The sequence below is a fragment of the Scleropages formosus genome, chromosome 11 (assembly GCF_900964775.1).
Source record: "Scleropages formosus chromosome 11, fSclFor1.1, whole genome shotgun sequence".
Classification (NCBI taxonomy): domain Eukaryota; kingdom Metazoa; phylum Chordata; class Actinopteri; order Osteoglossiformes; family Osteoglossidae; genus Scleropages; species Scleropages formosus.
Genome location: NC_041816.1, coordinates 16,737,706 through 16,879,354, shown reverse-complemented (window position 1 = coordinate 16,879,354; position 141,649 = coordinate 16,737,706). Strand labels below are relative to the sequence as shown.

Genomic DNA, 141,649 nt, shown 5'->3' with positions numbered 1-141,649 from the left:
TTACTGCAGTTACTCCAACAAGCAGCTGTGTTTCTGGACACCTGTGCTTTGGTCGTAAGAGACAAATCAGCCTCATCAAATTACACACACACACCCCCCCATCACTTTAACAGCATGTTGCTTGTTTTAGGTCATCCTGAGCATTTGCTTTTTAAGTCCCTGATAAATATTTGCTCAGGGAGATAGTCTGCATGAAACCAGCACACACCTGTTTTTAAAACAGTTCTATTCGAGAGGAGGACCTTTCGACGGTCAAAGAAATCACCTCCACGTCGACACCTTGGTGTGGAATCATGGTTGAAGGCTGCATCTGTCCTGAACTCCTGAAATGTGTTCTGGAGCAAACTGGAGTTCTCATGGATACATGAAAGCAGGTGAGGTGAATAAATTTTCTTATACAGGAAAAGTGAAACTTCAAGTATTTTTTTTTAAAAAAATGCATACTCAGCTGATAATTTTCTCTAAATGACTTAGTTATTTACAAAGGCACTTGCAGTGATTCACCCATTTATACAGCAGGATCATTTTTACCATATCAGTGCAAGAGTTCTATGCAACCTGCTGTGTAGGGCACAAAAACAGCTTTGTACGCTATAGATAAAGACAGAAAATTATGTGCTTTTTTTTAATACACACATCACTATTCAAAATCATCACAATGGGTACTGTTAATATGTTCCTCTGCTTTCAGGTTGAAAGGATGACTGTAGTCTGGCTCTGCAAACATGGGACAAACTGAGGCAAAACCTGGAGGTGAAAAAAGCCAATTCAAAGACATCCTGAAAAAACCTAAAGATTCCTATGCAGGTGTCATCCAGCTGTTCAGCGACAGTGTCCATAGAGCATCATTCAGGACCCAGGAGTACCTGACATTCCAGGACCCTAAACAGAAGCTCCAGCCTAGTGCTGTCACTCTGTGCGAGATCTTCCTGATGAGCTGTATCAGCCACATGGAGCAACTGCGGTCAGCCGAGGTGTTCACCTGCACCGCCACCTCCAAGGAGCAGAAGATCCTTCTGGGTGTCGACTGGGTGTGGGACATAGTCGAGGAACACAGCAAAGTCAAGGTTCAGGTGGCTGTTCAGGTTCTGTACCTACCAGAGCGGCAGGGCGAGGACCACGATGACTACCCCTGGGAGGTCTACACCGAGTCCATGAAGATAGCCAAGGCGGAGTCGGCCCACAGAAGCAAGGTCAAGAGGATCATCGAGTTCTCTTCCACAGTGGGAAAGAGTTGCTACGCCCTCTTCCTGTTCTTTGGCCGAAAGGATGACCCAGGCAACATATATGGGGTGATCAGCAATAACTTTCATGCAGCTTTTGGTAGATGTGCTGAAATTGATCGGGTTTTCATTGAAAATTTCTTCCATGGGTCAAGTTCTTTTGCCACACCTGCTGAGATGATGACAAATATCCTTGGAAGGAGGCGGAATGCTGCTCTTACGATGCTTGTCAAGTTCACATAGTAGGTAAAGCAGACATCAAATATTAATGGATTAGATCAGAAGTCTTTTGAAACAGCAGCTGTTAGGTGACACGGCCCCACAGCTGCTGCCAAACGCTACTGTCCTCAATTGTTTTGTTTACAGACTGACAGATGCCTTGTGTCAACTGACAGTGCCAGTCGTAGGGGGGAGAGCGATGTCTCCACATCGTGAAATGTGACATGGTGCTGCAAAGAAACTATTCCCAGGCGCACAGACACTGCAGGTTATGCGTGTTTCTGCCAGATTCCCAGTGACGCCCAGCGATTAAGAAGACAGGGTGTGGTGCTGTCAGTTATTAGTTCTCACACCACAGAGCAAGTTGAGGCAAAGACCTCTTCTTAATGTCATGTCAGTTTTAAGGGGAGGATTAGATTCTTCTCAGAAACACAAAATGAGAGTGGAAGAAAACTATTGTGGTATTTATTACTGTGCTTTTGAAAAAATTAATATGGAAATATCTAGTGCAGTTTCTAGAGAAGGGGGTTGATGAACTGTGGTCCGTAGAGCCTCTGGGGGCCTGTTCATCAGCTTCAAGGGCTCCACAGACCATAAGCTTGCCTTGAAGATAGTACTGTAAATAAACTAGTTAAAAATAATTATGATCTTACCATGAAGTAATTCCATCTACCCATGTTCATTAACCGCTTCTCCTGGTCAGGGTCGTAAGGGGTCAGAACCTATTAATGTAATCCTATGTGAAGGTAATTAAGTGTAAGCGCAAAATTCTTTCCAAATAATGGCTATGTCCGTGGCCTAGCAACGGTTAAGAACCTGTGTCCGGAGAGCCACGAAACAGTATTTTAGACAAAGGATCTTGTCAGAGGGTGAAATAGAAACTATAATGCAGAAAAAAATACAAGAACCACCAAAAGAGGAAGTGAGCGGAGACCACACTATTCAGTGGCAGTCCAGCTTCTCTCTTTTTAATTCCGTTAGAACACTGGTGGCCTTCAGCTTGTCTAGTGTCAGGAAGGACTTTGTAGACTCATGTATAAACACTAAGGTGGCAGCAGCAGTTTCAGGCGGAGCTCACAGCATCACCTATGAAATTTATTACTCACTCAACCAGCAAACTGCCTTTACGTTAATCAGATCAATATCACCTACGGACATGATTGTTAGAATGTTTTAAACGTAATACAGTACTTGGATTAAAGATCAATTCAGAAACTTTTTTTTAGACAAATAAGGGACACTAATTGTTATATTACTCATTTCATTTGCACTAAAATGTTCTTGAATGCTACGAAAAAAGTTTGAAAACCTACAGAGATGTTTTCATTCAAATCTAAGTCATCCATGTTGACTTTACTGTAGCACAAAATTAATTTGACCTTTGGCTGTACTGCCCTCTTGTGGTCATACGATGACGTTACCTCATCGCTCCAGCATGGAATGTCTGGCTCAAAAAAATCAAAAATACTGACTAATCCTTGCTGTTATTTGGGGGTGTAACACAGATGTAAGTAGTGGGTCATTTATCATTAGTTTTCCTCAATTTTTTTTAACCCTCCTCTATAGAACCAGACCTTTCATTTATGTACAAACCTCCGTGCCACCTGCTATATTTTCCAACACACACCGGTAATCAGCAGTAAAGATGTGCAGGGGTTACTGGTCCTTTTTCCCATAGTTGCTGGTTCAGGTCAATTGCCTTTTTTTTTTTTTTTTTCTTTATTACTATAATGATAACTCAAGATGTTTGATCTCCCTGCATTGAACATGAAATGGAGGGTCCAAAGTTTAAGAACCTGGAAAAATGAATTCAGAACTAAGGTATTCCTTTTGATATCAATAAAAATATTAAATTGTTAAAATAACATTTCTCAGAGGCTGTTCTATTACTCAGAAAGTGCACCTGTTTAACCGCTGTTACACTCTATAGAAAGGGATTTTTGTTGAATGAAAACCCAGTAAAAGTTAACAGTTATGTGTTAATGTGAAGCACAGACACACTCCTTCCGCAGGCTACACACACTCACCACAGGCACGTTCATACCGAAGGAACGCTGAGCAGCCTCTCCTCTCACGCCGCGTGGGAGTCCCATCGGCATGGCAACGTTTCTTTGACGTGACGAGCGGCTGAATTCGCTTGCTCTCTGCGTGGTCCAGTTGGCACGAACCCCTTTCTCCTCCGCATGCAATGGCAAAATGGGAATCTGGAGTGTGTAGCCAAGCCCAGGCAGCCCTCACTGCTCACAGCAAGTACAAGTGTGAAAGACACGGGGAGAACTGACCGCGGTCACGTCATGGGCTCCGATCATAGAAATGCATCATTTCTCCCGCCTTAACAGTCTCGATCGGGTTCGCAAGGAGACGTGGATGTACGCTCGCGTACGATGGAAGGATCCCTCTTTCCCTTTCCCGACAGTTCGGCCAGTCTGCTCGCTCTCCTCATGGTCCAGAAGAGCCTGACAGCAAGGGAACGACGTGAACCTGGACAAAAGTGGCTTCGGGCAAAAGGCCACATGACACATCACTTATGCTGCCATACATATCACTGGGACAGCTGGTAGTGTAGTGGTTGGAGCTGCTGCCTTTAGACCTAAAGGTCACAGGTTTGATTCCCACCTTCAGCTGTAGTACCATTCAGCAAGATACTTACCCTAAATTGCTCCAGTAAAATAACTGTAAATACCTTAATGTTGTAAGCTGCTTTAGACAAAAGCATCAGCTAAATGAACACATGTAAATACAACCCGGAATCCTGCAATTTACCGGGTTCTTCTCAAAGGGGATGACCACACCCTAGGAGCAGTAGACACACTCGTTGTTCAACCCGGGGCTTCCACGACAGGTCAGATGGATACAAGGCCACGGGCAGAGCGTGCCTCTCGGTTCTCCGCGTTCTAGTCACAAATATAATCCCAGAGGGAAAAAAGCGAGTGTATCGAGTGCCTGCGATGTCCCACCGTCTGGGACATATTAAGTTACAAAATTACCAGAGTACTCAAATCGCTACATTAGCGTTTATTCATTTAGCTCACAGTTCTCACCAAGGCAACTTACAATGTTGAGCTACATACCATGATTTACCATTTTATATAGCTGGGTAATTTTTTAATGTAGAAACCTATGGTAAGTACCTTGCTCGACGGTTGTTACAGCATGACATGGGATTCAAACCTTTGAGTCCTGAGTACTTTTCATATACTTGGAATTCATTGTGACAGCTGTTTATAACTAGGAAGCGAAGCTTAAGAAAATGCAAAATATAAATAAAGTGAAGCTGCAGACGGGTTCCTTTAGGTCTGGATGATACAGGGCAGCCGGTAGGGTAGCGGATCGAGCTGCTGCCTTTGGACCTAAAGGTTGCCGCTTTGAATCCCGCTTCCAGCTGTGGTACCCTAGAGCAAGGTACTTACCATAAATTGCTCCAGTAAAATTACCCAGCTGTATAAATGGGTAAACCGTTGTAAATCACTCTGGAGAGATGCGTCTGCTAGATGAACGAATGCGAATAGAATGGTTCCAGCAGGGGAAAAGACCTGTAATTGCAGACACTTCCAGTTGGAGTCACTCTGCTCTCAGGATTCATGATGACAAAGGCTGCCTTGTGACCAGATGTTTATTTAAAAGAGACCAAACCCACAGCTCTCGCCACCAGCGGCTGTAGAGCTCAGCCTAAGGTGCATCTCAACAAAAGGCCACACATACAATGCTATTTAAAGCATCACACCTACTAAGAGGTGATTTACAAAAGGCGCTAAAACTCCTCTGGTTGTTTCAGACAAAGAGGCTTTTTTGGAAAATCCAATGCAAGCCCATCCTATAGCTGTAGACAGGACCCGTTTTAAATTGCATCAGGCTTAAAATTTAAAAAAAAAAAAGAAATTAAGAAAACCCTTGAAGGTGCCGAGACAAATGACATTTCAATGTCAGCGACAGGCGTGCTTGGGGTAAGCGAGCTGCTTATTTTCACAAAACAAACCCTTTTTTTTTTCCCAGCAGTGCTGTAAATGAAGCACAAGTGTGAACTGCCCACTTGGTCACACACACACGGTCACACGCGTGCCCACCCGCAGGCGGGCGCGAGAGCGGCAGCGCGCTGCGGTCCTGCAAGGCCACGCACGCGTGGGAGCGAGGAGTGTCGCAGGCCTGCAGAGGAGAGGGGTCTGGACTCACCTGCTCCAAAGTGACTTAGTGTTTTACTCATTTATGCAGCCGGGTCATTTTTTTTACTGAACCGATTTAGGGCAAGTACCTCGATCAAGGGTTTCGGCAGGAGATGGGATTCAAACCTGTGATGCGACGGTCGAAAGGCGGCAGCTCCCCGAGCGCTGCGCTACTTGCCGTCCCAACTATACACACTCGGACTCTAGGAGACACGCAGACTTTTTGTTTAAACCGCAAACACGCGAAAAACCCTTAGGGTGCCGGTCCCCTACGACGCAGCCTCGCCTCCGTGACCGTTTCTCAATTTTTCCAGCAATAACTTCAGTGCTCATTCAGCCTTTTTAGACCAATTGGTTTGAGATCCAGACAGTTAACTAGGCAAAGCATACACGAGGTGATATTCGGCGCTCCCCGCTCCCTGCCCGAGGCGTAACCTGACGGCAGGGTGAGGTATTTCTGGGGTCTGAAAGCACACGGGCCTCGGCGCCGCGGCTCGGAGCAGAACGCCGGCCGTAAACGAAGTTCTTTCTTTCCACACGGAGCCAGCGGGTACTATTGGGTGGCCTACTGTACATCAGAAATGGATTCAGCTGAAGTGGGAGAGAAAGCATAAAACTGGGCGTACAGTCATTGCATTTCACTGCAATGGAAAAGTTTTTAAAAAAAAAAAAAAAATTACCCTGGCGGGTAAACCCTTGTATGCAGGGTAACAAAGCGGCAGCTAAATAAATAAATCAATCGATCAATAAATGGGGCAATGTAATGTAGTGGTTCAAGCTGCTACCTTTAGACTCAAAAGGTTGCAGGTTCGAATCTCACTTCCAGCTGTAGCGCTCTTGGGCAAAGTACACACACACACACACACACACACACACACACACACACACACACACACACACACAGAAACCGCTTGCCCCAAACAGGGTCGTGGCAAACCGGAGCCTAACCCAGCAACACAGGGTACAAGGCCAGAGGGGGAGGGGACACACCCAGGATGGGACGCCAGTCCATCACAAGGCACCCGAAGCAGGACTCGAACCCCATCCCACCAGAGAGCGGGACCCGGCCAAACCTGCTGCACCACTGCGCCCCCCTTATGAGCAAAGTACTTACCCTAAAATTGCTCCGGTAAAAATACCCAGCTGTATAAATGAGTCAATAATTGTGAGTGCCTTAACATTGTAAGTTACTTTACAATAGTGTCAGTTAAATGAATAAATGTAAATTTGAGCCAAAAAAACATATCTACTGATAGACATTCCAGAAGCAGCGAGTTTTGCGTTAAGTGATAACAGCTCGTTGACCTTGTCACAAAAAAAGGCCAGGCTGACAGTCAGGTTTTCCACTGCCGCACTTGAGGATTCTTTCTACGTGCGACGGCTAAATACCAGAGTGCCTTTTAAAAGGCCGTACGTGCGACGGATTGCTGACAGCTCAAAGCCAGTCGATCCCGTCCACCAAGGGGGCAGGCCAGCTGTTGTGGAGAGACAGCTATCCTTCATCCTGCGCTACTGGATTCCAACTGTCGGTTTTAAAAAAAAAAAGAAAAAAAGAGGGGAGGGGAAAAAAAAAAAAAAAAAAAAAAACAAAACTGATAATTAGCTCTGAACTTGAAACGCTAAATGTCAGCAACGGTTAACTTGGAGAAAATTCTTTGCACTGCAATTAGAGCATTCAGGTAAATAGGGTGGCTTATTCCAGCGAGCAGCCGGGCATTTCGGTGATGAAGGGATGGGGGATGGGGTCGGGCCGCTACGCTCCCGCACCCCGGCGTGACACCGGTGAGCTCAGGTTTCCGCGGCAGCGGATTAAAGGGCGGGAAGGCCGCACATTAGCCAGGCTAGCGTTACACTCTCTCGAACACGGAAACGGATCCCCGGGACGGGGCTCACTCTCGCTGCGTGCGCCAGGCCGTCATGAATGCATTCATGGTTCCAAGGGTGAGGGAAGAAAGCAGAGGTTTTGTTAGGTCAAGCTGGCTGACCGATAAGGACGGGAGCGGCTGAAGCGGGGAGGAGACGCGAGGTTATTTCGGCGTCACGGTCATCCCGAGGGAAGGAGGGACAATCTGGCAGGAAGCGGCACTGTTGCCAAAAGCCCCGATATAGCAGGGCGTGCGAGTAACGACCAGCTCGGAGGACCGTGGGTGAAACTGTCGACCGCCGTCGGACACGGGCCCCGACCGCGTCCCGGACGGATTACAGAAGCCGCAGCGCAGAAACGGCACGCGCCGCTCCCTTCCTGCCATTTATTTGGGTCACGTGGAGGGTGTGTTTAGACCGATGAGCATTTAATTAATGTATCACGAGACCAGCGATGCGCAGCTCAGTGCGTAACCTAGCGGCTGCGCCCCAGCTCGGCCTAAGCAGATTTAAGCGTAGGAAGTAACTGCACGTATTTTCAGAATTTGTTCTTATGTACATCAATTACTACATTCGCATTGTCTGGGGGTTACTTACTCAGCCAGAGAACAGCAGCGAGGGCTAATATCTAATGGAGTCCAGCTGGCCAAAATAAAAGCAAAAAAAAAGAACGTGCCAGGTGCGAACGGCAGAAAGGAGAAGCAACAGGCGGCCGCCGCCGCGCGATCTGGGAGTCATCAAAACCAGTTTGGAGTTGAAATAGCAGCTGCCAACTTACATTTCCACGCTACGCAGTTTCAGGTATATGAGTGGCGCCGCCACTTAAAAGTAAAAGCCCCCCAGTTGAGTCATCTGCACAAAGAAAATGCAGCAATCGCAGATTAAATTTAAATATTCTCCTCTTTTATTCATTTAAAAGCCCAAGTAATGTCATTTAAACTATGCTGCGTGAACATCCTCGGCAGCTCTTGCGAACGATATCAACCGCGCACGTGAAAATGAAGCAAGTACATCATCTAGTGTTTGATTTAAAAATCCCAAATAAAACAAATAACCCTCGACATGAAATAATGATTCAATGGCCATTGTAGGAAATACAACAATCGCACATCCTCCGCCAGGGATTCCAAGAGGAAAAAGGATTCCGGGTCTTCTCTCAACGTAAATTTATCAGAAATTCTGCCACGGGAATTTCTGGTAGTGGAAGAACAGTAAGGAAGAAAGTGTGTTCTTTTATTCCCGGTGCAGGATAAAGGTGCTGAACAAACATGCACCTCGAGGCTCTCAGACCTGACAGCGCTTGCTTAATCCGTATTTTAATGCATAAATTCATGAAGACACCCAAGGGAGAGATCAATAAATGATGAAGATAAGACCTGCACTCTAGGTGACTGGTGAGAGAAACCTTTCATAAAAACATTTTCACCCATTAGAGAAGGTCTATGTCCAGGTTCCCCGAGAAATTCTGTGGGAGGTGCTTAGGGAGCGTGGGGTGCCGGGGCCACTGATGCGGGCCATTCGGTCTCTACGCACGGAGCCAGAGCCGTGCCCGTAAACTTCATATGAAGTCAAGCCCGTTCCATGTGGGTGTTGGACTCCGCCAAGGTTGTGCCTCGTCTCCCCTCCTGTTTGTGCTTTTCATGGACAGGATATCAAGGCGCAGCCGAAGTCAGGGGGGCATTCTGCGTGGGGGCCGGAACGTGACGCATCTGCTTTCTGCGGATGTCGTCCTTTCGGCACCGTCACGCGGATGCCTCCAACGTGCACTGGAAGAGTTTGCAGCCGAGCGTGAAGCGGTCGATATGAGGATCGACGCCTCCGAGTTTGAGTCCGTGGTTCTCTCGCGGAAAAGGATGGCGTGCCCCCTTCAAGTAAGGGAAGAGAATTTGCCCCAGGTGGAGGACTTTAAGTATCTTGGGGTCTTGCTCATGAGTGAGGGGACAAGGGAGCATGAGATCGGCTGCAGACTAGAAGCAGCAGTAACAGTAATGCGGCCGCTGTACCGGACCGCAGTGGTGAAGGGGGAACTGAGCCATAAGGCAAAGCTCTCTATTTATCGGTCAGTCTACGTCCCTACCCTCACCAGTGGTCATGAACTTTGGGTAATGACCGAAAGAACGAGATCACGGATACAAGCGGCTGAAGAGTTTTTTCCACAGGGTGGTGGGACTCAGTGACACGAGATATGGACTGCTGACACTGCCCCTTAATTAATACTTCAGAGACATTTTGGATTTCCTGCATCTCCAATGGCAAAGCAGCAGCATGAAAAAGGAAATTGCTGTTACATAAGTTCTTAGGCTATTAAACATGGGCGGTGGAGGTGGGGGCTGGCTGGACCTTATTTAAAAAGTAAAAGCAAAGGGAAACGGGCAAACCGTGTTTCAGACACACATGCTTGTCGATATATGAACAATGCACTTATGAGTGCTATGTCCAAATGATTAACAGATACCAAAGATCAGTTACAACAAAATATGAGTCCAACCAACAAGTCTATATGGGTAAAGCTGAGACGGTGGTGTTTCCACTAATGGAAAATCAGACATCAGACCTGGCAAGAGATACAGATGAGTAGAGTCTAGAGAGACCATGAGGTAAGAGAGCCAATCCTGGCTTTAAGCATACAATCCATAAATAAAAGGTCAGGCATCTGACTTTAATTCTCGACAGCACTTGTGTTGTATATTGAATATTTACAGCATTACATTAGAGGCAGTGTTAACGAGAACAGAAACACAAAGGAGCCCACCCCGACGACCAAAATCGCTTCTACAGCATTGTCAGGTGGGGGGGAGTTTCTTAGGAGTCAAACACCAACTCATTTCTACCTGGGAGATGGAGTAATGACCTGCGTAGGAGTCTGGGCTCCATCCAGGGAGAAAAATCAGGTCCCTGCAGTATTATTACAGAGGACTGGCAGCTCGGTTGGCAACAGTTACCAACCAACGCTGGTCTCTCAGCTCCTTCCAGCGCTGGTAAACACAGGCCGTAAACCACCAAGACCAACAGAACGTAGCACGGGTGACTGAAACTAGCACAAACAGCCATGCTCCTGAAAAACTTTTTACCTGGAGTCGAAAAGAGAGATCGCTTGCGTACAGCTGCTGTTCTATTAGAGAGGATTTAGGGGTCCAGCTCCCCTGCCATTCAGCATTTTAGCAAGAGCATAAATGCACAATGCTTTCCACAAATATGCGCATCTCCTGTTAACTATCATTTCCAGTATGATGTGAACAGTGTCAGGATGCCTCTTTAACATCATTCAGATTTATGCATTTTCCAAAGCAAAAACACAACTCAGAGTAAATAAAAGTTCATTCAAAGAGGCCTCAGACACAAACACAAGAGCACAGCTTGACATCACCATTTTCCTGGCACACATATTCCAGTACCCACCTACAAAAGTGCCAGCACATACAACAGCAATGTGTTTGCTCATGACACGTCAAAAGAAAATGGAAAATGAACTTGCTTCCACAAGAGCCTTTCAGACTTGTGAATTTTTGCTGGCAATCCTCTGAGCGTCAGCTCCAGTAACACCCAGCAAGAGATTTCCTGCCTTGTCAGCACTGTACCTTAAAGCACGCTTAATACCCTGAGCCCCGCGTTAAGCCCTGCTCCCACGGGGCCCAGCTCCCTGCCTTGGCTCTACACGGAGTCACCATTGCCAAGCAGAGGACCCTGGGAGCTGCCTAACAAGCATTAGATCATTTGTGCAACTGCCCACCAGAATCAGCCTAATTAGTACAAACACAACCTTTGTGCTTCCATTCGGCTCAGCCTGGACATAACACGCTCAGTTATCGTTTTACAATAAACCAATATTTACAAATTCACATGTTTGAAATTCAACACCTGTTAAATGGAAAACCTAATCAAAAAGTCAACAGATCTACTTGTTTATATGATATTTGAGGTAAATGGATTGGGGAACAAGTAGAAATCCTAGAAGAGCGTTTGGGGAACCACAGCCACAGATCACGGAATATTTCACGATCAGTCAGCAATCTGCGCGGCGAACACAGGCCCCTTGATTTTGGCAAATACATTTAAGTTGTATTAACGATGCCTCCTCACGAAAGCAGAAGACAGACAAGCTGGAAATACCACTCTAGGCAATCTTGACTCAGCGTGTTAAAATATGGAAAGACTGCTGGCCCATATTAAGCCCTGTATCATTAGCATTGTTACTTATTCACATAAAGTGGTGCTTTTCTCCAAAGAAACTTGCGACAGCTGGGCAATTTTCACAAACAATCCAGGATACACACCTTGCTCAAAAAGTTCGCAGACGTTTCAAGGCTATTTTTCACAATTTTGACTACATCATTTCTACTCTTTACACATAAAACATGCCATTCTACAGAAAAGACACAATGAGCAGACAGGCCAGTACTCCATCTAAGGACCTCTGCGCTCAAAGGTATCCGTTATGCTTTTTCTCTCAATCACCAGAATCAGAACACTAGGCCGAGTAGACTGTTAACAACCAAAGACTGAAAGGTTCTGAACCTTTTAACTCCTGGCAGTTTCCTGTTCCTTGTGAGCAACAAAGCCAACCTTTGTGTAATTATACCTGAGTGGAATCTCTGAGGTCAGGTTGCCTGGCAACATCAACACACCAAGGCTCCGGTACACACGGGAAGCCTAAACCTCTTGAACAGTAGCTGGTTCATCTTCAACTTCATATCTTTAATAGCAGCCTGAAAAAGGTCAGAGTTAGTGCTTCAAAGTGCAAATATCTCATAAGGGAAAAGTTATTCATCTGTGTTACAGTGGAAATAAAGTGTCAGGAATGCTTTTCCACACTTTTTCTTGCTGAAGCTGAAATACATGAATTCCTCATGTCTAGATGTATCTGTTGCACCAGGGAGATGATCCCCTGAATGATGAGTGTTTGCAGGCAGGGGGATTGGATATCAGTCTCACATTATGAAAGGTTGACAAAAATGCTTACATGGCTGAGATACCATTTTCACAGCAGAGGAGACAAAATCTAAAGGAAAACCAAAAGAATCTCCAGCATACTTAATATAATTCATTTTTATTTTGATTTACAAAGGCACCGATTGATTCCAATGGCATTGCCTCAGTCAATGTTACCCATTCCATACAACTAAAGACTGCATAACATGGAATTTCTACTGTAGTATTGTATATGTAGCAAGAATAATATACAATACCTCCACATATTTTACTGGGACAATATATGGTTTTAAAATAGTAGGCAACCAGTCTAAAGTGTACTTTAACATACTGGAAGAAAAATACCAATACTTCCACTGAAGAGGGGAGGTATTCAACTTTCAAATGCCAATAAACCATATGGCATTTACAAAGTCATTGATAACATTTTCCTCAACTCCCACCCACCCCAACTTATCACAGTTTGGTAGCGTTAATAAAATATTTGATCCAGTATTCAAACACTACAATATCATTCCAGAACAAAACCATGGATTTACAACATTCCACAAGTAGGTTTAAACACACAAAAATTTTTAAAAAACCTACAAGAGCATGAATTACAAAAATAAAAAGAACCAGATTATCAGGATTGGATCCCTTTTAACACTCAAACCCAATATTAAAGGACACTGCTGACATTTAAATTTATCGTAACGGTATGGGCTAAATGAGAACAGTTGATCAAGAATTCAAGATCAGTTTTAGTAAGCGTTTGCAATTTGCATTTTGTTACCAAATGTGCAAAGTTTCAGGCAGCTGGTAGAGAATTAGATTGTGTCAGATAACAATTACAGTGCAAAGCATCCATGAACATAGCAGAGGTACCTATATGTACAAAGCAACTGAAAATGGTTTGCTGATTTTAACTTCACCCAGAATCCGTTCCATGAATAAATAACTACACTTAATTTACTGTAAGCACAAAAATACTTCATAGCTTAACTTTTGCAACATGTGGTAGCTAAATAGAGATGTACACAAATTGATCAGAAAACAAATTGCTATTTTCACATTTAATTTCAGACAAAATTCAGGCACAAGTCACACACCCGTTACATGTTGGTTTGTAATCATATTCCTAAAGAGCTAAACACCTATACTATTCAGTTCATTCTAGTACAGGTTGCTCCATTTACAATCAAAAATTCTAAAGCCCTCTGACTCCCAAAGATTAAAATGGAACTAACAAACACACTGCTTAGTGAGTGAAAAAGGGGATAACCCATATAACTATAGTGACTATATGTACACTTAGGAAAATACAAGAAAAAACTGGGGGGGGATGACCAGATGCTTCTCTCTTGGAAATTTCCAGTCAATTAATGAAGACTTCCCAATTAATGGCATGAAGTTTATAACAGTTTCAAAGGGAGCCATGCCAAGATGCATACTGCAGTTCCTGTGAGCACAATGCCATTATTGTTGCAAGTGAGGGAATTAACCTTTCTATTAAGTATATCAACGGTAATTCCAAGAGGTGAAAAATAAAACTGGATATACCCAGAACCCTGCCATCTGCCAAAGCTAAAGCACCATTAAGCCCTACAAACAACAGAAGGTAAATCACCTGGACAAGGTTATCAAACGGTGAAAAGAAAGCAAACAAACAAGTGAAAACATTTGTATCTACAAAGGTCAGTTATTGATTCATAAAGGAGAACAAATCTCCTTTGGTTCAAAGACTAGCTCCTTTAAAGTAACTGGGTAAAACATCAATAGCAGTACAAGCTCAGACCACAATGCAAAAAATCTGGAGATTCAGGCACAGGAACGTGAAGAACCATCACGTACAATCTAACTTGTGCTGCGCAAACAACTGGACCAAGTCGTTATTGCTTTCAGCAGATCTGCCAGGGCACAAAGACCATTGGAGGGAAGGGGATAGTACAGTGCCTATACCTTCAATCAAGCACAAGTATGGAAACGTGCAGAGGAAGCCTTCTTCCCCAACCCTATAAACAGGGTGGCCATATGTCATAAATGCAATATTCAATGTTGCATTAACAGAGAAGGCTAAACCTATAGAGCCAAATACCACTGAACCTTGAGCCCTATCACACGTGCATTCTTTACATGGACCCAAATGGGTAAAGTGCAGTCACCTCATTAACAATAGGGCAGCTGATGGGCAGGACAGAAGATGGGATGTCATCCCATCAAGCGGTGCCTCCAATGGCCAAACCTCATAGAGCTGCGTTTCAAATGCATAGCTAACCAACAGGAAAGACGAGGGGCTGGTTCAGGGCTGAGCTGCTTCGAGTTGTAATTGGTGGGCCAGGGCCTGTTTGCACATGATCCTCAGTACCTCATGGTGCTGGATGCTCGAAAGTAGGACAGGAACTTGAAGCACAGGCTGACAACAAAATACCAGATGTTCCGAGCCATCTGAGACCTGGCAATGAAGATCCGCCAAACAAGCACAAGCAAAATGGTGTTGAATGCGTAGCGGATGTTCCTCAGCCTGAAAGAAAAAACATGGGAGAAGACTCTCCATCAGCAGCACTCTGAATGTTGACAATGCACCACCTTGCTAATCCACAGGAATGCTACTGCAGTCTTGTAGACATGTTCTAGAAATTCTGAACATATGTAGTTATGACCACCATTACTATTCACTTTGCATGCCACATTATAGCACAAGTGTACAAAAAAAATTCATCCATCCATTATCAAACAGTTGCTTGTCAAATGGAGACTCCCAGCAGTCCAATACAGGAAAATCATGCACACATTCACTGACATATGCGTACAATGGGAGCTATTTTGATTAATCAATCTCCCTGATACACATTTTAGGAATTTGGGAAGAAACAGATTAAAAGATTCCAAATTATACAGTAGATTTGAATTTATATGCACTTTAGTTACAGTTTTAGTAGTAAATACAGCAGCTCTCCAAAATGATATGGTACAGGTATGGTACAGATATGGTACTTTAAAAGGAGACAAGGACAAGATAGAAAGAAAACAGGAATAACTGGAAACTAAGTCACTCTTCAAGGAATGTTTCCACCCAAGACTGAAACTCAATTGTAAATTTAATCCTTTCAGATGAAGTGAAAATTTAATTCATTAAAAAAAAATGATAATGCATTAAAACTGAAAACGAGCCTGATTGAAAAATAACCCATTCACATCAGCTACACCAAAGTAAATCAACTTCCAGAGCAATCCAGAAACAGAATTCACTGGACTTCTATGTGGGTCATTCAACCCCTCTCCATCTTGGCTCATGCTCAATCCATATACCCCCCCCCGTCGCTCCCCGTCCTTACTTGTTGAGATGCTTCCTAGCAGCAGGCAGGCCTGAGAGTTCCTCATTGAGAACATACTTCTTTGTGCCCATGCAATAGCTCTCCATGTATTCTGCCCAGTGAAGCTGTCTCACATCAAAGTTAAAGAGCTAAAAGTTGGGATAAGAAAACAATTAATTGGAATTAAATATCCCAGTCAATCAGTGAAAGTGACCACCTAGTCATCTACAGTTTGAGTTTTATGAAAGTACTGGGTTTCATCAGTTTTAAGCTGTGACCATGTTCTCCCTTCTGATCTGCAGGCACTATATTCAGAGCTCTTGCCACTTCCACAGAAACAAATACTATAAGAACTGTCTGTTCTGAGTCTTGCATCTGTAATTATGCACATACATTCCAGACAAGACAGACATTTCAGCAGAGCCCTGATTCAGCCATTATTAACACAACGATTGCATTCACTTCCCGACAAGCCCCTGTGTCTGGACCATGAATTTCTCAACTGTATGACAAGCCACTTGCATTCTCAATTGGCCTAATTATACAGAGTGTGACAGAAGACCAACATGTCTTCACTGCTTGCTTTGTTGGTACAATGTGCAGGGTCCCTTCAAAACACCCCCGTGGGTTAGTGAGTGGTGGCGCAAAGCCTTTCCGTCTCCTTCTGCAGATTATCCCCAAAGGATCCTTTTATAACAGAACACTTTTGTATGACACAACTTGCTGTGCAAATTCATACTTTAGTCAGTCAATATAAATACAAATTTCGGTCCTTCATACATAAAACATTAAAATGATCTCTATTCACCTGTCCACTACATAGATTTACATTTGTTAATTTATAGCATTAAGCTATTTACAATTATTTACCCATTTATACATCTAGGTCATTTTACTTGAGCAATTCTGGGTAAGTACCATGCGCAAGGGTACTACACCTGGAGGCGAAGCTCAAACCTGCAACCTTTGGGACCAAAGGCAGCAACTCTAACTACTACGCTATAATCTATCTTGTACCAGCTGAATGTTAATTTTTTTTCATTCCCCAAAACCCAAAAGGTGCTATGATCCTAACACCATCACCACCACTAATTCCTTACAACTACTACTAGTCCCCCCCCATCCGTGGGTTTGCTTTCCACAGTTGCATGCCGTTCTGAGTAACGTGATGAAATCTCACGCTGTCTCACCTGGGACGTGATTCATCCCTTCGTCCAGCGTATTCATGCTGTATACGCTACCTGCCTGTTAGTCACTTAGTAGCCGTCTCGGTTATCAGATTGACGCTGGTGGCTTTATTTGTTTTGGCATTTAATTTTAAAAAAAAAAAAAAAAAAAAAAAAAAAGATACTGATAAAGACCTAAGCATTTACCCTTAGTTTTCTTTCTTCTTCTGTATAGGTACTATCTGTGGTTTCAGGCATCTGCTGGGGGTCTTGGAACATATCCCTCATGGAGAAGGGGGGACTACTGTACTCTCTGTACAATTAATAGTACCTAAGTGACTCAGGTACAGATGCATGTTCCATGCATCTGGTGAACAAGGCCAGTGAATAAAACACTGGGAGGAGACTAAACTGATAGACAGTAACAAAGAAGAGCTTGTTTGATTTCTTTGCATGGGCTAGATGGCAGGTCCAGATCTGGATTAATACTTACTTTCTTGTCTTGTGGGCTCAGCTGGTTCAGGAGCATGGTCACATTGTCTGTGTTCCACACCCACGAGTGGCTTGTGAAGTATTCCAGTAAGATCATAGCCTTGTGCAGCCGTGTGATAGTCTTCATCATCCTACACCACCATAGTAAGAGCAGAGGTGTACGTTAAGGCAGAATCCTGGCACACCAAACAGGCATAACAGCCAGGCACGCCCACAGCACAAGGAATACTGCTGGAAGCAAATCATCAGCAAACTGGATTTTCCATCAGAGCCATCAAAACCATTCAAGTCTAATAAAATTACAGAACTGCATAAAACATGTACTCTTCTCAATAAAACATTGTAATCTGGTCTACGAAACTTGAAAGGTCAAATGCCAATGAGAAATCCAGCTTTTTTGGGAGTGGGGAATAAATAGTAGCTTGAAATGATTTTAAAAATAAATTACAACACATTGAAGTGAAAGAAAATCTGAGTTACAGGCACAAGCCATTATTTCACACATAGAGGCAAAAAGTGTGGAGAGATAAAACCATCATATAGCATCCTTGGGTTCATTAATACAAGCACACAATTTTGCCTTCAAGAGCTGCTGCCACTGATGTCAAGGCAGACAAACAGAGGTAGAGGACATGCCAGCATACTGGGGAAAATCTGAGCATTTAATAACAGTAACAAAAATTACTGCTTTAAATAATTTTTCAACTACTTACATCAGCTCTGTAAGTTATACAGCAGTAATGTAAAGATAGGCAAGTCCAGCAGACAGACTCAGTTCCAAAAACTACTAGTCATAAAACAAAACTATTCTTTTACAAGTCTTTTGTTGCTCAGTTTTCCACCAAGGTGCTATGCACAGAAAAGAATCAAAATCACATGTGATTGTGGTGAAACATTCAAGGGAGGTAAATCTTCTGATTTGGAACCATTGTTAAGTCAATTCTCAAGCAAGAAAGTAAAAAAAAAAAAAAAAAAACACAAATGGAGGAGGTGCATTTTCCCAACTATCTTTTTAAGTCTTGATTCCCTCTAAACATTAAAACTAAAGTGTATTTTACAGTAGAATATTGGTTTTATTTATAGGTGCAATTAAAATGCCTTTGGTTCCTTAAACTGGGAAAAGAACTAGTTATCCACAGATACCAAACACCTAAACACCCTATATCATATAATTCACAATGTAAGACTTTCTCTTGATAACCACTAAGATATTCTTTCATGAAAGCAGGACCCCATTATCAGCAGCCATTACATATATAATCAAATCTTCTTAATTTGAAAATCAACCTTAACTGCGTTAAGATTAAAACCAACTTTAAAAATGATTACATTTTCCTCCATTCCTGTTATGAGCAAGGGCATCTAAAATGAGGAAAAGTGGCATTTCTAGGGTTGGTGAAAAGGTGCATGGCATCAGTGGGACCTCCCAGTCCAGGGCCAAATTGAAAGAAGCTGTGATTTTACATTGCAAACAGGTTCCAGGTCCCAGGTGACTTCCAAAGACTTAATGGCATGGCTCAATGAAAAAATGCATCAGGGGTAGTTTCTAGACAACCCATCACAGAAAGTCAAAATTAAACAAAAAACAGTAAAATGAAATTTAAAAAAAGGGATTCATAAAGACTAAAAATAAAAAAAATAGAATCTCTTTAGCCAATTTCAATCACTTTACATGCAGTCATTGTAATCTGCAGTCAGCCCCATGGCCTATCTGTGACAGCATGCTTGCTGAGGAAGCCAAACCATTTTCATGCGTCTCACGGCCTGTTGCGAGTCCGATGCCATCAAGTCATGCAAACAGTTGGGCTTGCTTTCTCCCCACCACTCCACAAGACCAAACACCCAGTGGTGGAGGGAGAGGGGGGGGCTGCTTGCAGACCTTACCGGGGCTGCTGACCCGTCAGCCTGAGGTACCCATCATAGAGCAGAGCAGGCAGCGTGTGACTCACTGTGGTCCAGTACTGATTGGTAAAGGGGTTGGACCGAAGATTTACATTGGGGCGCCTGAAAGCCTGCTCTAAAGGGTTCGTCTTGAAGGTCATGTTTATACAATACTCTGCAGAGAGAATACATTACAGCAGCCTTTAACACAGCAAAGCAAAATACAAGAAGAGCAGGGTGAAGGGTGCAGAACCAGACCTGACGTCCTAGTTATGCACCCTTATACACATCACAACATCGTACGTAATCCCTATGTCGTCGGGCTGCGCAGCGCGTTATGAGCAGAAGAGCTTTGTCAGACAAAAAGGGGCATTTACCTGGGAGATCTTCCTGTTATCCTGAGGTAGAGATCATATAGGAATGCTGGGGCCTTGTGGCTTACAGCAATCCAGTACTGATTGATAAGGTGATTGGATGTAAGATTAACATTGGGCCGTCTGAAGGCCTGCTCGAGGGGGTTCCTCTTGAAAGTGGATATTACATGGTACTCTAAGAGAGAAAATTGAAGCTTACAGGTCACTTTGACCTCATCTGCATGACAGGAAAAATGTTAATTTCTCATTCATTTTGTGGCTTGCATATATTGCATGAAAAGTAAATACTTTAGTTGGTGAATGTAAAGTGAATTGCTAAAATGGTAATATCGATAATGAATAGCTTAGACTGTTTACTCGCACCTAAATAAGGTAGAAACTGCGGCCGAAGAAGACACTTACTAAACCTGTCAGAACACGAGCTAAGAAATGTTCTAAATTGTACAATGAAATTTGTTAACTTGTCAATCGACATTATTAGATTAGTCCCTATACAATTTAGAGCAGTCAAAAACATGCAAACCTGCTGTGTATAAAAAAAGTAAAATCAAACATTTTGTACCAATTAATTTTAGCTGCCCATATTGTGTTTAAAGGAGACATGAAACTAGAAAAGTATTAAGAAAAACTGCATTTTGATGCAGAAGTTACCTTCAAAATCCATTGTGTGCAGTCATAATGTCAAAGACATTACAGGGTTAGATTAGCAGTAGGCTTATTAAAGTTATCTTTACCGCAAGCCACGAGTTTTAAGTTAGTACCGCAACAGTATTCTATGATCAGTAAACCCTATGCGGCTACACAATTTTGAGCAGCATGGATCTATGAAAGAAATTCTCCGAAAATAAATTTTATGCGCAAATTTCACGTTACTGTCGTTAACGTTGTTGCCAACCTTTCAAAATGGAAAAATAAGATGCATTATGTAAAATAAAGTGTTCATATTTCACAGAGCAAGCTGTGTATAGCTACGATGATACTAACTGAAAGTAAATTAAATATTATACAGATGCTCCTCGACTTATGATTTTTCGATTTTATTATGGTGAGCTGGCGATAGACATTCAGTAGAAACCGTACTTCAAATTTTGAATTTAGATTTTTTTTTTCCCAGAAAAGCAATACACAGTGCGATATGCTCTCGCAATGCTGGACAGTGACAGCGATCCGCATCTCCCAGTCTGCCATGCAGTCACTATACAGATATACCCTGTATCTACGTTATGTTTTGTGCATCCATAATGTCACAGAAACACCCATCTGCGTCTCCTGCTACTGGTGGAAAGAAGAGGAGGAGGGCAATTCCTCTTGAGGAGAAACTGAAGATAATTGCCCATCATGAAGGCGGCAAGCCCGTAATGGCATCGCATGTATGCTAGGCTATGATGTTCAGTAGGTTAGGTGTATTAAATGCATTTTCAACTTATGATGGGTTTTGCGGAACATAACCCCATCGTAAGTCAAGGAGCACCTGTATTACAGTTTTTCTGGTCACAAGTGGTTAGAGGTTGTTTTATGATTTCAAATCTAACTCTTTTTAATATTCCTTTTTAAAAGATAATGCAAAATAAAGTCCTGCATGTAACTTGGCTGCTACAATTTACAAGTATTAAACTACGTTATTTCAGATGAGTGTAAAATTGTGTACTCAAACTTTTCTCCTGCAATATTGTTTTTATACTCTGTGTTCATTGCTAATTTGTTAAAGACTTCATTTCAATAGCAGAAACTTTAAAGGTTACTGGAACTGTATGGTGTAATATTTGTTCGTTACTGCAGTCAGTATTAAGCACTACAGTTTGAAAAGAAATGTGTTAAAAACAATTTCCATGAGCGGGCATAGAAATGAAGTTGCCACAGCCAGCCACACTAAGCATAATAATCATACTGTGAGGTGTAAGCACTTGTGTTACAACTGCTTTTAAACAAAAGTACAACTTATAGACTCACCTAAGACCTGATTTCTGAAAATCATTGCTTTTCAGAAATATCAGAACAATGCAATTCCATGGAATTAATTTTATACAGGAGTAGCTGTACAGCCAATAAAATATGGCAATGATTGTAGTGTAACACCAAAAAAAAAAAAACTGGCAAACATTCTGCAGGCCCGCACACTATCAGACTATTATTGTATATTATTGTATTATGCCAGAGAAAGCAGAATTGTTTCATGTCCTCTTTAAACTTGTAAATTTTCATACTCAATTTTGCTAAATACCTTACTTTTCATGAATGTTATCTTTCATACACCAAAATGCAGTGTTATATAAAAAGGAAAAACAATGAGACTGAATTCTTTATGTTACATGCTGTATTAGTGCTCTAGAGAGCCTTTAAGAAATGTTAATGACTCAGATTTAAATTGGTTATTCACGAGTTTTGTATTTTCATGTCAATTACTGGAACTGAATCTTCATTCTATTTCTGAACCATTCATTTTAACAGTATATCAATACAAAAACAATGTAGACATTCATCACAGTGACCGCATGCATATATGCAAAATCGGGTGTAATTCTTAAGTAAACAGATTTTAATGAAAGTGTTCTTCCTCCAGGCACTGGTGTCTTTCACAAGGGTGTGTGTAGGGAAAAATCTGTACTCTAAACCAAGATACGAACAATGCTACCAGGTCAAGTTCCTCCACTGTTGGGACCTCCCTGACATGGGAACATTTCCATCAAGGAGGGGCACAATCATGACACCCACAGGTCAAAGAATGAAAACTAAGTCCTATGCTGAGTAGCTGTCCAAGAGGAACTGACATAATTCATTAGACTACATTTGGGGTTATAAAAAGTAATCCCCTTGGTTAGGCACCCCCTCACCTGGAAGATGAACACAAATTAAGTTCATATATCAAAGCCAATTTCAATATTCTTGCCAAATATACTCTAGTTTATCCACTATCATTGAAATCAGTGAAATGTTGCTATATATTTTTCCAATAGAAAACAGTTGTTCTCAAATGTAGGAAGTCAGCAAAGCCATGGTTCTGGAGAGAATATCTGCCAGATCACTACGCTGTTATCTTGGAACTGCAAGTCAGATGATTTCCTTTAATGCTAAATGTTATCAAATCTCCCTGGGCTGACTGGCAATGCCACACCAACAGTACAGTTTCCTGCCAGGGGGCTGGTGGGGGATGGGCTGTAGGTGCTGCCAACATATCAGGAGTCAACCACCCAGGAATGAGTCAAGTGTATCACAGGACAATCTGGCCGCCAGCACTGGCCCTGATTTTAGTCAGTGTGAAGAGTGAGGAGAGGCCTTTGGAATCGATGTATGGAGTGCCACGGTAAAAGCCTGAGCAATTTAGCTCTTTAAATGCTTACACAGCTGATCAGATGTATTTTTGTCTCACTGCTAATATTTTTTCTTAAACACTAAAACAAGAGAAACATTCATACCAACTTCACCCCAGTGAAAGGGGTTGATGCCTCCAGTGGTGCAGTTGTACACCAGCAGACTTTTTGGTCTAGATGAAAACACAGAGGAAACCATTTTAAATAATATAAACTGGGGAAAAGAAATATCAGGTGTCACCAACAGTAAGAATACACACAACACAGACCAAATGTCAACATCCAGTCAGATGTTTCATTCAGTTAGAAATCAATGCAATTAAAAAGTTGTCACGCCTGTTAAGCAATGCACCACACAAAGTGAATGGAAGTGCAACAGCTGACCTGGTGTACCTCTGGGATCCTGAGTACCATGCTGCTGCCAGTGTAGCATTGATAACAACATCAACTGGGACAAGGTCTGCCACGGCATCATTAGAAGCTCTCATAGTGCGGAGGATTCCCTTTCCAGCCTGGAAATCACACACTGTTTAGCTAGTGTACACTTAAGCTAATGCTTGTCAATGCAAGATTTTTAAAGTTCACACACATCGCAGACAGGGTCTTGTAGGGCAAACAACTGAACAACCTTAAATGGATTACTTACGGCTATAAAAATCCCACTGGGCCCATTGAAGTTATCAATCCAGCCCTTTAAAAACAAAAATAATTTAAATCAGATAGCAGTAGTTTTGTTCTAAATGTATAAACATGTTCCTAAGTATGAAATACTGCACGTGTACATGAACAATAAGCATCTGATCCGAAATTCTGGTATTAGACACACTAGCAAAGGAGACTAAAGGCCAACCTAGGTACCATACACACTGACAAAGAAGAGAACAGAAACACATTGACAGGGATACCTGCCATTTACAGAACAGCACTGACACCCAATGCATGTCTAACTCTTCAGTGGCAAATTGGGAGTTCAACTTACTGGAAATGGTTCTTTCCAACTGGCTCCCACTATGGAGGGCCTTATAATAGCCACATTGAGGCTGCCACATTCCTGCTGGACAAGGTACTCGGCCAGGGCCTTGGTGTATGTATAGGTGTTGGGCCTGTCACCAATAAGCTTTGGTGTGATTAGATTGACCAGCTTGTCATCCATCCACCTGTTTCAGCACAAAGTTCAAATAAGTGCTCGATCAACCAAAAAGCTTCCGCTGTCTGGTTAGTATCTATTATTGTAATCTTACAAGTTAGACTTTCGATGAAGAACAGCATCTACGACAGCATTCAATACAGTATGCCCTAATTCTAGTTCTAGCTAAAAATCAAAGCAAGTCTAATCCCACAACCCTAATTTTTAATTAATTAGCATGTCTTCTACTTCATAGAACTTCACTCCCAGTCCTGAATGGCCAAACTAAACAAGGACAATGCTAACAAATAAGGTTAAAAGCTGAGCAAAACATTTCTGTAACAGCACCATGTGCTTAAAGTGGTCAGGTTAAAGCAAACTGCAGTCTGTGGCCCAGGACTTAACACTAGAAAGAGTGAAAACCTAGACTCTACTAAATATGCTTTACTCTGTCATTAACTACATCCAGTACTGACATATCACTAAAACAACAGAAGCACCTAAGGCAGCAAATCACAACATAAATTAAAATAATACATATACAGTATATAATACATGTCAATTGAATTTAATTTCATGCTATGTTGCTTCACACCTACAAGATCTTCTGTTAACCGTCTAGAGTTCTCAACAAAACACTCACATTTTTCTGCACTTCGGTGTCACCCGTGCACATGTTCACAAAAAAATGCATAATTTGATCAAAGACCTTTGTATGACAATTGACGACAAAAGTAGCATACCATAGTAGGATAAACTGTACATGTAAATGCACTATTGTCTCATTAGATCAAAATCCAAGCCTGCAAAACCTCCCCCTGAAGTGAGACTCCAACACAGACCTCCAGTTCTCTTTACCAGACAGAAGAGCTCCACATCCCCATGTATTACCTGCACTATGCTGGAAACTTGATTTCAGTTACTGAAATTGTAGTACCATCCTAAGCACTCTATACATGGAGATTCTGAATTAACTGTTCTAGCCAGGTTAGGTTTATAGGCCAATAGATCACAAGAAATACAACTTACGAGGCAACTTTCTCATGAGTTATGATGTATGGCAAATAGCCTTTGAGACTGGTACCCATCACCCTCTAAAAAGAAACATCTATATATGCGGGTTTTGAGAAATGTTCAGGTTACCACCAATCACTGATTAACTGCTTATTCAGTTAATGTCACATTTTGCCCATTTACCAGTGGTCTAAACATCTTAAATTATAAATTTAAAAAACCTAAAATGCTTTTAATCATACCTGTTAAACAACAAGATTATTAATGGCTCAAAATTAATGCAAACATAAGAACTGTGATTGAAAACAAATAGTGCTATTTAACAGAAAAAAAAATATAAAAAAAAATACATTTACTACCCCTCTCAAAATTCCTTTAAATTCAGAATCCAACCCACTTCCAAAATTCTTGTATGTTGCATTCCTCTAAGAAGACTGCAATGAATGGGTTATGACTAATGACTATTACTGGTCAAGAGAAAATAATAATTGCTTACTCACAGAATTAAGAAAAACCATACCATAAATAAATAATACTTGGATACCACTGTTAACTTTGCTATAGAAGTTAATATCTTCAAAAAAGTAGGTTATACAAAGTAAATTTACAGAAAAAATAACCACTTCCAGTACCCCTATTTCAAAAGCATTTTGGTTTCCAGCAGAAAAATATTTCATCTGTCTTATCCTTGCCAAGAAATTTTTCCACTACTAATTAGCACTACATTCATGAACAGTCATGTTTCACTTGCACAAAAAAAAATTCAGAGAAATTACAAAAAGTGACTATAGTATAAAAAAGGGCAAAGGGGTGAAATGAGCTTACTCAAGGGCATCTATCAGCTTCTTGTAGTCGACAGGTGGTGGGTACACCACTTCCTCAATTACTGAGCGGTCACAATTGGCATAGGCTGTGGACACATGGATGAAGACCTCCAAATGCTTCATTCTGTGGGCCAAAGCCATGATCTTCTGTGTTGCTAGAACATTCAGCTGCATTGCATCCCTTGGGAAGAGAAATATAAAAAGCAATAAAGGCCAACATGATGACAGTTTACATAAATTGCACAGATGGTAATCATGTCAATTTTGCAAGAAGCAGGGAGTAAAATCACACCTGTTGTTTGATCAAGACAGGACATATTCATTTAAGGGTCTGGTGTTTGCATTAATGGATGATGTATCCCTGCTACGCTTCTTACAAATGTACTGGAGCAGAAACAAACAACTCACTTGAGAGGCTCATTGAATCGGATTGTGGCAGCACAGTGGAACACTATGTTAATGCAGTCCACTAAAGTCTGCTGGTCTTCTCTGCTCACATCCAACTCGGGCTGGGTCAAATCACTGCTCATGGGCACTATCTTATCTGGAAAGTTGGGGTGCTCTTCTCTCAACCTGTCAAAAAGCTGGGAAATCACATCCTTTATAAGCCAGAAACACCACTGCAAAAACTGGAAAGAAAACAAGCTTTTAATTCTTCAAAACAATCACTTGCAAAATACAATACAAACAAAGCTGAAATCGGCAACTGCTGAAATAATTTGTAAACAAACCCACCAAATAAAAGGCATATGCAGCAGGGACAAAAGTTACTGGATCTTTTGGAACTATCTGGGTTTCTGCATAGATGGCTGCTAAAATGTGATCTGACCTCCATCTGAATCAAAATGATAGTTTAACAAGCACTAGACATTTTATATTACCATATCTTTATTGAAAAAAATGTCTAAACAAGGTCATTAGTGATAAAAGAATCCTTATATTTAGAAACTAGTCAAACCTTGACCTGTGCAGCAGTTACAAGCTATTTTGACCAATTAAAAATCTCTACGAACCTTTCAGATCATGCATATTTTTTTGCAATGTCTTATTTGAACACCCTTCTTCAGATCAAGCAACAGCACTTCACAATGGGACTGAGGTCAGGACTTTGACTCGGCCATTCTAATATATGGCATTTCTTGCTTCAGTCACTGACATTGATTTACTTTGGGGGAAAAAACTCATGTTGAACAACCTAACTTCTTTTGAGTTTAGCATCACAGACAAACACCCTGACTTTTATGCTGTTCCTGATACAACTTGCAACACGTGGGTCTCTAAATGAGTCCAAGCCATCCAGGACCTGAGGCAGCAAAGTAGCAAAGCACCATTTATACTCCCTCCACCATGCTCCACAGCTGGAATGAAGTTTTGCTTTGGTATGCAGTGCTCTGTTTTCTCCAAACATAATGCTGCATAAATTTGTCTAGAGAACATTTTAAACTTTTTCCATTGTGCTGTGGAACATCCGGGTGGTCTCTATCAAACTTGAGATGGCCAGCAATGTTTTTTTTTTTTTTTTTCTGGAAAGCAATCATTTACACCATGATAAAGTCCCAAGAACACTCCTGTGCAGTGTTTTCCTTATAGCAGACTCATGAATACAGGTGTTATCCAGAGAAAGACAAACCTGCAGATCCTTAGCTGTATTTTTCACTTGTTTGAGGATTGACAGGAATACCTGAATACCTCACTCCAGTTACATTCTTTTCAAGATGTCATTATCCCCAAAGGTTGATACTTCTTTCACCATTGACCTTGACTGTTTAAACTATTTGTCCAATAAAAACACATAAAAGTACAATGTATGTCTTTGTTAAATATGGCTGTCTTTATTGTAATATAGATGAAGACAGTCATATTTTAGAAACCATTCATGCAAAAATAGAGAAAATTTCACAAACTCACAACTATGAACACAACTGAAGACAAAAAAGGAAAAAATATTTTAAAATCTTAATTCCAGCTGTCTTATGCATTTTCCTACAAAAAAAAAAAAAAACCGAGCACTTTCTTCTGTCCATCTCCCTTACCTTGCAGTTTACCATGTCTGCAATGCGTGCGCTGGGGGCGTGGCCTGATTTCTGCCGAACTAGCACGTACACAGCCTTGACATCAGGACAGGAGCGCAGCAGCTTCTCCAGTAGCACCTTACCCATGAAGCCCGTGGCTCCTGTGATGAGCACATTTTTCCCAGCAAAGTACTCTGGAATGGTCACCATGATGCCTGCAATAGCCCTCCTTTAAAGGTCCCCTGCAGGAAGGAAGCATTTCTTTAGAACAGAAAGCTAATTTAACACATGCAAATTTCACACACACACGTGACCCATTCCCCTTCCTACCACCCTCCATCATTCCTTCGGCAAAACATTTAAGCCTGTAGAGACAATATTGTTTCAAAATTCAACAGCAAAAATTATCTTTACTGATACACAATTGGATTACTTTTTTTCTGGATATTGTTAGTGAAAATACAAGCAATACTGACAAAAAAAAAGAAAGCTAGATGCTATAAATCACCGTTTCATCATCTTAAATCCTTTAAGCAGTAGTACCTGATTGGGAGCAAGTTGAAAAATGACTCCTGTGAGCAGTTAGAAGTCATTCAGTGAGATATGGTAAATCATTGGTGCTAGTTCAAACAGATCCATGCCATATACCGATAACCCTGCCTGAGACTATCGACATAAAATGATTTGCTATGACAACACCACACCAAATATAAAAACCTGATTATTTGGTACTTTTGACAGTGCCCCACCTGTTACACTGTGAAAATGGCTTTCCATAGCAAATCAAACAAAAAAACTGTAAAATTCAAATTTAAACTTCTCTATCTACAAGAGGCCTGTTCAAATTTGATGGCTTTCTAAGAGCTTGTCTGTCCTGTCCAAACTCCACTGAACACAGCACTATGCAGCACCCTTTCTGCTCAGTGCAGTGGTCAATGTGCAATATACTACACTTGTGCCAAGACACCCGCTGCAGTGGTTTCAGCGCAGAACAGCAGCATCCTCAATGGAGACCAAGTGCTCAGCCTGCATGCATCACATGACCTCACAGCAAGCTGCCTAGCACACATTTGCACACAGATGTCACACTTAATTTTGCACAACTTTATTTCTTTGAGATGAGGAAACACTGTAAACTGCATAGGCAGTAAAAGAAGCTCGAAGTACTACAAGCCAAAGCAGTAAACTTCTCTGCTGTAAACAAATATGGTTTCGGTGCAAGGGTACAGTTCACTGGATACTTCTACTATGGGTAGAAGCAGGCGTTTCCCAGGTGGTCGGCCAGGTCTGCTGCTTTGAGCAGAAGCGAGCTTGGCTGGGATATAGTTTGTATTTGAATGCAACTCAGCATTTATATTTCTGGAGAGAGGCTCTGTGGTAACACTATCATTTATAGACTTTCTGACTGCAGAGAGACGATGGTGCAGTGGACTGGATCCAAACAAGGTCCTGCAGAGGGAGGCAAGCACACTCTCTACACACCTACCCCTTACGTTCAACCTTCAAAACACATTCCTAAAAAGAGGCACAAGTTAGATTATGTGGGAATATACAGCCCAAACTAGTGCACCCATGTAACATGGAATACAGTCTCATTAGAATAATGTAATGTTACTAATACTAAAGCAATGCATTTACCCTTTAATCCATTTATACAGCTGGATATTTAACAAACAATTCAGGTTAAGTATGTTGTACAACAGCAGGGTCCGTAGACAGCTTACAGCAAGCAACCCTTACAAGTCAGCACATCAAACATCAAGTTCTGCATCTGAAATGCTAGGGAGCAAAATAACACAGGAAGGTGTTTGTAACGTCAGCCAAAGGTAAAATAGGTGCATTTTCTTCCAACACAGCTCCGAGTTCTCTCAAAGCCTGGCATGCCTGAAGAGACACCTGCCGCTGAGGCAAGTGCTGACAGCAAGTCTGCGTGCGTAGTTCAAACAAAAGCAGCACAAATGAGAAAAGACGACTTGTTGACACGACTTTAACGTTCAGTAAAACTATTTAGTATACACAAACTTTCACCGTCACACTTAGCACACGCACTTCCTTTCCCCAAGTCAGACGGTATGAGGAAAAAAAAAAAAAAAAACTGACAAATGCAAATCGGTCATAAGACAGCACCGAAATCTTGTGACTTCACTTAAAAAATAAATGAGAGCCCTTGAGAGGCGCTCCCTCAGCAGCAACTAGACCATCGCTACAACAGAATTCCTTCATGGCAACAAAGAAAGAATAAGAGATGGGGGGGGACCACACAACTCAACACCAGCTTCACATATTTCAACTTAGTCACATTTATTAATTAATGCCTGCTTTAATTTCCTGATCTGAGTGCCAATTAATTAAACGGACCTTGATTATTCTGTTGCCCCTCAATAAACACTGCACAGCCACAAGAATTCAAGAACAGAAAAATCCAGTTAGAGACATGGGAACCATCATGTCATGGTGAAAATCCGCATTTGCCATTCTACAACTAACTACTAGCCTAGTATAGCTTTGAATCTCATTTAAATTATTTAAACCATAAAATTAATCAATATCCTTTGTATTCGACTTGTTTACCCTCATGTCGTGCCTGGCAGCCTGCTGTTAACAGGAATAAGATTTAAAAATACCCTCGCTTAATTTACGGACGCGGACGGCCTCGTTGGTTGGTACTGTTTTACAAAACAAGAATTCCAAACTTGTTCCTCGACTCTCTACCCCAGCTCCATGCGAACTTTCAGCTCTGGCACTTAGAACCAGTTTTTCCACGCACAGGCAGTAAATGGCCACCGAGCGTCATCTCAGTTTAGTGGAACTTTTCCAGATGTTTAAACCTGAGGTAAATTATGTTCACCGGCCGAGAGCCGATCACACGCACGCAGCCGCCGCGAGGCGATTTGGTGGCGCGCTCCGCTCGTGATGCACGCGCGCAAAAAAAAAGCTCAGCGAAACTACGGCGGCGCTCGGCTAGTTGACAAGTTGCCTGCCTGGTTACATAACAAAACTTTTGCACGCAGGATTAGACAGTGGTTATTCAAAAAACCCCTGAGATTAAGCATCACATCAAGACTAATCTGATGATGATGGGGGGAAAAACGATTAATCGAACAACACCAGAATAGCTAGCAATTTAAAATTGGTCAGATCGTTATTAAAATCTCAGAAAAATATAGCCAAACAAACTCCACGTCTGTACTGTACATAACCGGTGATCCATTACCAAAATAAACGTATCTGAGTTGCATGAAGGTGGTGAGGCACGGCTGTACCGACGGCTGAGGGATGATATGCTACGGCTGCAGCTAGCTAGGTGCCTCGCGCACTCCCACTACCCTCACTTCCTGGAAGCAGATCGTTCCCCTCTGCTTCCCTAACTTAGTGCCTCAAGATCACGATGCACAAACCTGCAACGGCAGCCGTGTACTTTAAATATGTGGCTCGTTCCGGCCCGGACCGCTCTTCTCACGCTGCTTTCCAGAGAAAGACACGGAGACTGAAAGACCCGCCCCGCAGGCCACAGCGTTTAGCGAGCTGCGAACCGAGCGCACGATGCACGCTTCACGCCGCACACAGGAAGCGCTGTTGGGCGGGGTTGCCAGACGGTCTCCCAGATTAGGTTCCCGTTAACAACACTTGGAGGAACGCGGTCGGTGGAGCTCAGCAGGAAGTGATGTCAGTTAAACGCTTGGCATAGAAACGGGATTTCTCAGGGACTCCAGTTTTACCCCGAAGTTACATGTTATTGTTGGTTTTAGTATGTTAGTTCATTGCACTGATTGTTTATACGTTAAGTTCAAGTTTATTGTCATAGGTGCAAGTACCGTGTACAAGTATGAAATTCTTCTGAATGCTTCTCCGCAGGCTGTGAGCAAAAACAACAGAAACAGTACACTACACAAAACAAAACAATGAGTAACGCTAATAACAATAAATAACAGATATAATATATATTATATACAATAACAAGAGCATAGTATAGAATATAATAACAAAATAATGTGTCATACCTATAAATGCAGTGTATAAATTGTATGCTGCTCAAGTCATGATTTATACATTTGGTTCTGTTATGGAATAAGAAAGATTCCCGATGGGTTTAATATTCATAAAAGTAGTGGCGTCACTAGGGTCGGTGTCACCCAGCGTGGTAACTCGTGGTGTAAGCCCCCCCCCCCCCATGGACCTCCTCATGTACTATGTGTTTTTTGTACTAATCATGTTTACTCGTAAATCGTAATTCCTGTATCACTGAATGTAATGGCAAAAGTAGTGACATAACAACTACCTAAATTATTAATTAAAATTACACCATTAAATTACAATACCATTGGCACAGCTAATGTATTCACATTTACATACTTTCATGTACGTTAAAGTGAAAATTCGGTAAGAAAACAATAGAATTCGACGTAAAAAGTTTTAAGAACTACATCAAAATTATGTTTAGGTTATTGATATAGGTTCACAAATACTAATTACCACAATATTGTAGCTAAACTACCAAAAAACTGAACAAAGTCAGCTACTATAATAAATTCATATAAAAAAAAAAAAAAAAAAAACAGAAGCGGCAGAGAAAACAAGAGCGCGGTGCTTATAGCGCGCAGACGAAACCACGTGACTCGAAGCATCATTTTAATTGGGTAATAATGAGCGCTCTGCCCGGAGCGCATTGGAAGGTTCAACAAGTGAATCAGCATGGAGTTTTAGCCTTGTACATTCACACATGTAAGATGGGCTTACGAATTTTTTTTTGTTGTTACAACTAACTGCAGAGATATTTTTAGAAAACACTGGATTTTATAGGCACTCATTTTGGTGTCACCCCCCTCTCATGGTGTCTCTCTGCGTTTTCCAAAACTCAGTTCACTCCCTACGAATAGTTTCCCACATAATAAGAGGATAAGTGCAATTACTTTCAGAAAAGGTTTAACCATTTCGGGTACTTTTTGGCTTTATCTGGTCTTAAGAAGGGTTTTGGATGTTAGTGACACTGAAAAGAGAGTGGCGGTCAGTTGTCGTTCCTGGTACTGCCTGTAGATGGCAGTAGCGTACGGTAGGTACAAGTAGGATACCTATTGTACGGAGATGGATGTAGAGGAGAGTACTGAAAACACATGTTATGAAATAGTGTTGATATTAAAGAGGCTACACGCCAGTTAACAGAAATCTCTCAGCGTGTTTATTGAGTAAACACAACAAAGACTAGGTTTGTGTTTAGCGCAAAAGTGCGTTTTCACACCAGTTTCATGCAGTGACGGACGCTTCAATGAAGATCTGTCAGGATTATTTAGATTAGCATTTTAACTGTCATTAAGCAATAGTTATTTTATGTAGTTTATTTTCTACGCAGATTTCCTCATGGGCGTCAGAATCGATTCAGTTCAACTGCTTGTGTAGTTTCTTGTTTGGTGATCTTCCCACCTACATTTTTAATCTCTGACTTCAGGGTAAGCGCAAACAATTATTTTTTTAAAACTGAAAAAAAACGTCCGTACAAGTTCAAGGGACCCCTTGTGTTGTGTTTAGGAAAGCTTTCAAACGTTTCTCGAACGTTAAAAGTAAAACTTTCACAAGCCTGTCAGTTCAGAGTTACTCGAACGTGGTGTGAGCGCGTGTCACTCGAGTGCGGGTTGCCAGATATGGCTCTATGACTCACCGGTACAGCAACAGCGCTGGTCAAGTTTGCGTCTCAGGCCACAGTTTTTCATACACGGCAGCAGGTGCCTGGAATCTGGCTGGAACCGAACAATTTACACTTTCTGCGGATCTTGAGACTTGTTGTCCATTTGGTGGTCCCGCGCACAAGGTTAAGCAGGGAGGTTCTTCTTGGTTCTGGCTCCTTGCGGTGGAACGACCTTCCCCTCCCACTCAGAACTGCTGAAACTCTCGGTCTACATTCAAGAAGGGTGTGAAAACTCACCTTTTCCGGACTCACTTCGCCCAAGATCTCCAGCTCATGTTCGATGTAAATGTTCATGCACCAACTTCATGATGAGCATCCCCAGCCAGATAAGCCCTACACAGCCGCTACTCCACCACTGTATGTAAATTATTGTGTATCTTATATTTTAAAAAATGTAGGAGGATTTAATCTGTCCTGCGTTTTATGCGCCTACTCCAGCGATGAACATCAGTGCATCAAGTGGAAAGTAACAAACTAGGTTTATTTAAGAATCACATGTCTGTAACTTTCTCCTAATGCACACATTGTATTTTCGCTGAGATACACGTCGCTGGAGAAAAGCGTCTGTTAAATGAATACATGTAAATTTAAATGCTGATAAAACTTGTCTAAGACCATTATTTTACACTAGTATGACAAGGTTGAATCCATAATAATATGCATTCAATTTTTTCGACTACCTTCTTCTAATTTGATATAAGCTATGTTATTAAAACCTTTCTGCTGGATGCTTAATTAATGGAAATGAATTAATTTCTCTGGCGCTACAGAAGCAAAGTTTCGTGTCTGTCCCCTCACCTATCGACGAGAGAAAATAAACAGTTGTTTTGATTTTAGTTGTTAATCTATTATTTGTTCCTTAATTCACTTCATCCTCTATACATGAGGAGAAACAAAGTTCTTAGTAAAAGGGATAATATTAAAGCAAACATTAAAAACTGCAGCAATGGAATAAACAAAAATCAAAGTAGTAACAGAAAGATTTATCAAAAAATTGTAAAATCAGTAAAATTGTTATTTTATTTTTTACTCTAGTGTGATAAATAAACAATGTGGCAAGTGAGTGGTGAGACTCGTCTAGTGGTGAAGCGACAAGTTCTGAAATACTGCCATCTAGTGTACTTTCTTAACATTTAATTACAGACTGTAAAAGGTGAAGAAAAATAAAAGAGTTCTGCGACCTGAATAAATATGAGACGCACAGTATTTTATAAAATAAAAGCGGCCTTTTATTCTACCCACGCACTAACCTTTTATTTCGTCCTTCTTCCCCATGCCTAAGCATTTTAAGACCAGATAAGTAATGAATGGCCCATAAATTTACTATACAAACGGTGGGCACATTAAATAAACATAATTTCACTTCAGCAACAATTTAATACACAAATTATAATTGCAGTATATTCAGGACGTGGTATTAAGAGCCACGTGCAAGCTTAAAAAATAAGCAGTTGGATAAATCATGTTAACACTATTATTACAACAGGAAGGATGACTTGAAGGGGAAAAACTTTGGGCATATATCTCTAACAAGCATCTTTTAGTATTTGAAATGTTTCATTGGGATGCAGTTTTTAGATGTTGCATTTTAGAATTTTTACCAGTTATAGAACAATTAAGAAAAGTATTAAGAGTTACATTGTGAAATAACAATTAAATGCTTCGACTTGGGATGATTTCATCCATTTGAGATAATACATTAGAGCTCATTTTACTTAAAATAAATTAAAATTTAAAAAAAAAAACATATGCTTGGTATGTAATTCTCCCAAGAATGTGGATATCAGGACATTTCATAAAAGACACAATAGACAATAACTGAACTTGATATTAAACAGACCTAAATAAGTATATGATTTCTTTCAATGCCACACACATCCCAAGTACTTCTCAAAATAATAAGTCTTAATTGTTTGAAGTCAAATCAAAGTAAAAAAAAAAATCAAATCAAAAACTCAGTCACACCTAGTTAATTGAAAGTTGGAAAAAATGGTAAACAGTGGTGAAAATCTCTCCTGTAAAATAATTTACACACTAGCCACCCGACTGCATGTTGCTCTCAAGTCAATTCCTTGGAGAATCATTCCCACACAGAAGAATTTTTTGTCTGAAAATCAGCTGAGAAAAGCAGTATGACTCAACCACATTGAAAGAAATGGTTCTAAATTTATATATATTTGTATGATTTCAAATTTGGGCATGAGAAGTTCTAGAGTCCAATGAAACCACACATCCTGCCATTTTTGTTATGTGTTCTTTTTGTGTCTCCCTGGTCAGTTTGGGACTGCTGAATGATAACTGTAAGCCTTATAATTCACTGATAACTGTCAGCGAACCAGAGTCACATTTTAGGTTACCTGTGTCTCCCTCCAGAACTCTTTACCACGCTCCAAGAAACCACTCGGATCCACTCCGACAGCACTTTAGCTCAGAAAGGCTGGAGGCTTCCAACTTGAACAAATCCTTTTTGTATACTTATAGGACGTATAAGAGCTGCATTTCATTTCCTGCACCCTAATAACCTCTGTATATATTTGTTCATTTATTGCACATTTATTCTTGCAGACCTCTCCATGCCTTCATGAATATAAAAGTCCAAACTGTGAAAACGACAGGGGCGCAGTAGAGCGGTATAGCCGGTAGAGGGCGGTGTTGCACATAAAAAGGCTACACTTGCGAATATGACGACTTTTTTTTTTTGCAATCATTTGCTTCATTCGAATGGCAAGTTAATCTACAGGTGTGATTCTCACATTGGCCGAGATGGTCGCAAATTAACATTCTATACAAACCCTTGAGTCGGTGCTACGTCTAATATGTTCCTCTCAAAGCACAAAAGGCGTGGTGCTGAGATTGCCTTGCTTTGATTTTAAAGGGTCATGTGACACCGGACTCTCCCCGCTCGTATGAGGACCATAATACTATGATGTCTATTTTAAAGAAGGCAGAATATGCATAGAAAGTACATTTATTCATTTAGCTGACACTTTTCTCCAGAGCAACTTACACTCTTAAGGTACTTGCAATTATTTGCCTATTTAGGCAGCTGGATCATTTTTACTGGAGGAACTCAGGATAAGTACCATGCTCAAGGGTACCACAGCTGGAGGTGGGAATCAAACCTCTGACCTTCAGCTCTAAAGACAGTAGCGCTAACCACTACACTACCAGCCATCCCAGCAGACACAAATGTAGAAGGAAAAGTACATGCATGGACATTTGACCATAATTTGCGCAAAATTTTAAGGTTTTTAATGTCTATGTCTTGCAGTGAAAAGGTCAAAGCCTCCCTACGTTTCCTCACATATTGCTTCCTTTCACACTCCACGAACAGGACAAGTTTGGTTCTGTCTCGTTCTCCAGGCTGCATTGAACCCTTTAGGAGAGGAGCGAGGGCAGTTGCCTCATACTCCTTTAATTCAGATTGCCCACAATAGCCTTTTTCTCGCATTATGAATCGTGTGCTACCGTACAGGAGAGTAAAGAAATATAGTGGAGCAGCAGGAGGCCTGGAAGCACCCAGCCTGCAGCCAGCTATTCATAGGTGCCCTAATGGTCAGCGAAACACGGTTGTGCTGGAAAGCCAAGATACTCTGGCTGATTATTCCTTCCCTTGATGGAAAATTTGTTCTGCCATCAGGTGGCACACAGTCAGAATGAGCTCCAAGCGCACCAATTTTCCCCACACTTTTCTCATGTGTTCAATAGCAGGACCCCACCAGCTGTGTAACTTCAATGACCCAGTATGGGTTCACCTCACTTAATTTAACATCATCTATTACTCAAGTCCCTTCCAATGCCAATGTTCAGTGGAGCGTGTATCCTGCCTTAATCTCCAGAATTCCTTATATAGCCTGTATAGTATCAAAACCTTAATCTAATAAATTGTTACTGAAAATTGATGATTATTATCTGAAAACAGTTGGTTATTAACTCTAATAATAAGCACCGCAGTTGGCACTATTAGAGTATTCTCGTCGCAGTGAATTGGGCTCAGGAGGAACTTCGCCAGAAGGAAGCTCTGGTCAGCAGTGCTCACAGAGGTGTCCTAACACTTCCTAATTACTTCCTGATCGTGTCTGAGCTCAGCTGTATCCTTCACACATTGAGCAACACACCAGCAGTATCTGTGATGTGAAGTACCCTCTTGACTTTGCAATGCTTCATCATCCTTGACGTACAACAATTACCGGAGTCTCAAGTCCAAATGACTGTGTTGCTGCAATTCATTACCGCTCCTCAAGTGCAAGCAAAAGTACTTCTCTTGCTGTTATTACTACTAATAATAAAAATAAGGAATTAATAGTAGTTATTGTTAGGATCATAGCACCTTTTGGAGTTGGGGAATGAAAAAATATGAGCAACTTTCAGCTGCTACAGGATTGATTGTAGTGTAGTAATCAGAGCTGCTGCCTTTAGTCCCAAAGGTTGCAGGTTTGAGTCTCATCTCCAGCTGTATGACCCTTGAGCAAGGTATTTACCTTATCTTGCTCTACCTGAATTACCCAGTTGTATAAATGGGTAAATAACGGTAGGCAGATTAACATTATAAGCTGCTTTGGAGGAAACTGTCAGCTAAATGAGTGTATGTAAATATCCCCAGTAAATCTGGGAGGGACAGACTAGGCTTGCTTGAGCATTGAGGGAAGAAGCCCTCCTCCCGAAAAAAAAAAAATGCTTTACCACATCTTTTTGTCTTACAATCATGATGTGGTAAAGCATTTTTTTTCTAAAGAAGACTTACAGATAGTTTAATTGATTAAAAGAACACTTGAAACTACTTTGTTTTACACTAATACAATGAGTGTTAGGTCAAATTGGCAGCGGCGTGGAACGTGGATGATGATGATGATGATGGCCGTTATGATGATGACGATCAGGCAGAACGGTAAGCATGGCGAGTAGTGCTGTTTCCTTACAGCACCTGGGTGGTGTGAAAAGATGTGGGTTCAATCCCCGCTCAGTCTCTGTGGAGTGTGCATGTCCTCCCCGTGTCTGTGTGGGCTACCTCTGGGTGCTCTGGTTTCCTGTCACAGTCTGAAGACTTACTGTTCAGGTTCACCCACAATGTGTGAGTGACAGAGTCAGAGGGATGACAGAGGGAGTGTGTTCCCCTGATGTATGGATGAGTGACCCATTAAGTAGTGAATCTAACACTGTAAGTCACCTGAATAAGGTGTGTGGCCTCAAAACACTACAGAGTTCACTGGAAGTCGCTTTGGAGAAAAGCCTCTGCTAAGTGAACGAATCATGATGATGATGCTGGGGGTGGTCATGAAAGAGCGATCAGTAGCTGTACAGTAAGTAACTCTACCATTCCATGATAAGTAGGCTTTGAGGAAGGCGTCAGTTCACGATCAATTGATCATGATGATGATGAGTCCACAAAAGTGTGACTTTAAAAGCCCTGCTACTCGCTCTGAAGAGGCACAAGTTGAGGGAGAGCGGCGGTCAGACCGGCCGTCCGTCGCTAGCCTAGTGCACTGGCCTCCGTGGATCGCCTCCCCCCCCCGTGGGCTGTCTGTGGGCTGTGTCGGCTGTCGTCACGGGACGCGGCGCGCCTCCCCTCGGAGTCCCCCGGCATCACAGGCAAGATGGCGGAGCAGCGAGGCGGCGGGGCGCTGCGATGAGGCGCCCGGCGCTGCGAGACACGAATCGGGACAGAAAGACGGCGAGAAGCCGGCGATGACACTGCGGGTGAATAATTGAAACGTGCGCACGTCTTCGGCGGACACGACGCTGGTTTTCGCTGCGGTGTGAGTACGGTGTGCGTGTGTGTGCGCGTGCTGTGTGTGTGTGTATGTGTCGTGTGCGCGCGCGCGCCGCCTGATCAGGCTGATGTATATATATAGGTCGTACAGTCAGTGTGAGTCCGCTATATAATGTGCCGGCCACCCTCTCCTCTCCGGCCTTATTTATTTACCTATACTGAGCACATCTAGACGCGACCTGCTTTGTTTCATTACTTGACTCTGTGTGTGTGTGTGTGTGTGTGTGTGTGTGTGTCTGTCTCCCACCCTCGGAATTACCCATCAGTTCCCCGGCGAGGAATGCGCTGATTATGAATACATTACATGTACAGATATAACGGGGCGGTACTCGCCGGGCGGCGTAATTCATCCCCCTTTTTATTGTACCCGACAGTTAATTGAATATATGGCAACAATGTAACATTCACCACATTGTCGCGAGACCATTTTTTTTTTATTGCCGTCTGCTCTAAATCTAGTTTGCTGTCTAGTCCGATCACTTAATGAATAGGATAAAGTAAAAATATCATCATGTCTGTGGAATTCACACTTTATGTAGATTTGCTTTTCCTGGTGATCGGGTTCAGTTGAGTGATACAGTTTGTATGTAGTTTATACTTGTCGGTGATCTGGGGCGTGTTAGATCATCATGGGGGGGCAGACAGCCTTGTGTCCCCAACGCCTGTGTGTCGCGCGCGCGCGCGCACACACACACACACACATACACACACACACACACACACACACACACACATATATTTCCCAGTTGGAACGCGCGCAGCCACGAGCTCAGTCCCAGAACCCGCTTTGATCGGGTATAAAATGATGAGCTCCAGTACCGTACTCGATCGTGTCTAAGATCCAGTATGATCAGCTTTAAGATCCAGTACTGTTTGTTCACGCTGCAGGTCCATTGCTGTACGGGATCAGGTTTAACCTAAGTGACCAGATTTTAAGATGCGATCGGGTATAAGATCCGCTACCGTAGCCGATCACGTTTAAGATCGAGTACCGCATGATCCGATCATCAGGTTTAACCTCCAGTACCGGATTTTATCGGGTTCAGTAATGCACATTTGTGACGATCTTCAAGATGCGCTGTCGTTTATGGCCAGCTTTATTAATGTCCAGTACCGTGTTTGATCGCCTTAACACGTGTCTGCAGGACCACGGCGACTCACGACTGCGCGCGCTCCACCTCCTCGCGCGTGGGGGCTCCGATCCCCGCTTCGGCGCTGTAAATTATAATAACGGGGAGCCGCGGGTGATTAATTGGAGCCAGTGGACGCGGAGTCACGGTTGAGCGACACTGGGGGGTATTTATAGTGGTCCTGCTGGTCGGGGGGGACACTGTCCTCCAAGTGCCTCCCTTTTATAACAGGTGACAAACCCTTTTCATGTCCAGTCCACCTGGACTGATACTAGGGTTACCCTGCAAGCATTTTGTGAGTAAGCATTGTGTGATTTTAAACTTCTCCTTCCATCTGCAATAGCTGGCTGGTGGAGGGAAGGTTGAATTTAGGGTTAGGGTCCTTCGGGGTCAACGTGAACGTCATTTTGTCGACCCCGCTGTTGACAGGCCCACGGTCGGCAACGCAGTGTGCGGTTAGACATGTGTCGGTAAGATGAGGACACGTGCGCTCCTGGTGTTTTGTGACACCCCTGGAATTCTGCTTGCTCTTTGCAGGAACCCGGGGACTTTGCAGGGACCCGGGGACTTTGTTTATGTGGCAGTGGTTCCACTGGAATGTCAAACAGCTGTAGGCGAGGGGGGGACTGTTTCTCCCATTAAAATACCTCGCCGTGTCATTCGCCACACGCGCTCGGAGGGCGTGGTCCTCCGTTAGAAACGCCAACATGTGCGAGATTCGAGAGCGTAAGGTTTTCGGTCTTAGACACCTTTCGAGAGTACGGCATCTTGTTTTGATTTCCACATCCGCGTGGAAGACGCTGTTTGCCGGGGTGGTAAAGCACGGGCCTGTCTGGACAAATGGCATGTTACCCGCTGACATAAATACATGGAGAATGCGCAGCCCTGTGATCTGATGAGCTCCACTGCATACCAGAGAGGTGCTCTCTGTAACCTCAGTAAACATAGAGCGTCCTCGGATCCGGCCAGGCCGTACGTCTGCACACGCTGGCAGCCGGAGGAAGGGCCGTTTATGGTAAGGGACCATGGTGGGGCTTAACAAAGCAGACCGCATGGTCGCTAGAGCTGTCGGGAGGGTTGGGCTCAGCAGGTGGGTGGATGCAATGCGGAAAATGAAAGTGGTAGGTAGGATGCTGTTGTCCTTGCAAAATATGACGAGCGGAATAGACAAGGGTCAGCATCACGATGCGGTGGAACTGACTGAAGGTGATGCGCTTGCGTATCTAATGTGAAACACCGGGTGCACTCGGGCACCATTTCTCGTTCTGCTCCGGCTGGCCTGAGGTACTCCTACTGAGACAAACGTAAACTGGTCCATTTTTGTGTCAAGCCTCCTCCCTCAGAACTGCTGAAGCCCTTCATGCATTCAAGAAGGCTATAACAGCACATCTCTTGGGTAGTCTTTTCTCCTGTCAACTGACAGCTACATAAATTTGCACCATGCCATCTGTTACAGCCATCTTCATATTTCATATATGACTCTCAACTGTGGGCAGCTACTTGTAAAAACCAGTGAAGCTCGTAGCCAGTAAACAGACAAACCAGCTGCCCTTTGATAATCTCATGTTTGTATCTAAACCTCTTTGTTAATTGTGAAATGCACTCTTGTCTGTACTGAATTGTGCATTGTTTTGGACGTGTTTGGTTTAGATAATGACAGTTAAGTTAGTTAGTATCATTTTTGTAAGGCAAAACAAATCACATATTATTGTAAGAGAAATTAGGAGATGATACTAGTTTTAAATCAAGGTAATTTGATGATGCGGGTGGGTTGATTAGGCGGTTTCAGTACTGAGTACTGATTTAATTTGATGATTATCAAAGAAATACAATGTCCTACACTTTGCATTTTCCAAATGTCACAAATTGAAATTTAGCAATTCCTGTACAACGGGTGAGATGTAGTCATTTTTGCCATATACGGCGTATGTACTGTATATGATAGATTAGATGGGGGGGGGGGAAATGTGGCCTGGTAATTCATTTTGGAAGGTCAATACAAAACTGAAGAATAAATGCACTATTAACGGGAAAATTAACCAAAAATGCAAACATCAAAGCAAAGATGATGAAAATTAAAGATGATTTGTAAACATATGAGAGATATTTGTATGTAAAGATATACATATAAATACTGCTGGTCTGTTTTAATTGATATTGCCAATCGAAAAGCTCCAAAAAACAACACTGGGGTGTAGTTTTTACACAGGATGCTGAGTGTACATATGTACTTTTGTGCAAAACTGGGATTATTCTTATGTTATTTAAGATATGTTGGGACATGTGGGACAGCTGATGGAAGTTAGATCTCTTTGCAAAGATCTAATAATAAACTTTGTGTGTGTACGTGTGTGTGCGCCCTATTAAGCAATCCTACATTTTTCTTTTACGCAGTGAGGGATTGGGATTGAGGAAGGAGAAATTTCTCGTAGGACGCAAGTTCTCGTTTATGATTTATTTTTGGTTTTGCAAAGCAACAACAAATGAACGGTAACGAACCGAAAAAGCATATTCGTTATTTAGAAACCAGCTTTAAGTATAAAACATGATTTATCGACGCATGAAATTAAAAAATGGTAAAATGAATTCATCATTACATAATATTATGACAGTTTTTTTTTTTTAGATTAAGAATAATAAATTATTCCTCTCTGAAGACTTTTTTTTTTTTTTCTCTTCTTCTTCACATTGTCCTCAATTTATTGACAGTGAAACTTGGTTGTTCTTGTGTTCTGTGCTCTCTAGTGACGACATGCCGGAGGAGGTCTGCGTAAGCTGCCATTATTTTAACTGTAGTGCATTGTGAAGCCCTGCAAGATGCTTCGCAATGGAAATAAACTTTGCTTACACAATTTAAAAAGCTTACATCGTATGCACTCGGGTAATTTAAAAATAAAAACGTCACTTAGGCTCAGAGAGGGGTATGTGGGGCCGAGAAGAAAAGAGCTTTCTGATTCTGGATGGTTTGTGGCTGAGCCATTGTTACCCAAATACTGGCAAGCGTTTACAGGTCCTCTGGTATTGTGTGTTCAGCGGAATAATCCCTGCTCTTGATCTGTCTCTGAGATCTTGCGACGTTATTTCGTCTCTTTGCCCAGGGTTTTGGCATTAGTGCACGGGTAGATACTACACGTTTGCCCTCTGTTCTCTAGGCATTCATGACAGCTTCAGAATTCAGTGCTGCGTATTATCGAGGTATTTATTGAATTTCTGGCTGTAAAGCGACTTCCATTAAGATGGACCTAACTGTCTTTTGTTTAACTATCAATCTTACTCGTAAAGATGTGAAGTGACTATTAGGGGGCATCATTACCCCTGCCGTGGTACCCTTGATCAAGGTGCTTAGTCTGAATTCACACTGCAACAAGTACCCAGCTGTATAGATGCATCTTTATTCATTTATCTGACGCTTTTCTCCAAAGCCACTTACAATGTTAAGTTATTTACAATGGTTCAGCCTTTTGTACAGCTGGGTAATTTTACCGGAGCAATTCAGGGTAAGTACCTTGCTCAAGGGTACTACAGCTGGAGGTGAGATTTGAACCTGCGACCTTTGGATCCAAAGGCAGTAGCTCGAACCACTACACTACCAGCTGTATAAATAATTCCAAGTAGCTTCACATGCAAACCCCGCATTGTAAGACTCTGCGCATAAAAGACAGCTAAATAAATCACACACACACACACACCTTCAGAGCCGCTTGTCCCATATGGGGTCACGGGGAACCGGAGCCTACCCGGCAACACAGGGCGTAAGGCCGGAGGGGGAGGGGACACACCCAGGACGGGATGCCAGTCCGTCGCAAGGTACCCCAAGCGGGACTCGAACCCCAGACCCACCGGACAGCAGGACTGTGGTCCAACCCACTGCGCCACCGCACCTCCCCAAATAAATAATAATTAATAATAATTATACTGGTTGTGAGTGTTGAGCTAATGCAGGTCATGTCAGTGGAGAGAGGGAGACGCACTGCTGACATCCCGGAGTTAAGAATATGGAAAGTGCTTCACGAGAGCCTGACTTACGTAGAAATTTCAATAAAGTTTAAATAACATGCCCAGAATTATTTATGTAGGAATTTTTTTTTTTTTTTAAAACCTTAATCCTTCGAATTTGGCATTAAATCTGCATATCTTGTTAGGGGAAAACATCGTAGAGAAGAAGTGAGTCCAAGTTACGAGGTGGGGAGCTGGGAATGACGGCAACCCACCCATGTTCACGGAGGATGGTAGGTAGATTCCCACTTCCTTGAGCGAGTAAGATTTTAAGACAGGGGTGGAATTATAAGATCACGTCAACAGACAAGGAAGGCGAGGGTGGTGCTTTTCCCAGGAGCGTGAGCTTCGGCGCTGCGGGGGAGGTGGGCGGGGGCCGTGGGCAGAGCGACAGGCTCCGCGGGTGCAGCTCTCTCTCCAAATGACCGTATCTGGCGAGGCATGGTTTTCATTAACCGAGTCTTTTTGGTTTTTATATGCGCGTACCCTGTAACCTCCATCACCGCCATGTGGGTTTACAGCGAGGGAGGGTGTTCAGACGAAAGGGTGGACCAGCAGTTTTTAGTCTCCAGCAGTTTTTGGGCCACCTTTCAAGAAGTCTCATTTTCTCCTCTGTTTGACGCGCCGGCTCGGTTCCTGGCCCGAGCGAGCTTCGACGCTCGGCCCGCGAGACCATCTAAGCCGTGGATTCGAGTCGTTGTGGGGAGCGGGGTGCGGGCTTTTACGTACCTCTCCTTCGAACGGGTGGAGTGCTGGAGTCTTGTTAACCGCGTGACGTTTTAGAGCGTTTGCTCCGGGGTGACCTGGGTATAGGCCTCGAGCACCTCGCGCATTTCGCAGGGACGGCACACTCCGCTGTGCCCGCTTAAGCATAAAGGGCGCCAAGGCTGAAACTCTGAAAGCTGCGTATCCGGGGGGGGGAGGGAACGTCGTCATTTCCGCGTCTCTCTCTGGAATTTTTATCGTCACTTCTTGATGCCATGGCGCTATGATGGAATTGTGTTTTACGGCAGAAGGATCCTCGAGTTAACGTCGGAGGAGGCGAACCGAGCCGGTTTCGTGCGGCTTTTTCGATGGGCGGTTCGTCGAGGAATCCGAAGACGGAGTCCCAAATGGGCTCCGATGGCGCAGGATGTCGAGTGGCTGAAATCGGGAAGCGTGAACGATTCACCGGCCTATACCAAGATTATTCTTACAGTTATTATTATTATTATTATTATTATTATTATTATTATTATTATTATTATTATCATGGCTCTTGTTGTTGTTGTTGTTGTTGTTTTTGTCATCACTGCAAGAGCTGACACGTCAATAAAACGCAACACTCGCACACCTTTATGCGGGGAATCTCAACCGAGCAGGCAGCCGAAGTGACACATTGTCTCTTTGTAGTCTTAGTCTGTCTGAGTCACGCTTACAGTATGGCATGAAAGTGACTGTCGGCTTTGGCGGAGAGTGGCTGCAACGCTGAAGGGAATCCAGCCACCGCAAGGAAGTCTGCTGTGACACACACACACACACACGCGCGCACAGCGCAAGTAATGTATTTCTAAAGGGGTTACATGACGCTCATACCATAATTCATCTTGAGAGCGACGGAGAAGCCGCAGCTGAAGCCGTCCTTTGTGTTCCCGGCAATCGGCCGACTCGCCCATCTCCTCGGCCTCTTAACAACCGGGCCGGACGAACCGCCGAGGAGCCGCGGGGCCCGTTTGCCGGAGGGCGTTCCGGCCGCGCGTCCGGCTGCGCGTCCGGCGGATCTCCGTATTGTGCAAGCGCACGAGACGTAGCCGATCGAAAAGTTTTGGAAACGCATGAAAGGGCGATTCGGACCGTTCGCTCCGCCGTAATGACGCGGTAATGTTTTTGATGAGAGGCCCCGGCGTAGATGCATTTCCTTCCCCGTGGTAATTCTAATTGGATTACGGAGGGATCACAAGTGCGACTATTTTGATTTCTCGGAGACCGACGCCTCTTTCTCAAGAACTTTGATCGGTCCTCGCCCGCAGCCAGGAGCAGCAGATGTCGGGGAGATTATCTGCCGCTTCTCTTTCGCCGCACGGCTCTCCCCGCTCCTCGGCAGCTCCTGACATCAGACCCTCGCGTCCCCTCGCTTGGGTCCGAGCACAGCTAAGCTCGCCATCTGCCTGTCTGCAAGAGTGATAAATGACTTTGGAATGAGGTCTATGTCTTTACCCGGTGCCCTGCTAAATGAGAACGAGCATTTTTATGCAGTCTAAACGTTTAAGAGACATCGATTACGATTTGGTAGATTTCTACGTTTAAGTTCAGTTCGTTTTCTGTTTTTTTAGCGTTTGACATATGATTTATAAGACCTTGAAGGACTTAATCTCAAAGTTAAAGAACTTTATCCCGCGGACTGTTTGCCAGCAGTCTGAAAGGAGGGTGTGTTGAGCTCTCCTGTCACACGCTGGAGATCTTACACTGCGCAGCTCCCTCAACTGCAGGAGGAGGTTTCCTAACAGGTATAACGGTTTAAGATTACTATTTTGAGCTGAGGGATGACTAATATATGCAGAGAGGAGTGGAATTAGTTGGTGAATGACTTCAGATTGCTTTTTTTTTTTTTTTTTTTTTTCTTTTTTTAGTTGATCACTTCTGAATGGGGTGCCATCTCGCAGTCCCTGGGTGGTGCGAGAGAATATAGGTCTGATCCCTGTTCAGTCTGTGTGGTTTTCCTCGCATGGTCCAAGAACTTTGAGTTCAGGTAGATTGATGACACTAAATTATCTGTAGTGTGTGTGTGTGTGTGGCTGGCCTTCCATGTACTGGCATCCTGTCCAGGGTGTACCACCCCGGGCTTCCGGTATAGGCTCCGGCTCACCGCGACCCACCTCAGGACAAGCAGTTATTGGATGGATGGTTCTGAATGGGACGGGTACTTAGTGGAAGTACCAACCATGTGTTTTAACACTGTCTTGTTTCTCTGGTTGTGTCTTATAGGTGGCTTTGAATGGATGCAATTTACTGAGGCCTCTCATTATAGACCTCATTGCCTACTATTTGGCAAAGCAGACCATCTTACTAGGGATTCCCTGGATTTTTTTTTTAACCACTTTTTCGAAGGGTTTTATTGTTTCCTGTGAGCTACCGCTATGAATATGTTAAATGGGCAGCACGGTGGCATAGCCAGTAATGCTGCTGTCTCATAGCACCTGGGTAGTGCGACAGGACGTGGGTTCGATCCCCACTCAGTCTGTGTGAAGTTTGCATGTTCTCCTCGTGTCTGTGTTGGTTTCCTCCGGGTGCTCTGGTTTCCTCCCACAGTCCAAAGACATGCTGTTCAGGTTCACCCATAGTGTGTGAGTGACAGAGAGAGTGTGTTCCACTGATGTGTGGATGAGTGACACAGTGTATCTAACAGTGTAAGTCACCTTGGTGAATAAGGTGTGTGGGCTGGTAACACTATATAGAGTTCACTGGATGTTGCTTTGGAGAAAAGTGTTTGCTAAATAAATAAATGTAAATGGAATGTATTATATTGTATACACACAAAGATTTACTCCATTTCCCAAATCTGATTAATTGCAAATATGCAATAATTTCTAGTACTACATAGTTTTTATTTGAACATTTACTGTACTTACCCTTCTGAAACAGGATACTGGGCTTGAGTGTATAGCTGAACACTGAGAAATAGCAGGGTCTGGTTGTTGGTCTCGTTGGGGTTTGGTATGACATCCACATGGACACGTCTCTACTTTCTAGAAGGCAGGATGAAAACCAAGTAAAGGCGGAAGGAATAAAGCACAGAGACGCAAGTCGGTGAATGCGTAGGTGCTGATTTGAGAAGCTGTTGCGGTGTCACCCGAAAGCGATTCGCTCTAAAGACAGGACTCATCCCGCTACGGTCAGGTCCAGCGTCGATACCAGCTGCTCTGGACGGCTCCTGCCATCCCAGCGCTGCTGTTAGCCGGCGAAATAGCGCAGGTCGGTCGAGGAGCGTGGCCGGCAATAAATGTCACGCTGCGCGATGGCAGGCCTTCCGCCAGGCGCTTTCAGCCACAGGTATTTTTATACCCTGCCAGCACGGAAGAGTGGTGGGAGGAGGCAGAAGCGACAGTGCCGCCCACCCGAAAAAAATTTTAAAATGATGCGTAGAAGAAAAAGATGTGCTGGATATTCTGGATCGGTACCAGTCCGCTGTCCAAGTGGGGGTGCGTTTCACTCAGTTCATCTGTACGCGTGTTTCGGAGTTCTTTTCCTGTCAGCGGGTATCAACGGATATGGAAGAGGGAGTGCGATCGCGGAGGGAATTGTTAGATAATTGAATTTATTGGAAAAAAAGTAATAAAGACCATATAACGATTCTCCGGAATTCTTTTTTTTTTTTTTTTTTTGCAAAGTAAAAATAACGGTGCAATTTAATATTAACATTTCAAGGCATGTCAAAACCCAACGTAGACGGAACCATTTTGTCGCACGCCATGATAGCGGCGTGAATGAAAATACAATTCAGTTGAGGAAAATGCTCCTTTTTGTCAGAAAAATTGGTAGCTATCAGCGAGGAGGGAGGGGAAGGGATGCTTGCGGCGGTCATGTAGTAAGTGTTCAGCCTCTGCAGCATGCGTTGACGGGCGGATACGTGGTGTTGAACATAGTCAGCGGAGACGTGGAACTGCGGCAGGACTGCCGCATGGAGAAGATCAGAGCCTCGGAACCGCAGTCTCCAGACATTTCTTCAAAAGCCTGGGAGAAGGTCATCCTCTCGGGACGGAGAGCGAAGCTTCCTGGCACTTCGTTTCCTTCTTCGCCCTGAACCCGACCGGTGACGGCGTGTCTCCCAGGGGGCCGGCGAATTGCCACCCTCGCGGAAACCCCTCCCGGCCGAGGAGAAATGCCTCGTCGTGGGATCAAGGTGACGGCGGAGGGCCGTAAGATAGCGCTCCGCATCTGCCTCCTAATGGAAGAGGTGGACCCGGGCCACGTCGGGAAGACGCGTGCGCCGTCATCGCGAAGGCCGGAGAAGTATTTAGGCTTTGAATCAGCTTCTGTGGGCTGTAGACCTCTTTGGGCTGCCCTTGAGTGAAGAACCGTTCGTTTCTATGGGAGAAGCACACGGCTGGACAAAGGTTGTTATAGCAAGACGGCAGAGCTGAGAAATGCAAACGTATCTTTTGGTTGTCATCGAAGTGATCATTCTATTCCTGTTGCAGCCTGGGAAATGTCGGTATTGAACTGATGGGGTGGCGATTAGGGGAGCTTGAGCCAACCCACGTGTAGCCTCCATTGGATGTAAAATTCATTCAGTCGTGTCTTTAACCGCAATCCCGTGGTGTAGATAACACGTTAGGGGTGAAAAAGAAACCAACTTTCCTCGTGCTCCTCTGAGTAGAATATGTTTTTCTTGCACAAGGAGAAAAGAATTAAACGCCTCTTTTTTTTTTTTTGGGTGACGGAGCAGATGCTCGGCCAGATGTGTGTTGTTAATGGACTTATTTGTTTTGCTTCCCCCTCTGCTCAGCTTGTGTCCCCCCTTCCCTGACAGGTCCCCTTGGTGGGCTCGGGCCCGTGTTTTCTGGGTCTTTCGCAATCCAGGGTCCTGAGAGGAGCCCCCTTGCACGCCAGAGGCGGTCAGTGCGTGGTTCTTCAAGGGGCTCTAGGATGTCGCTTGCAGGGTTTAACAGTCTCTGCATCTGCAGGCAGGCACGCAAGCCCAGCCTGCATACCTTCCTTCCTTCCTTCCTTCCTTCCTTGCTTCCTTCTTCACCTTTCCGGTGCTTAGAGGTCAAAGGACCAGAGTAACCTTCCTCGGCCGGGACCACAGGGAGGATCTACAGACACACGGAGTCCTGCTTGACTGGTTACATCACAAACAATACGTGCGTGTTCCATTCTCACTCGGACTGACTGTTCCCTTTTCTGCGGCAGTCTGTCCATATAAGCGTCTTTGCTTTCTTAAGCCATTCGGAGCAGGGAAAAAAAATCAAAACACTCCACTCCCGATATGCTTTTTAGAAATCTTAATCGGTGTTGCCATATTGGGAGGAAAAAATTAATATCGCGTTGATGAGAATGGAATGGAATTTCGTGACTCGGGTGCGTGCGGTCTGTTGCAAATCCCATCATCTTTAAGAGTTGTACTCTGTGTGAGTTTCCTTTTTTTTTTTTTTTAATTCGAGTCCATTGTGGAACGCATCTCTGCCTAATAATAGCAGGCATCGCTTAAGCTAATTAAGTGTTTAATGCTAATTGCACTTTTAAAACTAATAGCTTGCTATTAGGTATCAGTAAAATCATAATCTCCAGTATACATGATGATGATGATGATAATAATGGAGCTATTACACTTCGAGTCCATAATCGCTTTACCCCGTCGCTTCATTTTTTTTTTTCTAAAAGTTAATGCCAAATAACGGCACTTTTATTTAACCGAAATCTATTTTGAAATGCTGTAACGTAAACGCTGTATCCCTGTTAGATAAGTGATGTTTTTGTTGTAATGTGTGGAGTGAATTCTGCAAACGGTACAATCAAAAGCAGTATTACACAAAGGGCACTGCTGAGAATGAGTAATCGTTACTGGAAAGACCTCATAGATGCACGGACCCATCAAACGTCATTCCTCTCTTTAGTCTTCTGCTTTTTTTTTTGTGGTTGTTGCTAACTTGGTCCTGCAGTGCCAGATTGAACACTTTACCACTGATGCGTTTTTCTCAACAGTCAATGATATGCCCGACGCGTTACTGCAATACGTGATTGAAACCTGCCTGCGCAGAGCAGCGGAGCCCATAGTGCTGCGTATTAGGAACTGGAGCGACTGTGATTGTTTGGTTCCGTTCGCCGTTTACATGGTCGGAGTAAAGACGCGCCAGATGAGCGTGAAGGACTTCGCTCTCGTTCTGGTAACCTCTCGTCTGCGGGCTTCAGACACATACGCACGTGCGCCCACGCAGCCACTCGAACCAACTATAACTCCTTGCTCACCAGCCTGCCGTTCTCATGCGATGATTCACTAAGTAACGGGGAGGGTGTCCTAAGGCACATCACACTCTCCGTACTTAAATCTGCTCGCTTAGCCCGTGCTCTTAATGGGCCCGATGTCCCAGAATGATTTAATATGCCATAAATATTTACTTGAGCGAGTCGGGATTCTTGACGACAGTGGCGGTTTTCAAAGGAAGGGATGAAGGACAGGGTGGGGAGGCTCGCAGATGAGAACGTGGCGTCGTTCCGGCCCGCGCGCGTCTCTCCCGAGAACTTCCGCCTAGAGTCTTTGGGGTGGAATGGGCTCTTCTCGAGGAAGTTCTTCTCAGGTCAGCCTGGCAAAGGGAAGTGGGACAGCAGTCCAGGCGTTTGAATTAGATGGTTAATAAAACCCAGGAACGGAAAGCAAGACCGACTTCGCGGCGTTCAGAAGTCGTGCCCACGGGATCAAACTTTGGGAAGAATGGAACGTTGTACCCGATTATTATTCAGCTTTTCCACTTTATTTTTGTTGTTACTCTAGAATATTCTACTATTGAAGTTTTTATTTCTCAGCCCTTTGTGCTTGTGTGGGTGTGTGTGTAGATGTACAGTGTGCGCGACTGGGCAGGGATCCTGTGGCAATATTGTTCGAAGAGATCAGTGGTGAAATTTCACATTCAACACTGCAGTCCTGCAGTTTTCTCTCTGAGAGCTTGATGTTTTGTTTTGTTTTGTTTTTTGGGATTGATTATGTAAAACATGGAAGTGCTTTGGGTGGAGCTGTGTCTCTTCCACATTGCTTAAGTGTACAATCAGTGCTATTTAGCGTTTAGGGTGACGCTGTATAGCGGTTGTGACATTTTTGAGTGGAAAACGGCTCTTTTGTATTTCGTAGAGTTTCGAGCCCTGCTGGACAGCGGGCAGAAAGAGAAGGTGTCGGAGGAGTGAACGCTCAAAAAAGCACTCCGGTGACGGTAAACGCTGTGTGAGATGAAACTCGGTGGGACGGTTGCCAGGCTTTTGCCAAAGTCCATGTTTGAGCGCTTGTGCGGGATGGATGTTGCTCCGGTGGATCTTGCTTCATCTGTGTTGTTTGTGCGCGGCCTGGCGGCCCGGGGCTGCTGGGAGAGACATGGGGTTGCCCCCCCCCCGGGGCCCTGTGTGGTGCGGGGCAGCTGTCTGGTCTCCCTCCTACAGCATCGTCTTGTTTGCTTTGCTCCATTTCACCGGGCCTGTTTTTCACCGAACCTCTTTTTCTTTGGGTCGGGCTAATTAATGTTTATATTTTTTTTAACTTCTTTGAATAAGCACGTGATGGGTATTTTCAGAGATTTTTTTTAAATCAAGATATCGAGAGCGTTCTCATTAATTACAGTAATTAAATTATAGCACGATTCCATCATCTGTGCCACAGTTTTTCCCTTAGGGCAGCAGATGCACTGAATAATTCTTTGTCGGGTGCCCGTGTAACCATATTTTTCCTGTACTTAAAAATAAGATGTTTTGTCTTGTAGAACAAATTTCGATGCATCTGTTGATGTGCTGTCTTATTACACGTTCCGCTGTTTTCATCTGGCACCTGCTGAAGGAAGCATTGGCAGATCGAAGGTAAGTACTCACTAAATCATTCATTCGGAGGCGTGCGGTTTCTTTTTTTTTTTTTGTTTTTCTCCACTCCGTTTCTGCAGCATGGGATTTTCTGCTGTTGCCATGGCGAGCGGCATGCTTCCGAGTTCTCGTGGCGCCGATTGGAAGGGGGTTGGCGACGGACCCGTCGGATGTGCGGATAGCTGTGCCTGCGGATTACGACTTCCGCATAATCCTTCGCGCGGCGCGTTATGTGACGTGTTTCGAGAGTCCGGTTCGAAAGGGCGCGACGAGCGCGGCCGCGAACAGGGGAGCGGTCTGCCAGGGAAGTCCTGCCGCCGCACGCTGCGCTAATGACGCCACGCTGTCGCGTGGGGCTCGACGCCGTCCGTTTCCAAACGTGCTGCGGTAGAGGTGAAAAGGACTGCAGAATTTTGCCCGCTAATTTAAACGACCCTGCAGGATACACAGCGTCCAGGTTGGGACGGGACGTGTTACAGAGGCGTCGCCGGGAAACACACTTACGGTTGCGCGTTAAAAAATAGTTTCCGTTGTGACGTCGCACGTTGCAGTGCGTTTCTGCGATAGGGACCACTCTGACGAACGTTGGATGTTTTTTAATCCATCTGAGCTCTTCGGTCTCGTGACTTTGAGGCGGCGAGACCACCTCACCGTGATTTCCCATTGTCTGTATCGCTTGAGGTCTGCTGTGGTTCTGCTGCCGATCGCGAGGGAGCAAGGAGGCTACGCTCGACATCGGAAGGCCATGCGTTCGAGTTTCTGTTGGGCATCTTGCCTCTGTGCCCCTAAACCCAGGACTTGTTTATGGGCATGTGATGAAATATGTTATATGGATACCTAAGTGAACATGGTAAAATGTCACAGAGTGGATAATAATTTAAAAGTATCAGTAATTTAAAAAGGATTATATGATATTACAAACCCTTCTGGGCATTTTCTCTCAGGAAGGTGATGTTAGGTAGTCATTAATTTAGCTCACACTTTTCTTCAAAGATTTATCCATTTATAGAGCTGAGATTTTTTTACTAGAGCAATTCAAGGAAAGTGCCTTTCTCAAGGGAACTATACCTGTAGGTGGGATTCAAACCTGGGGCCTTCAAGTGCAAAGTGATATACCTAACCTCTACGGTACCTGGTGTCTCAGGTATTTGGTCCTGCAGATGCTGGCGCCATTTAAAAAGCCGAGAACCCCATACGTTCATATCTGCCTAACCTTACTTATCTGTTCTTTAGTTTGCAAACCAGAAGTCTCTTGTTTTGTCTGTAACTAAATAATGCCCCAGAATTTACAGGATAGGTTATGTAAAAATCTCAGATACGGATACAATAAATCGAAATACTCTGCAAGACTTTTTTAAATGTAAGGCCAACAGGTAGTGTTAGTGGTCAGAGCCACTAATAATCGGATGACCGAAGATCAAATTTCTCAGCAAGGAACTAATTTTTCCATTTAAAGACTATAGCTGTAGAAATGGGTACGTGAATAAGTGGATAATATTCTTATTAAGTTTTAGCTACATTAAACGGGAAAAAAAATAATTGAACTGACTGAAAATACATTGTTTCCATAAACTCCTATTCGATGGCAACCCTTGACCAATTCAGCCTACAGATGTGGATCATCTATCGTCTTGTCATTGATCACCCACATTCAGAAACATCAAGTACAAGCAAGGAACTAATTTTTCCATTTAAAAACTACTATAAGTACACCTGCACCTGGTTACCATGCTGGTTGTCATGCTTCCCTGGCACATACACCTAGTTACATTAAACAAACTCAAGTCTGTACTGTCTCGCCGCTCTGGTTTTACCCCGTTTTCCCCAAACTTCATTCCAGTCCCTGAACCTCCTTCCAGTCCACTCTTGAATTCCACAACCCTATGTCCACGTGTCATCCTGTGAGAAGAACAAGGGAAGTGTCGCACAATCCTGATCTCCTATGTGGTTCGGGTGCGTTTTACTGCCATCTATCAGCTGGTTGTGTAAACACAGGTTGCGCTAGCTGTTCTATGGATATAAATTTTAGAAAATGTAAAGAAAATGCAATTAAACTTCAAATTGTTTAGATCTTCAAAAACTCATAATTCAGTATACATGGGACCACTACTTCTGTAAGCATTGTTATTGGGAAATTACATATTTAAAAAAAGTTGCACCATAGCAACAATAACAATATTCAGTAATGTGAGAATAGTTGTTTTGTTCATTTTTTTTTTTTTAACCTAAACCTGTTGCATTTTTATTCAATCGAAAGGTGTTCTCTGTATCAGGAAACATGCTGTGTCATCGTGAGCGTCCCCGCACGGACTCGCTCCTGCTTCTCCGAGTAGATTTTCATGCCAGTAAATGGCCTGAAGAGTATGAGCAGTGTTGGTCGTGGAAGCAGCGTGGTACACCACCAATCTGGGTAAAACGGGAGAACCGCTGGGATGCTGTCGAGTCCTGCCCCTGACAGCTGTTCCTCGCCCTGCTGTTTGCACCCATCTGCGCGCATCTGCTTCCGGTCGTACTGTTAGCGCACGCACACGCGGTTCTTGTTTCTCGCTAGGTGCGTAATTATTTTCTGGGAGGCATCTGAGATCATACGCTCCTCTACCCATCCTCCACCGCAGTGTCGGTGCCCTTGTGGACCACCTGTGATGCGGAAGAAAGGAGAATCTGGATAAGCCACCGTGAGGGAAAGCCGGATTAACGCGAATACCAGTCAGGGATGAGAGAGACTCTTACTTTGTTAGAACTCAAAACACAACAATTGTATGTTAGGAACGGTTTGGATCATATCGCTGGATTTCTTTTGCCTCGACTGTCCTTATTATTAGCCATAACTGTTATTAATTAATTTAGCTGACACTTTTTCCAAAGCAACTTTCAATGTCAGGTTAGTATACCACTCTAGTTGCTGTGATTTACCCTTTTATACAGCTGGATAATTTTCACTGGAGCAATACAGGATAAGGACCTCGATCAAGGGAACTACAGCAGGAGCAGGTTTCGTACCTGGGACCTTTGTTTGCAAGGGCATGTGCCTAACCACTACGCTGACTCCCAGCTGGAGTTCTGTCTGAAGGTTGGGCAGATCCACTCTTCGCTCTTTATCTCGAAGCGGTGAGGGTATCGTGTCTGTTTCGACCGGAGCGCAACCTCTGATCGCAGTGTCTTAACAGAGCACATGTATGATTTGTCACCACAAAGAGTTGTTTCGCTTCTTGTGAACCTCTTTGTTCCTCAGCTTTGCCTCTTTCCTGGCGCTGAATTAAACTATCGTGTCTGTTTTGACCGGACGCGCTTTAACCCACGATTTCGAGGCGATCGCTTGGTCTCGGAACGAGTCGTAGATCCTCCTGCCTCAAGACTTGTTAGGTTTTTTTTTGTTCCTCTCATCGTGATGAGAGCTCGCCAAGCATGTGTTCAAAGGGGTCGCGTCCCTGGGTTTTGTACAGGAAGCCAAACACCCGGCGAGGCCGGCTGTAGGCCTGGCTGCTGACGCTCAACAGGCACCTGTACGTGCGCTAACGAACACATCCTGTATGAGCGCGGGGTGCTGTTCCGGGCTAATCCACGGTCCCTGGACGCCGGGGCCAGATGGACAGAGGTGACGGGTCTGTGTGGGGGGGAGTTATAGGGCTCGTGGCCTGCGGTCAGCAGCTGCGCTTGGAGGAAGTGCGAGATGTGGCTCTCCCCAGCAGTCTTTAGGAGCCTTGTGGAAGAAAGATTCGCGTGGATATGGTGGTCTGCTGGATTGTCCGCCTGCCTTCGGATACGTTGGACTCGGGAAATCTCTACTTCGCCCTCTTGAGTTCCGCTCTCTCGGCAGACGAGGCTAAATGGAATATTTATGTATCCGTCCGAGAGCAGTGATATTGGGGATAAAGCGATGACTGCAGACCTTTGGGAAGTGTACGGTGCTGGCGTGTGCGGAACAAGAGCTGCACTCTGCGACCCACGTCAAGGCGAGACAGAGCCGGCTGGGTGGGTGGGTGGGGGAGGGTTGTGGGCGCGGGTGCGGGTGATCTGAGGACGCGGGCTCCCTCCCTGGTCAGGCCTCTGGCTGTGGGCTCGTCCCTGTTAGCCTCGCTGTCCTCCACCCTCTGACCGCATGCTTCCTAATCGTTTGGCAGGAGTCCGTTCTGCTTCCTCCGCTGACGGCAGCTGGATGTTCTCCGCTCCAACAAAACAAGTTTTGCCCCGTTATGAAAATGTTTTCCTCACGTGTGCCGAGCCTTCGTGACACCGTGGTAAAGGATAATAACGGGGTTAAAATAAGTTCCTCGGTCTCGATTCACCTGGGGAAAGACCCTGGTCTTGGGTTCGACATGACTGCGGCGAAGTCTGACGCTGTCCAGAGCGCACGGCCTCATTCCCGAGCCCGCAAGTGCCGTAAGTGCTCGTGTGTACACGGTATTACCGTTACAATCACACATGTGCACATGGCGAGTATGTGCAGTAACTGCTCCCATATGCCTTTGCTCACGAACCGTACCCCGTCTGGGGTTTCTGAGGGCTGATCTCTAGGAGTAAGGGGAAAAACAACAGAGCAAGTCACGCACGGAAGAAGAGCAGGGCAGAAGCTTAAGGGCGCAATCCGTTCTCCGCGGGTTCCGGGTTCCGCCGTGCGCACGCAACAGAGATGGATTGGCAGGTGACGTGGGATCTGCCGCTGCCTTCCGTCGATGTGCCGCACAAGCAGTCGGATGCAGAAGGAAACGAGCCGCGGTCTGAGATTCCGAGCGTGCGAAAATGCACACGCGTGCGCACACAGGGCCCGTTTTGTAATTAAGTGAGCCACGTTCTTGGGTGCTGAGATCTGAGGGCACTAAATTTTTCTACTAAAATCGAAAAAATAAATTTTAATCATAGGAAAAAAAAAACTCACAAAAAGCCATGTTTAATCACAAGTGGTTTTTTTTTTTTTTTTTTTTTTTTGGGAAAATTGAAGGTCTGCTGCCTTACCTATTATAACGCATCGCTAGCCCATGTCTTTGAAATCTTGCAGCTTTGATGGTGATGTTTCCTATAAGATGAACGGGCCGGTCTGCTCATTAAATAGTACGTATCTATTTGACCCGTAATGAACTTCAGTCTTGAAAATTATTTTCCGGTCCGTTTTCAGCCGTTAACGTATAAATTTGTGTTCACCGCATATATAACGGTCATATACGTGTTATCAAAAATGATTATATAAAAAAATTTATTTATGATTTCAGATTTTATCTTCTTTATGATCTGTATGTACAGCATAAAAATATTTATTTTGCCATATATCTGTTTGTATGTTTATTAGTTTAGGGGTAGAAGTCTAAGGGGTGCTGCAATGAATCTTGCCTGGGGGTACAAGAAACCCTAGTGACAGTCCGGCACATGTCACGGTTACAGTTGTGGTTTGTTCTGTTCTTACCTCAACTCTGGTGCAGTTGTTTTGCCTCTGTAAATTTTTTTTTAAGTGCAAGATATTAAAAGCCTTATGCTCTCCAAGGTTGTGTGTCCTTTGCGGAATGTTAAAATTTAGAGGCATGTGGTGATCACATGTTGTGCTGACATATTCTTGGCTGGAAGTCTGTGCTCCGCTTACCCCCCCCCCCCCAGTCTGCTCCACCCTCATCCCCCCGGTCGCTCTTTTTTTTTCCTCGACTCTCTGCAGACCCAGCCTGCGGGATGGAAAATGATGGACGACAAAGGGCCCCGTGTAGCGGACTACTTTGTGGTGGCCGGCCTGACGGACACCTCCAAGCCCCTGGACGAGGAGATCCACTTCGACGACGTCTGCCACAAGACGGCCCGGCCCAAGGCACCTATCACGGACATTGCCGTGGTTATGCGCTCCTTGGGGGAGGAAGTGCCCCAGGGTTATGTTTGCGTGGAGACCACTCCCTCTGGCCTCTCTGCTGACCTCAACAGTGGCAGCCTCATGGGGCCCCAAATCTTTCTGTGCTACAGGAGGGGCCGGGACAAGCCCCCCCTTACTGACCTTGGGTGAGCGGCCCCGCATCTTCAACTCTCGCAAATCACTAAATCTCTCCTATAAACGAGCGAAGCGTAAAAGTTGTGAAAGCTATTTTGTGTCAAGGTGCTTTCAAAGTAAAAGTAGTGACAATAATGACGTGGCTGGTCTTCACCACATTAATTTCCGGTGCAGTTAGTCATGAACTCCAGTGGGTCTGTAAAGCACTTAGTGCTTGGCTATGGGAGAAAGAAAATGATTTAAGATTTTTCAATTCTGTGCTGAGAGAGTAAGAGCTGTGAGGGCAGCTGCTAACATAGTGGTGAGAGCTGCTGCCTTTGCACCCCAAGGTCGCAGGTTCGAATCTCACCTCCGGCTGTACTACCCTTGAGCAAGGTACTTCTCCTAGATTGCGCCTGTGGGAGGGGAAGTTACCTGTAAACGTTGGGTAACTGTAGGTAAATCATCGTTGTAAATTGCTATGGTGAAAAGCGTCAGCTAAATGAATAAATGTATATGTAGACAGTGAAAGAGCCAGGAATTAGGTTTTTTGGGAGGGATTCAGTTAAAAGTTTGATCAGGCGATGTGCTGACGTGTCTTCACGGCTCTTCTGCCGCAACTCGCAGAGATTTAGGACACCTGTGCGTCACACCGATTTCACTTTTCACCGATGCTGTATTTCTAAGTGGCACCGGTTGCCTCCCCCCATTAGAAAACAAACCATTTCCAGTGTCAAACATACCCTGCTCTTAACGTGGAGCAAATAACTGCGTATTCTGGGAAGTCCAGGGCAGCGGTCACTCCTGTCACCTGTGTTTGCGTTATTCTGACGCAACACCGCTGGGTGTTTGGCCCCACTAGGGTTCAAGGGTCTTTGGGCAGTTCTTTGTCCTCATAGAGCATGGTTACAGGCAAGATGCTGGGCTCGTGGCGCTGGCGTGCGAGCGTGGTGAGCCGCATATGTGGCCCCCATTGCATAAATACTTGGCAGTTCCCGTTGGCGCAAGCAATAGGCTCTCGACCGTAAGTGTGCGTGACTCATTTGCGGATGAGTAAGAGGGAGCCGGGACACGGTGTCTCTGCTGAGATGGCTGAAGGATACGGACCTGTTTCACAATGCTGGGAATTCCTTCAGCCCTTACGTGGACAGCGTCAGAGAGGCTTTTCTCATTCACACGAGGCCAGTAGTATGTTTTATGTGCAGAACAATCTTTAGTTCAAAAGGCGTGAAAATAATGCAAGATTGCTCTGCAAAGGAACGAACGGCAAGGCTAGGCAGGGGACTTTTCAACGTCTTTTTCGGTATGTCAATAAGCACCTACATTCATTCCAATACTAGGCCTTCAGAGCTTTAGTCATAACAGATGGCAGTGAAACCACTGGTACTTTTAGGGAAATTTCAGCAGTGAAAATGAGCCACCAGAGTAAGGTAAGGAAGTGTGTCACGTGGTCCTGAGTTGGGTAATATCCCCGTTTATTCAAGATTTGCAGAAAAGTACCAGCATCTTAACTTGATTGACAAGTTGACATGTACCTACTCGAATGGTGAACCTCGGTGCATCAAGTGGTTGGTAACAAACGAGGTTTGCTTGAGACTTTCATGCCTGCAGCTATGTCTCCTCCTCTCAATGTAATGCATAAATTGTACTTTTGCTCAGATGTACGTCGCTTTGGACAAAAGCGTCTGCTAAATGAATAAATGTAAATGTAGGTTGACCGTCGGTAGTCTAGATGAATTGTCATTAATGACATCTGCCTGGTTTTCAGGGTCCTCTATGAATGGAAGGAGAGGCTGAAACAGGGATGTCACATCATCCAAACCACGCCCTCGGGTCGCCCGGCCAACATCAGCAGCACCTCCTCCCAGCGCATATACATCACATACCGGCGTGCCCCTGAGAGCCAGCCCCATGCCTCCCTGGCTGTCACCGACATCTGCATCATCATCCCAAGCAAGGGCGAGACACCCCCTCACACCTTCTGCAGGGTGGACAAGAATCTCAATAGCAGCATGGTGAGCTGCTCTGCTGGGCCTCCCGTGGTCTCCACCTGCAGGCTCGAACCAAGCTGAGATCCAGCACGCTTCAATGGAAACGCCCTAGAAGTCCTCTAAAAGTCCTGTAAAAGCAGTCTTTTGTAGCTAATGAGATTCCTTGACGCTGGTCAGACGTTATTAGTATGTTTAGCGCCTAATCATCTGGATTGAAGTTTCCTGAAGAGTGACTCGTGGGAGGGAATCGTAAATATTCCCAATCCAAACTCCTCGTGGGAGCAGCAGAGATGTTTATTTAACTTCTGCTCTGCCTCAAGCTTATCGGCCCTTTTCATCTTCTGGAGAGCACGCCTGCCGCCATGAAACGGCCTTCCTCCCGTGCTGTGTGGATTCCTCCTCGAGCGCTGCTATGATTAGTTCTCGCGCGGCAAAACGCACGCGTCGGCCGTGCTATAAAAAGCCCGTTGGCTTTCCGAGCGCGGCGATTCTGCCGTGGCGCCGACCGCTCGGCTGAAATGCCGGCCTGTATCTTGCGCTCAGCCGGGCCCCACGGAGGCCCTGTGGGAGCCTGGCATCGCGATGCTCCGTGAGTACGAGGAGAAGTCTTCTTTAAGAGAGCGCGCTTCTTAGCAGTCGGTCTCGGTGCCCCCTTGTCATTAGGCCTTCCCCGCAGCGTAGACTGGTGTGAAGAAATGATTATGATGATGTTTACAACTACCTGGCCCGCTGTGTCGGCATTGCAAACAGATTGTTGTCTGCAGATGACTGAGCTTTCGCCCCAATGAAAGTGCCTTATTTCACTTTGCAGTGGGGCTCCTCGGTTTACCTGTGTTACAAGAAATCTGTGGCGAAAACCAACACCGTTGCGTACAAAGCAGGTGAGTGCCACTGGCTACATGTGTTTCTAACTATGAGAATCGCCCAGCGTGCCTTCTGCTCTCCTGAAATCGCTATTGTTTTTTTTTTTTTTTGGATTGCGGTCCTTCGTCATCCATGCGAGCGCTCCTTGAACCATATAGAGATGGTCATCATTCGTGCATAAAATATTAAACTTATGAAACCTAAATCTTACACGTATAAGACGAACGAACGATTGATTTACGCACCTGATTCTTCTTACCTGCTTGGTTTAACCGGTGCAACTTGAGGTTCGCTTATTTTTACAGTACATCTGCACTCCTCTTACTGTACTGCACCCACGTTTCCTGTAAACCAACATATGGAATTGATAATTACGCACTTATTTTGTCAGATTAGAAACACTGGTTCTGATTAAATAATGACTTCATGGTAAAAATATGGGACACCAGCGGTTCAAACGCTTTCGAGCTGCACTCTGTGTCAGCAGTTTTGCGGGAATTTATTTTCTTGTAGTTATACCACATATATTTTTCTGAGATAACGGAATGGAAGAGATTGCAAAAGGGAAGCCAGGCCGGCAAAGTGCTTACGAGACCAAACGAATCGTAGCCGTCGAAACACTTGACCCTACGATTCCTGTAAATCCAGAAGTGCTCCGAGATCCACGTGAATCATGCTTAAATGCGTTCCTGTTAATCCCGGATGTCGAATGCTGATCTAATCTACCCGCCGCTAATGGAGCGCTGGCTGTTACGCGTTCCGTGCGCTCCGTACAGTTGGGCGATTGTGACCGGAGAGGATTTAAGCATGCCGCGATGTTATGTTAATTTCTTTGGCTTGCCCTCGTTGCAAGTTCATGTCATTTGGTCTTTGTAGAGCAGCACAAAGGCCGCATTCAAGTGTCTGTTGTCCTGACGGCAAGAAACTCAGCAGGTTGCCATCGCCAGCATATTTAAAGTATTCTGGAAATGTGGAAATACTCAGGAAGCGTTGTGTCATGTCCTTGCTGCGTTACAGCAAAATGTTCGGTTTTCGGGCTATTTCGAGCCAACCGGCTAATGGGAAGTCGCAATTCGTGACACGATTCGGGGTGAGTGAGCAGCGCGATGATCTGATCACTGCACCACGGTCTGGTTGGTCTTACTGGGGTCTCAGAAGCACTTTAAATGTAACTTGATATAAAGAGTAATTTAAAATGGTTTTACTGGAGAGGTGATGGATGTGGTAATTTAAACTTCGAGAGGGTAGCGTTATTGCCTTTTGAATATTTTCTTGTATTGTGATCATTTATAATAGCATTTTATCCAGGTTCTACCTGGCATCACATCCTGTGGCTTCAGGATAGGTTTTTGACAAGTGCAACCATGTGCTGGACTAGATGTTATTAGTTGTTTGTCCTCAATTGTCAATGAAGACCTCGACATCTCTATTGATTGGGTGACCGGGCTCTGTGCGTCAGAAGATGACTGAGCAGCCCGATTCGGGTGTGGAACGTCCTGTCATGTGGGCCACACACGACGACACTGTCAGTGATGTGGGGGAGTTCTAGACTTTCAAACTAATGATGGAATGCTGGATGGATGGCTGGATGGATGGCTGGAATTAAAATAAAACAGCAAATTCGCTGTTTTAAAGCTGGTATGCTGGGACACTTAGATGCTGGAAAAACAGCTTTCTTCTGAACTTCTCTCCTCTTTCCTGACCACTTCATTTCCGTCGCATTATGTTGCGTGCAGGTCTGCTGTGCAGGTACCCCGAGGAGGACTACGAGTCCTTCCCCCTGCCTGAGTCCGTCCCTCTCTTCTGCCTCCCCATGGGTGCCACCATTGAATGCTGGCCCTCCCAGACCAAGTACTCCCTCCCCGTCTTCTCCACCTTTGTGCTGACTGGTGCCTCTGGGGAGAAGGTGAGGCCTGCTGTTCATTAGTTATACAGCTGCTGAGAAATGGTATCCTTCTGCTAATATTGTTGTTGGGGAAGGACAAAAGAGCAGACGCAAATACATTGTAAAAGAAACGGACTAATATATAATTAAAAATAAGTTGCCTAATAAATGGTGTATTGTGGTTTCGCCGAGCGGAAATGTCACTGCCGAAGAGGAATGTGGCAAATTTACGTTGGCCTCGAGTGTTTGGTCCAGAATTCCGCCTGCGTGGAAACTGAGGTAGATGAGGAAGGAAGGCTGAGCTCCGCTTCCCCGCGGAGAGAGAGCCGAGCGCGGGCGGCCCCGACGTTCCATCTCCCCGGCCTTCGGAGCGTGGCTCCTTCACACGAACCCGCCCTGCGGGGCCCTGCCTGTCCCGCAGCCCCACCCCCTTATATAGCCCCGCCCCCGCGGAGCACTCCGCCCACACATTACCCTGCCCACGCCGACCAGTGCCATTGATGAAGGAAAACGTGCATGGGTGGTTAGGTTTTAGTCAACATAAATAGTTTTAGAGAAAAAAACCAATTGCTTTAATAATTAATTTTGCCATATATAATGAATAATTGATAGAAACTTATGAACATGGAAAGTGTTATTTCCCGTATTATAAAATAACCCCGCACAAATACAACAAAGTGTGTAATTTGTGTGAATTGGAATAAAGAAGTAAAAACTGCCTGCTTAATAAGTAATGCTTAAATCGCCGCTTCGTCTTTGTAGCCTCGCAGAGCAGACGGGGTGGAATTAATGTCCCCGGACTCCTTTTTCGTACGAGCCTCCAGCGCTTCTCTGGAGCGGTGTGTGACGGCTCCTTTCTCCAGATACGCCAGCTTATCGATGACAGTCGTGATACAGCCCTTTCTGAACCAGATATTCCCTATCAGGTTATTGGTAAAATAGTTTTGCATGCTGTTCACCTCTATAGAGTCAGCTCAGCTGTTTAAACTTTGAACTTGGTGTGTGTGTGTGTGTGTGTGTGTGTGTGTGTGTGTGTGTGTGTGTCCTGCGAACACACACAGGTCTACGGAGCGGCCATCCAGTTCTACGAGTCATACCCGCAGGAGCGTCTGACAGACCGGCAGCGGCTGCAGCTTGGCCTGCCCACCGGAGAGCGCCGTCCGGTCAGCTCGAGGGCCGTACACACCAACAAGTGCATCTGCCTGCTGTCCCACTGGCCCTTCTTCGACGCCTTCCGCAAGTTCCTCACGTTCCTGTACCGTTACTCTATCTCTGGACCCCATGTCCTGCCCATAGAGAAGTGAGTGGCCCGCCACCCGCCCGGTGCTACCGCGCTGCGGCACCACATGCGTATGATGTTCCTGAGACTGCGGACTCTTGACTCTCCATACAGCCGTTGCGATGAAATTATTATTAAAGTAAAAAGCTGCTTTTGCACAAAGCGATATTCAAAAAAACTTGCAACTAGTTATGCTACGGAAAGCAGCTTTATCGTTGCGCACGACATCCCGTTCTCGTTGCGTCCAGTCATAATAAGTCATAACTAAGTTATAACATTGAAAAATTAAGCCGTTTCTGTCTGCAACATATACTGCTGGAAGTTTTATCACGCTGGCTGGTCAGTAGAAAGGCGCTTGTTAATACGTGAAATAACACGAAATGCTCTGTATTACTATTACATCGCGGGGGCGCAGTGGCACGGTGGGTTTGGCTTGTGCCTGCACTCTGGCGGGTCTGGGGTTCGAGTCCCGCTTGGGGTGCCTTGCGATGGACTGGCGTCCCATCCTGGGTGTGTCCCCTCCTCCTCCAGCCTTGCGCCCTGTGTTGCCGGGTTAGGCTCTGATTTGCCACGACCCCGCTTGGGACAAGTGGCTTCAGTGTGTGTGTGTGCGCGTGTGTGCGTACGTACTATTACATCTCAGACTAAGATAGCTCTCGCTGACCTACAAAACACTTTCATATATAATTCTGTGCATATGTATACACTGCATGTATGATATATAATAAATTTACATGCGCACACACACATATATAATTCTATATGTACTTTTTATTAAGTAGCTACTGAAAAGGTTCTATAAGGCAGTCTCTTTTTCAGAAGTTGGGTATTTTTGGATGAATCGCTCTGATTGCTAACGCAAGTCTCCAAGTAATAAATGATGACGTACTAATGTCGGTGTGTCAAGAGACACGTGACAAGAACTATCTTTTGTAGGGTGACAAGTCGCATGAAATTAAATTTCATGAAGCCGAATTGGAAAGAAGTTCCATCCAAGATGATGAAAGGTTATGGAGATTGGAGCTCAATTCAGACCTGGCACAATTTAGTTAATTTTAGAAAAAAAAATGTATGCAGGCTGCATCTTGTAACACCTGCGGTCATAATGGAAACAATTGAGCCGTGTCATAGGAACTTAGACTCTGATTTTTTTTTTTTTTTTTACTGTTGTAGGATATTTTTGTTTAATAGAAATGTTGCTGTTGTATGGAGGTGCCCCTGGTTGACGTGGTGGAGTGTGTAAGGATGTCTGATGATGGGTTGGGAGTTGTGACAGATGTTCTCCTCCCCCGTGTTTTCAGGCACATCTCTCACTTCATGCACAAGGTGCCGTTCCCCTCCTCCCAGAGGCCTCGCATCCTGGTGCAGGTGAGCCTTTCATTTGTGCATCTGTCCCAGGCGGGCGCGGTGGGATTGACCGGGTCCTGCTCTCTGGTGGGTCTGGGGTTCGAGTCCCGCTTGGGGTGCCTCGCGACGGACTGGCGTCCCGTCCGGGGTGTGTCCCCTCCCCCTCCGGCCTTGCGCCCTCTGTTTCCGAGTTAGGCTCCGGCTCCCCGCGACCCCGTATGGGACGAGCGGTTTCGGGTGATGTGCATCTGTCCCATCCTTCTGTCCATGCATGGAGTGTGAGCGCGAGACTCTGCTCACAAGATGCGTGGACTGTCTGTGGGCTACATGTCTCACCCTCTGGAACTCTGCTTCGAGACTTTTCATCCGAGACTCTCCATGCGTCACCCTCTTCCGCTTGACTTTCTTTGTGACTTTGTGCCGTGCGTCCGCAGTTGTCTCCTCATGACAGCCTGTTGCTGAGCCAGCCCGTGTCCTCTCCTCTACCTCTCAGGTAAGTACCCTGCAACAGGATTCATTTTTGATTTATTGCTAAGATGACATTTATTACGTCCCTTTCAAACTCGTGCTGGATAATCTCTTTGCCGTGAGCGTGAATGATGTGATGCTGACCGACCGTTTGGTGTCTGTGTGTTAGCGGCGGGCGGTTCTCTACGCTGCTGCTGAACCTGGGCCCGGAGAACGCCGTTACCCTGTTGGTGTTTGCCGTCACCGAGCACAAGATCCTGGTGCACTCGCTGCGGCCGGCCGTGCTAACCAGCGTGACCGAGGCGCTGGTGTCGGTTAGTCCGTCCCGCAGCTCGTGCGGCGGCTCTTCTCCGTGCGTAGCTCCGTTTGCACCTCTGCGTGACTCTCGGAGCCAAGAATAGTCCATCTTAACGTGTATGCCGAAGACATTTTCAACATATATACATTGAATACACCCTGCAGAATTCAGCGTATGTAAATATGGGTATCGGGTGTACGGTGTTAAATATCCCCCCTATCAAACTGTAAGTTGTGAAGGTGCTCGGAAATAAAAAGCGATCTATGTCATGCTTCAAAATTAAGATGTTTAATAAAAAGCCTTTATGTTAATTGCTCTTCCCCGCGGGGGCCTCCTCTTATCATCATGTGAAATCGCTCCAGTTCTGGTGGTCCCATCGCTGCCTGCAGACCTGAGCTCTAGCGTGACACACCTGATCGTTGTCCCCACTGCCTCCCCCAGATGATCTTCCCCTTCCACTGGCCGTGTCCCTACATCCCTCTGTGCCCCCTTGCGCTGGCAGATGTGCTCAGCGCGCCGTGCCCGTTCATCGTGGGCGTGGACTCCCGCTACTTTGACCTTTACGAGCCTCCGCCGGACGTCAGCTGTGTGGACTTGGACACCAACACCATCTCCCAGTGAGTGTTCCTTCACACCCAGGCCACTGTGTTTGTGCTCACTGTTTTATTTTTGGCTGCAGACTGCCTGCCCATTATAGTAAATGCATGGCCAGTCCCACCTGTCATTCCTCCTGCTTGATGTACTCTGAAGTGGGCATGTGGGGGGGGGGTGCGGTTCCTCTTCCTCCTGTGCTGTATGATTTCACTTCAGCTAGCAAGTAATCTGGCATTAGAGGTAGTAGGTAGAGCACTGCATAAGAGGACACTTAACATGGTGACAGCTGGTAAAGTAGTAGTCAGCGCTACTAGGTCACGGGTTCAGTCCCCACCTCCAACTGTAGTACCCTTGAGCAAGGTACTTACCCTAAAATTGCTCTAGTAAAATTACCTAGCTGATAAATGGGTAATTAACGCGGTGGGTAACGTCGCCTTGGTGAATAAGGTGTGCGGGCATAGAGTTCGTTGGAAGTCGCTTCGGAGAAAAGTGTCGGCTAAATGAATACATGTAACCTAAAGGTTGCTGGTTCAAGTCACTAGGGGTCCCTGATGCAATGCCCCAGAATAAAATATAGATGAATGTGAAATATGCAATTTCAATTGTTCCGGTGAAATGACCGGCTGTGTAAATGGGTAAAAGTTATATGTGGGTTTGGGCAAAAGCCTCAATTTAGCAACAGAACAAAGGTGATGATGCTGACAATAGTCATAACAGCGTGCATTGTTTCCAGAAATGAGGATAAGAGGGCACTGACGTGGAAGGTCCTTCCCAAGAAAGCCTGCAAAAATCTGATGAATACTCTGAATAACCTCTACCAGCAGCTGGCTGAAGGTTGGTGTAAAACCCTCCGAGTCTCTGTCATGAGATTTCAAGATCTCATGTCCTTTTCTTCTGGTACCGGTACGTCTCCGGGTAAATAATGAAGTGCGCTTGTTCTCAGGAGAAATTAAACTTCTTCTACTTTCAAGTCTTTGTCAAACCCTCTACTATAATTCAGCTATTATTTCTCTTTTAAACAGAAAATATAATTGATAAGGCAGCCAGGACTCATAAATTGGAATGCAAGAATGTAATAATTGCTTATTATAAAAGGCAGTGGAGCTGTAAATCCTGCCGGCTGCTTCCCGGGTGCCCTGGGCTGTGACCTTACTCAGACTCTGTCTGGAGAGCCTCAGTCTCTCGCTGAGAGATCAGGAGAAAAATACAGCAAGGGCTGCGCTAAAGTGCTCTCGTAACTGCCCGCTTTCTAATGGTGTCCTTCTTTTATGGAAAACCGAAGCATCGATTCTTTTAAAGAAATGTATTGTGAGCAGTGTATTGTCATGATGTTGGACCGTTTGTGACTAATGGCTGCTGTAATTACGCCTCTAATAGATTCGCTGTGGCCGCTTCCTCTCTTGAGCAGGTCAGCAGAGGCCCAGGGAGGATGGATTGATGGAGCTGGCCATGAGCGACTATGATTTCAACTGTGGAAAGAGCCTCCAGACCCTGGAGTTGGAGATCCAGGAAGCCTTCCTGCGCTTCATGGCGGCCATCCTGAAAGGCTACCGCTCCTACCTGCGGCCCATCACCCAGGCGCCCTCGGAGAAGGCCACGGACGCAAGCTCCCTGTTTGACCTTCAAGGTGGGAGCACGCCGGGTGGTGGCCGTTCGAGTCGACGGTCCCATCAGAATGGATGGACATCTTCCTGTATGAATCGGTTGTTTGTTCTCGTAAGGGACCGGTGCGTGTTCGACATCCCTTTTTCTGAGATGAAGGATCAGAAAGTGGAAGAACGGTGTTTATCTCGTTAGATTTCTGCCAGTACCTGCGGTGAAGCATCAAAGCTCCTCACAATGAGGTAGTGTGTAACCAATGGGGAAATGACTGCTTCCAGCGAACAATGTGTTCTCTGTGTGTGTGTGTCTGTGTGTGTTTCTCGCTCTCCTGTCCGTTCGCAGTTCCCTCGATCAGTCCAGACGGGCCTGTGTGATGTTGGAGGACCGTGCTGAATGTTCCTCTGTTAAATAAATAGATAATGGTTTTGCAGATTGCTCAGGAAGGTCAGGGCGGTTGCGCGGTTTGGTCCGCAGCCGCGCGTCCTCGCGGAGCAAAATCTGGACACCCGCCTCGAAATCCTGGCTAGTGTCATAGCTGAAGTGCGTCTTGCTGCTCTCCCGCAGGAAACGAGGCATGTCCAGCAAGATTAATATGCCGAGTGGAAAGGAAGTTGAAATAATATTTGCAATATTTTTTTTTTTTTTTTAACGTAATAACTCGAGCGAGAGAGTCCAGGCAGAGGTCACCGGGGCCTTTTTATGTCCGCAGCAGCCAATGCGAGGGTGTCTCTCCGAGGTTATTTCGTGCCGCGGCAGTTCTTAGACTCCTGTTACGTCACGGAGATGTTCGGCCGGTCAGGCGCTCTGTGCAAGATGCACCCGTGAAGGGCTCAGAGTGACACGGGGGGGACGAGGGGGCTCAGGTGTCAGCTGTGAAGTGTGATTATATTTCCCCGGAGTTGCCGTGATGCTGGACAGGGTGGGGCTGGTTGTCACGGCATGTCATTCCAGCACTGCTGTTTGTGTGTGTGTGTGCGCACGCACTCATTTATTTACTTTTCTCAGGATTACCAACTATTCACGATCGATGGCTCTATGTATTGTATTTACTTGTAGAACTGCTCCTTGTGGCACGTTCGAATATGACCCAGCTCCCATGGAGGCGGCGCCCCCTGCGCCGACTCGCCGAAAAGTCCGCGGTTCGTCCGTTGTGAACGCGCCCCTTGCCTTCCCCAGGCTTCCTGAAAAGCCGCGACCGTTCCCACCAGAAGTTCTATTCCCTGATGACGAAGACGCAGATGTTCATCCGGTTTATCGAGGAGTGCTCCTTCGTCAGCGACAAAGACGCCAGCTTGGCTTTCTTCGACGACTGCGTGGACAAGGTAAGCTTTCGGGTGCTCGTGCCTCCGTAATAGCCTTAAAGACTGGCCCTTTTGTACGCCGCCGCCCCCCCGTTCCTTCCCTCTTCTCTCGGCTGCAGCCGTTTCCACTTTGGTCTCGGTTTGATCTGCTCGCGTGATCGGGATCATTCCGTGTCCTCTACGGCGATTTTACCAGAAGGATGTGAAAGTTGACAGTAAATTACTGTAGTGGGAACTCGGCGCTCTTCTCGTTTCCTCATCTTGGGAGACCTTTGATGCTAACAGTTCACTTTGGCCAGTTTCCTTTTCCTGTTTGCTGACCCCTGACATTAACCTTGTGGCTGTTCGGTCTTCTGTGCCTGTGTGTCTCTAATCGGGCCTGCTTCTCTCTCACATTCCTGTTCCCCCCTGTCCTCGCCTCTGTCCCTGTCCCTGTCCCTCTCCTTACCTTGTCCCAACCTCTGCCTCTCTCCTTGCCTTCGTCTCTGTCCCTGCCCTTGTCCGCTGTCTCCGGGCAGCTCTTCGGCACAGAGCGCGGTACAGACAGAGGAGGCAAGGTAAGCGAACGCACCCGGGTGGGCTGAGTGCCGTAGCTCGACGAGTCCACCGCGTCACTGATACGGCACGCTCGGCAGGACAGCACGTCCCGTTTCCCTCCGTAGCGACGCTCTGCAATCCTGGTCCTCATGGGCTCGTGTCCTACGGGAGTTTGTTCCAGCCAGGTGGCGCTGTGCACAGCTGGAACAAAAAACCTTCACGATGTTTCTAGAAGGACCATGTCTCGGTGCCATTGCTCCACTACGTGAGATCTCACACACACACACACACACACACACACACACACACACACACACACACGTCATATGAACTGCTTGTCCCATACGGGGTCGCAGGGAACCGGAGCCTAACCTGGCAACACAGGGCGTAAGGCCGGAGGGGGAGGGGACACACCCAGGACGGGACGCCAGTCCGTCGCAAGGCACCCCAAGCGGGACTCGAACCCCAGGCCCACCGGAGAGAAGGACCCGGTCCAACCCACCGCGCCGCCACACCCCCCTGTCCTTAGGGATCAACTAAATTGTAATAGTACTGATGAAATCATAATTAAAGGTTCTGGATGGAAGGTGATTTAGAGAACTACTTTTGGGCAAAGAGTGTTGTTGTCAGCCAAGAAGGTCAAAATTGTAATGTAATGCTCAAAAGGTGGGAATTTTAGAAGGTTTGAGTATATTTCTGGGGTTTGGCCTGTGCTTGCTCTCTGGTGGGTCTGGGGTCTGGGGTTCGAGTCCTGCTTGGGGTGCCTTGCGCTTGCGATGGACCGGCGTCCCGTCCCGGGTGAGTCCCCTCCGGCCCCGTGCCCCATGTTGCTGGGTTAGGCTCCGGCTCGCCGTGACCCCGCTTGGGACAGTTTCAGTCTGCGTGTGTGTGTGTGTGTGTGTGTGTGTGTGTGTGTGTGTGTGTGTGTGTGTGTGTGTGTGTGTGTGTGTGTGTGTGAGAGTGAGTATATTTTTGAGCAGGGTGTATAATTGTCAGTATAACGGTTGTTGTTGAGCACATGTGATTTCGGTTACTTCGGCAGCACCTGGAACACAAGCGGTTGTGATTGGAAGCCCCGATAAGGAAATACACAACACACCTGTGCCTGCAGTGTCTCAGAGCTCATGTGTGTCCGTTGGAAGATGAGAGGAGAATCGAATTTTGATGTCCGTCATAAAAGTCGCTCGAGGTCGTTTTTTTTTTTTTTTAAAGATTATTTCTGTACAGCATATTCAGTTCTTTCAATTTCAGCACTTTCGTTTCAACAATAGCATTTAATTTATTTTGTTAGCTTTGTACATTTTTACCGTTTCTTGGTGCCCGCATGGGAATTCTGCATATGTAGCAGCAGTGTGCGTGCAGGAGATCGCTGTAAATACACGTTCTGGGGGAATAGGTGCACTCTGTCTAATGTCACCTGTAATGCGGACTCTCCGTATGGGAAACGAGGAATGAGAATAACGTACAGCCAGTTCCTGCTCTGTGCCATTGGTCGTCTCTCCCATAAAGTATTTGGCATGCATTAAGTCACCATTAAATCAAAAGAAAAACATTAGGATGTTTTCTGGAACAGCCGCCGCTGCACTTTAAGCCACTAGGTAATTGTTCTTGTGGAATCAATAGGCATAGACCTTTTTTTTTTTTTTTTTTTTTTTTTGTCAGCAATTTCAGTCATGAATATTCTGCATTGACTTGCCAGCATCTCAGAGAGGCCCACAAACACTGCAGCGCTTTGCAGCTCTTTGCAATTAAATCTCTTTTGAAGCAGCTGCATTTCAATTTACATTTCTTTTTTTCCTCCCGCTGTTCATTAATGTACCGAGTCAGTGTTATAAATAGCAGTTGCATAAGAAGACATTCTGAACAGTTATTCTTATTAGTCTTTCCACTGCTAGTGTCACTAGGAAGTAGAGTGGTTCCACACACGTTGTCTGAACCGCTTGTCCCATATGGGGTCGCGGGGAACCGGAGCACGCGCCCAGGACGGGACGCCAGTCCATCGCAAGGCACCCCAAGCGGGACTCAAACCCCAGACCCACTGGAGAGCAGGACCCGGCCCAACCCACTGTGCCACCACGCCCCCCCGGAGTGGTTCCAAGTGCATGTAATTCTGCTTTCTTTGTTATTATTATTAGTAGTACATTTACATTTACAACATGCCGGGTTAGGCTCCAGCTCCCTGCGACCCCCTATGGGACAAGTGGTTTCAGATGATGATGATGACAATTACATTTATTCATTTAGCAGACGCTTTTTTCCCCAAGCGCGATACATCTCAGAAAAATACAATTTAGTAGTAGTAGGAATATTGGTAATATGTTTATTTACATTAGTGTATTTATTCGCTTAGCTGGTGCTCTTCTCTAAAGCAGCTTGTGATGCAATTATATACCAAGCTATTTATGACTCATTTAGACAGTCGAATTTTGTTTTCTTGAGCACTTCCGGGAGTACAGCGCTCAAGATTATTACAGCAGGAGCAGCGTTTCAAATGCAGCAGCAGCAGGTGGCGGAGTGGTTAGAGCTGTTCCCTTGCATTTGATGTGTTCCACTTTAAATCCCATCTCCTGCTGTAGTACCCTTTGGGCAAGGTAATTACCTTGAGATTCTTACTGTAAAAAATGACCCAGCGGTTTAAATGAGTTAATCGTTGTAAGTAGGTTAATGCCGAAGGTAGTTTTTGGAGAAAATTTAAATAAATGTATGTGAACCCAGGTCCTTTAACTGCAAAGCCACAACGGTAACCACAGTGGCACCTGGTGCTCCATATTTGACGCCGTTCGTTGCCTTCCTGATACGATATTCATCTTTGCACTTTTTAATTTATTTAATTGCTTAGCTGGCTCCGTTGTCCAAGGTGACTTTCACATTTCGTCGTGAAGCACCTGTGGCTGAGTTTTTTTTTATTTTTTATTTTTTAAATCATCACTGTTAACTCAACTTGGTGATTGAGCGTCCTGCTGCACGCTGATGTAGAAGTTGAGGGGGTTCAGCTTCGTGGTGTCACGGTTCTTCCCAGGTAACCCCTCGTGCAGCGAGACTGCGACGTGAAACCCCCGGCAAGGCCTGCGGAGAAGCACGCCAACGACTGGCATCCGTCTGCCGTGCTGCGCCGTCACTGACGGAGAATGCTAATTCGTTCACCGGGGAGCCTCTCCGCAGCCTCGGCGGATTTTGCTCGTGTCCTGAACGAGAAGTTCCCCTCCGACACTTTACGTGAAGAAAAGAAAACGGCACCCCCTCCCCCTACGCTCGTCTCGTGTCCCGGGGAAGCCGCCCCCGCGGGTTCTGATACGTTTTGTCGTGCCTTCTTATTCATGCCATTGTTTCGGGACTGAAAGGGCTCTTTGTGTTAGCGGCACATCTCGGAGTAGAGGACACTTGCATCGCGCTGTGCTCTGTTGGCGATCGGTCGGGGGCCGAGCGGGCCTTTCGTGCTGCTGACTTCGCTGCTCGGAGACGTTAGATTGCGGAGGTTCCAGGCCCGTGGTGTTCGAAAGCGCGCTGGAGATGGATTGCGTCCTACCTCTGTCCACTCTCAACCAGGTAAACCGAGGTGCTCGGGACTCTCTCTGTCTAACCCAGAACAGAAGCCAACGTGTCAACTCCGTAGACATACAGGGTTGTTGGCCTGGGCTCCGGTTATTGCTACACGTACAGCATTCAATTACAAAAACACACACACACACACTTTCTGAACCGCTTGTCCCATATGGGGTCGCGGGGAACCGGAGCCTAACCCGGCAACTCGGGGCATGAGGCTGGAGGGGGAGGGGACACACCCAGGACGGCACCCCAAGCGGGACTTGAACCCCAGACCCACTGGAGAGCAGGACCCAGTCCAACCCACTGTGCCCCCAGCATTGAATTACTATCTGCATATTTACTGTTTGCTTTTTGTCCAATCCTAATTATCAGCAAAGCCAGTTTTTTAGAAAAATACAGTTACTTTTACTGAAGAATAACCACTAAACCTTCCTCCGTTATATTCCAGTGGTATTAACTGCTTCCCCCAGAGTTTTCTGATGAAATAAATACCTGTTTTTTTTTTTTTTATTTTATTTTATTATTTTTAGTCCTGATAAAGAGGGGGCACGGTGGCGTAGCGGGTTCGACCGGCTCCTGCTCTCCGGCAGGTCTGGGGTTCGAGCCCCGCTTGGGGTGCCTTGCGATGGACTGGCGTCCCATCCTGGGTCTGTCCCCTCCCCCTCCAGCCTTGCGCCCTGTGTTGCCGGGTTAGGCTCCGGCTCGCTGCGACCCCATATGGGACAAGCGGTTTCAGACTGTGTGTGTGTGTGTGTGTGTGTGTGTGTGTGTGTGTGTGTGTGTCTAGTCCTGATAAAAGCTCTTTATGTGGCGGTTGGTACTGTAGTGGTTAGTGGAGCCCAATTTAAACCCCCACTGTTCCTGTAGTGCCCTTGAGTAAGACATTACCCCTAATTGGTGCTGTGAAATTTAGGACCATGAAAATGGGTCCATACTTGCTATTAACTTGGCGTACAAACTAACATTGTGGCCAGACTGTGGCTGTGGATGAAGGCGTCAGCTACCGTACGTCATGGTGAATGACGGTGCCCTCGCTATATTAACGTGAGTACGGAGCTCCGCCGCCGGAGCGGGCCAGTCGCACTGCGGCGGGGTTAGGGCTTTAGCGGTCAGGGTGCCCGCCGTCCTCCGTGCCGAAACGCGCAAGGAAGCGCTTCTCCGGGAGCGGGCCTCTCGGCCGCTCCGAGACGATTGCAGTTCCCCCGCACCCTCCCCAGACGCGGCATACGCCCCATTTGAGACGTTTTCGGACCACGCCAAGCTTTGGACCGCTCCCCGATGACTTCGCCCTCAGCTTAGCGACGACTTAGTCGCGGCCTTTGCTTGGCCGCGCCGCCGCAGCGCGGGGCGTGCCTCGGGAGACGGCGCAGGGGACTCGTAAGCCGTGGAAACTAGGTCGGCCGCGGGTTCCTTCCACCGCGGCGAGCGCGATGCCTGTTGGTCCCCCGAGACGTGAACTCATACGCTGGACTGGTTTCAAGTAGCTCTTAAGAGCGCAGGTCGACCTGCAGTAACCAAAGCGTCCCGTTCGGGTCTCGCGTCCTTAAAGCGGCATGACAGCCCGCTGACTTTCTCGTTAGTACACAGCGCCGTCTTCGTTCCTTTCTAGCATTTGAGCGCTTCTCTTTTTTTTATTACTTTATTTCATTAATTTTTAAAAAGTTTCTGGTCTTCTTATTTCATAAGGTTAAAAACTCCCCTCCTTGACTGCTTTCGTTTTAATGTCAGCACTACTCGATAAGGCGAAAAACACAAGGAAGGGACACACCCAGGACGGGACACTAGTCCATTGCAAGGCACCCCAAGAGGGACTCGAACCCCTGACCCACCGGAGAGCAGGACCCGGTCCAACCCACTGCGCCCCCCTCTTTGAGTAATGTGAATGTTTAAAAAAAATGTAATTTATTATGAATGTGATTAGGAATTGTTGATATTCGGATAAACCTTTATGCAGCTACTCGTGTGACGTACGTTGGTTCGTATGGTGGAAAGTAACCAACTGTACTTTAGAATTACACATCTGCATCTAAGTGTCTCTTCCCCCTAATGTGATGCACACATTGTATTTTCTGTGAGATGCGAGTCGCGTCGGAAAAAGCGTCTGCTAAAGTATCGAGAGTGACGACACCTGTTTTTCGTGTTCCTTTTCCTTAAAAGACAGAGAAAGGAAAATTTAATATTGAAATATTAAGTGTTTTACAGCCTTATACCTGTAAGGTGTGTGTATTAAATTGCTATGTTGTGTGGATGAACTGATAAATATAGTAAATAGTTTAGTATATGGTATCTACCGTTGTAAGGCCCTTTGGAAAAAGGCATGAACTAAATATAAGTTGATTATTATAATATTAACAAATCAAGTCTTGATTCGCAATCATTTTAGCCACAGTTGGATCCTCATGCAGAATGCAGCGATTGGTTAACATTCCAGCAGCACAGCCTGAAACGCTGCAAAACAACCCAAGCTGTCCGGGGGGGGGGTTGACAAGTGCACACTGATTTTATTTTCCTTATGGGTCTGACAGCTGGAAAGGAGCTTGTTCTGCACAGGTACCGATATCAAACAGGGTTGCCGCTCGCTGGTGATGATGACGTTATGTAAGACCTCACAATATGAGGTTATGTAAGTGGCCCCGGGCACTCGCGGCTAGTCTGAAGTCAGAAAAGCTGCACGGTGTTTGGACACCGTCCCCGTGTTCAACCTGTTCCCCGCTCCCTGTTTCAGGGCAGCGTTTTTCCAAGAGGCGACGGCGGCAATAACGGGTATCGTCCTCCTCCAGGTGGACGGCGATCGGCCGGAGGAGACCAGGCTCATCGAGCTGGACGAGTCGCACCGCAGCGAGCACACCGTCTTCATCACCCCCCCGGAGCTGCCACCCCTTCCCGAAGGAGAGGAGTATCCTCAGTGTTACAGGTATCCCGTCCCTAATGAGTCATCGGTCCGGCAGCCTGCCGGTCCGCGTGCGGATCGCCTTCGCCGCAGCTCGAGCTTCTGCTTGAACGAATCACATTCAGAGGCCGTTGCGTTCGTTTATGTGCCCCTAATGCCAAGGACTGTGTCTCGCAGCTACAACGGGTTTCCCGTCCTGAGCCTGGAGCTCTTTGACCCCCCGGAGGGCCTGAGGACCCCCGCCTCGCGCCTCACCTCTCGACACAGCTGCCCCACGAGTCCGGCACCCATGTTCCGCCGAACCAAGCAGGTACGTTTCCACAACCCTCCGTGTGCTGATGACAATAGATGAATAACCGCATCAGACAGGCAGGCAGTTATTCTGATTTGAGCAATTAGAGGAAAAAATACTGTTCATACTGTCTATTAAATGAAACAGCAAAAGCAAAACAGTCAGTAATCCATTTTGATGAAATAGTACACACACACACAGTTTCAGAACCGCTTGCCCCATACGGGGTCACGGGGAACCGGAGCCTACCCGGTAACATAGGGCGTAAGGCCGGAGGGGGAGGGGACACACCCTGGACGGGACGCTAGTCCGTCACAGGGCACCCCAAGCGGGACTCGAACCCCAGACCCACTGGAGAGCAGGACCCGGTCCAACCCACTGCGCCACCGCGCCCCCTATGAAATAGTATGAATGTTGAATAGTAGGGTGGCATGGTGGCACAGTGAGTAGTGCTGCTGTCTCACAGCGCCTGGGCGGCGCGAGAGGACATGGGTTCGATCCCCGCTCAGTCTGTGTGGAGTTTGCGTGTTCTTCCTGTGTATGTGGGTTTTTTCCAGGTGCTCTGGTTTCCTCACACAGTCCAAAGAGATGCCGTTCAGGTTCCCCACAGTGTGTGAGTGGTACAGAGAGTGTGTGTTCCACTGATGTATGGATGAGTGACCCATTGCAAGTAGTGTATCTAGCAGTGTAAGTCACCGCGGTGAATAAGGTGTGTGGGCCAATAACACTACATAGAGTTCATTGGAAGATGCTTTGGAGAAAAAGCGTCTGCTAAGCGAATAAATGTTAGTGTTGTTGTCTGAAGGTTCAAGGCCAAGTATTCCTGGTGCTGTACTCCTGAAAGGGGTCTTACCCTGAAATAATACAGTAAAGAAACCCATTGTTTAACTGGGTAGATTCAGCATAACTGTTATAGCCATCACATTGTACAGCTGGTTTCTCACTTGCAAAGTTAGTAAGTGATAATTAATATACATGAATGCTGCATTGTACAAAGAGCTCTGCTATATGTTTTCACTAATTTCATCATTGATGTAAAATAATACTAATAAAGAATAATAATATAAATATAACAGTAAATATCAAGTGAAATACAGGAGAGGTAATTATTTATGAATACTGCAGTTCATACTGGGCAGTATTCATGAATGAGTAATGAATATTCTTTTTGCTTACTGGCCGTTTTAAGTAAAAAGTAACTTGAAGGGAAGCAGAAACAAAAAGTTTAGTAGATGAGTCACTGCTAGATACCCAAAGACTGACTGAAACCCGGGTGATAAGAAACGCGATGGGTTGCAGCTGCATGGCCGGGCGGGGTTGTCCTAGGGTTGTTACGAGCAAACATCAGGACTTGAAAATAACACATTAAGGCTGATGGGATGGACGTCATAAGTCTGGGTGGTCATAAGTTGCATATGTTGTATCTCGTGGACCACTGGTAATTGAACGTCCAAGTTTGTATTACCCCTGAGCAGAGTACTTTTACTGAGTTGATACAGTAAAAATGACCCAACTGTATAAATGGTAAACCTTTGCAAGTAACTTTTGAGAAAAGTGTCAGCTATGTGAATACATAATGTTATGAAGAAACCTTACCAGCACTTGGGTGGACCTTAGATTTTTTTGGTTTTAAAAAAAAAAATAAATAAAAAAACCAATGAGCATCTCAGGAGAGAGTCACTCGAGAGAGAGCCAGACGATCCTCCCAAGTGACGGATTATTCACGGTGGATTTGGCACGGTGGTCTTCAAAGCTTCTTCTCCTTGACAGGAAATCAAGTCGGCGCAAAAAATTGCGAAGAAGTACTCGTCCATCCCGCAGATGTGGTCCAAGTGCCTGCTCCGCCACTGCTACGGCCTGTGGTTCATCTGCCTGCCCGCTTACGTCAAGGTGTGCCACTCCAAGGTGCGGGCGCTGCGCACCGCCTACGACGTGCTGAGGAAGATGCAGGCCAAGAAGCTGCAACCCCCAGATGAGGTATAGAGATCACCCGGCGCTCGTGACGTGACATCCGCACGTAGATGCCCGCATGCGCTATGTGCGGGACCGTGGCTTCAGGGATGCGGACGTTAACGTTCACGCTGCCGTCCATCCTTGTAGGTTTGCTACCGGGTGCTGATGCAGCTGTGCGGACAGTACGGACAACCCGTGTTGGCCGTGCGCGTCCTCTTCGAGATGAAGAAGGCCGGAGTTCAGCCCAACGCCATCACCTATGGTTACTACAACAAGGTACGGGCCCACGGCTGCTGATGTTCGGACAGATGGATGGCATATTTTCAGGAGGGCGGCTGGAATCGACCGCGAAAGGGTTCGCAAAAATGAGCGGCGACGATCTGCTGCAAATTCCAAGACGGCTTGACCCCAAAGAAGACGTTCCTACTGTATAGTCTTCCTTGTTCCATAACTTTTTATTGCGGCTGAGCTACACGAGTTTTGTAATCTCTGGTTTGGGGTCATATTTGCCATAGAGAGATTTTCACAACTTAACAACATGATGCACGGACTCAAGCCTGAGGACAGGAGCGTCCGCGGTTCTTTCCTTTTTATCTCTGCAGCACGGAGGGAACATCGACGTGTCTCATTTGTAGCGCGAGAGCACAGCCGCCTTTGTCTGCCAAGGGGCGCGGGCGGGGCTCGGTGATTATCGGACTGCGAGCCTGACTCAGACGGCTCGCCGCTCCTAATTGCACCCAGAATTCCGCTCGGCATTGTCTTCCCTAAGCCTTGCAAATTTGTGTTATTGATTGCACAAGAATGAATCCAATTACAGGCGGAAGGAACACAGTCAACCTCTGATAATGAAAGACTGTGCCGCGTTCGATGGCCGTGCAAAATCCCGTTTCCGTTTCGCGCCCCGCCTCTGTCCGTTTTGCTGCCTTGGTGGAGATGCATTTCGGGAGGCTGCGAATCCTGAAAAGTAGACCCGTGAGCAACGTCCCTATGGTGTAAATGCCGTTTTTACATTATCGGGATCTCTTTCGGAAGAAATGAATGAATTTCGGGAACGTTTCGTTTCTATACACGTTTCTTGAGTGTCGTTAAGGTTTGCAAGGACTCATCGATGAAGCAAAGGTGCCCGTGGAGCCACCCTGTGCGCGTGCTCGTTTGTGGTTTTCTGGTTATGTGCTTGTGTGTCGTGGTTACATTTACTCAGTCGGCTGATACTTTTTTTCCAGTGCGACTTACAATGTTAAGTTACTTGCAATTGTTTACACAGGTGAGTAATGTCACTGGAGCAATTTTTAGGGTAAGTACCTTACTCGAGGGTACTACAGCTGGAGATGGGAATCGAACCTGCGACTTTTGGGTCCAAAGGCACTATCCTTGACTACTACTCTACCAGCTCCCCCCTACACCCCACACCGCACACCTGGTGCCCGATGTGTGTACGCCTGGGTGCGTGCAAGATCTTTGTGAGCGTGTATGTGCTTTTACGTACGTGCCCTTACTGTACCCCGTTGACTACCCCCCTCCGCAGGCTGTTTTGGAAAGCACCTGGCCATCCAGCACCCGGGGGGGTTACTTCCTCTGGATGAAGCTGAGGAATGTGGTGTTGGGCGTGACCCAGTTCAGGCGGGCGCTGAAGAAGCAGCAGTCGAACCCCACTCAGACCCCTCTCTCAGGTACACTTCTGCTGGATGCCATCGCTGCGGCAGAGGGTTCGTCGCCGGTCTGTTGAATGCGCCGTTGGCCCCGTGAGGGGGGTGCGGAGACAGTAACACACATATAGTCCAGTGCTCGTGATTTTCATAGTCCGTGATGAGCACCGAAGCTGCAGTCTATGCGGCGCGGCCAAGCAGAAGACCTACTTCTTATAGGAGCGTCCTCAGGTGTCACAGAACACCCCCCCCCCCCCCCCCCCAGCAGAGCCCCGCCTACCTGCCTCCCCCCCAGCTCCCTTGGCTCTCACTCCATAATTAACAGAATCAGCTGAAGACGTCTCAGGAGTTCTGCCTGCTGGATCGCCCCGGTTCCCAGGCGCCCCTGCCTGATGGATGCGCCCCTCCCATTCCTCCCTCTGCACCCCCCCCGTCCCCGCGATGCGCTCATTAAGATAAACACATCCGAGACTAATTCAAACAGCATGTTTCAGCATGGCTGCCAGGGAGGTTACGCTGCCGACGACGCCACGTGTGATGCTGCTGTGCTTTGAGATGTTAACAGAGATGCGTGTGCAAAGAGCTCCTCCACGCCGGCTCTTACTCAGCAGCCCGGAGCCCTGGCAGACCGGCGGTCTCGAATGGCTTTGGGGGCTTTTGCGAGGACGCTGGCTCTGGGGGATTTACTGTCCCCGTCTCCGGCGAGAACGCCCTCCCGTCTCCCGGACGAGAACCCCTGCCAGACGAGCCGAAAGCTGGCCGGAGGAGAGACGACCGGCACTGGCTGCATGGCCAAAGTCTATTCCCCGTGCAGGACTCCATCAGAGAGTATGTCTTGGCAGAGCTTGGAGCCGGCACCCCCTCGCTTGCCATTCATCCCAAGAGCCCCCACCCCTGTCTGCGGGGGGACGCTGCTCATTTACATGCCCCCCTCACATTTTTTTATTTTTTCTCATAGTGCCTCGATTTTATTCCCATCTTACTTCTCTTTATTAAGTAGTTTCACTGTTGTTCCGGAGCAGCCAATTTGGCACTTATTTCCTGTCCGGAGCTGTGACTTGAGGGGCCACCTGTGTGTGTGTGTGTGTGTGTGTGTGTGTGTGTGTGTGTGTGTGCGAGCGTGTGCGAGCGTGTGTCTGCACATGTGCTCTTGGCCACGCGGTGGCGGCAGCGGTGGCTCCGCCCACCGAGCCCTCTAACGTCTTGTTGTCTTTGAGCAGATGGCAGCGACCTGGACGCCGTCAGTCACGGCAGCCTGGATAGCTCTAATGACACTAACACGGCGGAGCAGGGCCCCTTCGCCACTGACCTAATCAAAGTAGATTCCGCTGACGATAGATCTAGCACAGGTACACTGAGGCCCGGCGCCAGCCGTCGCCCGAACCTCCTCTGACACATACTTCTCTTCTTCTCTCATTTCTTCACTCCGCCGCCCGTGCCCGTCCCCTTCCTTCTTGTCTGCTCCCTCCTCCTTCGCCACGGGGTATGGTGGGCTGGGGTGGGGTTGGCCCTGGGGGTGTGCTCCTCTTGTCTGTCCCCTGGCTCTCCGACACCCCCCCCCATCCCACCCTGCTTGTGTGCGCGCTGCATGCGGTCGGCTGTGGGTGCGGAAGGGTGGGCGCGGCAAAAAGACGGTCCCCCTCGCACCCGGTGCGCTCTGAGCCACGAGAGCCCGCTGTCCTCCCAGGTAACCGTCTCTCCTTCATCCCCTCGCCGCTGTGTGCGCGGCGGCCTTCCGCTCCCGCCGTTCTTCTCCTGTCGCTCATTCTCACAGTAGCTTGGACGCGTGAGAGCGTTTCGATGAATGGGCTCCGACTGGAAGGACGGCCGGCGCGCGCCAACGCGGAGCGCGCCAACGCGGAGCGCGCGCAAAGCTGACGAACGCGAAAGTCGGCAATGCTGCCGACGTTCAAAAAAACAGTTTGGCGCGCGGGCTGCTCGCCGTAAGACGCGGGGCGTCTCGGATTGTCACGACCTCTGCATGATGTGCCTAAAAAAAAGATAAATGAGCTGCTCTACCTTTCTTCCTTATCGAAAGCAGACAAAGCTGCGGGCAGAAATATTCATGCAAGAGATGAAAGAGGACCGATCTGGCAGCCGGTTGCCAGGAAACCCAAATTGGCCCGTGTGTCGGTGCTGTGGCAGAGAGTATTGCGTCGGGCACCGTCAGGCCCTCCCGATGCCGGGGTGTGGCCGCACTCTTAGTGGTCCCTTCAGTGGCCTTCTGATTAATTAAGGCGCTCTCTCTCTCTCTCTCTCTCTCTCTCTCTCTCTCTCTCTCTCTCATCCGCCCACCTTTACCGTGCTCTCCGAGATGAAAGGCCCTCCTTAGCGTTGCTCCCTTGTCACACCCAGGTTTCCTTTGTAAGACCAAATTATGTAATATTAACGCAACAAAAAGCACAAATCACCGCCGAGGCTGAGTGACGAGAAGCGTGTCTGTAGACGAGCCTGCGCGGCGGCGGTCTGTGGAATACACTCCGAGTGTTTGTCTCTGTGTCAGGGGGGCAGTCGGACCTGGGCTACAACTCGCTGTCTAAAGAAGAAGCGAGGAGGGGTGAGAGCGACGTGCAGGACAGAGCCCTGGAGAAGGAGGACAAGAAGGAGAGCGATTCCAGCTCGTGTGAGTTCACCTGTCCGCTCGGTTTCCTGCACCCACTGGGTGACGTGACATCGTCATAAATGGGTAAATCACTGCAAGTAACAGTGTACAAACCAAAGTAAATAACTCTGGAGCTAAGTGAATAAATAAAACATAATGTCTGTTAGACATTCGCCCGGGGAAGATCTTGCATCCCTCTGGAAGCAAGACCAAGCTACCACGTTTACCTCAATGGTTATGCCCTCTGTGTAATTCCGAGGGGCGACCCGCTTGCCAGTAAGTTTGTGTTTTCCAGAGCTTCTCTTTTAAATTGTTAGTCAATCGCACGTATGAAAGGAAGCGATCGATACCTGGAAAAGTCAGGAGCTGCGCTGACTGAAGCAGCGTGAGCAGGAAGCGAGTGCGGACAGCTGTCCTGTCGTCACAGCTCTTACTGCCGTGTTCTTGTATGAACTGCAAAACAGAAGCGCTTTCAAGAAACTATATATTTTTTTTATTTATGCTGTATATATTGGGCGGGGGGCGCGGTCGCGCAGTGGGTTGGACCGGGTCCTGATCTCGGCCGGGTCTGGGGTTCGAGTCCCGCTTGGGGTGCCTTGCGATGGACTGGCGTCCCATCCTGGGTGTGTCCCCTCCCCCTCCGGCCTTGCGCCCTGTGTTGTCGGGTTAGGCTCCGGCTCCCCTCGACCCCGTATAGGACAAGCGGTTTCAGATGATATGTGTGTGTCTGTATATTGGAAATATATAAGCATTTAGAGTAAGGTTTGTGTGCAGTCTTTACAAATAAATAATATACATGTTGCAAGATCATGAATAAATCAGAGTAACCCCAAGAAGAAACGATATAAGTTGTCTGAAGATTTGCTGTCCCCTCCTTTACTTCGCTTCGCTTCATGCGCAACACTGCAGTGCACCCTACTGCACATACTGGGCCTTGCATCTCCCGCCAACTTGTGTGACTTGCATAACAGCAACATTTTATTTCCTTTTACGTGGAGCTCATATAATTATTCTGCCTAATGGTGTACTTTGCGTGATTGGAGCAGCGTCGTCGTTTTAAGCTGCTCCGGCAATGCAAAAGACCGGCAGGATTTTCAGGACAGAAGGTGCTCTCGTGAGAGGTTTGCGTGCAGCGGTAGTGATCGCTGTGTGTGTGTGTGCGTGTGCATTTACAGTGTCAGAGAGCGAGAGTGCTAAGGGCAGCGGAGACTGCCTTCCGCAGCTGGACTTCCCCAACGTCAGCGGCCCCTTCCAACCCCGTGCCGGCATCGTGCGCAGCAACTGTCCCTACGACGGCACAGCCAAAGACGCTAATGACACCAGCACAGGTCGGCGCCGCTAGAGTCAGAATACAGCTGTTATGTGTCCCACATGGCTTCGCTTGTCTTTCTTAGTGTTTTCTCTCTATATGACATCATCATATATCACTGCAGTTATGGTAAAGATTAAATATGCCATGGATTTTTTTACCCTTCAGTTTCTACAGAGACACTAAGTTTCTGAAAGGTGTGTGTGTGTGTTCGCACCTCTGTAGACCACGTTGCTGGCCTGCTCTTCACCTCCTCCCTGGAGGAGATTGGACTGGTCCAAGGCAGCGGTCTGCGCCGGAGGCACAAGAGCGCTGTGGAGGAGGGCCAGGGGCGTTCGGACTGGCCTGGAGTCAGAGGTCGCAGCCTCAGCGGAGACACGGCCGGCGGCACGGTACTGGGCCTGGGCATGACTCGGGGCGAAACGGACCCCGTCAGGATCGCCGAGAATCTGGGCGCCGACGCTAAGATCCTCTCCGCAACGCTGCGGAAGAGCGCCAGGCCGAACTCCCTGGACGTGGGACGGCACGAGGGCGGCCCCCGGGGTGGAAAATTAGACTCGGCCGCCCGCAGACACAGCCACAAAGCACGCCCGGAGAGGGACTCTAGCGACGAAGACAAAATGGACACGGCTGCCATCTTCGACCTGGAAGACCTGGACGAGGAGAGGAGAGAGGGGCCGTCCAAGGCGGGGCAAAGCTGTAGCAAGGGCCAGCGAAAGAGGGCTGCGGAGCGGAGCGTGAGCACCGGTGGCGTGGTGGTGGCGAGGACCGGCATCCGGGCCGGTTTCGACCCGCTGTCTCTGATGGCGGCCGAGACGGAGCGGGAGGCGGACGGCGGGGGCGCCAGCACTCCCACGGCCCGCCGCGATTTGGCTGAGGAGATCGAGATGTACATGAACAACATGGGAAGCCCCCTGAGCAGTCGGGCACCCAGCATGGATCTGCAGGACCCCTCGAGCCCCCAGCTCCGCGGCAGCCCCTCGCCCCGGCGTTCTAGCCTGCCCCCCGGCTCCCCGCAGCCCGCCGCCGTGCCGCGCTCTCGCACCTGCCCTTCGCGACCCCGCGACCGCCTCTGGTCCTCGCCGACTTTCTCTCAGGGCAGCCCGCGCAGGGAACGGGACCCCTGCGCGAACCTGGCCTCGCCCTCGCCCTCCTCTTTCGCCCTGGACACCCTGCTCACCCCGACGCTGGACGTCTTCAAAAGCAGCGTCTTCTCTGCGGGAAAGGGCGTGGCGGAGAAGGCTAGTCGCTGGTACTCCCGGTTCGCCACGTACACCACCCCGACCAAGGTGAGCATGGCGGGGTAATTGTTCAGGTGGGGCGCGGTGGGACTCGCCGAATGCGCTGCAAGACACCAGTTATGCTAAGGGAGATGTGCTGTTCTCACCGCTTGTTACTGCTTTCGTTCCTGTTAACCACGTGAAATTTTACCCAAGTCTTCGAGGTGCATCTGTGATCAAATGTGCTGCTTTACAGTGACATTCACCGTACGCAGGACAAGATGATATACCCCACGCGTATATTGCAACAGCAGCGGCTGTACACAAGGATCCAATCTGTCCGACTTTACCGTGAAGCGACGTAGAAAAAAATCCGACACTCCCATCAGACATCTCCTTGACTCCCCACGTCAGCCACAGGATGCCAACGTGTTTCATTGAGGTCGACAAGTGGGCACCCCCCTTCGTCGAATTAGGCCCACGACACTTCCGGAAGGCAGCGTCAACAGTGCAGTCTGGCATCCCAGACCCACCCCCTCTACACACATTCATATTCATTCATTTAGCTGACACTTTTCTCCAAAGTGACTCAGACTGTTAAGGTTACAATTATTTACCCATTATACAGGTGGGTAATTTTACTAGAGCAATTTATGGTAACCTTGCTCAAGGTGAGGCTCAAACCTGCAGCCTTTGGGTTCAAAGGCAGTAGCTCGAACCACTACACTATCAGCTGTCCTCATGATACATACACACGATAGATGCACTTCACCCTCAACAACTGCAGCAATTCCACAATCTCAAAGGAAAAAACAGTAAAGGAGAACATAATGCAGTATTTTTACTTTATTAATCCTGTGGTATTTGATCACTGCCTAAGAACACTTGTTTAATTGTAGGTTGACTGAATGACAACTATTTAATTTTAGGAACTAAGATAGGGACATGTAGAAATTTATTTTCGATTTAATGTGACTGAAAGTTGGAATTTCTCGGCTCGTTCAGTCCGACGCGATCTGAATTGTGCAACGCCTTCAGTCAAAATACCAGCCTTAATAATTGGGAGCTGGGTTCTTTAAAAACCCATTGCGCCGTGTGGACTGCAGTAACTGGATCTGAATACATGTGTTGTATATTTTCTGCAAGAACTGTCTCTAATAGCAATAAAAACCGGTAAGATCTGCAGCGTTCATTAACTGGGCTTTTTGACCACAGTAGCACAAACACACACACACACATTTTCTGAACCGCTTGTCCCATACGGGGTCGCGGGGAGCCGGAGCCTACCCGGCAACACAGGGCGTAAGCACAAACATCCAGCAATATTTATAAGTGTCTCTTCTTTTGCACAAGCTTCATTAAACTTTTTTTTTTTTTTTGCAGTTCCTGAACGTACAAAATTTTGAAGTTATTTCGGGACATTTAATTACAACTTGTATACATTTACATGTATTCTTTTTAGTAGATGCTTTTTCTCCAAAGCGACTTCCGATGGATGCTACATAGTGTTATGAGCCCACACACCTTATTCACCGCGGTGACTTACACTGCTAGATACACTACTTACACTGGGTCACTCATCCATCAGTGGAACACACACTCTCTTTGTGACTCACACACTATGGGTGAACCTGAATAGCATGTCTTTGGACTGTGGGAGGAAACCAGAGCACCTGGAGGAAACCCACACAGGCACAGGGAGAACGTGCAAACTCCACACAGACTGAGCGGGGATCGAACCCACGTCTTCTCGCACCACCCAGGCGCTGTGGGATAGCAGCAGTAGTGCAGCGTAAAATACTCCCGTGGGTGCAGAGCAGTTCTTACCGAAAGGGTGTTGATGGACTCACCAGTAGGGGGCATTGCAAGCTAAAGCTCAAAGCAGCCGGGTCTCTGGGTTGCGGAGCGATCGACGTGCCGTAGGGGTTCCTGCTGTTTCTAATGTCTACACTGTGGCAAAGCCGTGTGGTTTATGTGGTCGTCAATGACCGCGCGCCCGTGTTCCCGCTCCCAGGACGCCAACTACGACCGAGCTAGCGTGTCCTCTCTGGGCACGGGAGATGCGGACTGCTCCTCCCTCGCGGACGAGGAGTCCTGCCTAGAGCCCGATGGCCCGGGGCCCACCTCCCCCCAGCGCAACGGCATTTTGGGTCCCAAGAGGAGCCCTCACAGAACTCGGCTGGAGAGCCCCACCCCGCAGACCAGCTCCGCGCAGAAGCCCCCCCATCCAGGTACCGCGAAGCGAGCCCGTCCGCTTTCTCGGCCACGATCCCGTGCATTTCTCTTTAACGAAATGCAAAAATCCTCGAACGGAAAGCGTCGTCAGGTGCCGCCTGCTCTAAACGAGTCTGTAACGCGAGTAAGGTCTGATTGAAGCTCTCCAATCAGCCGTCTGCCATCGCAGCTCCGAAGAGGCTCTATTATCATTAAGACAAGGCGCCTTTCCAAGAACACGGAGCCCCGCTTCGCCGCAGATGCGCGCGGCTGATTAGCGGTTTCTCACGACGCCTTTTGTCTCCTGTTCGGAGCAGATGTTCGGCATAGTGACCTCGGTCCTCGTGAAGGAATCGAACGCCGCACCAGCACGTCAATTCACGTCCATATTTCTTATCGTATACAATACTGCGCAAAGTCTTGGGCACTTAGATGCGTCAGTGAAATCTTTCTTTTAGATGCTTATTTAATGTCTTCTGCATTAGCGTCAATGGGAAAGGGCATCTTGTAGATTCGCAAGCGTTCCTTTTGCGCAAAGTTAGTGTTACAGTAAGGGTTTTGTACGTCATTAAAGAAAGAAAGTGAAATGGTAATGAACCACTTTCCAAATGGAGAACTTGAGGCCTTTGTATGGCACACTGATTAACTGAAGGAGAAACTGTCGTATAGAGGCGGTAAAACTGGGCGAGGGACAAACATACTGAAAATATGAGGTTTTGTCAAATGTGCCAGTTTAACTCTCAGATCTTACACCGTGGCAAGAGTGAGTTGAGCGACAAGACGCAAGGTGGTCGTCCTTGGGACGAGCGCTTGTCGGCGATGGATGGTTACTGAACTTTGTAGGAAGTTTCTTAATTAAGAGCATTATTTTTGGAATCATTCTCACTTCACAGCTTTTTTTCCCCCCCAACCAAGTGCCTAAAACTTTGTAGATTTACAAAACATGCCTCTTCCACCTTCTTGTCCCAGGTGTGGTGTCTCCCTCCAGCTTCCCCCTTCCAGACAAATCAGAACTGGGGTCCTCTCGCTACACCAGCAACACCAGCATTTTCCAGAATTACGCCATGGAGGTGAGTCCCGCGCACGGAGCGTGGAGAGTTGAAACCTGGAGGCATTTGCCTTATTTTGGTGTGGTCGTGCCGTCTCTGGACTGACGGACTTACCGTCAGAGAGGGATGCTGTGCAGGAGCTGAGACCAGACAGGTGCAGAACTAACAGTAACAGCAGCTGGATGCGGGATGCCCGGACTGCCCTTATTTTGCTGCTGCCGTGAGTGGACATTTATGGATAACCGCTGTGTTCCGGATGTCTTCTCTGCCCGGCTCAGGTGCTGATCTCCAGCTGCTCCCGCTGCAAGACCTGCGACTGCCTGGTATACGACGAGGAGATCATGGCCGGCTGGACGGCCGACGACTCCAACCTCAACACCACTTGCCCCTTCTGTGGGAACCCCTTCCTGCCCTTCCTCAACGTGGAGATCCGGGACCTCCGTGGGCCGGGGAGGTAAGGTCTTGCCCGAGGGAGGAGGAGAGAAAGAGAGGTGCAGAGATTCGTGCTCAGTGCAAGAATGATCCTCGTTTCCACGGTGCACGGTCTGGGCAGCGTGATGGCGCAGCAGGTAGCACTGCCACATCAGTGTCTGGGCTGTTCAGACATAGGTTCCAGTTCAGCTCTGTGCAGAGTTTCCATGTTCTCTTGCCTGTGTGGGTTTCCTCTGGGTGCTCTGGTCCCCCCCCCACAGTTGAAAGACATGTCTTTCAGGTCACATGGAGGCTCTAAATTGCCCTTAGTGTGTGACTGTGTGAGTGAATGGCTGTGTATGGCTACTCTTCGATGGACTGGCATCCCCTTTTAGATGTACCCTGCTTAGCCTGGACCTCCATGCTTCTGGGATGGACTCTGCACTGCCATGACCTAGACTTGGGCAAGCGGTTAAGGAAAGCGAGTGAGTGAGATGTGTCTGTTGTCAGGAAACGGTGGCAATCTCTAGACTCCACGTCACCCTGCCGCTGCCTCTCACCCGCCTGTCTCTCCTCAGGTTCTTCTTGAAAAGCAGTCCATCTGCTGAAGAAGCTGTGTCGTCCTCCTTCTCCGTATCCACGGGTCTGGGTACAGGGACATCTACGCTGTCCACGCCCTGTCCTACCATGATGCTTTCTCCTCGCTCACCCCAAATCACTATGCATGAGTGTCCCAGCAACAACAGGTATATATGCCAAAAGTACATAGTTCAGTTGTGATACCGCAGTAAGTTACTGTCGTTTCTTTAATTGCACTTGAAACATTCTAATCTTAGATTGGAGCCATTTTTTTTAATTTATTTTCTGAAGACGTAGAAATAAAACTGCGTAAAAATACATGTGGGGAAAAAAAGATGAACTCACTCTGAACAGTGACATTGCACTCCATCACCAGAGCGATGGTTAGTGAGAACTGGCTGCACCCTAACCCTAATCCTAACCCCCCCCAACCGTCCAGTTGATTTGCGCTCTTGATGAGAGGAAGCGTTTGATGCGACCAGACTTCGGGGTCCAATCCTGCAGCCCTGCCGTCAGGGCTCATCTACATTGTAGATAGGAGGTCCGGCCGCAGCTTCTTCCGCTCTGTGAGACAAAATTAATGTGTACGCAGGAGAAATTTATTTCTGAATCGTTTTGGAATGTTGCCTGGTTAGGCTCCGGTTTGCCCTGACCCTGCTCGGGACAAGCGGTTTCTGACATTTAAAAATGTCCCCAAAATACAGAGTGTATATTAATACTAGAAATGTAGACAATATAATACATATTTTGGACGACTTTTACATTGTTATATGGGAACTCTTGGTTGGGAGAGTGGAGGCTCTTGGTTTTTTGGATTATTGTGCGTAGCATGATGTTAATGGTAAGGGTAACACCATAATAAAAGTGATATGATATGGAAGTGCAGCATTTTGTTTGCGTCCACATTTCCTGTGCCTCGTGGATTTATAATAGAGGGACTGCAGAGCTTGACTCGTGTTTCTGTTGTGCATCTCAGGATTTAGTAACACTGATCTTCCTCTGATCTCGAACTGCTGTTTCTCAGCCGGAGTAGCTCACTAGGGTACTCTGTAGCTCGCTGCGTCGAGATCCCGATGGAGCGACGCCAGGGCGCCGTGTCTCCGGAGCCCACCATGGTGCGCAGCGTCAGCGAGTTCGGACCCATGGAGGAGCCGCTCAGGACCAGCCTGTGCACCACGGGCAGCCTCCCCTGTCGGCTCAACGAGGCTACGGTGAGACCCGCTTGCTGCCGGCTGGGGCGCGTCTTGGCGTGTACGTACCGTAGTGCCTCTGCGCAGCACGTTGCCCATCTCGTGTTAATTTCTATTTATCCATTTAGCCGACACTTTTCTCCAAAGCAGCTTACAATGTTAAACTGCTTACAATTATTTACCCGTTTATACAGCTTGGTAATTTTACTGGGGCAATTTAAGGTAAGTATCTCACACAAGGGTACTACACTTGGAGGCGAGATTCGAACCTTCGGGTCCAAAGGCTGCAACTCTAGCCACTGCTGTACCATGTTTTCCGAAAGCGTTCCGAAGAGGTAGATTCTGTGGTGACATGTTGAACGTAGACGTGGGCTTTCTGATCACGTGACCCCGTGTGACTCAGGACCCCCTGAGCATGGACTGGCGCCTCCACAATCCCGACCCCGTGACGGTGCCGTACCTAAGCCCTTTGGTACTCTGGAAGGAGCTGGAGAGTCTGCTGGAGAACGAGGGGGACCAGGTGATCAGTGCATCAGACGTTGTGGACCACCACCCCATCATCTTCTGGAACCTGGTGTGGTATTTCCGCCGGCTGGACCTCCCCAGCAACTTGCCAGGCCTCATCCTGACATCAGAGCACTGCAACCGCGGGTCGCAGGTGGGTGTGGGCGTCACCTCCGAGAACGGTCTACTACGTACGGACACACTTCAGGGCCCCGTGTTAATTTCAGAGACTTGGATGATGCATCCTTTCGCCTTAATGATATTCATGTCTAATGGATCTGAGTCATTAGCGCAGACTTCACTGTCAGCGATTCATTACTGAAAGATGCTGGCCGCTTTCTTGATTCATTGTTATCGTGTTTGTTTGTTTACGCACTTGACGTTCGATATTCATTCGCGGTTCGGCTGCAGCTCCTCGTTAAAGACGAGCAGCGATAAACGGATGAGCGACGCTCACGGCGGCGCCGTGTGTGCGGTTCCTCACCTTGCAGGTTCCTCGACACTGGATGTCGGAGGATAGCAAACACGTGCTGATCCAGATCCTGTGGGACAACCTGAAGTTGCACCAGGACCCCATCCAACCTTTCTACATCCTGTGGAACACATACCGTGAGTGCCTTTCCTCACGTTCCTGCGGGACCGGTGCGGTATACGGCAGATCTTCACCTTACCATCGTAACGGGGACAGAGATCGGTTCTTCGGCGGATTCGTTCGTTAAGCGTTTTCATTTCTGGGCAGAATGTCCAGTTTAGTCATTCGGATGCACTTAATTCTGGCGATCAAAAAATTCCCGTATAGAGCGCAGGCAACGTTCACAATTTTCTCACCTCGCCCAACTTTATTATTTGTACTTTGATTCCCCGTGGCAATTGCGCACCTTTTCTTACCAGCACCTTCCGCGTTTGGACATAACTGTCATAAATAGGACAGAAGAAACCGGCGGTGACCCTGGAAACGCTGGTGAACACCTTTGAGCAGTGATGCCATTGAGCTGAAGCCTCCCGCAATGTGCAAGACCTTAAACGTGCAGCCAAGTTTACTTGTACTGAACATACAGATGCGTTTGTTCATATGTTTGAAAGTTCATAAGTGGAGGTTTTACTTTGTACTGTTAAAAGCCTATTAGATGCATTTGAATTCTGTGACCATTTTTTGTTTTTAATGGGTATATGCTAAGATTCTTAATTCTTATTCTGCATTTTTAGGCTCAGTGTTCTTACGTGTGCAGTTTAACTGCATTTTACCATGAATCCGTCTTCTGTCATTACCTTTACTCAGTGAGCTGACTCTCTTCTCCAAAGCAAATTGCAACATTAAGCTGCTTATTATTTATCCGTTTATATGGGAGGGTAATTTTACTGCAGCAATTTCAGTAGGGTAAAGGGTGTTACAGCTGGAGATGGGATATGAACCCACAACCTTCGGGTCTAAAGGCTGCAGCGCCAACCACTACGCTACCAGCTACCCTACGTAGCTTTACTCTGGCAGTCTAACCGGTCAGTTAGGCTTCAATTTGCTGTGATGGTGTTCTAACGGTCACATTTCAGCATCTGTGAAAGCTAACAGCACTTTCTTTGTCTTGCAGGACTAAATCGTACTCTTTTAATAAAGAGTGAGTGTTAATACTGGGCTGTTCAGTAATTATTGGCGTTTCCTTGCTATTGTTTGCCTACTCCTTTGGATGTCTAACTAGCATGTTTTTTTACTTTGCTTTTCCGTAAATGTATATTTGTTACGCACATGTATATTTGCACATGTCCAAATGTATATTTGTTATGCATATCTCATTACGCCTCTGTTTTCAGGAGATACTGTTTCTGTTCATATAAAACTGCTGATCTGTAAAGGTTATAGCAAAGGGCAAATTTTTTTAAGCTTTATATTGGAACAACTCCAAGGCGAGTTAATCCAGAAAATTACTTTTTCCCTTAAATTTCCTTAATTAGCCGCATCAGATTTCAAACATGTTTTCCTTTTTCTGCTGGATCTCAAATATTCTGACATATTTGAGGATATTAGTTTTGTACTTTCAGTTTGCTTTGTTTTTCTTGTTTTTATCCCTTCTGGTACCTCCCTGTGACCGCCGCTAAGCTGCCGCTCTGTGTGTGTGTGTGTGTGTGTGTGTGTGTGTGTGTGTTTTCTCACCTCGCCGTGTCTCACCGCTGACTGCACCCCCCAACCCCGCAGACCTGAACTACTCGGTGAGCTGGCCGGTGCGGGAGGAGGAGGAGCTTTTCGGGAAGGAGCTGCTCCAAAGCGTGGTGAGGAGCATCCAGAAGAACGACGTGTACCGACCCATGAGTCAGGTCCTCCAGCTGCTTGGGCAGAAGCTGGGCGTCAAGAGGCAGAGGTGTGGAAAAATTGGGCAAATGTAGTGTCATGCAAAGTGCTGCATTTTTTTTTTTTTTTTGCTACCTCCCCAGTATCTCAGTCTTTTTCTGTTTTTTGCTTCTTTTTCGGTTCCATCTAGGAGTTTGTACAGAGATATTTTGTTTTTGTCCTTGGTGGCTCTGGGAAAGGACAACATTGACATTGGTAAGTTGACCGTGTTTAAGTTGTCCTCGAAATGTGAATTGCTTCCTCAAAAGTTGAGGAGGATTGAAGGTCTTAAGTCGGGAGTAATGTAGGTGAAATGCTGTGGTGCGGATCAAAGTCTGTGGGGGCGTAGATGCCAATTATCTGAGGATTATTATTAGCTATAAATCCAATGTCCGCAGGAATATTCAGGAATACAACAGACAGGTTATTCTTGTTAACGCAGATGCTTTTGACCGCGAGTACAAGATGGCATACGACCGACTCACACCCAGCCAGGTCAAGCTGACGCACAACTGTGACCGGCCCCCCAGCGCCGGGGTCATGGAGTGCCGCAAGATTTTTGGCGAACCGTACTTGTGAGCCCATCCGGCCTCCGCCTTCTCCGGCTTCTGCTGCTCCTAAGCTCCCCTGATTCCACCTGCATCTCAATACTGCTTGAACCTCAAGCTGCTTCTAGTCCCAAAAAAAAAAACATTCCGGCACCTTGAACGGGACAAAGACGAGTCGATAGGCTCGCTGAACACAGCGCAGGAGGGTTTCTCAGAACAGTTGGCCACTGCCGTGAAGGACACACACATGTAGCAAGACATTCATCTTGAAAGCAAGCTGGAGCGGATATCACAGCTACTTCACTCATCTCTAAAACTCGCTATGTACAGCTACAACAACAGTCGCGCTAATCGACGTACAGTGATCCTTGAAAATGCCTCCCGTTTCCTGACACCGCCGCAGCGCAAGAAAACTATCACAAGATGAGCATCTAACCCTAGAGAGACCAGAAGACTGCCCAGGAGACCCAGGGTCTTGCTGATGTTCAGGAATCCAAGAATAGCGGACAATGACGAGTGAGGAGAAGAACTTTCGGCGCTGCATTTCTAGTTAACAGCCTGAAAAACCAGGCTTCGTTTCGCCAGTTAACCCTTGCTGCCCCCTTGGTCTGTAGGGGAGGCAAAAGAGCAGCAAAGCACTATGAACAGCAGCATGAGAAGGTCTTTCTCTCAGAAGGAGCTGCCCTGGATTTGCTTGACACTACTACAAAAACGGAAGAGAACGTTTCCGGTAAAATGTTTGATGTTACGGGGTATTTTTCGTAGTTCTGTTACAGATTATGTCCAATGCAGATGTGCTGTATATACAATTTTACTTTTATAAAACATTTGTATTATATGATTCAGACTAATATTGGCAATATTTTACTTGTATTATATTTATACAAATGTACCATTATTTATTTAAATGCGTCTGTTTTAGTGTTTGAGCCCAGCTTTCACTATGGTGAATAGTTTTCTCTGGTCCAAATGGTCATGGTCGATGTCCTCTTATACCAGTGTTCGTGTTGGTGGGTCGGGGGCCCTTGTCTTTACAGTGAGTACTGTATTAATGCCGATGGTTTACCTTACTCAACTGGGACATTTGAGTTGCGCTACTTTATCAAAACAATCCCAGAAATGGCTGCAGTACACATCTGGACCCAAATAACTAACTGTTCAGTGAGTGGGCAAAAAGGAATCCATGTAGGAGGGCCCAGTGTTAGTCGTCCTCATCCCTGATTGGAAAAGTAAGACAGATGTTATGAATAGTGATGGTATATTTAAAAAAAAAAATAAATAAAAATAAAAAATCTTTTTTTTTTTTTTTTTTTTTTGGTCGGTGTCACAAAAAATGTTGACACCTCATTAGCGCCTTGTATAATGGCATCCAAATCATCGGTTCGAATCAGGGATGTAAATATGATGTGGCTTTATTTTAAATGCTGAAAGCTATGTTAAATACCGAACAAATATATTTATTACTAGTATATTTTTAAAGTAGGGTATATTACCATACTTCCATTACATTCAGTTTATTAAAATTAGGTATTAAAATATTAACATTGTAACAAAACTTCATCAGTATATACATATATAGGACCTTAGTGTGTATTGTGTATTATTCACCTTTTCAGTGCATTTCTTTTAGCTCTACACTGAGCTACTGAGCTGATCTCTATAAATTCCTTCGTAATGAATTCCCTTGTTTCGAATCAGCAATGAAAATGCAGATCTGACTCCTGATTGTGTGTCTTATTTAGATTCTCTCTGGCAGGATCAGTTAACATCTGCAATGTATCAGAAGAGAGTCCTGTTTTTTTTTCAGGTACTTGACATATTTGATACAGTGATTTGGTTGGAAAGAAAGTGTGTGTTCACCTGTGAAATGTGCGCAAATAGATTTTTAAAAATGATTTTATTGCTTCTGTCTTTGAGAAACAAATTTATGTTCTGTTTTCTAGGGACATGCGTTAGAACTTCTTTATAAGTATATTCTACCCTAAAACCAAAAACTAATAACCTAAAAATGGTACACTTGAGAAACATTTTTACATCTTGTGTGTGTGTGTGTGTGTGTGTGTGTGTGTGTGTGTGTGTGTGTGTGTGTGTGTGTGTGTGTGTGTGTTTGTTTCTGTATGTCGGTGTACATGTACATATAGATGTTTCCCTTTTTAGCACTTTTTCAAGTGTTTTTCATTCATAACACAAGTATGAAAATAAATATACATTTAAGACGTTCTAGTATAGCAATAGTGTTGTGTATTTTATGTAGTTTGTATCCGTTATTTTTCTGTATACACATTTCTATTAATTTTTTAAAAATATAGGGATGTGTATGGGAGAATATATATTTTGCCAAGGTATTATATACTACATAGCAGTATAAGTAACCTGGCTATACCATTTGTAAGGAATGACTACGAAGAATACCGCTGTAGAACAATACCGCTCTAACTGTGAAATACTCATCTGCAAATGTTCAGAAAGAGCACAGTAATGGTTCTCAAGACTGGACTATATTACACACATCTACATTCATGGACATGCTAGGAACTGAGTTCGTATTGATCTCTTGTGTTCGTTTCTCATTTTTAATAAGTCGGGGAAGGGGGAATTATGGAATTATTGTTCCCACTGGTCAGTACAGCGTTGCCATTGTACGCGTAAATGTGTTTTTCGGCGGAGTCTATCCTCTGCTCAGCCTGTGAGATGTGAGCCTCCTCCTGGCCCTTTTTGTGCCGCCCGTCTTCGCTCGTTGTCGGAGACCCAGTCTGCAGGTGGTTCTATGATCAGGGCAACGTGTAGAAATGTGAGGATGAAAACAGCATGCTGGGGCAGGGCAGGGCAGGGCTTGGCTGACATCAGTGAAAGGCATGCCTTATACTGGTTGGATCTACTGCCTAAGTGATGCACACACCTGTTATCAGAAAAAAATAGAAAGGAGCTGTGTCATATTTTTAGAAGATCAAAGGCTCCATCCAAATGTTTATTTCCAGATTCCAGAAAACAGGGACTTGCACCAGTTTAAATGTCCATTTCCACTTACACTTCATTATAGTACTCATCCATATTCATTATGCGTTCATACATATTCATTCAGTTTTTTCTGCCCCAAATTTGGAAATGTGGACATGAGACAACAATGTCTGTATACAGTGTGTTATTGTAACATAGTTTCTGTATAAATGAATATATTTATATATACATAAATATTTAGATGTCTTTAAAACCATCTTTTTATGTTTAATATAATGTTAAATATAAATAAAATTTATCTGGTATTTGTAAAATAGCACAGCTTCAAATTTAGTGGCACATGCCCATGTTTTCATTAACTTGAATACTTGCACATCGCTTTGTCGGGTCTTAAGAAGAAGTGCTCAATTGCATTTGTCCTTCTTTTGGATAAAAGTAACATTTCCATCTGGGTACTGTACAGTACTGTATATGCTTAAATAAATGTCTTTGTACTTGGGTCAGAGCCACATATGAACACTTGGAAAACGTTTGAACGAAATTCTTTGTTTATTTCACTGTATTTTAACAAAAATGATGGGGAAGAAACACCTCCCTTTGGACAAGACGGTTATTTCCAAATGTGTGTTTTTGTCATATGTAATATATTAAAAGGACTGGTCTACCTTCTGTGCTTTACTGTAGGAGCACTGGGTACATGGAGCTGATACCCTGGTAAGAAAGCACTAAGAGCCTGGTTTTTTTTCGGCAATCTAAGCGGCAGGAAGTCGGTTGAAGAGCTCGCTTCAAGAGTGGTTTTCTCCAACTAGCTAAGAGAGTCCTTCATAGGGAGATTGTGTCATGGCTGCTGGAGGACAGACTTCCCCAAGATGTGTGTGCGTGTGATGACATCTGGCCACATGAGCCTCTTTCCGCTGTGGAGGGAGAAAGCACTCGCCCCTCGTCACACAGGCTGAGGGTCGCTCAGGGTTTGGACTGGATTCTTTGACTCTGTGTATCTCCAACCCAGTTGTAACACAGCCTGGGACTAAATGACATAAAAAGGTGACCAATGTGCGAGCACAGAGCAGTGCTATGCAATTGTTTCAGAGGCTATACATTTTAAATGGAAAAAGACTGTTAGAATTTTGAAGCTTGAAGATATTTTCGAACCCTTGCGGCAAAGCAGCATTCTGCTGAGACAGGCTGTTAAAACTTCGTATGCTCTTAATATCCCACAAAGGCTTCTATAATTCAGTGCAGCTTTGCCCAGAGTTTGTGGATGTATCGCGTGCGCAAAGGTATGTGCAAATGTTCCCAGTTCAATGTGCACTTCACTGGCTCTTCAGAAAGCATCTTTTGAAAACGTGTTTACAGATGTACCTGCAGGTCATTGGGATTCAGTGATGATTATGGGTCCATGGTAGGATCTTCAGGGTCAACCTTTTAACTGTAAATAAATTCACTCCTACGCTGGATGGGTTTTGTTGTGTTTGTGCGTGACTGAGCAGGAGACAGAAGAACTGGTAAAATTGTTTCATTACCATGTGTTTCATTTAATTATTTTCGAAATGCATAAACATCTGAATACGCTTTTAGTGTATCATTCAAGATAACATGATGTTTGAAGCAAGACTGCATAATTTTGCCACTATTGATAAGGTCTTCAGAGGTTTTAGAATGCTCCTCAGTTGTACAATTTTTTTCCAGTAGTCAAAAAAGCTATTGCATGTCATTTCTTTCTGTAAATGTTTACTAACCCTACACCAATTGTTAAATATAAAAATAATCCCATCGTAGTGGGTTTAAAGTACAGCATATACAGAACAATAAAATGGAGAGATATCCAATGTTCTTTTGATTTAACAAATCCACTGAGCATTCTGCATCCACTTAGAATTATAGCTCACAGCCAAAGCTTGCAGGATTTCCACACTGACATTTTGACCATGGAATCTGACGTGAAGAGGATACACGTTATGTTTCAAGACAATTTTAGTTCTAGTCTAGACTTCTAAATCATATATTAACATGACAGTGTTTCATATAGTAATATATGGTTACTCTGCAGGGATTATCATTAAAGTTACATGCACATTTGTCTTTGTTATGCTTACTAGTTATACGTGCACACAACCCAACAGTTTTTGCTTTGTATCCACTCTGAGCTGGAAAAAAGAAATGTGTAATTAGCCCTGGTAATCACAAATCACCAGCTGTCAGTAGATGCTTTTAATAGCACTTGCTATGCAGTAGCAATTTATTTTTATTATAGCCTATTATGATATTTTGATTATGATTTCTGACTGAAGAAGAAATCCCTGATTAAACCTAGCGCACATTCAGAGAATGTTTTACAAAAACCTTTTTAACAAAAAATACAGTTCAACTCTCATTTTCTGCATTAAAATTAGTAGAAACCTGGGGGGAAAGGTCTTTCACAAAATCAGCACAATGAAGCTTTGCTTTTTTGTGCTCCTTTGCATACTCATCGTTTTAAGCCAACAGAATCGCTGATGTATCATTCAGCATAAGTTGTAATTAAATGTATTATTAAGACTGCATTTCAGTTGTTGAACACAGTACAGGTGGTCCCTGATTTACCACGGTTTGACTTGTGATTTTTTTGACTTTACGATGGTGAGCTGGCAATAGACATTCAGTAGAAACCGTACTTTAAATTTTGATTTTTTTTCCCGGGAAAGCGATACGTGGAGCAATACTCTCTCGTGATGCTGGGCAGCAACAGTCGTCCGCATCTCCCAGTCTGTCACGCAGAGGTGTGTATTAAATGCATTTTTGACTTACTATATTTTCAACTTATGATGGGTTTCGGGGAACGTAACGCTTTCGTAAATCGGGAACCACCTGTACTTATTTTACTCATGAAATCACTGGTACAAAAAAGATCAATACATTCCACTCTAAGTTTTTGTGGAGACTCGCTGATGCTCCAGTATAAATTCTGGATTCTTGTAGCAGCCTGAGATACAAAAGTGCCTTGTGTGTGTCCAAGGTATAATTTACTGCCATTTACTGCAGCTTTTAGGTTATATACTGGCAAATGAACATAGATGCATATGTGTAACACTTCTGTTTTACTGCACCATTAGCTTAATGCGGAAAGTTTATGGGACGTATGAATGTGTACAACAGTGTTATGCTAGTTTTCCAAAAATGTGTTGCCGTCAGCGCTGTGTTGCCTGAACAAGAATCCTGTCTAGCAGACTTTGTGTGTGATTGATTGTGTGACACACTATTAGCGATTCTCTTCCGCAGCCAACAAAAGTGGCAGAGGTGCAAATGTAAGTGAACGCTTTGGCAGGAAGCAATTCAGATGGACACGGGACAGACGATGATGCGGTCTTCAAGCATGACGCTCAGCACCAGAAACACAAAGTAAAGACAGAACATGGTGAGGCCCAGAATCTTGTTCATCTTCCACTTGCAGAAAGCTATTGAGATGATGACGAAGAGGAGCATGAGAAAGAGCAGTACGATGGCACAGAAGAGCCCGTTGCTGCTGACGGTCACGGGGGCCAGGTTGTGAAGGAACGAGTACATCAGCCACGGCACGGGGAGCCTACAGGGGAGAGCGGGGGGGGGGGTCGGTTCAGCAGTCCCTCACCTAGAGCTACAGACATATAATACATTTCCTCTATTAGTCCTTACCGGAGTTATGCAAGGAGCTACGATTAATAGGAACTACTGAGTTAACTTTATTTTTAATGTGCAATGTTTGTTAAGGTCAATCAAAGTGAAGATAATTCAGAATTAATGGCAGCCTGTGATTTCTGCTCAGTCCTTGACTAGCGCACGGACAGCTAGGTCCTCTCTTTGTACTAATTGGACTGATGCGCTCAGCTGAATAGGAGATAGTTTACCCGACAGTGATGTCAAAAATGTTACTGCCAACTGAACTGGACACCGCCATGTCGCCCAGGCCTTTGCGAGCCACAATAACACTGGTGATCAGGTCAGGAATTGAAGTACCAGCTGCCAAGATTGTCAAGCCCATGATTTCTTCAGAGATGCCAACAGTCTCGCCCACCTGGAGAAACACATTCAAAGGTTAAACTCAGAGCTACATAGAAGTTTGTGTAAAGTTGAAGCATTTAGAAGATCTAGGGCTACTTGAGTGGCTCAGTGACGAAACATTCAGGAGCACTACTTGACATGAAGCACAGGCTTGCTGAGGGGAGGAAGGGTGCGAAGGAAAGGGCTTATGCTAACCCCTCCAGAAAGAGCCATAAAGGCACAGGATCCAAAAAAAAAACAACAGGTGCATGACACAATTAAACACAAATATATACACCAGTTAAAAAAGCAGAGAATGAATAGCTGGGGATGAAAAGACAATGAGTCACAAACCTGATGTGCCCACCAGACCATGAGATACGAAAAGACAGCAATCCAGATAATGGACCCAAGGAAGGTCATTACAAAGTATTTCCTGGAAGCCTGCAGAATGGAGAGAATGAAAATAGTTCAAATTTACCACTTAAGGGTCAATTTTTAAAAACTGTGATGACTTTCCCTGTCACCAGCTTTTCCAAGTGCCACTGAAAGGCAGTCGGTAGCAGCATCTCTCCTGTACCGAACAGAGGTATTACTACACACATTGCTTTGATCCAAAGAGGTTAAATATTAGCAGGCAGTTTCATCCGGAGACAAGTGAATGTTGACTCTGCTTCACTGAAAGCCACAACAGGCCTGAGCTTATTACTGATTCAGAGTGCAATATTTTAATATTTATAGAATCTATGATTAAAGGCTGAGCAATGAAGTTGTCAAATGACAATGTGTGTCATGCTGACTATGTTGGAATTGGGGGTTTTTACCAGATTACGAACGTCTGGGACAGTCAGCCACAGTGGGAAGACGACGGGCAAGAGGAAAAGGTAGGTAGCCTGTTTCCGCCAGGTGTCTGGCCACTCCAGCGATAGAGGCTCCTCGGTCTCCTTCTCGTCCTCTTCATCTTCATCGCTGTCATCGCTGTCATCACTGTCATCATCGCTGCTGTCATCGCCGCTGCTTCCCGAGCTGTCGGAACCCCCTCCTTCCTTACCTGCTGCTTCTTTGCCCTAATGAAGAGAATGATTGGAAATTGTTAAAAAAGGAGCAACATTGAGTGGAATCATGGAGAAAAATATGAATGCCTGCACCAGAGTTGTAAATCTGCCCAAATACTTTACCTTCTCCTTCTGCCCTTTCTTCTCCTCCTCTTTTGCCGGGGGCTGGGAGGTAGAGGGCTCGGCCGGGGCGCTGCCCTGCACGGTGTTGGGATGCTCTGATTTGCCAGCCCCATCTAGCAGCACACAGGAAGAGGTGACATTTACAGGTCAGAAAGATCCACAGAATGGCTTTACCGTAGGTGCTTCTGAAGCTCTCAACCAGTTCGGGGAAGAATGGTCTAACGCAACTGCTCCCGTACCTTAATGGGAAATCAAAGAATCACCGGGGAGCCTTTACGAAGTGGCACTCAACATTACAAAATGTAAATAATAACGGTTTTTGTAATTTTCAAAGAGGAACTTTATTAGGACACAGTTATATAGTTTTACCACATTTACCCAAAATGAGGTTATTATTCATAATTGCAAGTCTGTTCCGCTCACATGTTGAACCGAAATAACACATCAGATATTACTTCATTCGGAGCAATATCTGAAGTTCAGTCCACATGGATGGTTGAAAAACGCCCATACTTTTTAGTTTAACCCGCAGACATCATACACAAGTCTCAGTTTGCTCAATGTTGCTCTACCTTACCTTGTAATTTTGTTTCAATACATAAAAGAAAGCAAAAAAAAAAAAAAGATTATATAAGCTTGTGTCTAAAATAGCTCTTCTCCTCAAACAAAGGAAGAACATGGAACGCTGGGCTGCTTTATTAAGGAAACAAAAGTCCGGGCTGCTGGAGGCTGGCACTCTTGTAGCCGGTACACAGCAGTCGGGCAGCTGGTGCATTACCGCCTTAACATGTGCCACATTAATCAGCACACTGCATATGTAACAGGGCTCATTTGTGCAGGGATATTGTATTGACCAAGGTGTCCAAGGTCCCTACCAACAGATTATACAACAAAACAATGTGGCGTTGTGGCCCTTCTCTTTAACCAATCCTCTTTAATATTATAATGACATTTATTCATGTGATCATCACATGGCTTACAGTAAAATATCATCGATTTATTGAGCAGACCCCAAATTGTGTACAACTTCAAGCTAAACCTTTTTCATACAAACTATTTAATAACCTGAAAAGAAATCATGAGGCAGGTTTTTATTCTATATAAAAGTAGTGCTTTGCATATATTGTCGACATGGCAGAAGTGGTGACTGCTCTGAGGTCTTCTACTCGGATGTCTCAGGTTTGATTTGTAAGCAGCAATTACCCTGACGCTGAAGTGCAGGACCCCATTTGCATCTAAATCCCCGAATCGATTTCTTTAAAGGCAGTGCTGCTTAAAGTCCTGCTGGCGAGGCACTGTGCCAAAGCACTTGAGAGCGAAAGTGAAGAATGTCAGTATGTCTCAGACTGCTGCATGAACTCGGCGATGAACCCAAGCGAACACATTACATGCTGATCAGACATTCCGCACCCTTGTCCACAGGCCCAATACAAAGCCTTCTGTTCACAGCCAGGGTTGACACTTTGACCCTGAAGTCATGTCAAGAGACAGATACATATTGGGGTTCAGAAGGTTGAACTGGAAAGCGTGTTCAGTATTTCACATGTATTTGATGAGACTGTATTTCCAGGGTAAATTATCTGCATCATCTGACAACAGTCTTATACTGTTTGCGACTATTCGTTTTCTTTCATCTTCAGTGGTCTCTATAGCAACAGCCTTGGTCAGTATACCATTTGTTCCAAGAGACTCAGAGGGTTGGGGTGAGTATTAGAGGGGCTGAGGGCTGACTGGTGTTCTGGAGGACCCCTGCAGCAGAACTGACGGCCGTCTAGCTTACCTTCAGCTTTTCCTCGTGCCTTGCTCTCTACCTTCCCCCTGGCCATGTTGTTCAAGATCTCAGCTTTGTCCTTAAACTTAACTGCAGGTGAGAGAGAGCAAAGGTGGTGGGTGCTCATTGAAGGGTCTTGCAGCACGGCCAGGTGGCACTGGTGCCAGATCACGTGCAAAGCGATGGGTAGCCAGGACTGATGGGGCTTCTACATGACTCATAAGGCTCCATTGTCATTGTTTTTGTGGAGAAACATTTACTTTAAAAGGCAGAATGAAGGAACAGATAAAATTTGAATCTGGCTGATTAACACGAGATGGCCGAGGACTGACAAATATAAAAACCAGACAAAGTGGACAAAGTCAGAGACAGGAGAGACAGATTAGCTGCTGCACAACACACAGAGACACGCAAAGGACAGAGACCAGAGAGCACTATAACCAGGCCTTCCCACCTTATCTGTCCCAGCACTCAACAACCAGCCTTCACATCCCTGTGTCTGACAAAGACTGTTCACACGGGAAGACCCGTATACTGCGCACGAGTGCAAACTCATGGGGCATTCACCGTGGTTACATACAGTATGAGCACGCTTCCCATGGCTCAGTAAGATGTAGGAGCTCAACATACGACACATTCACCTTCAGATTTCAGAGTTGAACAAAATGTTAAGGCAAACATTCAAAGCTCTTCTTAAAGTGTCTTTGGCTAAAGCCAACATTATGCCTTGCAGCTCTAGAGATGTTTAAATGACAGATCAGTGGACAGATTTATCTCATATCTATAAATGTGGGGCCATCAGCACCCATGAGTTATGACTGGGTTTGCCGTAAGAGTAGCTTTTTCTTCTTTTTCCTCTTCTGGTCACACTATAGCTGCCATTCTGCTGCTGATGACACCAACGTGAGTCCTATTGAGATAAAGGGATTGAGATCATGGATGCTGGCTCTTATCCAGCTTTTATTAGCTGCATTAAAAGCTGATTAGGAGGCAGAAGCTCCCCGGAGCTGTGAGCCTGAGCCAGGGCCACAGGGGACTGAGGACAGTATGAAGGTCACCACCCCGCTGAGCACAGACCGCCCGTGGGCACGCTGGCCCTTGGAGAAGGGTCATTTGGCTGAAGGGTGTCACAGGGAGAGATGGGAGTGCTTCTTGCTTCCCAGGAGCGAGTGTGGCCTAAGGGAGGCACTCTGGTGCCCTATACCACAGGTAATGGTAAGAAGATCCTCCACATAGTGTCCCAAGCAGAACTGTGGATTTCGGTGAGCCTCCAACAGTCTGCATAGCTAATGTGTTTTTGTCTTTCGTTCCGGTTTAATATACGTAAACTGCAGGATTTTATAGAGACAACAACAACACGTTCAATAAGGTGATTGTCACCTCAAGAAGATATTTAGTCCTATGGTACTTTTAAAAAGTCAAACATTTTTCACCAAAAAAAAAGCTGTGTTATTTTCTGTGAGGAAAAGTAAATACATTCAGAAAGCAATACATATATATTCAAAATTCTACTTTGTACAAAGCTCTTAAACAGTGAGCAACTCAATTACAATGACAAACGTTTGTTTTGCTGCACAGCCCTGTGCACCTGTTTGGGCTGTGCTGAGCTTTCAACAGTTGTTTCTGTCTTGTTTTAAGCAATGCTATTTTTTCTGCAGCTTTGCAAAACTGTTAAGTAATCACCCGTACAGAATAGAAGTATATTTACATATTGAAAAATTTCCCCAGATTATTTATAAACACTCTGCCCTCATAATACGGTTCCATGCAATGAACTCTTGCTATAACACCTTATGCAAATGTCTAGCCATAGGCATATTATTCAGTACAGCAGCATTTTTGCCAGTTTTGTGGTCAGTTTTCTTCCACAGCGGGTCTTTCATTCTGGACAACAGCTTGTATCTGACGTTTTGGAACAGAGATGCAAACTTTGTGTCAATTATTTTCCGGCTAAATCGTATAAATGAACCTCATATTAACCAGAAAACAATTATCACTAGTGTACAAGTAGGATTGGTGGCGGTTGGACTCCTCTCTTTTAAAACAGGCACTGGCTGGAGGCAGACATTCCTTCGAGCACATTATTAACACGAAAACACTTGTTCCGTAACAAAACAAATTAAAGTGCATACTTCTTATTTCCTCTCTTTTAAGCTGACAGTCTCATGACATACAAAATTAAGCTACTTACAATTATTATTACAATAATCATACATAAGGGTAATTTTTACTGTATTAGTGTAGGGTAAGCACCTTGCTTAAGGGTAGTACAGCAGGAGTGGGATTCAAGCCATCGGTCCTTTCAGTGCAATACCGTACTAAACCAAATCAATTAAATCATATGAGCAGCTTTCATAAAATAAATATCCTTACTACTGTAAATAAAGCTTTAATCTTGTAGTCAAATGAAGACATTCAGGAGTCAAACATTTGTTAATGATGCTGCACAGCACCTGTAACAGTATAGCCTTCGTGTAATTCGTAGAGTGAGCCAGCAAAATTATCAAAATGTCTCTATCCAGTTTGCATTCTCTTTCACGCCCTGTGCTCCAGGGCTAGGTTCTGGACGGCTGTGGCCAGCATTGGACAAACGACTATTGATAACAACTAAAGGAATAAATATTACGTTATAATATTAAATTTATAACTTTGTGTAGTGTTATCGGGCTGATAACACTACATAGAGCTCCTTGGAAGTCACTTTGGAGAAAAGCATCTGCTAAATAAATAAATGTAAATAAAAACATGACATTAAAAGAGAAACTAGAAATAATCACTTCTGCTACTAATATTATAAAGTGTGTTATTGCCATGCCTAAAAACACCTTTTATGCTGGAATTTTAACTTTAGGTGACATATTTCATCCAGGATTTTTTTCAATAAGAAATAATGAAAATTAAACCCTCTCACAATTGGAATTTCTCTAAAGGGGTGATTTTGCTTAAACAATTAACCCTGTTACCCAAGGAATGGGGGTTTATTCTGATGTATATTACACTATACTTTGTTCTGCATATTTAATTAACTCAGAATATATACTACGACAACAGTATTTGGGGTATTCAAAATTTTTGCGGGAACCCCTCCTGGTATACATTCTGGTGATGAAAGTGATGAAAGGATATACACACACACACACACACACACACACACACACACACACACTTTCTGAACCACTTGTCCCATACGGGGTCGCGGGAAGCCGGAGCCTAACCCAGCAACTCAGGGCGTAAGGCTGGAGGGGGAGGGGACACACCGAGGACGGGACGCCAGGCCGTCGCAAGGCACCCCAAGCGGGACTCGAACCCCAGACCCACCGGAGAGCAGGACCCGGTCCAACCCACTGCGTGATGAAAGGACGTACCTAGTAATTGATTCTGAATGTGAGAGGTGCATGTATTTGAATCTGCTTAGAATTTATTGCTTCTGAACTGAGATTTTTCTTTTGTTTACAAAAACGGTTGCAGTTTATTGTCGTTGTTAAAGTTCATGCTTTGTAAAAATCCTGGTTACCTAGGCTGTTCAGGCATTGGTTTGAATCCAGTGTGTTTGTTCTCCCGGTGTTCGTGTGGATTTCTTCCTAGTGCTCCTGTTTCCTCTGACAGCCCAGTGTTTCAGGTGAATTGGCGACGTTAAATTTCCTCTCTTTGTAGGAATATGTATGTGTGTGGCTACTTTGTGATGGACTGGCATCCCATCCAGGCTGTACCCTACTTGGCCTTGTGCCCTGTGCTTCCTGGATAGCTGGGATAAGCAATTAAGGACAGTGAGGGAGCACTGCGTTGGTACTTCAATAGCATGGCTCATAAATGTCTGTGGAAAAGCATGACTTACTTGCAGACTGTATGAAAAACATAATATTTCCTAGTGTTTGATACCACAAGCATGGTGCTAGGGACACAGGATTCACAAAACCTGCCCAGGTTGGATGTAGATCCACTGACACAATAAGTGTAAGCGGTGTATTGGGAAAACGGTAGAGGAATGTGGAATGATATGTGTTTATTTTTATTCACCATGCTGAGGGCAACAACATTGAAACCTGCAGGGCACATGTTTACACTGGATGGTTTAAGGAGCACAAAGTGGCGTTAGTCATCCTTCATATTTCTCTCAAGTGCTTCTCTAAATCTTTCTCTCAGCCACAATACAGAGGAACATTTTCAGGGCCTCAAGAGATACCTACAAATGCATTTCCAAGGGCATGTTGGAAAAACTCTATTGTTTCTGTTCATACATTGCTTGTTCAGCTATTACATGTTCATATATAGTATAATAAGTTTAGGTATTCATGTAGGGAGGCTAGCTGTACTATATTAATATGCCTACATAAATAACAGAGTTCAGAAGCTAGCTCCAGTCACTGTTTTTAATAATCAGTAATGTTCCAGAATCTGTTTATTAAACACTTACATTTCGTTATAATTATTCAGTGTTAGCAGTAGCGAATGGTGGGCAGCCGCTTGGCCTTGGACTTCTTGTGGTCTTTTATCCTATACCAGCCTTAGGAGCTGCAATCCTCCATTGCTTCCTGGCTTCTCCTACATTTCTTTTTAACTTGTCATTTCTGCCAAGTTATAATTTAACTCCCCATAATTGCTAATAAAGTTTTCTTCTTTCTTTTTTGTGTTACTTATATCATTTTCTCTTGAGTGCCTACAGTCAGTCACCCTATTAGAAAGGGCACCATATAATTAAATTAAACTGAATTGAACTAAGTTGAATACTGTTATTCCAGAGGCAAACTATGCTTAAAGTGCATTATTAAGTAATGTGTTATGCTGGAATCTGAAATTCTTGTTTTCTAACCTAGGAATGGACTATTGGGAATGTAACTATGTTCTGTAATATAACTGGGTCCTTCCTGGGACAGATACACCCAGAGGTGTTTATCTGCTTAGTATGAGTCTGTACTTAGAGCTAACTTCATTTGGGACACTCTGCTAATCCATTTTGCTTGGTAAAGGACAGACAGACTATGCCATGACATTCCATTCATTCCTCATTTTATGCTTGTGCCCCTAATGCTGAATCCGAATAGTCAAATATATATAAATACACACACACACATATATATACATGTATACAAATTGTTGTCCTTAAATTCTACTGTGTGTGTTTTTCAGGGACGTGCACCTTCCTCACACTAACAGAGCACCCCGGCTTGGTGAATGGATCTTCCCGTTTCCCCTTATTTGTCGGCTGGCTGGCAGAAACCCAGTCGTATGGTGTCTAATGTGCCTTACATCGCAAAGTGCGAAAGTTCCCATCTAAATACTACAAACACAACTAATGTACCTGTGGATGGTATTCACAGTAGAAGGTAATGCAGCAATTTGGCAAATTGCTCGTGAAAGGGCATGTACTACGTATTTTCAGCCATCATAAGGCTGAATTACGGAACTGACTGCAACGACTGGAAATTATCTGTTATGACTGGTAATCACTTCACCATAACTCAGCTCTCAAAAATGCAAGAGTGTTTCCTGACAGACACTTACTGAGGTTTGTCCAGGCCAGTGACTGCATCTGGGATTAAAACCCCAGTGACTCTTTTAGAGAAACCACTGCTCTGATTGCCATTATTTTTGTCCTTTCAGGTTGCTATTTGTTTTTAGTCTCCTAAAGGCTATTACCCCTTAATAAAGCACTTTATTCTGCGAGAAAACTCTGCAGCATGAGAAATAAATTTGCAGGTTTAAATGCAAAGTTTGATGAAGTCACATTAAAAAGTGTTCAACAGCTTTTACCTGTTTGAGTGCACAAAATCCAGTGTAAAATTATCAGAAATTGTGAGCATTACTGACACTTGAAGAACATTAATGGAAGATTACATTTGGAATACACAGCTGCACAAAATACTAGTTGAGTATTGAGTATATAGATGGTATGACGTTATGATCGGTTGAATAGTGGACAATGAAATAATGCAATGTTAGAAATACAAGGGATCATGCATTCTTTTTATCTCTAACCTTCCCCCAGTGGGTCCAGGGTGTGGATCATCAGCTGGAAGATAGTGTTCCTCATGGTGCTGTTGTGCAGAGAGGCAGAGCTTCCCCCTCGCTGAAGGGCAGGTTTCAGCTGGGGAGAGATGGGGGGGAACCTGGTCACTGTCACCATCACACCCTTCTAACTGCACATGCTTGCAAAGATCAAAACATGGGCTTTGTCCTCAAGACCACCTGTGAATCTTTCGTGATTAGACACTGCAAAATAGGTATTACACAGTAATATAAAATTTACTTTTGTTCTGAACGTGCTTGTTTTAACCATTTCCTTTTTTGGATATGAAGATTTTTTTTGTATTTTGACATGGTTAGATTTACAAAAGTGCTAAGCTAGACTAAGATTTCAACTCCCCCCTCCCACAAAAAAACACCCTTTTAACTAGGATGCTCATCAGACTGTGAAACAACAAATACATAGGATCACCTTTTAAATTTGACTCATCTAATCAGATACGTCTTATAAACTACCTGCCTGCTAAAAGCTGTGAGAGATAAGGGTTTGCGAGAAAAATGCTGAAAGGAAGGGCTATAATACAAAGTGTCTGTCTTTGGTGGAGCACCCTGAATAAAAAAAACAGCCAATTGTAACACTGAACCTTCCCGGAATGTTAGCACAGCTTTAATGGGCTTCTTCTACGGACAAGGTATGGCAGAAAAGACTAAGTTATATACTGCGAGTTAACATATTTTGCAGGATCTGCTGTGTTCCCCAGACACAAGCAGCACGTGTGTGTGAAGTAACCTTTCGCCCTGTCTCTGTGTGAGCGTTTCTACACTTTCCGACTTTCCGCAGGCACAAGGGGACTTGCCTACCTTTAATCTGTTTTTGTCATCTGGATTTTCAGGAGGGTTAGCATCACCCGGTGATCCACCACCATCCTGTGTGCAACATCGAGATGCTTTATCAGATCTCACTGGAGACGGATGAGTATTGGTGTCATTTCGTTTGAAGATAGCAGAAGTAGCATGACTCTCGGTACGACTCCTGTTCGGTTTCAGCTCGAAATGATTCCTCTGAGTTTTCATTTTTGGTTGTCAAACTGGAGTGGGAAGTGTGCCTACGTATCTTTTTACGATCAAATGACTTTGTTGCAACAACCTAACAACCGCTGACCGCTCTGTGCACTCAGCATGGGGTTGCAACACAAGCCCACGGGTCTTCGACAGTGGCTTACACGGCTATTCATCTGCAAGGGAAATGAGATGCTACTTGACACAGACCAATAATTCTGTGCAGAAAGACAGCCCTTACGCTCTCATTAGGCCCTGATTGCAGAAGGGTGTAGCAGGTGCATTCCCAGATCCAGGGACAACGAAGAATTCCACTTTTGCTGTTCTCCAAGGCACGCTATTATAGGATTACACAGTAAAACCATTAGTGGTAAATTAACTCTGTAACAGATTATTAGGAAGCTTAATGCGCAAAATATACTCCTTTCAGATTTGGACACTGAGGAATGCTCCAAAATGTGATTTTGCCCCAATAATATCAGATTAAACCAAACAGGTCAATTATGCGGTCGAGACGTTAAATGTTTTTAAAGATACACATTTTCACAATTCAGCCTTCAAAGCAAAATTATGCACAGTTCTGGTTGAGTTGTGATTCAGCGAAATGGTACCAAAGGTAATTATTGTATCATTCTTGCCACTATAGACAAGCTTGAAATTGATGTCAGACTCCATGTAGTTACTACAGGTACGTGGATCTCCACAGAAAAAACAGCGCAAATAAACTGTATGCATCTTATAAAGGTATCCGAAATGTGTAAATAGTGTGTAGAAGTCTTTTTGTCATATATACATAAATGGGGTGTACCTCTAGTATGACAGGTTGACTTATAGGAGGTGCCCACAGTGATTTATACTGGGTTGTAGCTTTTAGCGCATGTATGGTAATGAAAGCTGCAGAATTTGCTGACAAATATTGTATTACCCCATGAGAGAGAGAGAGGAAGGCACAGTCACTGAAGAATAACAACCATAATAATAATACTAAAAAGTAGGGCTACTGTAACTCAACCACTAAGTTATTATTTACAATAATAGGAGATCTTTGCAGGTTCACAGTGATGTTTTATAGGATGACAGATGTTCAGTTATTCAGCTACATGTTAGAGGTAATGCTATCTGATCTATTACTATCATGTCATGAGTAATCACTTCTACTCAATGGTGGAACATTTCTTCCTTTTTATGATATTCATCTTTCAGAATCTACTGTGCAATTCATGGATGACACAAGGTTTGTGAAGAGGGACGGAGCCCCCAGTCACGTATCCTTAAATTCAAGGAACATTTGGTTAGCCACTGCGTCTGTAACATGTTTTGTCCTCTGTCATGGTTATTTAATGGGAACCACTACAATCATTGTATCCATAATGTACCAGCAGCACAAGGTCTCATTAGGCTTTGAGTGACTGGTGTTCCCATCTACAGCCAGGAATTTAGCTATAATTCTCTATCTTCATACAGTAGGGAGATTTAATCCAGCTATGGGTTGATCAGAATCTGCACAAGGTCCACACTGAATTCCTACATAACTAGTTTTGTCTGAGTTGTGTTTATTTGACTTAATAAATGGCCCTGACCAAGTGCTTGTAGCAATGCATTAGCATTATTGAGGGAACCTAGGGCCCAGGGCAACATTACCATGCCTTCCAATTACACTTAACAGTGATAAGAGCCGCACAACACTTCTAAAAATATGTGCAGTTCTGCAGCCTCGGAAAGGATTCATGTGGAATGGCAGCTGAGTGGCTTTTATTCACGAAGGGCTTGTGGACAGTTCCACAGGTATTCATAACACATGGAAGAAAACAAGAGTAATAACACACTGACCGTCTTTGCTGTTTACACAGCGGAAGAGGTCCGGAAAGAGAGTGCACTTAAGCTTTTTCAAGCAGATTATTTAACGTGTTATTTCAGTTGCACTTTGTTAATATTTTAATTTAGCTTTTGTGCCAGTTTAAGCAAAATTTCTTCAGAAAACAGACTAAAGTGGGATGTTGTCCTCTGTTTTTTGTTGGACAAATACTGTATGTTTTTGACAAATATGAAGTATTTTACTTTGTATTAGGATTCATTCATTTAAAATGCACTTGTCTTAAATTGATGAGAAATAAAATATAAGATTAAAATATTTAGAAAATTCAAAGACAAATATTAAAACAGCCAACTTCGGAAACCGTACGAATGAATGTCATAAGTGACAGACTGACTTCAAGACAAGACTACCCAACAATCTTGCATAAATCAGCCTAATTTGAAAAACTAATCAGTTTCACCATGTGACATAGACCAAAATCTTCAGTTGTTACTAGAGTACCTAACTTTGCATGTCTGGATTATCCTGCATGCAAGTATTATCTAACAGCGATGTGCCAAGCTGATTGTCACATTACTCCACAACACATAATCATTTTGCTTCTATACACCTGGGATCCTTTTCATTTCTGCTCATCAAACGCTAACAGGCAAACATGCTTATGAATAAACATAAGCTAAAAGCACATTGATGCACTGTTCACACCTGATCTACAAAAGGTAAAAATACTGCTTAAATGAAAAATATCATATAACTGAAGCTTTTTAACAAACATTTTTACTCTGGAATTGAGTCTCTTGCCACACTGAAGGTAAGCCAATCGAAACAATGTTTACCTGCTGCATTAGGGATTCACTAACAGACCATCAGTAATTGACTAAATTGTAATGCACCTTTAAAAATGATTCATTGTGGCATACCAAAACTAATGTATGGGGCGCTTTATATGAGTATCAGGAATATCATTTCTCAAAAAGTTCCAAAGCTCCATATGTAATACTTCCTGAGGAGAATTTGTACCCACTCAAGCTCTCTATGTGATTTATGCTGTATGAAACCTAAAGAGGTTTTGGCGATGAAGTTTTTGTTGACAACAAAAATCATGTTAACTGGTTTTAATCATAAAAAGTCAAACTGTTATTCATTTTAATAATTCCAGTACGCATTAACATCAATAGCCCTTTCTCAAAAACTATATTGCTTCATCCCATCACTATTTTATAGAAGCACAAAAATATACCACTACCTTCCATTTATGTGTTTTTATTGAAGTACATCATAATATCTCTACATGATCCCTTTGTAACAGCTAATGTATGCATGGTTTTTGAACTGAAAATGAAGTTAAGTAGATGGAATGGTCCTACGACTCATTTTCCCTATATTTTGATTTGACCCAAGTGCAATGTTTAAAAAAACATATCAATGTATAGAAATAAAATACACATGTAAATCAACATAACACTGACCTTCTCAGGCTCTTCCAGGGCTATAACCTTGACAATGTTCTTGTGCTTGTTCAACTGAGTCTTGAAGGCATACTCCAACTGCACGTTGTACTTCATGAAATAAACATAGGACATGTACCCCAGAATCAGGAGGATGCTCTCCCACCACAGGATGGTATTGTCCAGGAAGAAGATAATGAGCATTATGAGGTCCAGGATGTAGAAGGACACATCCCTGAACAGTGGCCACCAGGTGAGGTGCAATATCTCCCGGGAGAACAGGGCACACATCCCGATCACAAAGAGGATATTGAACACGGCCGAGCCTACGATGGTGCCAATGCCCACATTGCTGTGAGAGATAAACACCCCGATCAGGGAGGTGAATAGCTCTGGCGCCGAGCCCCCTGCCGCCATGAACGTGGCCCCTGCAACGTCATCTGAAATTTCCAACTTGTCTGTGATGACTCCTAAAGCTGGCACAAAGAACTCATCACAGACAATGGCCAAGGACACAAACATGTAGACCATCCCGAAAATGTGCAGGACAACCCAGCCCTGCCGCCGCTGCTCCACAGAGAAGAGGTCTTTTGGGTAGTCACCCTTCATGTGTGGGGCACCACCAGGAGAGGGGAGCGTCGTGTTGGGCACGTGCACAGGAGTGATGGGAGGCGTGGGTGTCATAGGAGGTGCAGTGGGCTTGGGTGGCTCAGGATCCACATAGATGCAGTGCCTGAGGTTACTCTGGTTTGTCGTCGTTACCAGTGGAACTTCTGTGGTTGTGACTGTTGATGTGGGAACTTCCGTCTGACTTTCCGTGGTGGTTGAATGGACAGTTCTTTCTGTGATGTTCTCCTCTGCTTTTTGGGTAGATACTGTCATCTCCCGTGTGTCGATTTCAAGCACAGTGACAGTGTGACCCTCCTCACCAGGCTCCTCCTCAACTTGTTGTTCTGCCCAGGGCTCTGACCAGGGGTCTGACCGCTTGGACCTAAGAGTCAACTGGTAGACGCAACATATCAAAACACCCGAAAGAAGGAACAGTATCCGGCTTGACTGAAGTCTCTTTCTTCGTGACAAATACATCTTAACACACAAAGGACAACGACGGTGACTCCCGTCAAAAAGTTGGACGCATAAATGTGATACCAATCGGCTACTTTGCTTTCTCCATCCGAATCTCCAGCACCTTTCAGAGGCAGCCACTTCCAGTAAAATTCATTTCATCTTCATTACACAAATTCTTCCGAAGGATTCGCCTGCGGCAGGGTGGAAACACAAAGCTTAAATGAAGTCATTCTGATCTGAGGATCCACTTGCACAGTTTGAAACAAGGTGCATGTTCACATGGTAGCAGAGCCCACTTGCGCTGAATAGGTCTTTCAAAGCTCAAGGTGAAGGCACACAGGCACCTGTTACTATGGCTACACTATTGCAATATTTCTGCTCTCCCCGAGAGAGGTACAAATGAAATCCACAGTAAGAGGAAACGCGGTAACGCACCACATTAATCCCAACGAGAGATAAAAAAGAAAGTGTGGTGCAGAGAGAAAGCACAGAATCCTCTTAAGTGGCACAGTTCGCATACATGAGGGGACGAAGGGGACTCAGCTGTCATCTGACGGCAGAACCAAGTGTCCGCGCACGGAAAAGCAACCAAAGCGAGATGAACGTGCAGCTTCTCCACGCGGAGCGTGTGGATGGTTTACAAAGTACGTTACGCAACGTGCAGTATTGAGTATATAATGTAATGTTATTCTTTACCCAGCGGATCATGATGCCCTGGAGAGTGGAGAGTGCCCGAAACTTACCTGTGGATTGATTCGGCTGGTCGGAGGCAGCGGGGTTTGGGATGGATGCGCTGCGCTGCGCTGCCTCCGAGAAGGGCTTCCCACAGCCGATGTGAGGAGGAGATGAAGAGGAGCTGAGGAAGAGATGAGGAGGTTCTCAGCTCTACACACTCACTGCTGCCCCCCCCGCCCAGGACGCACCTCAGGGACAGGTCTTCACCGCGGGATCCGCCTAACACCTAATACCTGGAGCCTTTTAAGAAGATTATCTCCACTTTCTCCCTCACTCTCATTGCCTCTGCGACAGTTTTCATTCACGGATTCCCCTTTGTGCGTTTATTCGTTTGTTTGGGAGATTTGAACCACTGAGCAACTAAAGTGGCTGTGTTGGAGGGGGGGACTGACATCAACGGAGAACACGCCCCCCCCCCACACACACACACACACACACACACACACACACACACACAACTGTTCCAGTAAAGTGCATTTGAGTGCATTATCATTATGATCAAGTAGCCGATGTGCACACGTCACAACGCGCTTTAAATCACTAACGCCTACATATATATTTTAAAAAAAGCAAATAAATATGTGTGGATTCCAATCCGTAAATGTATTTTTCTTGTATTTACAAACATTTGACTTTTAATATCGGGAAAATATTTATTTCCACTATATTCTAGGTTGGATTAGGGCGGAGAAGCTCTCAAAAGACCCTTCCAGAATCGGCAGTTTCTTACTAGAACTAAGTTCAGTACACTGAGTTGCGGGGCCCGTACGGTAAACATGTGGTATTACTGCTGTACACAGTTAATCTATGCAGTATAGCTAAACGTGTCGCCGCACCAGCACACACTGCGAAGTCGTTGTGCTTTTCCAGCAGCGATAACCAACGTGTCTCTCGCCGTATCTACGGGATACTGATTGAGTACGAGGTCAACTAATGCATCGCAAAGAAGCGATGGAGCCGTTAGTCACGTGCAGGTTCTCGGTGAGAAGAGGTGCACTTCGGTCGGACACTGGAAAGAAATGCAGAAAGTGCAGCTTTCTGTTCAGAAATTATCATTGCAGCGAACCGCCCCTCTCGGGACAAATATTTATTAACTGGAATTAAAGCAGTGGGTCAGTTATTCACGCCATACACATTAACAACGGCGCTTTTGAATACTGAGGCACGTTTAAAATAGGCGCGAACATCAGTTCACGCGCTGCCCACAAACAAGGTGGTTTAAGCGCTAGTTTACACTTTTTTTGGAAACTCTCTTGTTTGCCGCTCTTCGTTCTCTGCAAACATTTTAATCTTATCCGTTACAGACACAAAACACACACAAATTATATAACTCGTGCACAGGAAACTTTGTGGCCACTCTGTACATGTTAAGGTATGGTATTTTAAATACGCTGCATGTAAATTCTAGAAAACGTCTCCAGAAATACATACATAAGGCTTCTGGGCAATAGTATTCTTAATGAAACTTATTGCAATTTATGACTAATATTTTGCAGCAGTTTTCATATATTCGCACATATTCATTTTCCACCTGGACGGATAGAAAACACGTATGTTTATGTTTGTATTAAGCACGCAAATTCCAGGATACAGTTAGTTAAGATTTAAATGAACTTAAACGAAATTAATAAAGCGAAATATAATTTAATGTTGAAAAATGTTTAAATTTCTAACTGGTCCAGTGAAATTAATTTCCCTTTTTTATGTTATTTTACGTGAATTGTGCAAGAATGCGTTACGTGACGGTACTGTGTACATATGTAAATATCAGCAGAAGTTTTCTTGCAGTCCATCGTTTAACCAGATGATTTTGGAGCGAATCTGGTTTTGCAAATACTTGGCTAAATCACAGTATCACGACTGGGATAGAAATGTTTCGAAGTTTTTAATTAGAGAACAATTTCGAAGTCCGATGTCTCCTCTGAGGTTCCGTTTAATGAATCCCGAGCTGAGCGTAGTAGGACGGTAGGAACAGTAGGACAGTAGGAACCAATGCTACAAGAGTAATGAGTTCCACACGAACGCATTTAGGGACCGTACAGGCGGACGGACACGGACTTAGTTCTATTTGTTTTTATTCGGCGAGACCTGTTCGTTTTTTGTGCCGATTATTGGAAGTTTTATTGAAGGTGAGTTCGTGTCACAGTCTATTAGAGCCTTTTCCTCTGAACGAAGCTTCACATGACAACGACTATCGGAGTTAGTTACTAAAGTTTTCGGGAGAACCGATTCATGTCGAAATGACTGATGCATTTACTATGTAATTTTACGTAAAACAACCTCTGAAAATGTGGTACAGAACAGTACTCTCTGATCGTTACTGTCCGTAGACTACGTAGTCCCGAGTGCAGGAGGTTGTTTCGCACCGATGCTGGAGGAACCGCCCGGGGTGTCAGTGTGAAGTAAATCGGCGATCATCATCATGATGATTTTCTGTGTCTGTATGTATCCGCAGGCTCGTGTCACGACCCCCAGCCATGCCCACGGTGGTCCTCATGGACGTGTCCCTGTCCATGACGCGGCCGGTGCAGCTCGACGGCACCGAGGAGTTCCAGAGAAAGAACCTGGCCGTGCACGGACTCACCATGCTCTTCGAGCACATGGCCACCAACTACCGCCTCGAGTTCACGGCCCTGGTGGCCTTTTCCTCCCTCTGGGAGCTCATGGTGCCCTTCACACGGGACTACAACACTCTGCAGGTCCCCGCTGCACGTCCTCCGGCCCATAGTACTGCACCAGCTCCTCATCAACATGTGTCTCCCAGTGTTTAAGGAAGCCTAAATGATCCCCACCGTGTCTGTATAACTGCCCCAAGTTTGCTGACAAGCTGTCACACCCTTCATAGCATACCTTTTTATTCTTTCTTGCTGTTGATTTACATTGAGACTACATGCCTTTACTTCTTTGACATATGTTTGTATAGTTTTACCCCTTTTTCTGTTAACCAAATTGCTGTTCTGCTTTAGTTCATATGGCGGAAAGTAACACACTGACTGTACTTAAGAATAACGGGTCTGCATCTCAGTTTCTCTTTCTGCTAACGTAATGCACACATTGTATTTTCTGTGAGATGTATGTCACTTTGGAGGAAAGTGCCTGCTAAATGAATAAATGTAAATGTGTAGGAGGCCTTGAACAACTTGGAGGACTATGATAAGACGTGCTTGGAACCGGCCCTGCAGGGAGTCAGCAATATAGTGCAGCAGGAGTGGGGCAGCACCTGCCCCTGCCAGGTATCACAGCTTCACCGCCACAGTCCGTGGGGATCATGGGGGTTACATGCTTCCCTCTCATACATCTGGAGGTTCTTCATGACCTCTTTTGGCCATTGCTGCCTTGTCTTCTCTGTTACGGTATAGGTAGTGCTGGTGACAGACGGGTCTCTTGGGATCGGGAGGGGTTCCCTCCGCCACTCTTTGTCCACCATAAAGCACAGAAGTGAAGATAAGAAGTTTCCTCTGCCCTTTCCCTTCCCAGCGAAGCTCTACATAATGTGCATTGCTAATGCAGAAGAGGTACCACCATAATCGTTTTCTATCTGTGTTGTGTCCTTTTTTAGGTAGTTAAAGCAGCTTGGATGAAAAGAGCTTCGTGATCCACATGATGTTTTGTGTATTGACAGCTCCAGAACAGTGACACCTTGGATAACCTGGAACAGTTGCTCAGTTTGAATGGAGGAGAGGGTCAGATCTTCACTGTGGAGGGACCACTGTGCTTGAAGAATGTGCAGTCCTTGTTTGGGTGTGTGTTCTTATTACTTTGGCTGCTTTTGGGGGCAGGGCATAGTGACAGCTGGTAACATAGTGATTAAAGCTGCTGCCTTTAGACTCAAAGGTCGCAGGTTTGATCCCTGCCTCTGGTTCTAGTACCCTTGAGCAAGGTACCTACCCTAAAATTGCTCCAGTGAAATTACCCAGCTGTATAAATGGGTAAATGATTGTAAGTCGCTTTACGTTTAAGTTGATTTGGAGGAAAGTGTCAGCTAAATGAATAAGTGTAAATGTCATTGAAGTGTTAATGTAACAAATGTTTATAGGTTAAAAAAAATTATTACAGAAATTCATATGGTGGAAAGTAACTACTTAAGAATCTTGCATCTGCATCTAGGTCTCTCTTGCTGGTAATGCAATGCACACATTGTATTTTCTATGAGACGTACATCACTTTTGGAGAAAAGCATCTGCTAAATGAATAAATGTAAATATAGAGCAGCTTTAAGTAAAGATGTTTCAGGCCTGGGAACAAATCTCAGCTTTTACTGATGTAACTGTGAGATTGTCATTACTGGACCGCAAGTAGGAGAGTGTAACTCTGAGATGTAATTCTTGGCCTATGCTCTTTGTTAGGAAACTAATAGACCAGGCATACACACCCTTCCATGCTGTACTACGTTGTGGAAACCTGTCCTCAGATGTGCAGGTCTTCCCTCGGCCTGAGCCAGTCATCATGGATGAGGAGGTGGATCCTGCACCCCGGACCATTCTGACAGGTCTTTCCCACACGTTTTTGCTTTATTCACAGTTCGGCATTGCTACGTTTCAGTCTTAAGTCAGGAATTCAGTTTCTTTAAAAAGACTTATCTTTTCTTGCAGATTTGGAGATAGTAGGTTTCATTGAAATTGGCGATATTTCTAGCCCCCCTGTCCTGTCACGACATTTGGTCCTGCCCATTGCTGTGAATAAAGGTTTGTTTTCACTAATAAAACATCCAGCCAGCTCTTAGAAAGTATTAAAAAATCCTTGGAAATTATCTGGTGTATTTGGAAGCTTAGGTCCAACCTTTGTAGAAGAGCTACTGCTAAATGACTACCTAGAATAAATGGAAATATTTGGTTTATCCCGTAAAATTAAAGATGTAGATGAGATGGGCACAGGGACCACCGACGAAACTGAAGAGGAAAACTCTGCCAATCAGATGGCAGGAAAGAGTCCCAATTTCTGCGTTTTGCTGCATGGAAGCCTCAAAGTGGAGGGCATGGTGGCACTCGTGCAGCTGGGGTAAGAGGAGTGAGTTTCTGCTGGTTTGCTGATTGGACCTTTAATTTTCTTTATTTTTTTTTTAAAAAAAAAAACAAAAAAAATAAAGCCATAGTTGAGTAAATGGACAGTGCAGTGATAGCTGTCCTGTATAAATTGTTTTTGAAAAATGCAGATATTGCGTGAGCCTGTATGTTGTAAAATCATTACAGTAATATGACAAAACTGGTTCTCGGACACTTGTTTCTCCCACAGCACCGTTAGATGACAGCTAATTTATAAATATTGAACTAGTTAGTGAGAGTATTTGCAAACATGGACAGCTGTTCTGCCCTACCTGCTGTAACATGAGCATAATTGAAGGGAAGATGTGAAGATGCTCCACAGTCTCAGCACAGGAGAAGCACATAGTATACTTACATTCTTTCAGCTGTTTTTCTGGACACATAAGCACAGTACCAGAAGTAACACAACGAATTTACTGGATTAGAAAGCAGAAGAACAGAAATAAAAAGGTTACATTATAGGACAGTTATGCTGTAGATGTCCAGTCTTCCCTTTAGTGTCACATTTGTTGTAATGCCTTGAACTCAGAGCATATTTTATGGTAGCAGGATATAGATGGTTGTGCGGAAAGGTATAGTTCATTAAGCTTTTGTTTCTTTCTGCAAGCCCTGAATGGTATGGGATGCTGTACTCCCAGGCAGACAGCAAGAAGAAATCCAATCTGATGATGTCATTGTTTGAACCTGGTCCAGAGCCTCTGCCCTGGCTTGGGAAGGTCTCCCAACTGGGGCCTACATCAGGTACAAACTGTATTGGATCTCCTCTTGTAAATGTGAAGGATGTGAAATAAAAACACTTCTGGTATGGAACTGAAGTTCAATAATTGTTCATGATGTTTTCCTTCAGATGCCAAGGAAAATCCTTATGGAGAAGATGACAGCAAAAGCCCTTTCCCTTTACAGCCCAAGAGCAAGCGCAGTTACGCACAGAATGTCACCGTGTGGATTAAACCAAGCGGGCTACAGGTAAAAGTCTGAGTGCATTGGTGACGCGGTGAACCTTAGATACTAAGTAGTGAAAGTTTGGCTGTTTCACTTGTTTTGTCTTGTGTTCCACAGACTGATGTGCAGAAAATATTAAGAAATGCCAGGAAATTACCTGAGAAGACACAAACCTTCTACAAGGTTAGTTGCATCTTGTATGACTTTGTCACTGTATGATGTTACTGTGAGTATCCTTCTGAGACTCAGCAAAGGTTTGGATGTACTGCAGGCAGACCCCAAGTTTCGAACAAGGTCCGTTCTTAAGTCTGTCTTATAAGTTGGATTTTTACATAAGTCGGAACAGTTAGGTACGGTTTGTGTCTAACGTCAGTGAAATGTTTCTTAGTATATAGTATATCATGTACCTTTCTATGCATAAAAAACATTAAACACTTCTAGATGTACTAAATCATCTTTAACGCAATACAGTAATACAATATAAGAAAATACTGTATAATAAAGACAGATAATACTGTAATATGGCGTCCCGTCCTGGGTGTGTCCCCCTCCCCCTCCGGCCTTACGCCCTGTGTTGCCGGGTAGGCTCCGGTTCCCCGTGACCCCGTATGGGATGAGCGGTTCTGAAAATGTGTGTGTGTGTGTGTATTTATTATTGAGACATAGAAAGAGGTAACTACGGGTTTTACGCAAGTCAAACGTTCGTAACCCGGGGACTGCCTGTACTAGGATTTACAGAAAGTTGTCCAAGCCCCACTCCAAACGGATTATTTCAAGTCTTAGTTGTATTTGCATTATAGGATGGGCCATTTGTGAGACCCTGAAAAAAATGTCTGCTGTACAGTGTTCAGAAATGAGTGGCTAGGTCTCAGCTTTTAGAAGTATCAACCTTACCACTAATGAGGCCTTATTTCCTTGTTACATCTCGTTTCTTGTTCCTGCTTGTGCTGTGGTGCTGAGTTTGCGTAGTCTTGTAAACTCACCATTGCAGCACATTGGACTGAGCTGGGTTTGTCCACGCATGTAATGCATTTGCACTCTACTCTTGAATGTGCAGGAGCTGAACCGCCTGCGAAAAGCAGCACTGGCTTTTGGTTTCTGGGATCTGCTCAAAGGTGTTGCAGACCTACTTGAGCGCGAGTGCACCCTGCTGCCAGACACAGCACATCCTGATGCAGCCTTCCAGCTGTCACATGCCGCCCAGCAACTGAAGCTAGCCAGCACTGGAGACTCACAGTATGCTGCTTTTGACCACAACATTACCCCTATGCTCACTGACTTCTCTGGAAGCGGCAGCAGTGACAGGGACCGGATGTGACACGAAAATAATCAAGAGTGGAGTATGGGAGTCTCGTATGGCTATTGCATCCAAAACAATCTAGGGAACAGCACTGTGACAGGTTGTGCGCTGCGTAAGACATGGAATGTGGCCAGGGTAAGAGGACCATGCTTAACAGAAAACAGGAGACAAGGGGAGCTTCATCCAGTGTGAAGACAAGCCTGTTCTTGTTCTGTGATGTGTGGACATTCCTTTTAGAAGTCCAAAGGTCTAAGCTTTCTGAACATAAGGATTTTTGTAACACTCACAATTTTGTAAATTTTTCTACAGTAATTCAAAGTACAAAAATTTGTTTTATTTGTGCATTGTTCAGAGGTGTATGTAATTTGTGTTCAGTTTAGCCTTAGATGGTTTTTGCCCCCCCCCTTTTTTTTTTTTTTTTTAAAAAGTTTGTTTTTCCTGGTTGGACAAATTGCTGCATGGTAAACTGTGCTGGTGAATTTAAAAAATAAACAAGTGGTTAACTTACAACACTTGCAGCTTGCTTTTCTTCAAATCTTTATTTGTAAATTACTTGTGACATTTAAGTATGTTTGTATTTAGCTACAGCCCTACCAGCTAAAGAGACATGATTCTGTTGTGTTCTTTTTCAGTTTGAAATGACCACTATCCCTGAGGTTTCACATCTCCTGCTCTTGGTATTACTGGCATACATTCAACATGGGATGAAAGCAACCAGAGGTTCTGCTGGGGCCAGGTAGGAAAGGATAGAAGCACGCTTTGCATTTGATCAACCTCTACTGGTTTCCACACTCGCATCACCAAATCATACTGTCTGACCTATAATTTGGTCTCAAATATACAAAAGGCAAAATTTTTAGTCTTGGTTCTGCACTTGGGGAAAAAGAAAATCTTACTAGTGTTGGTATTCTCATTTTCCCAGGTTAGTGTATTTAATATGTATTGACACACAAAGCTTTGTCACATCCCTGCAGTAGTTTTAACAAGTTCACACTGCTTTCAGGTGTGAGGATGTGGCAGATAAATTAACCTTAGATTTCTCAGTGGTGTTAAGTCAATGAAAAATGCACCTTTTCAGTATACTCTTAAAACAATTTCCTTCCAATAACAGAATATCTTTAATGTTAATGTGTAAGAGTGAGCTGCCTCTCATAAGAATGTGTTGAAGAATTCACTTAAGTCTACAAGTGCATCTTCTGCACAAAGAAGTTCCTTGCTTAGATTAGCAAGACTGCCCACATCAGAGGTGACATAGGTCCAAAATCTTACCCAGAATATCATCCTGTAACTACTCATTTCATACTTAAATACAATGCCAGAACCACATCACTTGTATCTACACACACAAAACCTAAGCACCAGTGACTTCAATCAAGCACAGCAACTTCAGCCATAAACAAAGTAGAAAGCATCTAAACAGAAAGGTTTTCTTTACAACCAAGTACTGAAAACAGCAGGAGACTGGGTAAAATATCTGGATTACTACTCCGATGCACTCCATGCAACTGGGAGATTTGTTAATACTTTTTGACTTTTAAATACATCTTTTGCAGACAGAGCAAAATGCTAATTGTAGTAAAGTGAAAAAGAAGCCACTAGCAAGACAACTAGTTATTTCTAGAAGCCAATTTACTATTGATGTTAAAATGGGTTTCAAGTATTTATTCAGGCAAGTACAATTTTCAGCCTAATAGACTGGCCAAAATTTCTGTGCCAAGTCATTTACAAGTGACAGTGGTCTAAGAAGCAGCTGAGAAAAAAACATAGTAGCAAGTTTCTCATAGGCCAGCTTGACATGGGGACAGATACCAATCTGCTGCATTGTGGTTACAAGAGCTGATTGCTATAGAGGAGTCGGGTTCTGCCACGCAATGAAATACATAAATTAAAAAACAGTGCAATAAAACTAGTGGTGGTAAGTGTCCTGAGCTTACATAAAGGTACAAGCAATGCCTACAACAGAGTTAAAGAAGTATAGGAAGGTATGCTTTGCTTAATTCTGGGATGCCCGCAATGTTTTGTAGCTTCCTCTTAGTGCCTAACGGAAACTGGGTTTTTTTTTTTTTTTTTTATAAAAAGTGTGCGACCTCTGCTGCTTTTTTAACATTGTCTGAATTACTCATGCAAAGAGAGCTACTGAAACGAATGCACTCGTGCAGGGGATAAACAGTTCTTCAGACAATAAGACCTCTGTAAGGAACACTGTGTGAGGACAGGGCTGGACAGGTACAGTTGTGGAGAGGGGTAAAGGCAGCCAGCAGTGGGACAGAGTATCCAGTGACCTCAGTGGGCCTTCCTCTTCTTGGCACGGAATCGTCTCATCCTCTGCTTGAACAGGTGACGGAAGTTGATAAAGAGGCCTAGCGGGGGACAGAGCTATTAGTACTGCTCGCCATACAGAGAACACATTAAAGTCAAATTCATTGAATACCCTCAAGACAAGACACAGCTTACACTCAGCTAAGCATGGACCCTGGAGCACAGCATTAAAATTCCTGTGGGCTGTGTTTGCTGTGGCAGAGAAGCGACAGACTCTCATGAACTCACCTAGAAACATGAGCACCAAGTAGAGCTGCAAGGTGTAGGAGAAACTGAGGGATTGGCCAAGGGCTTTTGGCAGCGGGATGCTGTAGAGGCGAGTCTCGTCAAAGATGGGCAGAGACTGAATCACAGCCACCGCTGTCAAAGCGAGAAAGGAGCAACATGATGTTTTGTCAATTCCATATCAATTCCCCTCTTCTTTTTAAAACTTATACACTGTTGCTTGTTAAAGAAGCCTCACCTTCTGCCAGAACCCCTAGTGGGTACAGGGGGATCCAGATTGAGTACCGCAGCCAGGTGAGCAGTTTCCACTCATTGTCTATGCAGGCCAGCATATAGTATGGATACCTAGATAGAAGAGACACTAGACCTACTAAACTAAATACATTTCAGGCACAGCGTTATGCTCTATGCTGTAATGCTCTGAATTTGCCCCAAAAATGCAAGCCCTCACACAGCTGAAATGCTTGCCGGAAAAATTTAAAATCTACAGGTAAAAATTTGATGAAGACATAAAGCTAACCTTTTACACTAAGAGCACAGTATACAGTGTATAGTCTCGCATTCATGTGTCAAGTCCAGTGGAAGCACCAGAAGACAACATATCTTTTTTGCTTTCTTCAAGGTAAGAAAGACTGACCCACCTGACAATCTCTATCATGCTCCACAGATAGAAGACAAAGAACACCACGGCTTTGTTCTGCATCTCCTCCAGGCTCCCAAAGATGACAAAGAGGATCACATTCCTCCCCACCACCTTGCCAAAAACCACAGGCAGCAGCAACGATACACTACTTTACTAAAAGAGCTGTGCTCCAACAAAAACATCCCTGTACTCATTTTCATTTCTATTAACATCAAATTTTTCTTTTACTTTCAGGCAGCTGGTAGTATAGTGGTTAGAGTTCCTGCCTGTGAACCCAAAGGTCACGGGTTCAAATTCAACCTCCAGCTGTAGTACCATTGAACAAGGTACTTAGACCAAAACAATTCTAAGCAGCTTAACATTGTAAGTCACTTTGGAGAAAAAGTGTCAGCTAAATGACAAAATGGGAAAAATGAGAAATTCAAGCTATGCATACCATGGCTGCTGGTCCAATAAGAATGATGAAAGGTTAAGACATGGTGCTTTGACCAGTAAAGCCCAACATTCACCCAGAGCAGGCCATCTGCTCATTTTTACACTCACCAGTTACACAGGATGATGCAGTTAATGGGTCCATAGAGGAGATCTCTTCTACACAAGGTCATTCCTAGTTCATACATCTAATTGTGAGCACTTAGCAGTGGAGTCATGATTCTGCGCTCAGAACAGCCTGTACCTGGATCATAGCTGGCATGACACCCGTCTTAACCAGGCCTAGGGCTGGATTCACCACCTCTGCCACAGCCAGTATCTGACAGAAGTACATCATGTCAGCAATAGTGTGGAAAGTGTCATAGAAGGAATCTGAGACCACAGAAATATGTGGGGGAGGGGAAAAAGAAGAAAAAAAGGTTAAAAGCTGATGAGCTTCTAATAAAGCCAGTCTTTTCAACAAAACACAGCTGAGTAATAACATATAAACCTGTCAAAGAATTCCTTGAAACAACATCTAGATGCTGCGGTGTTTATGTAACTAATTTGCATGGCATGTGAAAGCTGTATGAAATAAACTACTTCCACTGTCCTGTTGCTAGAAAGAAAGAAAAAAAAACTATCAATCTTTCTCATCAGTATCAAAAGCACAGTAGCATCATTATAATGCATATTAAGTTACTAACTCGACAGGTATTCTAAGTCATTTTACCACTACCAGGCTTTCATGACCTAATGATTCCACTCAGGTACATTTAACCCCCCCCCAATTTATTTTGCCATGAATACTGTGTGTAAAGCAGCCCAAACCTCTAAAGCCTAACCTTGTCCCAGGATGAAAAGGCGCACAGTCATATTGACGAAGATCCAGGAGAATCCCAGGAACTGGACCAGGTTGTACATGAACAGGTAGCCCTTCTTCAGACCCAAGAACTCTGGAAAAAAAAGTGCAGGTGTTTGATTCAAATACTGGTTCCATGTCAAATAAAAATTCTTCATGGAGAGTTCAGTACGTTTTACAACAACACATTACTTTTGACCATCAACCACAGACAATCTCTCATTTATGTCTAGTCCACACAAAGAGAAAATTTAAACATCTACACTGTCAAATGGCAGAGTACTTACTGTTCTTTCGGATCCTTGACTCCACATTGACTCTGTTTATTCTCTCCTCCTTTTAGACAAACACAACATTACAGCTTTACCATTAGCGTGGACTCATTTACATTTATCTAGCAGAGTCTTCTCCAAAGCAACATCCACTGAACTCTATGTAGTGTTATCAGCCCATACACCTTATTCACCAAGGTAAACTTACACTGCTAGATAGACTACTCACACTGGGTCACTCATCCATACATCAGTGGAACACACACTCTCTGTCACTCACACACTATGGAGGAACCTGAACAGCATGTCTTTGGACTGTGGGAAGAAACCAGAGCACCCAGAGGAAACCCACACAGACACGGGGAGAACATGTAAACTCCACACAGACTGAGCAGGGATCGAACCCATGTCCTCTCGCACCACCTAGGCGCTGTGAGGCAGCAGCACTACTCGCTGTGCCACTGTACTGACTCAAGCTGATTTGCATGTTTATGCACACATACATTTCCTCTTCTTTTCTATGACATACTGTTCACTGTGTGTCAGTTCTGTAAAACAAATACCAAACAACAAAGGCAACAAAAACCAATGACAATGTGCACCTAAAATGTGTCCATGCGTCTCTTGTCATTGCAGCACCTTAACAGCATCTTTCAGCCCGTTATGAGGATCAGCAGAAGTCGGTCTAAGCGGGGGGGAGGGCCTTTACTTTTTCACGGAGCTCCATTTCTGCATCAGACTCGTCCAGCCATCGGTCAAAGTCAGGAGCCAGAAAGAGGGGCTTGCGCTCCTGTACTGTCAGCCTGTCCCACCAGCTGTGCTCTTGTTTCTTCACGGTAATGTTCACCTGCCGCTGCGTGGACCTGTGAGTCACCTGCAAGTACACGACCACACACCTGGTCATCAGGAGTCAAAGAACTCCATGTCTTGTCAACGGGGGGCGTAATGGTGCAGCGGGTTTGGCCGGGTCCTGCTCTCTGGTTGGTCTGGGATTCGAGTCCTGCTTGGGGTGTCCTGCAACAGACTGGCGTCCCCTCCTGGGTGTGTCCCTTTCCCCTCCAGCCTTGCGCCCTGCGTTGCTGGGTTAGGCTCCAACTCGCCGCAACCCCACTTGGGACAAGCGGCTTCAGACAGCGTGTGTGTGTGTGTGTGTGTGTGTGTCTCTTGTCAACATTTACTCTGTGAATTGCTTGCACAGTTTTCTCATCGCTGCTCCGTAAATTAGCATCTTTAGCAACCAGAGGCTTTAATGAATGTGTCCACTGCTGCTAGAATGAACCTGTTAACGCTGTAAATAGCGATCAAGGGGCTTGTACCTCAGGCTTTACTGGCTCTAAGAACTCCAAGCTGAACTCATATTCATTGTCCCCTTTTGCTCCATGACCCTGGGCTGAGGAACAAAATTAAAAACAAACATTTACATTAGCTGTGTTCTGCGCTATGTATGTAAATAAAAGCCACATGCAAATGCCACATGCACTTCATTTTGGATGTTACCTCTGAAGCGGAGGATGTTGTCTTGTACACTGATGTCAAGATTCTGTAGAAGAAAACACAACAACTTAACTACCGATGGCAAAGCAACAAAACCCCAAAAAAAAGCATAAATGGCAGAATATAGAACATTTAGTATATGCATTTCTACTCATGAGGAAAAATATTCTACATTCATTTAAATATTTTCAGTTACACCTCCTAAAACGGTCTGAAGCAAAAGCTGTAAATAACTTGCTCAGCATTTACATTTTCAATGCATGTCATCAGCATCATATCCTAGTGCTGTCAGAAACCTTCATTCATTTCAGTGCCATGTTGCACTAATGTAACTGCAACTGAAACCAAGCGCATCTATTACTGTTTTCTCAGCCAGCATACAACCTGCATATGGTCTTATTGTGACAACTTTCTTCCATTTATAAAGGCTACTGTACGTTTATGTGGGATGTTTTCTAGGTTTTACTGAGTCAGTAACATGCATATCCTCAATATAAAATGAAAAAGATGGCAGCTTATATACTGATAACACTTTAGGTAGAGGCACAAGACCTCTTTTGCTGGTGGTTTTCCTTTAATTTATACAGAACGTGTGAACGTAATGGAGTTTAATGCATTTAGCAAGAGGAGGCAACTCTGGTGAAAGTCAGTTTCCTGAATATCGAGGCCACAACACAATGCCACACACCTATAATACACACAGTCTCAAACTGCTCATCCCAAGCAGGGTCGCAGAGAACCGGAGCCTAACCCGGCAACATAGGGCGCAGGGCCGGAGGAGGAGGGGACACACCCAGGACGGGACGCCAGTCCGTCGCAAGGCACCCCAAGCGGGACTCGAACCCCAGACCCGCCGGAGAGCAGGACCCGGTCCAACCCGCTGCGCCGCCGCGCCCCCCTCATAATGCATACAGCAACGCTCTAAAGAAAACACACTGCAGGAGATCTGTGTTACAACATTAATCCAAGCTTCTTGGCTACACCTTTGTTCACATTCTGCACTGTGCTATAAATTGTGGGATTTGAAACATGAACAGGAGCAGATCCATCATCTGTTCTGCAGCTATGAAACACAGCCATACTTCAGGAGGTTCCTGTTTCCAACCAGCCTCAGGTCATGCATCTACATTATTGTACTGCACTGGGAACAATGTTATTTTACAAAAATACCAAAACTAATTGCACACAACAGCAATACAATGCTATATATTAAACAGAATGTGAATGGGCAGCTGGTGGCATAGCGATTAGAGCTGCTGCCTTTTGACCCAAAGATGCAGGTTTGAATCCCCTGTAGTACCTTCACCAAGGTACTTACCCTAAATTGCTCCAGTAAAAAAATACCCAGCTGTATAAGCCTTATAATAAGGCAAACAACTAAGTAGATTAACACTGTAAATTGTTTTAGAGAGAAGGGTTTGCTAAATGAATAAATGTAATGTAAACACTGCCAAAAAATGAGAATGACCCCATTAGTTCTTCTCAAATTAACTTTGGCCAGAGTGACGCCACATCATAGCGACACCATCCTGCCACTCAACAAGCCCCGCCCACACCGGTTTAGGCTCCACCCACAGAGTCGCGAGATACACCTGCCGCGGCCGCGACCTGATGGCAAAATTCAATGTAAAGCAAAATAATCCGGAAAAACACTGGAGTTACATTAGTGTTAAAAAAAAAAAAAACACATGTCCGAGTTCCTCTCAGCTACGCAGCCGCCCTCAGCGAACCAGTGGTTTTTTTTTGTGGTAGCTTAGGATACATTTAAAATGTTTTGTGTGAATATAATAATCATGCTTCTACATCATCATTCAGGAGCTAGTAGAACCCCAGGTGCAGGTCCCAGAGTTGTAAATGGACCAAAACAAGTCTGCAATAACGGCCCGTTGCATTAACATAGTTATCGGTTTGTAAATCTGCCCGTGCGATCCACTTATGACTACTTTTCTAACTGACGATCATTGATCGATGACCTGTCCCGTGTCCGTCTTGCGATGATCTCTCGGGCTACTATGTATGTCTATGGACCGGCCTGACTGAGGCGGCAAACAGCGACGCTCATGCAGCTATGGTGGAACATACCTGAACGTCGCTCAGCTCCACTCGCAGGTATATCTCGCTGTGCCGCTGAGCCCAATAGACGTGCGGCGTTAGGGTCTGCATTTCCACCCGCTGGCTGCGTGCGTCCGACTGCTACTATTCCGTCAAAACCGCAAAATGAACCGTATCATAACGCGAGCCAAAGCGGAAGCGCTTTCCTCAAGCTTCCAAGCTGCCCAGAACATTCTGTAGAACGAGCACGCAAACGTACGAGCGCGTGTGCGTGTGCGTACTAGCGTACGTGCGCGCCCCCATAACCACTGCTCGTGGACGTGCTCGTGCGTTGGAGGGCGGGGTACGTCCAACGTCTAGTAAGTGTTCGGCCGCCTTCCCTGCGATGCAGCTGGGAGAACCTCATGAATAATTCACGACGAATTAATGAATAATTCGCAATTTAATTAGTCGTATCCCGGTGTCACAGCAACCTAATGCGCGAAACAGTGTGAGGTTACAAATGACATTGTTACTCGCTGTGGACGTGCCCGAAATGACTCTCTCTAGGGAATTAGGTAGTTACAGTGAATCATTGTTCTTAAAACCAGCTGTATTTTCAAAATTAGCAAATAGTTAAAATCACGAGAGATCATCATTCTAATCTAAGTTTTAGACTGGTTAAAATTTATGATCTATCAGTGCTCTGCGGTACTTTTTGCACATCATCGCCGCTCCTGCCGATGCTATTCGTTCTTGTAACTGAAATGTAACCATTAAACTATGAAGTGAATGAACAATACATTCCGTTGATGTAATGCGCTCATTGTATTGTTTTCGGAGATGTTCGTCGCTTTGGAGAAAAGCGTCCGCTGAATGAATACATGTCAGTGTAAATCATGCAGCACAGTGGCGCTTATTGCAGCTCAGATTGCAGTGTTGCATCGAGCCGCTAGGAGGAGCTGTTAGCAAATATATTTAAACTTCATTAGTGAGTACGGGAGAGGGGGCGCGGTGGCACAGTGGCACAGTGGGCTGGACCAGGTCCTGCTCGCCAGTGGGTCTGGGGTTCGAGTCCCGCTTGGGGTGCCCTGTGGTGGACTGGCCTCCTGTCCTGGGTGTGTCCCCTCCCCCTCTGGCCCTATACCCTGTGTTGCTGAGTAGGCTCCAGCTCCCTGTGACCCCATATAGGACAAGTGGTTTGGAAAGTGTGTGTCTGTGTGTAGTGAGTATGGGAGGGGGTGGTGGGTTTATCTGGGTCCTGCTTGGGGTGCCTTGTGATGGACTGGTGTCCTGTCCTGGGTGTGTCCCTTCCAGCCCCCTGCCCTGTGCTGCTGGGTTAGGCCCTGCTAGCTGCAACCCCCCTTGGGATGAGCTGTGTGTGTGTTCATTGCTCCAGCCTGCCAAAAAGTGATCAGATAAGGAAACTTGTTCCTGGCTAAAGCTGGCAGGAAAAAAAAAAAAAAAAATGATTGACTTCTGTTACAACAAATGCAGGATTGGTCAGATTTGACTCTTACTTAAAATTCACATTTTATTTACTGTTAGCTCTATTATTGGTACTCACCTGTTAGACACACGGGTCCAGTACTTGAATTTTTTTAAAAAAAGAAATATTTTCCTGTATTTCTTTCTCTACTTTTCTGTGCATTTGAAAATGTATTTCAATATATTTCTGTATTTTTTTGATGTTCGTTGGGAGATTTATGAAATTAGTATGATGCCCCACAATAAAGACAATTAAAGGCACTTGTATCTTTTGACTCTGGTTTGCTCTGCCTTTCTGTTTATCAGCTCTCACTCTTTATGTATTCATTGTTTTTGCCAGCTTGTATTGAGATTCCCATGGTCTCGTACTGGTACATTTTTGCAAATGAGGAGAGATTACTGCAGGGCCCTGCTGGTGTTGCTTCTGATAGGAGCTCTTCATTCGTCGCAGTGTTCCACATGGCCAGACATTAGGCGCTGATATTCACCCTACTTTGCTTGTATTTGGTTTTGGAATTTGCACCTGTGTAATGCAGGTGGGCCAGTTTATACTGGATGACTGATTAAGTATAGGTGGATTTCCATTTATGAAAAGTGAAATGCCTTAGGTATGTACACAGATAATGTCAAAACCTGGCAAACAAAGTCATTTTAATTATTAAACATAAGACTTGTATCCAGACTATAAATAAGGCTATTTGTCCTTCTGTATCCAGCAACACGGAACGACTTAGCCGTGTCTGAATGAAGAAAACAGTTACAACAGCAGGCTAAGTATTACAGACACGTTACAAAGATTCTTTTAGTAATATAGCAATGACTCTCAATTTGAGTGTAAAACTCAGCTAAACTAGCAAAAATGATATTATACTAGCGACATGGTGCTAAACTAATGTTCATTTATTCTGCACCCCTTTTTGCATCTATTTGTTTATTTATAAACAATTCACTGTACGTCTGATTAACTCAATCACATCGGACAGTTAATGAAAATAATTAACCGTAACCTTTATTACATGGTGTGGATGTTTTCCAGATGTGATTTTTTTACGCGCTGGATCCAACGAAAGATCCCTCGGTCCGAAAAGCACAAAGAAAGCAAATGTTGAATTACTTTTTCATTTTTTCAGCAAATGTTTTCATAGCTTTTCAGTATTTTATCGTAAAGTTAAAAAAAAATACTTCGACAATCTGCTGTGATCTGGTATGAGAAAGGGGCTGCTTTCCAGATCCAGTCCAATATCAAATCTACAGACATTCAACAGTAGAGCTTCTTGTCTCTTTTCACAAATGATATTCAAAACTTTAGCCTGATTACACCATTCATTTGAGTTTTACAATAGCTCTTTTGTTTAATGCACATGCAGTGCACACACACTTTTTTTCAGCCTGTAAAGTATTCAGATTAAATGTGATCAATGTGTCCATTCAAATTAAAATACATTATTTTTGGCCTTGTGAAACTTTCATAGGAAGACTAGTATATAATAGCATATTATAACAGTCAGTCAGTAGGTATATGCATTTTTATTAAATAATTATGCAAGAATGTTTAAAATAAATTTGTTAGTCACAAGAAGCTATGTATTACACTATTATTTATGAGTGAGAAACCTAAGAAAAGCACATGCATGTAAAAAGGCGTAGGGATGTGCTCTGTACTCGGAGGATTACACACCGACATCTATTACTATACTGCGCTGTTTACCTTTATTTCGTTTTCTTTTACAGCTTTCGCCACCCAACTTCATCATTTTCCAGAGTCAAAATTGTAAACGGTAAAAAAAAAACACTCTTGCCCTAAAATGTAACTTAACCCTGTGCGTCAACGCGTGTAGTCCCGTGCGTAACGTGGAGAGGCTCCCTATTCAGCAGAGCTCCGCGGAGGGAGAATTAGTGAAAGAGCCCTGGCTGGTGCAGAATTAGCGCTCGGGGGGAAGTGAGCTCCGAAGCTGTGCTGCGGATAAGCCGCAAGCGATAGGAGAATTTCCTGAGGCACGTCCTGCCACGTCTTTCTCCTTTTCGTGGGCCGACGAACGGGCCGCACGACGCGAGGGGCCGACAGACGTGCCGGAGCAAGCGAGCGCACGTGGAGAGAGAGAGGGCAGCTCGTACAGGAAGGAGCGTTTCTCGAAACTTGCACCAGAAAGTGTTCCACGCGATTTATTCTGCTCGTGTGCTGTGTACGAAAGCCCCGGAAGATTGCCAAGATGTGCTTTTCCAACCTCTCTGAAATTTCGAAAACAAAAAAAAGAAAAAAAAAAAAAAAAAAAAAACCCCACCGGGCTCTTCGCAGTCGCCTTTTGTTAAATCAGATTACAGAATTCACCGAAAGCGTTTCGTAAAAGGAAACAAAGAAAAAAAAGCTTAATTCATTAGCAGTTTTGATATTACTTCTCTTTTGAGATTGCCGGTGAAAAGAGGACGAAACTTGATGCGCTTTCACCTACGCCGATATTTCCGAGGCGAAGGTTTTCTAGGCTCGCGCCTGTGTTTTTCGTGAACCCAGGAAACCTTTTGAGAAGGACGCGAAAAAAGAAAGGGCACGTCCGTGTAAATCTCCTTTGCTGTCTTGTCTGAACGCTATTGGCTGGTCCCTTTGCAAGGAGAGCAGGATGTTACATCAGCAAGACAGTGGAAGGCAAGGACAACATGGCTCTATCAACAGTTAGGTTGTTTCCTGTATGACGGTTTTGCTCTGGGGGAAAGCCTAAAGCGCCCCGTAACTACATGCAGCTTTGCATAGATAAAGGGTTTGGGTTGCCATAGTAACCACACTTACTAGGAACACCAAGAATTTCCCCCTTCCATGTTTATCTTTCGTGATGAGCGCTTGATAACGTCGAATACCAGCAGATTTCTCCAGTGCCGCGCTCAGCGGACGCCAACCGCTGCACGAGAAACACTGTTCCAGAAACTCCTACAGCTGGCCACATCACAGAGCGGCAGCGGCATAATATGTTGCGGTACTCACGTGTAATGTCAGGCGCACTTTACCGTGCTGGTGGATTTAGTTTGCTGATAAAGCAACGGTCTACGGCGGCTTCTCGCTTCTTTTGCGAACACCTCCATTAATTTCCATTGCTTTTCCTCCGAGATTATGACGGGCTCTGGCGTCCGGCCAGGCATCGCCGCCAGCCTGCTGGGCTGATGCAACTCTTGGGTACAGGAAGCGTATGCCAGTTTGTCAACATCAGGGACCCTTCTGTAGATTCACAGCGGGTTTATCGAGGTTCAACAAGTTCTTCAAATGGTACTCATCTCTGTGTGTTTTTCACGTGTCTGTGATGTTGCCAGATGTAGGAGTTTCTGGAACACAATGTTTCTGCTACTGGTTAAGTTTCTCGTAATTGGGTGAAGAAGACCTTGGAAGGTCTATGTGTCTGTACAAGGAGATAAGACAGAAGAGCGGTGTAAAAAAAACACGGGAGGCATGTGCAAGTGTGCGCATCTGTGATGGATAACATCTGGTGAGAACTAATAAACCAGCTTTTTAATCTTATCATGCCTTGGTATTGAAAACATCAAACAACTATGAACTGAAACAAAATCTTTTCCAACAGCAGCTCTCTCATTTCCAGAGTTCATTAGCTGGATGGAGTATATTCATGAAACATAAAGCAACTTTTGCTTCTTTTGACACATTTCCGCTTTGAATAGAGTCCGTTCAGTTATGTTTTTTTTTGTTAGAGGGAATTTAATGAAATGGGATACTATGTAGGGAAAAATGGACTTTCTCTCCCATGCAAATATTTACAAAATATTTCAGTATAATAAGTGCAGTATCACAGCTGAAAATCGAAACTCAGTCCTGATTTCCTCAGTTTTGAGTTTAGAGTGAACATTTCTGCCAAAATCAGCCGCTAAGCTTTGAAATCAAAAGGGAAAACTTCTTGCTCTGCTTTTTGAGTATCGTACAGAAAGAGTAAACAATGGCCAGAAGTTGGTGGCGTGGTGGTGCAGTGAGTAGTGCAGCTGTCTCGTAGTGCCCGCCTGAAGTGAGAGGATGTGGGTTTGATCCGCACTCAGTTTGTGTGGAGTTTGCATGTTCTCCCTGTGGCAGTGTGGGTTACCTCTGGGTGCTCTGGTTTCCTCCCACAGTCTAAAGACATGCTGGTCAGCTGGACTGGAGACTGTGAAAGTCACCCATAGTGTGAGTGAAAGAGAGAAGGTGTGTTTCATTAGTCGATGGATGAGTGACTCCTTGTAAGTAGCATATCTAGTGTTGTGTACCTTGGTGTATAAGGTGTGGGGTGAGAACACTCACATAGTGCTCATTGGAAGTTGCTTTGGAGAAAAGCATCTGCTAAATGTTGACCTTTTTTTACAGGGGGCAATTTTGATTAAATGGACAGTGAAGTTTTGAAGCCTGTTTGTAGTTAGAATATACACAAGTGACAGGAATCTGGGAGGGAGCAGTGGGGCAGTGGGTTGGACCGGGTCCTGCTCTCCGGTGAGCCTGGGGTTTGAGTCCTGCTTGGGGTGCCTTGCGATGGACTGGCGTCCTGTCCTGGGTGTGTCCCCTCCCCCTCCAGCCTTTTACCCTGTGTTGCTGGGTTAGGCTCCCTGCGACCCTGTATGGGAAAAGCGGTTCAGACAATGTGTGTGTGGGTGTGATACGAATCCAATATACGCTATATGGACAGAATGCAGTGTCATGATTTAAAATAGGATACTTCTTATTACTTTGAAATTAAATTGGTACTCATGGCTTTTCTTCTCCTATGACAAGTTACAATGTGCTAAAGTCAGCTACAGGGTGCTGAAGTTTTATACAAAAGGACAGAAAAAAGTGTATTTCAACCTGTAGTTTTTATGCTGCGTATTTATGGACTGACACATAAAGAGAGCTTTTGCGTTGAAAACTTAAAGGTGAGTAAAAAGCAATTATTTGAGGTGCATTGTGGTTTTCTTTTCTACTCCTTTTATAATCAATTATATTCCTATTGTTGGTAGTAATGTAATTTCCTTTTCAAACACAATCTCAGTAACAGCAGCTACTTTTAATTAGTTTGCCTTTTAATTAAACCCAATACATGATGATAAAACGTGAATAATTGCTTGTTCATTTTTTTCTGCCTGGGTTTCAAGTCTAGTTGTGGTGCACCCACACATTAACAAATTGTTCCACTGCATGATCTTTGAAAAAATATGTTTTCCATAATGCAAACAGAAATCTGCCCTGCAGCATGCCAAGGAGAGATTTAATCAGTACAATACTTATTCGTTTTATTTTAAAGCCTAGATGATGGTGTTGTCTGTCACTTGGAATCTTTACTGATGTGTCACGAAGGAGCAGGTTTGCATCACTCTGGTCAAAGTCTTTGCATTTTGTCTCATTGATTTATGTTGATTGACTCTAATACGCAGCACTATACAGGAGGCACATCTTTATAATGTCTTATGTGCCACTGGATACAATAATTACAGTAGAAAATCATTTACTGTCTATGCATTTTGGTACCTCAGCATGAAGTGGTTTGGGCGCTGGGGGGAGGAGGTTGCAATCATGAACATGTGATGAAGCTATGACACAGCTCAGATGGTGGCCGTCTGTTTGCTTTGTACACATCCTTACTTATGACAACTTGTATTGACACAATCTAAGATTTCAGTGGTGTACAGATGGCTTTCTTCTGGTCATGAGATTACTGCTGACAGAGTTGCGTAACTCTAGACGTATTACGTTTGGTTTACAAAAGGCGCAGGGAAGGACTCTGTGATTAAGACTTCACAGAGCTTTCTTCTCTTGTGTTATATGCAAGGACTTGCCTGTTTTGGTTATGATTCTCATTGTGCATGGGAGCTGTGGGGGTTTCCTCATGGATTGTCTGGATAAGTCATGGCAAATGTAATCTTTGGTGCTGGGTGATGCCAAAAATAACAACATCTCACTCTGTGCAAAGAAAACAACAAAGTTTTCATATCATGTATTTGAAAAAAAAATGAAGGTCGTTGCTTTTTAAGGCTGTAGCATTGAAGAAACCCTTGATTCATGAAAGAATTTTTAATTACTGGTGTTTCGTGAATTCCAGCAAATATATTTAGTCATGCTTTCAATAGTTTGACACAAAAAAGATACAATTTCTATTTCACTTCCCGCCTTATTGTCTTGCAAAGACATCGCACCATTTCAAATTCTTGGTTTTTTCCTGTAATTTTCTATGTCTTTGGACTGCACTCCCAAAGCTGAATGAAACAATACTGATTTTTTTACGGGGCTAGAATTAGAACGCATACATTAGGCTCCCAGATGCAGCAGTTGGGAACACTAGGACTTTTTGGTACGGAGAGTAGTTTTTGTTGCACATTTCATTTCTGTCAAACTGTTAACGTGTAATTTATAACAATTTATTGACTTGAAACCCATGTAATATATGTTGCCAGTATAAGTAACAGTATGTACAGATTACACCCCTTCATATGGAGACACCACATACCGATATTCACTTGTCACTACACTGCTTTAAGAGTTTGTACAACCCACTTGGGCATATGGACTCTTTCCCCTCTGTCTGGACTCTTAGGTCCATAAGGGCACCAAACCCAACAAAAACTCTCCAAGGACACAGACCAATTAAGCCGCCTGCCCAGGTCAGTAATTAGTCCCAGCTGATGAACACACAAAGCGACACGCTGAGGATGCTGGGAACAGATGCCATCTCACTTTGTGACTAAAGGAAATGCTGCTTTGGGTTCTAGTGTGCCCCTCCTTATTTTCATTATTGAAGCACATTGAGAGATAAAGTTGTGATAAGCATAATTGAGTGTTGTCAAATTTTCCCTTGGGGGGGGTGCAGTGGTGGACTGGGTCCTGCTCTCTGGTGGGTCTGGGGTTCAAGTCCCGCTTGGGGTGCCTTGCAACAAACTGGCGTCCCATCCTGAGTGTGTCCCCTCCCTCTCCAGCCCTTTGTCCTGTGCTGCCGGGTTAGGCTCCGGCTCCCCACGACCCCGTATGGGACAAGTGGTTCAGACAGTGTGTGTGTGTGAGTGAGTTTTCCCTTCCTACTTATATTCTGATGTTATATTGCTGGTAAAGCCCTCATTCCAGCCTTTGATATGTAAAGCTCTAAGCCCATGGATTGCTCTACTGTGTTCCCCTTTCCTGCTTTGATAGCCCATTTAAATTATGTCTGCTACAAACATATTTTCCTTAAATAGCAGACAAATAAAATGATAAAATTAGTCTTTTGCTGCTGTTTCTGGGTAACAGTGAAGGTTGCACTATGCTGGGGGAATACCCATA

General features: G+C 45.0%; 6 protein-coding genes across 20 annotated transcripts; 3 read left to right on the top strand and 3 right to left on the bottom strand.

Moving 5' to 3' along the window:
- Positions 1–725: 725 nt before the first annotated feature.
- rep15 (RAB15 effector protein) lies at positions 726–1,744 on the top strand. The gene has a single exon (XM_018763291.2). The coding sequence runs from the start codon at positions 726–728 to the stop codon at positions 1,464–1,466; it is 741 nt and encodes a 246-aa protein (XP_018618807.1). The 3' UTR covers positions 1,467–1,744.
- Positions 1,745–12,491: 10,747 nt separating this feature from the next.
- far1 (fatty acyl CoA reductase 1) lies at positions 12,492–31,454 on the bottom strand. 8 transcript variants are annotated; one of them, XM_018763821.1, is made up of 12 exons: positions 31,286–31,454; positions 27,909–28,129; positions 26,284–26,459; positions 25,877–26,056; positions 23,891–24,068; positions 23,558–23,602; positions 23,296–23,423; positions 23,017–23,084; positions 19,607–19,778; positions 17,350–17,479; positions 15,712–15,839; positions 12,492–14,897 (listed from the first exon to the last, which is right to left on the bottom strand). In XM_018763821.1, the coding sequence occupies exons 2-12, from the start codon at positions 28,095–28,097 to the stop codon at positions 14,735–14,737; spliced, it is 1,557 nt and encodes a 518-aa protein (XP_018619337.1). In that variant the 5' UTR covers positions 28,098–28,129; positions 31,286–31,454; the 3' UTR covers positions 12,492–14,734. The 8 variants fall into 8 exon arrangements, with proteins under 8 accessions (XP_018619337.1, XP_018619341.1, XP_018619342.1 ...); XM_018763825.1 differs by lacking the exon at positions 19,607–19,778 and adding an exon at positions 19,233–19,404; XM_018763826.1 differs by having other exon boundaries at positions 23,305–23,423.
- A 7,557-nt stretch (positions 31,455–39,011) lies between these two features.
- Positions 39,012–97,454, top strand: dennd4a (DENN/MADD domain containing 4A). Of its 7 annotated transcripts, none has more exons than XM_029256209.1 (33): positions 39,012–39,264; positions 58,643–58,974; positions 60,711–60,957; positions 61,745–61,814; positions 63,534–63,703; positions 64,744–64,982; positions 66,263–66,329; positions 66,743–66,801; positions 66,946–67,090; positions 67,516–67,691; positions 68,402–68,502; positions 69,077–69,295; positions 70,447–70,592; positions 71,090–71,128; positions 77,435–77,568; positions 77,722–77,854; positions 79,607–79,813; positions 79,937–80,065; positions 81,315–81,459; positions 82,656–82,784; positions 83,939–84,058; positions 85,213–85,365; positions 85,572–86,635; positions 88,581–88,797; positions 89,750–89,850; positions 90,108–90,283; positions 90,819–90,986; positions 91,844–92,030; positions 92,413–92,667; positions 93,005–93,122; positions 94,702–94,864; positions 94,985–95,049; positions 95,276–97,454. In XM_029256209.1, exons 1-33 carry the CDS (start codon positions 39,253–39,255, stop codon positions 95,410–95,412), a joined length of 5,823 nt encoding a protein of 1,940 aa, XP_029112042.1. In that variant the 5' UTR covers positions 39,012–39,252; the 3' UTR covers positions 95,413–97,454. The 7 variants fall into 7 exon arrangements, with proteins under 7 accessions (XP_029112042.1, XP_029112043.1, XP_029112041.1 ...); XM_029256210.1 differs by having other exon boundaries at positions 39,012–39,323; XM_029256208.1 differs by lacking the exon at positions 39,012–39,264 and adding an exon at positions 51,551–51,740.
- Positions 97,455–101,458: 4,004 nt separating this feature from the next.
- On the bottom strand, positions 101,459–116,657 carry slc24a1 (solute carrier family 24 member 1). Of its 2 annotated transcripts, none has more exons than XM_018763458.2 (9): positions 115,582–116,657; positions 114,734–114,741; positions 112,110–112,129; positions 111,261–111,369; positions 105,294–105,374; positions 103,160–103,374; positions 102,690–102,779; positions 102,203–102,369; positions 101,459–101,901 (listed from the first exon to the last, which is right to left on the bottom strand). In XM_018763458.2, the coding sequence occupies exons 1-9, from the start codon at positions 116,655–116,657 to the stop codon at positions 101,652–101,654; spliced, it is 2,016 nt and encodes a 671-aa protein (XP_018618974.2). In that variant the 3' UTR covers positions 101,459–101,651. The 2 variants fall into 2 exon arrangements, with proteins under 2 accessions (XP_018618974.2, XP_018618973.2); XM_018763457.2 differs by lacking the exon at positions 114,734–114,741 and adding an exon at positions 103,514–103,626 and having other exon boundaries at positions 103,160–103,402; positions 112,110–112,175; positions 115,593–116,657.
- A 2,754-nt stretch (positions 116,658–119,411) lies between these two features.
- On the top strand, positions 119,412–125,057 carry ints14 (integrator complex subunit 14). The gene is made up of 12 exons (XM_018763929.2): positions 119,412–119,503; positions 119,830–120,073; positions 120,500–120,607; positions 120,734–120,889; positions 120,997–121,115; positions 121,721–121,863; positions 121,967–122,059; positions 122,228–122,372; positions 123,024–123,157; positions 123,264–123,382; positions 123,476–123,541; positions 124,416–125,057. The coding sequence occupies exons 2-12, from the start codon at positions 119,852–119,854 to the stop codon at positions 124,674–124,676; spliced, it is 1,566 nt and encodes a 521-aa protein (XP_018619445.2). The 5' UTR covers positions 119,412–119,503; positions 119,830–119,851; the 3' UTR covers positions 124,677–125,057.
- A 450-nt stretch (positions 125,058–125,507) lies between these two features.
- hacd3 (3-hydroxyacyl-CoA dehydratase 3) lies at positions 125,508–133,192 on the bottom strand. Its single transcript, XM_018763930.2, has 11 exons — positions 132,967–133,192; positions 130,888–130,930; positions 130,707–130,780; positions 130,100–130,264; positions 129,406–129,454; positions 129,102–129,212; positions 128,522–128,649; positions 127,844–127,956; positions 127,441–127,547; positions 127,206–127,337; positions 125,508–127,018 (listed from the first exon to the last, which is right to left on the bottom strand). Exons 1-11 carry the CDS (start codon positions 133,045–133,047, stop codon positions 126,942–126,944), a joined length of 1,080 nt encoding a protein of 359 aa, XP_018619446.1. The 5' UTR covers positions 133,048–133,192; the 3' UTR covers positions 125,508–126,941.
- Positions 133,193–141,649: the final 8,457 nt, after the last annotated feature.

Coding starts and splice junctions, on each gene's coding strand:
- slc24a1 (XM_018763457.2), bottom strand. CDS start 116,657: ATGTATTTGTCACGAAGAAAGAGACTTCAGTCAAGCCGGATACTGTTC. Junction 105,375..111,260: donor CCTGGACCCACTGGGGGAAG/GTTAGAGATAAA, acceptor TCTCACCTGCAG/TTAAGTTTAAGGACAAAGCT. Junction 102,370..102,689: donor TGGTCTGGTGGGCACATCAG/GTTTGTGACTCA, acceptor GTGTTTCTCCAG/GTGGGCGAGACTGTTGGCAT.
- dennd4a (XM_029256208.1), top strand. CDS start 51,711: ATGGGCTCTTCTCGAGGAAGTTCTTCTCAG. Junction 70,593..71,089: donor TCGACGACTGCGTGGACAAG/GTAAGCTTTCGG, acceptor GTCTCCGGGCAG/CTCTTCGGCACAGAGCGCGG. Junction 81,460..82,655: donor CACTCAGACCCCTCTCTCAG/GTACACTTCTGC, acceptor GTCTTTGAGCAG/ATGGCAGCGACCTGGACGCC.
- rep15 (XM_018763291.2), top strand. CDS start 726: ATGGGACAAACTGAGGCAAAACCTGGAGGTGAAAAAAGCCAATTCAAA.
- ints14 (XM_018763929.2), top strand. CDS start 119,852: ATGCCCACGGTGGTCCTCATGGACGTGTCCCTGTCCATGACGCGGCCG. Junction 120,074..120,499: donor GGGACTACAACACTCTGCAG/GTCCCCGCTGCA, acceptor GTAAATGTGTAG/GAGGCCTTGAACAACTTGGA. Junction 122,060..122,227: donor GCCCATTGCTGTGAATAAAG/GTTTGTTTTCAC, acceptor GTAAAATTAAAG/ATGTAGATGAGATGGGCACA.
- far1 (XM_018763821.1), bottom strand. CDS start 28,097: ATGGTGACCATTCCAGAGTACTTTGCTGGGAAAAATGTGCTCATCACA. Junction 23,085..23,295: donor GGATCCCAGAGGTACACCAG/GTCAGCTGTTGC, acceptor GTTTTCATCTAG/ACCAAAAAGTCTGCTGGTGT. Junction 15,840..17,349: donor TGAGCCCACAAGACAAGAAA/GTAAGTATTAAT, acceptor CCCAACTTTTAG/CTCTTTAACTTTGATGTGAG.
- hacd3 (XM_018763930.2), bottom strand. CDS start 133,047: ATGCAGACCCTAACGCCGCACGTCTATTGGGCTCAGCGGCACAGCGAG. Junction 130,781..130,887: donor CAACATCCTCCGCTTCAGAG/GTAACATCCAAA, acceptor TTTGTTCCTCAG/CCCAGGGTCATGGAGCAAAA. Junction 127,548..127,843: donor AGCATGATAGAGATTGTCAG/GTGGGTCAGTCT, acceptor TCTTCTATCTAG/GTATCCATACTATATGCTGG.